Source organism: Gymnoscopelus braueri (genome assembly GCF_963280865.1).
Source record: "Gymnoscopelus braueri genome assembly, chromosome: 8".
NCBI lineage: Eukaryota > Metazoa > Chordata > Actinopteri > Myctophiformes > Myctophidae > Gymnoscopelus > Gymnoscopelus braueri.
Window position 1 is genome coordinate 1,963,240 of NC_137609.1, and position 142,500 is coordinate 2,105,739.

Sequence of the window (142,500 nt, forward strand, 5' to 3'; positions counted from 1 at the left end):
GGAAAACTCCTTCTAAGGCTATGGACCAGAGCTAGGTGAGGGACACACAAACCCTCCTGATTCTACTGACTGTCTCTCTCACTCTCTCTCTAACACACACACATACAGTACACACACACACACACAACACACACACACACACACACACACACGCACACACACGCACGCACGCACGCACGCGCGCGCGCGCGCGCGCGCGCGCACGCACGCACGCACGCACACACACACACACACACACACACACACACACACACACACACACACACACACACACACACACACACACACACACACACACACACACACACACACACACACACACACACACACACACACACAGAGGGATCAGAAATCCTGCAGGGTCAGTGGTAATTAGCTCGCTGTGTTAACATGCTCTGTTCTCTAAGCTCATTAGCCAGCGAGCCAATAGAAAGTGACTGTCTCCATATATAGCCTGACGAGAATAGAGAGTTGTTTGAAAAACCACAGTGTATACAGTATTTAAAGGGGTAGTTCACCCCCAAAATGACTTTTTTTCTATTGATTCCTCACCACCTGGAGCCTTGAATTCATGGATTTGTTTTTGTTTTTGTCACATTCCTAAGCCAATAATTTGATTATAATAAATTTGTCCCCATTGATTCCGGTAGGAGACACAAATGCATTTGTGTCTCCTACCGGAATCAATGGGGCTACATTTATTATAATCAAATAATAAAGGAAGGAATGCGACAAAAACTAAAAAATGTCCATGAAATCAAGGCTCCATGGGGTGAGTAATCAATAGAAAAAAAGTCATTTTGGGGGTGAACTACTCCTTTAACCAGTGTGGAAAAGGTACTCACATTTTTTACTTAAGTAAAAGTATCAATACTGCATTGTAGAAATACTAATTATGTAGAGTTACAAGTAAAAGGCCTGTGTCCAAAATGTTACTTGAGTAAAAGTACAAAATAATTGGCATCAAAATAGACTTAAAGTACAGAAAGTAAAAGTGTAAAATAAAATGTTTTAAACTAAAATGTTTAAAAACATTGTTTGAAACAAAATGTTTGAAATTAGCAGATCTACAAACTCACAATGCGTCGCGATGCAACGCGTGGTGAGCTTGTAGATCGGCTATTTTCAAATAGCCTATGTATAAAAAAGGGCTAAAGAGGTTAATGTATGCTTTATAACATGATAATTTATATCTGCAAAGTAACTAGAAATAAAAGTTTTCAAATAATTGTAGTGGAGTAAAAGTACAATATTTCCCTGTGAGATGTAGTGGAGTAGAAGTAAAAGTATTGAAAATTGGAAATACTCAAGTAAAGTAAAAATACCTCAAAATTGTACAGTACTTGAGCATTTTGACTATACCTCATGGTTCACAATATCAATGTCACTAAAACTAATAAGACTACAAGGCCTCTTCCCCAGGACTCACCTTCTCCCAGCTCAGTTTGATAGTCTGGGATGTCTCAAGGTAGAAGACAGAGTGCAACATCTCTCAATGGGTCTGGTCTTTAACCCATTTAGACCTGTGGCCGATTCTAAAAACGCCATTTAAAGTTTTCTGAAAAACTAAACATTTTATTCAAATGAATTACAAAAAATAATGTGGCTATATACTGTATAGTGTATACAGCAACAAATACACCAAAACGGTTCCCAGCAGGGCCGGATCTAGGCATGGGCAAGGGGGGGCAATGCCCCCCCAAATGCCCTGACTGCCCCCCCAAAAAAAATCGATAGAAAAAATAAAAAAATGTTATTTTCAATCAATCAATCAATCAATCAATCCTCAGTTGACCGTGGTCCCCCAGGGCTCTACACTAGGACCACTAGTATTTCCCTCTACATCAGATCTCTCAGATCGCCAACAATAGCCAATACTATCTTACAGCGGGTTGCGTTTGCGATGAGTTGTGGAGCTTGTAGATCGGCATTTTTTTCCCCAGATTTTCATCCCAGAATAGGGATGCTATAAAGTTCAACAACTGCATAAGTATCAGTTTTACAGATACTGCATGCATACGTTTTTAAGAACAATGTACATTTCGGTTCTATTCTATAGATGACTGACAACATTTCTCCCAAATAGGCTCTATGCACAGCAGCCATATTGGAAAGAAATTGGGCCTCTTCCTTACTAACTTAACAGGTGTTACCAATGATACTAATGAAGGCGCTGTTCCATTCTGGTCAAACAGAGTCAGGGTGCTGATATTGTTGCATGTTGGCTCACTGGAAACACTCTGCTACACCAGTGGGTCTCAAAGTGTGGTCCAGGGACCCTCGTGGTTCCTTGAGGGGGGTTCCAAATGTCCTTTTACGGGTGTGTAACACTGACAGTTATGGGGGTCTTTGAAATTACACATTATGAGAACCACTGTGCTACACTAAATGGAACAGAGCCTTCATTAGTATCACTGGTAACAACACCTGTGAAGGAAGTGAGGAAGAGGCTCAGTTTCTTTCCAATATGGATGCTGTGCATAAAGACAATAGTATTAAAACCAAAGTGGTCAAAATAGCACAAGAGTGTTTTCAGATCCCGATTTCAAGCCAAGTTTCTATAGTAAAAAACACTGAAGTTGTCCTTCAAGGCATGGCACCCCCATACCCTCAGAGCCTGATCCAATCCAACAACCCTTCCGGCTCACTTACATCAGCTAACACAGGAATGCTGCACATACCTTCCCTAAAACATCCTGGACAACACTCCACACGTCCTAGACTCTTCTCTCTTCCCTAAAACACCCTGGACAACGTTCCACACGTCCCAGACTATTCTCCCTTCCCTAAAACACCCTGGACAACGCTCCACACGTCCTAGACTCTTCTCCTTTCTGTACAACACCCTGGACAACGCTCCACACGTCCTAGACTCTTCTCCCTTCTGTACAACACCCTGGACAATGCTCCAGACGTCCTAGACTCTTCTCCCTTCTCTACAACACCCTGGACAACGCTCCACATGTCCTAGACTCTTCTCCCTTCCAATAAAACACCCTGGACAACGCTCCACACGTCCTAGACTCTTCTCTCTTCTCTAAAACACCCTGGACAACGCTCCAAACGTCCTAGACTCTTCTCCCTTCCCTGAAACACCATGGACAACGGCAACGCTCCATACGTCCTAGACTCTTCTCCCTTCCCTAAAACACCCTGGACAACGCTCCACACGTCCTAGACTCTTCTCCCTCCCGGCTCCCAAACTGCTATCCCAACTGGATGTTAAGTGTAACACAACATGCATGTGGATGGCAGCTTTACGTATGTGAGCTGAGCTGTCAGTTATTAGTCATGTACCCATTTCATAGATACGTTGTACAAAAGATACAAAAATTTATCATGGCTGCACCACACACGCACACACACAAACATGCTTGCACGCACACGCACGCACGCGCACGCACGCACGCACGCACGCACACACACACACACACACACACACACACACACACACACACACACACACACACACACACACACACACACACACACACACACACACACACACACACACACACACACACACACCTTATACAGGGGCAGGTATCTAAAGCAGAGGCAAGGATTTCACCCCTATACAGTATCTGCCCGGCAAATCCAGCGTGTGTGTGCATTGTCTGTGCATGTGCGTGTTTGTGCGTGCATGTGTGTGTGGTGAGTGTGTGGTGCACTCCTGTACGCATGCGTGTTTGCATGCGTGTGTGTGCGTGTGCATTGTGTGTGCATGTCTGGGTGTTTGTGCATTGTGCGTGCATGTGTGTGTGTGTGTGTGTGTGTGTGTGTGTGTGTGTGTGTGTGTGTGTGTGTTTAACTCACCCCGTCCAGGTCAAAGGTGAGGAACACCTGGTCCACGTAGCTGTTGGCGTTCTCGCTCATGCCCTTCAGGCCCAGGATGGCCTTCAGCTCAAACAGCGTGATGAGGCCCGACGGAGACTCCCGCATGAACTTGTTGTACCAGTGGTGCATGTCCTCCGCCAGGATGTCGTCCAGGTTCGACCCATGGTTACCCATGATGCCCTCTGTCTGTCTGTCCTTCTGTCCGTCTGTCTGTCCGTCCGTCCGTCAGGAAGCGCCCCAACCTCCACCTCCGACAAAACGGTAGGACAGCGAGGTCGACGCCAGTGAGACGCTCAGCTCAACGGCCTTATACCGCTTAAAACTATGAAAAAAACTAAAAGGTTCAAATCAATGATGAATAAATACAATTTTAATCAATTTAAACTGTGCATAATTAGCCCTGGACTCGCAGATAAAAAAAAACGCGCTGTACAAAAGGCTCAATTAGTAATTCAGAGGTCTCCCATGAGTCACTCACCAACCAGCACCCGTTAAACGAATAAAACCCAAACTCCTTTTCCATTTGGTGAACAATTACAGTCGGACCGGTGGACACGACGGCTCCATGTCTCCCTCAACGAGCGGACGCCGTGATCTGCGCCGGTTCCTTTCACGGGGTCAGAAGCAGCTTATCTGCCCCCAGCTGAGCGCTACAGGAGGAGGAAAGCCCTGGGAGGAGGAGAGAGCAGAGGCCAGGACTCATCTGACAGGACAGGAGAGGGCAGGAGAGGAGGCTTCGTCAGTTCGATTTCTCCTCCTCAGTTGCCCCACGACCCGAAAAAAGATGATGATGAGGAGGAGGAGGATGCTGTTTTAGAGCTCCAGAAAATGGAAAGAGAGAAATCTAAGAAATAAAGAAAGAAGGAAAGAAAGAACAACAGGGCGATAGGAGGAAGGAGAGTAGAAGAAGAGGGGAATGAGGAGAGAAGACGGGGAGGGAGAGAGAGAGAGAGAGAGAGAGAGAGAGAGAGAGAGAGAGAGAGAGAGGGAGGGAGAGAGAGAGAGAGAGAGAGAGAGAGAGAGATAGGGGACTGAGCAGGGATAAAGCTCTTAACTCCCGTGGGTCGCAGGGAATAAGCTCTTAAAATAACGTTAGCGTTAATGAGCTAACTGCTCACAGAACAGTACAGCAAAACCTCTAAACCTCTAGCGCCTCAGCTAACCGCTATGCAGCGACCCAGGGACACTTATGTAACCTATAGCTCTGTCTGAAGTCTGACACTGTCACCTCCTCATTCTACTCCTCTTCTCCTGCTGCACACCTCCACAACTTTTAATTAAATATGTTTTGTATTTGCATTGCATTGCATTGCATTGCATTGTTGCCAGTGGTATAAAGTAACTAAGTACATTTACTCAAGTACTATACTTAAGTACAATGTTGAGGTACTTTAAATTTACTGGAGTATTTACTGGAGTATAAAATAATTTTACTTCTACTCCACTATATCTCAGAGGTAAATATTGTACTTTTACTCCACTACAATTATTTGAAAACTTTTGTTACTAGTTACTTAGCAGATATACATTATTACATTATAAGACATACATTAAGCACTTTAGCCCTATTTTATACATAGGCAATTTTAAAATAGCCGATCTACAAGCTATCAATATTTCTCTCTGCCAGGCCGAAAGGCATGGCGAGAGAGTATGTTTTGCACCCTGTCCGTCCGTCCGTGCGTGCGTGCGACGGTGTGGGTGTGTGTGTGTGTGTGTGTGTGTGTGTGTGTGTGTGTGTGTGTGTGTGTGTGTGTGTGTGTGTGTGTGTGTGTCCGTCTGTGTGTGTGTGTGTGTGTGTCCCCGTCTGTGGACAGCTAATCTCCGGCACTGTTGGCTTGATCGCAGCAAAAATGTGCACACACACTCCCTGGATGCCAATTCAGAACCTCTGCCCCAAATGTTTCACATGGGCCTGTTATTGCGCCACCAGGAGGCCGATTTTTGCAAAACATTTTTTTTGACAGTACTCCTACAGATGTTATCCAAACATCATGCAAATTAAACGAAACGGTTCTTTCCGATTTTTTATATTCCATCCTGATTGACATTTCGCACATTCCCACTATGTCGAGGAAGAAATGCCACCCTTTCAACATTACCTATTATAGCGCCACCAGGAGGCTGATTTTTGCAAAACACATTTTGGGATATTACTCCTTCAGATTGTATCCAAATTTCATGCAAATCGGTACACATGATGTACAGTCATGCGATCAAGACGGATATGGTTGATTTTTCATATTACATCCTGATTGGCTAAGATTGACATCTAAAGTTTGCAGGAGTGGCCCATTTTGAACAAAATGCTGCAAATCATGAAAGCAGCGCCCGATTAAAGTGAAACTTTGCATGCACATTTGCACTACGTTGAGGAACAAATGCCACCCTTTCAACATTGCCATATTATAGCACCACCAGGAGGCAGATTTTTGTAAAACGTTTTTCTTATATCACACTACAAATGTTGTCCAAACGTCACGCAAATCGTGTGACGAAGAATTTCACATTCTAGCCTGATTGGCACATTCCGAATATTGCTGGCCCACAATAACCTACCTGATCTGGCGGAGACCTGTGCTCCGAGGAGCACTTTTTCTAGTTTAAATATTATATATATAAAAAAAAATATTGCACATGCATTCCATAAATTCCATAGGGCTAGACCACACATGGGCAAATCATCAACTTGCCCCTATTGAGTGAAAGATGAACTGTTTCTAAAATAAATACAATATTTAAGGTGTTTTTAATTTTACATTTTAGTCATAGAGGACAATTATAATGTATTAAGGCATATTTTGCTTATTAGCCAGGGATCCTTTTAACCCTAACCTTAAAGAGATAGTTCACCCCCAAAATGCCTTTTTTTCTATCGATTAGTCACCACATGGAGACTTGAATTCATGGACATTTTTTCGTTTTTGTCGCATTCCGGTAGGCAGCGGTTCCGGTAAGAGACACAAAAAGTCTCCCTTGTGTCTCCTACCATGAACTATCCCTTTAACCTCACAAAATCAACTCAACTCAAGTCAAACTTTATTCATAAAGCACATTTACAACGACCAGAGGTCGACCAAAGTACTGTACACGGTCAGAATAAAGAAACAAGACAAATGACAAAGAAAGACAGATTAAGACAAAAAGAGGCAAAACAAATAATGCATTACGAACAGAAATAAAAGGGCTAAAACCAGCGTTGCAGAGTTATACATTTTTCGTATTGTGTGATCTGTCTATGTATTGTGTATTTATGTTATGTTCTGTGATTGTTTGTATCCTGATGGCTGCTTGGTACAAAATGAATTTCCGCAAGGACAATAAAGTATCTATCCATGTTGGCTCACTGGAAACAGTCTGCTACACCAGTGGGTCTCAAAGTGTGGTCCAGGGACCCTCATGGTTCCTTGAGGGGGGTTCCAAAACAGAGCCTTCATTACTATAATTGGTAGGACCTGTGAAAGAAGTAAGGAAGAGGCTCAATTTCTTTCCAGTGTGGCTGCTAGTGTTAATTTTGACAGCAAATTCTGATTTAGCCTTAGTCTTTTGAATAACACACCAGTTCATTTTAGTCCTATTTAGTCATCTGAAAAGGTTTAGTCTTAGACGACTAAATATAAAATCTTAGTCTTTCAGTCTTTAGTCAACAAAATTAACACTGCTGCTGTGCATATAGAGCCTATGGTGACACTGCCCCCACCTGGGCACCCAGCTGTGGTGCATCTGTGTTGATGGGACTGAGAATTGAAAGAGTGTGTTTGATTCTGTGTATTGTTGGATTCTTGACCTCATATTTGTGTTTGCCTATTGTCGAGTCGAATTTCACTGAAACAGAACCAAGGAATCTCCTGGGGCCTCCTGACGTAGAGGTTGGGTGAGAGGAACATATTTTTTCTTTTTATGCAATGCATTGCTATTTCCTTTTTGGACTTAGAGGATCACCAGATTTTTTTGGAGAGACATAAGATCTTTAGTCTTTGTTGAATATTACTGGATTGCTTTGGAATATATTTTCAGTGGAGTAATTTAAAGAACATTAAAGGAACTTTACCTTTATCAACTGAAGAAGGGACAAAATATCTGAATTCATTTTTCTGTTCATTTGTACCTTGAACGTCAATGCCACCAATTGCTTAGTTGAATAGAATTATTATTAGAATTAATAATTATTATTTTCGTATACAATTAGTATATTATATTTACTACTTTCTCGTTCCTTCTCTGCAATGTGTGTGTGTGTGTGTGTGTGTGTGTGTGTGTGTGTGTGTGTGTGTGTGTGTGTGTGTGTGTGTGTGTGAGAGAGAGACACCCATAGACATTTCTTTATTTTATATTTTTTTGATAAATATCCATAGACAATTATTTATTTTATGTTCTGTAAATAATGTCCATAAACATTTAATTTATATTGTATTGTATAAATATCCATAGACATTTATCTATTTTATATTGTGTAAATATCCACAAAGATTTATATATTTTATATTGTGTAAATATCCACAAAGATTTATATATTTTATATTGTGTAAATATCCACAAATAATTATTTTATATTGTGTAAATATCCACAAAGATTTATATTGTGTAAATATCCATAAACATTTAAAGGTAGGGTAAGTGATATTTTTTGGTTAAAACAAAAAGTATTTTGTTAAAAGGTTAAAATACTATATTCTGATAGTAATCATTGCTATAGAGTGTTTTTTCAGTAACAGGAGTCTCCCTGTCTCTCCAGCTCTTTAATAAACAGAAAATACATTTTTCGGTAGGTGTCAAAATCTCAGCCAATCAGGTGAAAGTACCCATTTTTAAGCTTAATTTGTATAGTGTTCCAGTTCCAATTTTGTCTGCTCATTTCTTAGTGTCATCACTTCCTTGTTTAATCTATATCCTGATTGAGTTCTCTGTCCTGGTTGGATAAAATTGGAAATGAAACTGAAACTGAAACAAAAATGCATTTTCTGTTTAATAAAGAGGTGGAGAGACAAGGAGACTCCTAATACTGAACAAACACTCTATAGCAATGAGTACTATCAGAATATAGAGCTATTTAACAATTATTTTAACCAACGCAAATCACTTACCCTACCTTTAATATGTTATATCGTGTAAATAACCACAAAGTTTTATATTTTATACTGTGTAAATATCCATAAACATTTAATATATTTTATATTGTGTAAATATCCTTAGACTTTCATATACCCGTTTGTTTTGTTTACAAACATTCAGACATAGCATTGGAAAGCACTTTGGGTCAACTGCTGTTGTATCGTGTGTGTTTGGCCAGCAGATGTCGCCGTCTCAACATTTACAGCTCCCATTGTTGAGAGCAAGAGGAGGAGGAGGAGGAAGAGGAGGAGGAGGAGGAGGAGGAGGAGGAGGCCCCGCCCTGCGGGTATGTCCATAACGTCCAGCAGTGTTGCCATGTCTGCTTTATTATAAGTAAAACCGACTTAGGGCTTTTATTTGAAAGTGACACGCTGTGAGCTTGTAGATCTGCTATTTTCAACACAAATCTTGGGGAAAAAAGTTACAAATATTTGAATATTTAAAACATTGTAACCATACAAATCTTGTATGGGGGGCCCCTGTCTGACACAACATATTTTAGATGGGGGGGTTCATGGCAAAATTCATATTAATTTGGGGGTCCTTGACATGGAAATGTTTGAGAACCACTGCTTTAAAACAACATTAGACAATACAAGTTTGAGCTGTTTGACTGACCTGCAGTGGTGTAAAGTAACTAAGTACGTTTACTTAAGTATACTTTTGAGGAATTTTGACTTTAATGGAGTATTTCTCATTTTCAATACTTTTACTTCTCCAATACTTCTCAGAGGCAAATATTGTACTTTTACCCCACTACGATTATTTTACAGCTTTAGTTACTAGTTACTTTCCAGATTTAGATTATTATCACAAAACATACATTAACCACTTCAGCCCTATATTTCGGCCATTTGAAAATAGCCGATCTACAACCTCAAAATGTGTCACATCGCGACACATTGTGAGGTTGTAGATCTGCTATTTTCAAAAGATTTGTATACATTATGAACTTGGGAAATGGGACATTCTGCACACTTCATCTCACTCCTTTTCGGATATGTTTTGATTAATTTCTCTATATCCTTTCCTTGTTTCTTTTTTTGCCATATTTTAATCTGGTATTAATTTAAATAGTTTTTCTTTGTGATTTCAAAAGTGCAAAAGAAAATAATTCTGTTTTTAGTTTTCTTGTTTTTATTTCGAACATATTCGAAATAGACAAAACAAAACAAAACAAAACAAAACAAAACAAAACAAAACAAAACAAAACAAAACAAAACAAAACAAAACAAAACAAAACACAATGATTACTTTTACTTTTGTAGCCCTGAAACATGACTGTCATAAAGCGTCATGTGAACCATGGCTATTACTTTTGGTACTTTAAGTCTATTTTGATGCCAATACTTGTGTACTTTTACTCAAAAGTAAAAAATGTTTACTGGACTTTTACTTGTAACAGAGTATTTCTACACTACAGTATTGATACTTTTACTTAAGTAAAAGTTAAGTAAAAGATGCGAGTACTTTTTTCCCACCACTGCTGACCTACCCCTTCACTTTTTTTTGTGGGGCTTTGTTTCCGTAGAACCTGGCAACACAGATCCAGGAGGAGCAGAGAGCAGACTCTTCCTGCTGCTTGTTTGTTCTACAGGTGTTTGGACCCGATGCGTCTGTTTGTCTGGCTTTTTCGAGCCGTTTCTGCTAAACTAAACTTCAAATAACACTTTAAAACTCTTCATTCTCTACTTAACGCTTCATTTAAAGGTCTAAATAGAGCTCTCCAGAGGACAGAACCCTCACTTTAAAAGGACTTTTTTATTGAAAAAAGTCTGTTTGTTTGTTTATTTTATTACCTGCGTCAGCCCGTCCGCTGTCCACCATGATGAACAACATGACGTCATACCGGACCATTAGCGTGTCTTCAGATCCGTCGTCGTACCGGACCGTGCCGGTGTCCTCGGTTCCGGTGCAGTACACCACGCTGAACGGTGCCTATACCACGGTGAATGGCGCTTCCGGTGGTTCCGTTGGTTCCGTTGGGTACCAGCTGGTTCCGGTACAGCAGCAGCAGCAGCAGCAGGTCAGTGTTGACAGTTGTGCTTATTATTATTTATAAGCAGTGGTGGAAAAAGTACTCAATTTTTTTTACTCAAGTAAAAGTATCAATACTGCAGTGTGGAAGTACTCCGTTACAGTTAAAAGTCCGGTAATCAAAATTGACTTGAGTAAAAGTACAAAAGTATTGGCATCAAAATGTACTTAAAGTACCAAAAGTAAAAGTACTCATTATGCAGAATGTCCCCATTTCAAGTTTTCAAGTGTATACAAATCTTGAAAGGTCTCTGAAAGGTATACAGGGCTGAAGTGGTTAATGTATGTTTTGTAATAATAACAATAGTAACAAAATCTTGAAAGTAACTAGTAACTAAAGTTTTCAAATAATGGTAGTGGAGTAAAAGTATAATATTTGCCTCTGAGATGTAGAGGAGTAGAAGTAAAAGTATGGGAAATTGGAGATACTCAAGTAAAGTACAAATACCTCACAATTTTACTTAAGTAGGCTACAGTAAGTAAATGTACTTAGTTTCTTTCCACCACTGCTTATTATTATTATTTTTGGGCTTGTTTTGGGCTTGTTTCTTTTCTCTTGTAAATATTGTTGGTTGCTTGCTTTTTTTTTAGGGCTTGTTTCTAAAAGAGTAGTGGCTTATATTTGGGCTTCCTTCCTAAATGTGGTTTAAACCAGTAGTTCTCTAGCCGCAAGCAACTCTTACATTCTCTTAATATCTGGAATCTAGAGTTGCAATACCAACCCTTGACAGCCCATACATTCAATTGTACATCCATTATTTAAGTGTTGGAGTTGGGAAGCGCTCGTTAACGCAACATCCTGCTGTCTCCTGCATTATGTGACATTTATAAACAGGTGGTACGCAGGACCATTGAGCGATTTCCAACGAGCGCCTCCAAACTCCAACACTTACAAAAAAAAACACCTGCACATCTGACAGAAAGTAGCTCATAACATGTTTATGGTGGATTTTTATGAAGCAACCACTTTGCAGATAGAAAGAGGATTTTTCAAATTCTCCGTACAGCTGCAATGTTGGTGAGTTTAAAGTTTTTTTAATACAATCAGATCAGACTTTTCTGTTTGTTTGGATGTATGGGCTGTCTAGGGTTGGGTTAATTTTCATGTCAAGGACCCCCCCCCCCCTACCCCCCAAATTAATATAGTGCCCCATACCAGATTTGTGTTGCAGTTGAATAAAACATTCCCTTTTTTTTCAAGATCTTTAAAAAAAATAGCAGATCTACAAGCTCACAACGCATCGCGAGCTTGTAGCTCGGCTATTATTTTATTTTTCCGATAGCTGATATATTATATTATAATATATATATTATAATTCTATATTTAAAGTGCTCATGTGGCCTATTCTGTATAGTCGGTTCTTTTGGGCTTGTTTTCATAAGACCCCGGTTGCTCGTTTCTCTCGCAAACTCTGGCAACACTGCAGCAGGTCCACTCCTACATGGTGCTGTCTCCGGTGAACCCGGTGGGTCCGGTGAATCCGGTGGGTCCAGTGTACCTGCAGAACCAACAGTACCTGCAGAACCAACAGTACCTGAACTACCAGAGCTACCCCAACTACCAGAACCTGACCAGCCTGGGCACTCTGCCCAGGATCAGCGTCAGCAGCAGCCAGGACGAGGCGGACCTCATCTACAGACACCATGACGTCATGGGCGTGAGTGGACTAGACCATGTGTGTTGTTGTTATCATAGATAGAGAGTATGCACATGCGTCACGTTTCCACTGGGACACGCCCCCATCATCTCTAGACTGAGTGGCAAAACATTGAGCAGCAGGCACGTGCACACATAGACATGAAAGGGGGCTCGAGCCCCCGTCGGTAAAAAAGTGCCCTCTCCAGACAAAAAAAAAAGAAAAGAAAAATCTATTATCCCCAAAAAAGAAATGTGCCCCTAGAGGGCACATTTGCCCCTAGCGGCCTAACGGTAAGGCCGACGGAAATGGCAGCGGATGTGCTGGATGCAGCTCAAAGTGAACTTTACTCAGGTATCTAGTTTGTCGCCGTCCGACCTTCCTAGCCCGTATTATTAAAGAAAACGGGCGACAATGGCCAAAACTCTGCGTTTTGTTTTGGCCATTATCTCTGGAACAGAAGGTCCAATCTGCTCAGTTCAAAGCTTGTTGGATGCGTGACTTTAAGGACATTAACGCAATGACACATTTTCGGGTTATTTGGGTTTTCGGGCCTAAAAGTATTGTTTGGTGCCCTTTTTGAAATTCCAGCCCCTGCCTCCAAATCCCTCTGACGTCCCTGTTGAGCAGCATGGAGCATTGGAGTTTGGAAGCGCTCGTTGGAAATCACTCAACGGTCCTGCATACCACCTGTTTCTAAATGGCACATGCAGGAGGCAGCAGGACGTTGGGTTATTGAAAACGAGCGCTTCCAAACTCTAACACTCTGACACAAAGAATCACCTGCATGGAATTTATTGACAGAAACTAGCTTATAACATGTCTATGGTGGGTTTTTATGAAACAAAAACGTTGAGGATAGAAAGAGGATAATTCAAGCTTTCCGTACAGCTGCCATGTTGGTGAGTTTAACGTTTTTTAATACAACCAGATAGGACTTTTCTGTTTGGATGTATGGGCTGTCAAGGCATTCCCGCATAACTTCCGGGTACGATGATGTCACGCGCATAGCCTCTAAACTGTGGTTCTCTCTCAGAGTTACAGACCCTTAAGGAACTCTGAGGGTCCCTGGACCTCACTTTGGGAACCATTGATATGTTGTACATTATATTGATCATATAAATATATACACAGGTATCAATTATGCTTACGTAGATGAGTGATTCACCACATAATGTGCAGTGGGTCAAGCAGATAAATAATCATAATTCATAACAATGTAATGTAGTGTGTTGTTCATAAGTCTGATGGATCTCTCTCTCACTCACTCTCCCTCTCTCTGTCTCTCTTTGTCTCTGTCCCTCTCTCTGTCTCTCTCTTTGTCTCTCTCTCAGGGCACCACTAGAAAGTCTTCATCAGTCTTCAGTCACTCTTCCAGTCCCATCAAGAGTCCAGTTCCCAGCATGGATGAAGAGGAGGTTAGTACACACGCACTTATGCACGCCCGTATGTGTGTGTTTGTGTGCACATTTTTGTATTGCTGTACTTCAGGACACATCAAAAGCAATCTCTCATTACAAATGCAACTTTTACAAAAAAGTGTTTTTTGCACTTGTAACCAGAATCCCCTAAACCTAACCTCTGACCCCTCAGCCCTGACCCCCGACCCTGACCTGAAGGTTTTACTAACTGTAATCTGAGCCGTAGAACCACACACACACACAGCTGGAGGATACGTGTTTTGATTAATATCATGTACAGTAATAACTCACGACACAGTGAACACGCACCTGTAACTTGTAGTGACATGTTTTATATAAGCGAGGGAGAGGGAGAGATATTTTGGTGTGCCGTGGGCGCAAAAAAATTAGATTTGATGTCTTTGGTCAGGGCCTCAGCAGTAAAACGAGGGCCCTCTGGCCTAACGGCTCCCATGCCTTGCTCAAGGGAACAGCATTAGTGGTTGGATTTGTCCTCTTACCTGATGAATGACAAGCTTAAAAGGCAATTCAACGTGATTTACGCACATGTACGTATACCATTACGACGAGGACAAAATAAAAGGACTTAAAACTAGAAAAAGTGCTCCTCGGAGCACAGGTCTCCGCCAGGTCAGGTACGTTATTGTGGCCTCCTGGTGGCGCTATAATAGGCCAATGTGAAAAGGGTGCCATTTCTTCCTCGGCTTAGTGGGAATGTGCATGCATTCATGATTTGAGGCATTTTGTTGCAAAAATGTGTTTTGCTAAAGTAGACCTGCTGGTGGCGCTATAACAGGGCAATGTGAAAAGGGGGGCATTTCTTCCGCGGCCTAGTGGGAATGTGCGTGCAAATTTTCACGGAAATCGCACGCTGCGTTCATGATTTGAGGCATTTTGTTCAAAACGGACCAATCCTGCAAACTTTGGAAGCCAACCATAGCCAATGAGGATGGAATATGGGAAATCGGACAGATCCGTGTTGATCACATGGCTATGGAGATACTGTGTACCGATTTGCATGTTTTTTGGACAAAATCTGTAGGAGTAATAGCAAAAAATGTGTTTAGCAAAAGTTGGCCCCATGGTGGCGCTATGACGGGCTGATCTGAAAAATGTGGGGCAGAGGTTCTGCTGTGGTATCCAGGGAGTGTGTGTGCACAGTTTCACAGCGACCGGGCCAACGGTGGCGGAGATTAGCTGGTCGCAGACAGAAGGACGGACACACACACACACACGGACACACGGACACACGGACGGACACACGGACGGACGGACGGACAGGGGGTAAAACATACTCTCTCGCCATGCCTTTCGGCCTGGCGGAGACAATGAATATAACGAAGAATACAATTACAGTGCAGAAGGCATGAAAATAACTGACATTTGTAGTCAGACCTGCAGTTTTCTCGGAGTTTGTTACCATATTATGTGGAGCATAAGACTTAATGATTAGTTGTGATTCTAGAACAGGGGTTTAACGTTTTCAGGCCAAGGACCCCCCAGCTGAGAGAGAGATGAAGCATGGACCCCCTCTATATTGTATAAAAAAGTGTTGCAGATGAAACTAATTATTTTTTAACTTGGTCTGCTCTTTTTTTCCCTCTACACCTAATACCTCTTTGCCAAAAAATAGCAGATCTACAAGCTCACAACGCCTCGCAGCTGTGAGCTTGTAGATCAGCAATTTTTGGCTAAAGTTCTCCTCAGAAAAGGGATGCTAGTGGTTAATGTAAAAAAATATCCTATCACACAACGATTTGGCGACCCCCTAGGGGTCCAGGACCCCCTGTTGAAGACCCCTGTTCTAGAAGTTTGTTCCATAGTATGTGGAGCATAAACCTTAATGATTCGTTGTGATTCTAGAAGTTCGTTCCAGATTATATGGAGCATAAAAACTGAACGTTTAGTTGTGACTGTAGGAGAATTTGTGTAAAACTCAGATGGTTCATGGCGTAGCACGAGCTCAGAAATCACCCCTAGCACCTCTCTCTCCTTGTATCCTTTCTTCTGTCACCGGTCACTTGTTCTTCTGTTTTTGTTATTTAGATTTGCCTGCTATCCTAATAGTTTCTTTGAGGCACTACCAGTGGTGGAAAAAGTAATACTAATGTTTTACTTAAGTAAACGTATCAATACTGCAATGTAGAAGTACTCTGTTACAAGTGAAAGTCCGGAATAAAAAATGTACTTGAGTAAAAGTACAAAAGTATTGGTATCGAAATGTACTTAGAGTACCAAAAGTAAAAGTACTAAAATGTTTGAAAATAGCCGATCTACAAGACGCGTTGTGAGCTTGTAGATCGGCTATTTTCAAATAGCCTATGTATAAAACAGGGCTAAAGTGGTTAATGTATGTTTCATAATGTAATAATTTATATATGCAAAGTAACTAGTAACTAAAGTTTTCAAATAATTGTAGTGGATTAAAAGTACAATATTTGCCTCTGAGATGTAGTGGAGTAGAGGTAACAGTATAGACAATTGGAAATACTCCGGTACTGTAAAAGTACCTAAACATTGTACTTAAGTACGGTACTTGAGTAAATGTACTTTACACCACTGGGCACTATATGATTCACTCATGGTTACTCTGCTTGTTCTTATCTCACACGGGCAAGTCTGTCTGGATAAGAGTGTCTGATGAATGTCTAAATTGTGGAGTGCAGTAGTATTTTAAACCTAATGCTTTATAAACCAACAGTAGTATTTTAAACCTAATGCTTTAGAAACTAAGTAACCAACGGTAGTATTTTGAAATCTATCGTTTGACATACAGTATAAATTCCTCGCTTTGGGTGTGCCTGCAAGCTCCCCCTCAGCCGTGTGTGTGTGTGTGTGTGTGTGTGTGTGTGTGTGTGTGTGTGTGTGTGTGTGTGTGTGTGTGTGTGTGTGTGTGTGTGTGTGTGTGTGTGTGTGTGTGTGTGTGTGTGTGTGTGTGTGTGTGTGTGTGTGTGTGTGTGTGTGTGTGTGAGAGAGAGAGTGTGATTCATGAAGCTGGTAGCAATTTAAACTAACCGGTGTGAACTGGTTAGTTTAAAAAATGCCAGGAGGCATGGTGTGTATAAGGGTGTGGTGTCAGAGAGTGTGTGTGTGTGTGTGTGCGCGTGTGCGTGCGCGTCAGAAGGCATGCTGGTAGTAACATCAGCATATGGAGTAAATGTTCTCCCTACAGCCATGAAAGTACTTTGATGTGCTGATGACATAACCAGACCAGGTGTTCTTCTCACTAGTAAACACAGCCTGGGGAAGTGCTGACAGGACAGAGATATTAATTCACAAAAATGTGTCTTATTGATAATTTACAAACAATACAGAAGTGGGTGGAGTTCCCAGATATTTCTAAAACTACGACCTGCAGCCGTGAAAACCCTAACCCTACTGCCATGTGTGGTATCTGGACAGTGTGCAAGTCAAAACATATTAAGAAATGATACTATACTAATCTAAAGTCAGTTTACTAAAGTAAGAGAATCATGAATGTGTTGTGAGCCAGCCTGCCATCTGCTACTCAGAGTGTGACTGGTGAAATTGCTATATTCTAACGCAGCAACAGCTGCAGCTGAGCCAAATGGCCATTGTGTTGCTTTTATCTTTGGTACATACCTTATATGGCTATCATTGACCCCCACCCCACATGCTAATGCATTCTAATGTGTATAAAACAGTGACTGTAAATGACTAGTTAGTTAGTACTGCCAGGCCGTGAGGCTGGACAGGAGCTCTGCTCCTGGATGATATGCTGCTGCTGCGATGCTGTACTTGCGATGCTGTTTGTTTGTTGCTGAATAAACCACTGAATGGAACTTGGAAACCCTGACGTCTGTCTCTTCTCGCTTCTTCTCCACTTCTTTATTACCACCAACAAGCCTGCTAACACGCGGTCTAATGCCTCATCATATACGACACATGAAAATACTTCAGCTTGTCCTAGTTGTTGGGGATGTGACAGGCAGACAAACAGACAGTGGTGTAAAGTAACTAAGTACATTTACTCAAGTACTGTACTTAAGTACAATTTTGAGGTACTTTTACTTTACTGGAGTATTTCCAATTGACTATTCTTTTACTTCTACTCCACTACATCTCTAGCCTGCTGCAACCCTCCTGATTTCGTGTATAAAGGGGCGTGTGTATAGAGCCGGCGAGAGACGGCGCCTGATCCCATTGGTTCACCGATCTGTCCGTCAACCCCCGCCCCGTTAACACAACATTACGAGCGACGCCCACTGCACTCTGGTTGGTTGGGAAATGAAACACTTCCTCATACCCAGTACAGGCTATAGTTGGGCCAGGCTTTTATTTTTTAGCAAAACTAAGCAATAAAAGCCTGGAGATCGAGGCTACTACATCTCAGAGGCAAATATTATACTTTTACTCCACTACAATTATTTGAAAACTTTATTTACTATGTAGATTTAGATTATTATTACAAAACATACATTAACCACTTCAGCCCTATATATTTTTTGGCCATTTGAAAATAGCCGATCTACAAGCTCACAATGTGTCTCGATTGTAGATCGGCTATTTTCAAACGATTTGTATACATTTTTAATCCCACTGTCAAAGCTGGTATGTGGACTTCACGTCTGCTATACTATTGTGTAATTGTATAGCAGACGTGAAGTCTACCAGTGGTTCTCAAACTTTATCAATTCAAGGACCACCATAACTCTCAGAGTTACAGACCTGTAAGGGTCCATTTGGTTCCATTTGTACATTCTCAGAGGTACATACATGTAAGGGTCCATTTGGAACCCCCTCAAGTAACTCAGATATACCTCAATATTTATGTCTTATTTAGTCCTAGTCTTAGTCTTTTGAATAACACCATTTAGTTTTAGTCCTATTTTAGACCTCTGAAATTGTTTAGTCTTAAGGTCCTTACACACCGGGGGCGATTTTTTTCATGCGAATGATACGTTTTAAAAGAAAAACCTTATAAAGTCAATGCAAGCTTCCACACCAGTTTCGCGGAGCGAAAAAAGCGTCTTTTAATTATTCGGAACGAGTCCGAATTTTGCGTATATTCACATATTCGCCGGTGTGTAACCGCCTTTAGTCTAGTCTAAATATCAAAATCTTAGTCTTTTAGTCTTGGTCAACAAAATTAACACTGAAGTGAAGGCACCGTCGGGAGAGAGAGAGAGAGAGGAGGAGAGAGAGGGGAGGGAGGGAGGGAGGGAGTTGAACTGTACAGTATGTTTAGTTGAATAGATGTGTCAACACTCGGAAAGAGAGAGGGTGGAGGTAAAACATCATGTTTAAAAAAAAATTACATCATTAACCACTCCGTCTGTCAACTGAACATGTTTGCTCAATCATGCACACACACACACACACACACACACACACACACACACACACACACACACACACACACACACACACACACACACACACACACACACACACACACACACACACACACACACACACACACACACACAACCGCCACACAACTAATTAATTGGTTAAACTCTAACCCTAAACCTGACCTCTAAATGTCTAACCTTAACCCTAATCCCAATCTCTAATAATCAAATAATAATTTCTTCTCGTGAAGACCAGGACAATGGTGTCACAATGTCAATGGCTCATATTCTACTATACTTGTGGGGACATTTAGTCCTCACACGCTGTGTCAAACACCCCTTTAAATGTGGTTTTTAAATGTTTTGACATGTTTTGACATGCTTCTAAATGTTTGCAAACGTGTCTACAAGTATTTCAATGTGTTTTACTTTAAGTGGCTCTAAATGCTCTAAGTGTGGGAGATTCTCTTCCCACAAACACAGAATGTCGAACATTCACATTTAATTACAACACACACACACACACACACACACACACACACACACACACACACACACACACACACACACACACACACACACACACACACACACACACACACACACACACACACACACACACACACACACGTTTGTTCTGCTACTCTGTTCTGACTCAACATTTTGATTTTATGAATGCCATTTTTTTAATTGCCATTTTTAACCGGAAGGCTAAAGCCGGAACATTTCTGATCAACAAGCTCACAACGCATCGCAATGTGTTGTGAGCTTGTGCAATTTTTTGGTGCACAACACCAGTGCACAACTAAGTGTTAAATCAGGCTTAACTCTATCTCTAATCCCTAAACCTGACCTCTAAATGTCTAATCCTAATCCTAACCCCAACCTGAACCTTTTTCTTATTGTAAAAACAAATCTTTTGGTTCTCACAAGTATAGTAATACAAATGCACGCAGACACACACACACACACACACACACACACACACACACACACACACACACACACACACACACACACACACACACACACACACACACACACACACACACACACACACACACACGGATGTGGTATAATTTGCGTTAAATTAACATGAATCATCATAAACTGTCAATATGAACACAACTATGACATACATTCATGTCAGTACATACTGTAGTTATTACATGACATGTTGGTATATTTATTATAGCCGCAAACCCATTGTGAAGCTAGTGTGTGTGTGTGTGTATTTTGTTAATCGTATGAAGAGTATGGTATCCATGGCAACCTGGGTTTTCGATGCATGTTTGACTATTTTTTGATAATATGGTGACTCAAAAGAGCAAGTTATGATTTTTTGCCACGTGTTTAATGTTTAAAATGTTGGACTACCTCCACACAGACGAGGCCTCACGCCCAAGATGTGACTTAATAGGGAAATCTTAGATTGCGTCATATAAGAACTGTGTCCCAAAAAAAAACACCTCAGCCTGTCAGGTATGAGAGTCTATGACTTTTTATGATATTGAGTTACATTTGATAATGTCTCTGTTTGGATTCTAATTTTTTGGATAACTTTGGATAAATGATTACTTTTTCACCGTCAGTTGACGCTTAACAAAATGTATGATGCACCGCGGTGGATTCAAACCCCCAGACTCTGTGGTGGTGGGCAGGTACTTTACCACTGCTCCACCCGAGCTCTAAAATGTTTTCATACGTAGTTATATACATAATTTAGTGTACCGTGTACTACCGTAATGTTTGTAATTCATGTTGAGTCAGAACAGAGTAGCAGAACAAACGTGTGTGTGTGTGTGTGTGTGTGTGTGTGTGTGTGTGTGTGTGTGTGTGTGTGTGTGTGTGTGTGTGTGTGTGTGTGTGTGTGTGTGTGTGTGTGTGTGTGTGTGTGGAAGGGATTGGACTTCTGGCAAAGACATTTAAATATATACATATATTTTATTTTGGCGTCTATTTTTAATTATTTAAAAATACATTTCTTTTTTTCTTTGCATACTGCATTGGAGTGAAGCATTGTTTACACTCCATTGAGGAATGCGGTCCGTCCTGTGTGTCTGTGTGTGTGTTTGTGTGGTGTATCCTCTGAGAAATCAACCCAGGGAGAATCTTATCTTCATCTTCCTTCTTCTCAACATATCCAGTGACCTTGTGGTGACCTTGTGTCTCCTGTGTAGCCAGTGGAAATGTATGCCTGCTGGTCACGTTGTCGCTTCTTATGGTTTTAGGACCATCAGTTAATTTGACCCTGAAATTAAAGGGATACTTCACTTTAGGGCCGGGGACACATTTAAAAAAAATATTAAAAATAAATGAAAAAAGTTATGGAAAATTCATGGCCCCCTCACGCATTAGAGTGTCCTACTAATGCGTGAGGGGGCCATGAATTTTCCATAACTTTTTTCATTTATTTTTAATATGTTTTTTAAATGTGTCCCCGGCCCGAGAGTGAAGTATCCCTTTAACCAAAGTTTAACAGTTTGAAAACCAGTGTCCTAGTACAGTGGTTCAGTGGGTTCAGTGGTTTCATATATTTCACTGCGGACCCCCTTCTCAAAAAACATTTTGTGCTAAGGACCTTCAAAAGCAAAGATTTGAGTAAAACATGTTTGCTTAAAAAAAGATGTATATATAAAATAGCAGATCTACAAGCTCATAGTGCGACACGAAAAACTGTATGGGTGCTCACAAAAGCCTAGAAGTGACACAAACATTTTTAAAAGTGAAATATCCCTAAGAGCTGTGCTAAAGAATGTTCAAACATACAAGCTCACAACAGGCTGCTTAATGTCCGATACCGTCAAATTGACCTTCTCATCACAACAGCTTACTTTAGTAAAAACGGGATTTATATCAATGGGATTTAATATCCATCTCCACTAGTTTTCTGACAGATGCTTTTTCAGGACAGTTTTGAAAGAAGCCAGTGATTCACATCCTTTTGATGGATGATGTCAGGGCATTTTACATTTTGGTGGCGGGGCAGCGAACTCCCATTTCAAATTGCGTTGATTGACTTATGATATAAACAACCAACACAAGTGTTAATATCCAGACATGACATCAATCAGTTAAGAATTAAAGTGCAGGATCTCATGAGACCTAGAGACATGCGTTCCTGCGCTGTCAAACTTTCAATGCGCAGCGAGGATTTGGATTATAGAAACCAGCTACTGTAGATAGGTTTACTTTCATTTCCTGTTTTACGGCTCGTCGGCTCGTAACAAGGCTTTGCTCTCAAACATACAGTAGCCCATACAGTACATGGGCAACTGGCGGCCCGGGGGCCACATGCGACCCCCACCTTCACTGAATGCAGCCGGTTAATACCGGATTACTGATAAATTATTGATTTCAGCTGTTACAATTCCAAACATGCAAACATAACCGGCTTAAATTACTTCAGTCTATATTAGTAGCTTAATGACTAGTATTCAAATTATATTGTCTTTTTTACAGTTAACATAAGTATAACTAATTGCATTTGAAATTAAATAAAAATGTTACTTTTCAGGAACATTTTGTGGATTTTGTGGATTTAAAAAAATATATAGCAAAAATGGCAGATCTACAAGCTCAAAACACATCGCGCTGCGACGCGTTTTGAGCTTGTAGATCGGCTATTTTTGCTACTTTTGTGTGACAGAGAATGGCATTTTAAAAAGTTTAAATACGGAGATAAGAGGTGTCTGTCCGACAGTATATGCAATGTGGACCTCTGGAGTGAGTGTGGAAATAATAGTGGCCCTCTCCATCATCAAAGTTGCCCAACCCTGTAGTAGCTGATAAACAGACAACTAGGAAAGCAAAAGCTATTCTCCTTTCTTCCGCTCTCCTACGCTCCATTTGAGTAGTCTACCGGGAACACAGGCCCGGGACAGCTGTTTTGTAAGACTTGTCTGAAATCAGTGCAACAAGAACGTGCCTTATAATAATTATTAGAATGACCCAAATTGATTAACATTTAAATAAATAAAATTACAAATATGTCCCAAAATCGCCCCATAAAAACAACCGACGATTGCACTCATCCAATTGCCGATTGCCAATATATTCGCCATATCGTCCAACCTTAGCACATAGTGAAGGCTTTCCTTAGTGTTGGATCAGTCACAGTGCTCAGGTATTCTGCCACTGTGTCTTCTCTGTTTAGGGTTAAATAGCATTCCTCTCTCTCTCTCGCTCGCTCTCTCTCTCTCTCTTGGTCTCTTGCTCTCTCGCTCTCTCGCTCTCTCGCTCTCTTTGTCTCTCACAGAAGTTCAGCAACTTGACTCTTCTGTATTCTCTCCTCTAGTGTTACACACACACACACACACACACACACACACACACACACACACACACACACACACACACACACACACACACACACACACACACACACAGTGAGAGGCGAGGTGATGATGTCATCTGTTTACATATCAGATTACAGAGCCTCTTTTCTCACACACACACGCACACGCACACGCACACACACACACACACACACACACACACACACACACACACACACACACACACACACACACACACACACACACACACCTATCTAATTCAAACGAAACTCCTCTGTTATTTGATGTTAGCTTTGATAGAGTGAGAGTGAGTGATTGAGCACATGTGTTAGGTTTTAAACTTTTTTTGAACAGCCATATAAATCATTTGTGTGTGAATGTGAAACAGGCCTCATTCATAAACCTGTTTTTGAATGTATTTATTTATTCTCTATAATTGTTATCCCACGATTTTTTGCCTATGTAATCCTGGGCACTACTCTCCCTCTGCCAGCCTAGGGAGAGCCCAGAACTGAGCTCATGCTGAATCATGAGGCAGTATAGAGACCAGGATTACTGCATGTTTATTGTGAGGGTGCCTAACCCAGGGAACACAGGGAGAACATGCAAACTGTTCTTGAATTTAAACTTAAATTTAACTTACACCTGATTCATAGAAAATAACTAAGACAGTTGCGTCTATTACTGGCTCACCTGCCAGTGAGGTGCCCCCACCGGGAGGACGTAGGGCCTCCATCCTACTCCTCCCGTTCATCATTCCCTGCTGACAGGCGCCGCCCCCAGTAAGCTCCCAGAAACAGTAAGCTGCGGCACGTTGTGAGCTTTCCAGTGAGAACATGCACATAGGCCATTTTTGGCAAAGAGGTTTGGTGTACTGGGGAAAAAAGGAGCAGGCCAAGTACAGATTCAAAGGTCAAGTTGACTAAGTATTGAGGATTTAAGTCAGGGGTGGGCAACTTTGATGATGGAAAGGGCCACTATATTTCCACACTCACTCCAGAGGGCCACATTGCATCTGCGTCTTTTTTCATAAATTAATGCTGTGCTTCGCCATTCTTTGTCACACATAAGTTGCAAGAATAGCCGATCTACAAGCTCAAAACGCGCCGCAATGCGGCACGTTTTGAACTTGCTATTTAATTTTTTTAAATTGTATTATATAGCTATTTTTTAATTCGAATCCTGAAATGTAACACTTTTATTTCATTTCAAATGCATTTAGTTATACTTATGTTAACTTTATGACCTTAAATACAAATGCATTGGACATAACAAAGACAACAGAATTGTAATACTAGTCATTAAGCTACTAATATAGACTGAAGTAATTAAAGCGGGTCATGTTTGCATGTTTGCAATTGTAATAGCTGAAATCAATAATATATCAGTATTCCGATATTAACCTGTGGGCTGCATTAACTCTTTAACTGCCATAGTGTATACATTAAAACACTCACCCACTGCCAGAGATTTTGAGATTTTCTTAATTTTTCAAGTAGTCACAGAATATTTATCTCCATCGATCCCCTGATGGTTGCTAATCACTGAGGGTTTCACTGTGTGGTTTCACAAATGTCAACGAGGTCATCGCGACCTCGTTGACATTAATTGTCCGCCTTTGAAAATAACATGTCTCGACCAGAAAATTAGGAGCCGAGACACAGCATTACATACAGCATTTTTAAGTAATAAGTTAACCAGGAAGTGAATGGAGCAGTAAATCTTCGGATCGCGTTATCTCTGGTTCTGTGTGAAAAAAATATATTAAGTGAAGGTGGGGGCCGCATGTGGCCCCCGGGCCGCCAGTTGCCCATGGATGATTTAAGTGTGGTTGTACACTACAGAGGATGGACTGGAATGTGCTTGTGGAATTTCGCGTGTCACAGTTAATGGGATTCACACCGACATCCCATAATCCCACAATATTATATATGAACTCACACACTCACCCAACTGCATTACAACCTACAGTAAATTCACCCTATACTTAGTGCTTAAGTACTGTGCGTTGTTGAAGTACATTTACTTTTCTTGAGCATATCTTTCAATCCTTCTACTCCATTACATTTCAGAGGGAAATAGTGTACTTATTATTTTTATTCCACTACACTCATTTGAAAAAAAGTATATTTACAGGTTGCTTTGCAGATTTAGGTTATTATTACAAAACATACATTAACCACTTAAATAAAAAATAAAACCCTATTTTATACTAAAATAGCCGATCTAAGATCTTGTAGGTCTGTTACTTTTGTGAAATGGGACCTTCTGCATAATGAGTGCTGCAAGTATATTTTGATGACAGACACCTTTGGGTACAGGATTTGTTTTTGTCTGTGTGTCGGTGTGTTTGTCCGTGGCTAATCTCGTAAACCGCTGCACATTTTTGTGTGCCGCTGCAAGTAGAACAAGAAACCTAACCCCTGAATATTGTTCAAACCACGACTGTTTTTCTTTAGTGAATTCATGACGTCACACACCCACCGTCCTTCCAGGCTATGACATCACAGCGTTTGCAAGCATGTCACTTTTCTTTTTGAATGAAATGTCCCATAAATAAACGTCATTTAGCAAATGTGACCATCGTTAGGCTAAGGCTTCATGGTTAGGCTCAGGGTTACTTATTAAGCATCATAACAACTTCACCTGAGAAGAGATGTACAGGCAAGATCTGCACAACGGCACCACAGACAGAAAAATTGTCTGGCTGTGTTGCTCGTTCCACGAATCCTTTCTAGTTGTACCTCGTTGTAAAGGTTAACTCTTTGACTGCCAGAGTATTTTCATAATGTACTCACCCAATGCCAGTGATTTTCGTGTTTTATAACCTTTTCAAATGGTCACAGAATTGTTATATCTAGAGATGCCGCGATCCGATTAACAGATCGGATATCGGCCCGATATCAGCAAAAAAATGGATATCGGATCGAATCGGATCGCAGGAAAATGACCGATTAAACGCTGCGATTAAAACACTCCAGTACTCCACTCCAGCACTTCTAACCAGCACGTTGTGAAACTTTTCTGGAGGTTATGTTCTCTGTGAGTAATATCACTTGATCAATCCTTTTTTAACATTTAGTTTTAACATAAAATCAGTAATAAAAAGTAAAGCGGAGCGTGGACCGCGGTCGTGGCCGTGCGCCACATGTTGTACGGGCTGACACATGCAAGCAACACAGAAGTGCACAGCGCGTCCTTATCAAGACTTTAACATTCTCCGTCACTGTCATCCACACAAGTATGTTTATAAATACCTTGTGACAGTTAAGTTATATCACCAGCCGATCAAACAATACGATTTGAAACGCAAATGACAGATTCTGGCTGAATTAACAACACTGGCTTTTGCGACGCGAGCCTCTCTCGCAGTGTAAATCAGGGGCCAAGGATTCGTCAGTGATGTCACATCATCGACGAATCCTTGGTACCTTTATGCCGTTCTACTTCCGTGTCGCATAGCACTGACATCACGGTCGAATCCTTGGTATCTTGCAGAGGTGGGACAAAGTCCCTATGTTGCAAGTCCAAGTCGAGTCTCAAGTCTTTGCTCTCAAGTCCCGAGTCAAGTCCAAGTCAACACAGCCAAGTCCCAAGTCAAGTCCAAGTTCTCAGCTTTTTGTTTCGAGTCCCACACAAGTCCTTAGCATTTTGGCTCGAGTCCCACACAAGTCCTAACCTTTTGTTTCAAGTCCCAAACAAGTCCTAACCTTTTGTTTCGAGTCCCACACAAGTCCTAACCTTTTGTTTCGAGTCCCAAACAAGTCAAAATGTTAATTCAAGATATGTAAAGATTTACATAAATCATGAGCATTTTTCACAATTTGCATTTGTTTTAAAACAAGGGTTCTTCCAGGCCAACAGAACGCAGATACTGTACTTTTAATTTCCTCCTTGAGGACAGGGTTTAAAAGGGCCCTTTTTAATGAATATAATGTAATTTTGTACAATCTGTATGGTAGAGTATGTTACTACAATATAACTTATACAATCAGGGTGGTTGTATTTTGTCTCCCTGCTCTTCTATTGAGACCTTTAGATAATGTCAAAGGCCATGTCTCACCTAGACACAGGATCTGACACAAATTCAGTGTATCTTCTGAGCAAGCAGGCAGGCTCTATTATCACAATGGTGAAATTTCAGCACTTGCACTGGAAACCGCGTTCAAATCCGGGGTAGAAGAGGAAATATATATAGCGCTGAAGTGGTCAATGTATGTTTTGTATTAATAACCAAAATCTACAAAGCAACTGGTACCTAAAGTTTTCAAATAATTGTAGTGGAGTAAAAGTAGGCTAATATCTGCCTCTCATATGTAGTTGAGTAGAAGTAGGTAGCTGATATATTGCACTTTTACCTTAGCGCTAGGTATACTCTTGGTTGCTTGTTTTTGCAGAAAATGCACTTAAGACTTCTGGTGATTAGTAGTTTCGTTCCCTACCTATGTTGAATGCACTTACTGTAAGTCGCTTTGGATAAAAGCGTCTGCTAAATGACTGTAATGTAGAAGTAAAAGTACTGAAAATTGCAAATACTTCAGTAAAGTAAAAAATAAGTCAAAATTGTACTTAAGTAAAGTACTTGAGTAAATGTACTTAGTTACTTTCCACCACTGGTTATAGTTTGTTCTTAGCACGCAGTAATGTTAATGTGAAGTATAGGTCTTGCCTTGCATACTGCTTTTCTCGTCTTGTCTTCCACCTTGTAATCTTTAAAACCGAAAGCTATAACTGCTGGAGTTGACATTTTATTCCACCTGGCTTCAGTTCCAGCAGCGACGGCAGGAGTGAAGCCGGTGTGTTGTTTGTTTGGTAACGTGCAACATGTGGGCCAGTGTTGCCAAGTATCGGGAGAGAAACAAGCGAACCGACTTCCAAAAACAAGCCAAAAACATTTGGATTTCTGACTAATAACATTATAGTTGATGCACACTTTTTAAACATTTTTGGCTTGCTTAAGTGACTTGAAAGTGACTTGAAAAGACTTGAATTTTCAAGTCAAGAGGGCTCAAGTCAAGTCAAGTCTCAAGTCTTTAGCGTTCAAGTCAAGTCAAGTCTCAAGTCTTTGGCATTCAAGTCCCAAGCAAGTCCAAGTCTATTTTTGATTTGGTCAAGCAAGTCTAAAGTCATCAAAATTGGGACTCGAGTCCAAGTCGAGTCTCGAGTCCAAGTCCCCACCTCTGGTATCTTGATCCTAGCCTTTCAACGTGTGTTTACATCAGCGTCACTACACACTGTATTTAGATTTTTTCCACGCTCGCGCTAATGAAACACTAAACAGGATTATTATTTCATGTCAACATTCAAGTACAGCTATCAGAAGATGTAACTCAGGTAAAGTAATACGTCACTCTGCAAGTTTAACTAAAGTTTTCCACCTGTACAAAGTCATTTCTGATAGACATAGAGTCAGACGTTCACCAAGGCTAATAATACAAACATAATTATTTTTTAATCATCCTTCCCTTGTCTATATATCGCCATTTAAGGCAATGATATAACATTATGTAGTGATTTGATAACATATAGGTCTTTTTCGTGCCGCTCTATGAGCTTGTACATAGCGAGATCTGCTGTAGATCTGCTGTTTTTGAAAATGTGTGCAAATCTTTGCATATATGTTTTTAGTGCGAACATTTTAACTCAAATCTTTGCTTCTGGGGTCCCTGGAACAAAATATATTTCTTTATTTTCTATATTTCTTCCTGTGGATTATACCAGGGACAAATGACTTGGATTTAGCTCTTCCTTGGACCCACCCACCATGGATTACACCAAGTAGCCTACAAGTGACTTTGTTTTCCTTTCCCCCCTATTTTTCTTTGCTCTTCCTCATGGCACTACTTGCTGACTTTACCAGTGTCAGTCTACTTATGTGGATTATGCGGTCGACACACATTTTGCACCGTAATCCTGTGTATAACGCACTGACTTTTGTCTTTTATTGTGTTTTTTTCCCCAAGCACCTTAACTAACTAAAGTATATTATGCGCAGTATACATTGCTGCTATGTTCACGCACATATCTTATCTCAGGTACTAGTGTGAATATATAGACACGAATTTCACCCACTTTTTTTTAATTAAACCTGTGATGTGACAATAAACCTGATTCTGATTCAGAATCTTTGAATATATATTTTTAGAGTGAATATTTTTAACTCAAATCTTTGCTTCTGGGGTCCCTGGAACAAAATACTTTTCTTTGAAACAGTTTATCTTATCTGTGTGCTCCTGTTCCATTGTTTTGTATAAATTTCATGAGTTCTGCCTATTTGTTTTTCTATATTGTTTGTGTGTGTATATGTGTGTGTATGTATGCATGTGTATATATATATATATATATATATATATATATATATATATATATATATATATACACACACACACACACACACACACACACACACACACACACACACACACACACACACACACACACACACACACACACACACACACACACACATATGAGTGCAGGTAGTGGGGGTGGGGACAAGCCACAGCCCCTGGGGGGGGGGCTATAAACCACCCCTCCCACTGAAGGGGGGGGGGTATAAACTAGGGGGTTTATACAATAATTAGCATGCAGAATGTGGGGTGGGTGGGTGGGGTTATAAGCCACAGCTTCCTATCAAATGTAGTTTTCTGCACATGCTCAGAAGTGGTTGGGGTGGGAGGGGTGGGGTGTGTGAGGTCCTTGCTGGCAGACACCACAGGGGGTAAATGCAAATGAATGTCTCAGAAATGGTACATTTACCTGGATATGTGGGAGGTGGTACATTAATGAATGAGGGCAACATACACACACATACTCCTGGAAGTATCAGGGGTATGCCTGAGGAATACCCTCCCAAAATCATTGCTTTTCACCCAGTGATATACATAGCAGCCACCAAGCCAGTCAATGAGTTTTGGTGATGAGCGCCCCCCTCACCCCCCGGACCGAACCGAACCGAACCATGCCGGTCCGCGAACATTTTATGAACTGTCAGCAGGTCCGTGGTAACAGAAAGGTTGGGAACCCCTGGTGTTAATCATTAACCCACAGGATTTATTATTGTCCGTCTTATTAAAAAAGACAATGCCTACATAAAAGGGAAACTTGCAACATAATAGCCCTAGCTGTCCATAGGCTCTTTACACTGATGGGGACGCATTTGGGATAAAAGAAAAAGTGATTCAGACACACAGCAAAATGCTTTTCTTTTCTTTTTTCTGAGTGGTGTGCGGAGCGAGAGGTGAGCGACGGGGGGGCAACATGAGATAGACAGTATAGAGACTATTATGTGCCTTATCGGATCGGAATTAATCGGAATCGGATCGATTTTAATGCTGCCTGATCGGAATCGGATCGGATCGCAAGAACCTTGATCGCAGCACCTCTAGTTATATCCATTATAATCGTTTGTCTGGCCGTGTTTATAAACACACACGACAGATCGACCCCCGCCCCCCCCCCCTCCGCAGGCCATCTTAGCTTAGCTTATGATCGGGTTTCAGATCGTTGGTATACACAACGACGATAACTGTTCGTCGTCCAGAGAAAAGAAAATGTAACCAGAGCTCTCCGTTCGTTTTTTATACCTTGTGAACCGAGAACCGGAAACGGAACCCGCTAAATCTGCATCCGGGTGAGTGGGAAGTGAGTGCAAAGGGAACCTGGTGGTGGAAGTTACACAGAACAGCGCGATTGCCGATTAAACAATGAAAAAGCTAATCAACGCGTTTTCGAGTCAATGACGTGGATGGATTAAGTAGCAATTGACTCGAAAACGCGTCAATGGCGTTCAAAGAGTTAATAATCGGTAATAAATTGGTATCAATGAAGGGGAGAAAAAATCTACCGAAATTAAGTTTCCAAACTTTTTCGAGGAGTTTAAAGGGATAGTTCATCCCCAAAATGGCTTTTTTTCTATCGATTACACACCCCATGGAGTCTTGGATTCATGGAGATTTTTTAGTTTTTGTCGCATTCCTAAGCCAATAATTTGATGAGGCGGCGGCTCCGGTAGGAGACTCAAAGTGTCAACTTTGAGTCTCCTACCGGAGACATTAGCATCTTTCCGCCGGTCATCAAAACAGTGATTCGCTGTGGTGCTGCTGCTGCTGTGTAAAATGTTACACTGACTGGGCGATTCAGCGGAAAAGAGGACAAACAAATTACTTCAAAGCTGCTTTGGTGGTCGGACAGAAGTAGGGATGGGACGATATGAAATTACATGTCACGATTATTGTGGCAAAAATAATTGCGATTATAACGATATTATCGCGATAATCAAAATATGCTTAAAATGCCACCTTTGTTAACCACTTGAATCCCCAGCATCCCTATTCTGGGGGGAACGTTCTACAAGCTCACAGCACGTTGCGTTTCAACTCGTAGTAAGCTTGTAGATCTGCTATTTTTGGCAAATTGATTTGTGTACTGTGAAATAAGAGCTCACCAAAGCTCTTTACAGATCTGCAGCTGCTACACTGCTGTGCTGATAGAAGATATCACCTACATCAGGGCCGGGTGACCTTACTGCAACCAGAGGGGAGGTGCTACCACTCAGCCTGTGTCTTGGGCAGTGGTAAAAGTCCGGAATTAAACATTTACTTGAGTAAAAGTACATAACTATTGGTATCGAAATGTACTTAAAGTACCAAAAGTAGAAAGTACTCGTTTATGCAGAATGTCCCATTTCACAAGTTTTCAAATGCGTAAAATCTATAAAGATCTGATGCGACGCGTTGTGAGCTTGTAGATCGGCTTTTTTCAAATGGCTGAAGTGGTTAATTTGTAATGATTATCCAAATCTACAAAGTAACTAGTAACTCAAGTTTTCAAATAATTGTAGTGGATTAAACGTACAATATTTGCCTCTGAGATGTAGTGGTGTAGAAGTAAAAATACTGAGAATTGTGAATACTCCATTAAAGTAAAATGCCTCAAAATTGTACTTAAGTACAGTACTTGAATAAATGTACTTAGTTACTTTACACTACTGGTCTTGGGGATGGTCATTGTCAGGTTTATTTTTCCCTAGTTAATACCAGTTCATATAGTGGTCAGATGTGAAATTAAAACCAATAAAGGGAGGAAACGTCTTATTATAATAATATTTGGGTTCATTCCAGAGAAGAGATCTTACAAGCGTCAGAAAAAGCATGGTTCCAGATATATTCTTCTGATGTTAAACACAGTGATACAAAAGTTTTTATACAGAGATTGTTGGTTCACACCTTATCACGTCAGCTGTTATCTGTGGCTCCGTCTCCTTGGCAACTATAGGTTCACGGTAACCTCAATACTGTAAACATTCTGGTGGTTAACCTGCTAACTAATATTGTTGACATACCAGAAGGAGCCCATCAGACCAAAACAACGTTGCAGGCCCAGCTTGAAGGACCCAGGAAGTTCAACCAAACTGACACACAATAGGCAGGCTGTTCATATTATGAACAAGCACATACATAAAGAAAAATGAAATCCAACAGTCATGTGTGTCTATGCTGATTGGATGGACTAATGGCATCTGCAAGTTGAACACCACCACAATGGTCTGTCTGGTCGTTAACCCATTGACTGCCAGAGTTAAAACCTTATATAGCTATAGCTGTCCTTGCCAGCGATTCCGAGCTTCTAGTTTCTACCTTTTGAAAAATCCTAGAATATTTTTCTTCACAAAGATCCACCCGCCGATCGCTTTAAAAGAGAAGAGAAAAGAAAAAAAAGTGATATCACTACACATAATCCTATGGGCTGGGGCGCCACCTGTCATCAAGGAGTGTTGGGCGGGAGGAGTAGGGCGAAGGCTCATTGTGGGGGCTCCTCACTGGTAGGTCAGTCATTTGGATACAACAGCAGTGACTGACAACACACACAATCTGTGTGTGGACGAATCAATTGGCATAACAACTAAATTGGGGAGAGAAAGGGGTAAAAAGCACCACAAAAGATAATAATAATAATAATAATAAACGGGTATCAATGCTTATTTTGCCTGTCAGCCATGGAAGGCCACCCCACTCCTATCATCAATTCAAGTACACATTTCGATTGAGAAACTTTCACTTGCAGTGTAGTAATATTTGCCCAGGAGAAACTTTCACTTGCAGTGTAGTAATATTTGACCAGGAGTGTCTCTACTTAGACTCAAGTGCTGGATTTGAGTACTAAGTTTTTAAGCCCCATTCAAACGTGTCCGCGTGACCAGTGTCACGTGCCGAGAATAGCAGACCTACAAGAAGCTGTAGCTTGTAGGTCTGCTATTCTCGGCTGTTCTATTCTCGCCGCGAAGCATAAACAAGTCTAAGTTTACAGTCAAACTTGTGGTTTAGTGGGCAGAGCTGTGAGTCCTGAGGCCTTAGAAAGAATGTAGATATACCACCTACTACTGGAATGTACACACACACACACACACACACACACACACACACACACACACACACACACACACACACACACACACACACACACACACACACACACACACACACACACACACACACCACAATGGAAACACAAACACAATTGTATTCAATCAATCATTCAAAAAACACACTACACATGCACACACACCATGCGTGCATAGAGACACACACACACACACACACACACACACACACACACACACACACACACACACACACACACACACACACACACACACACACACACACACACACACACACACACACACACACACACCATGCATGCACACACACATTTTTACATCAAAGTACTCTGGTACAATTTGCAGTAGTGGATAAAGTATAGACTCCCGCAAAACATAATAATAATAAAGAAAATCGAAGACAGTGAAAATAGCAGATATACAAGCTTATAGAGTTCCTTCCTAGAAATGTAGTGGAGTCAAAAGTACAATATTTCTATTTGAAATGTAGCGGAGTGAAAGTCACTAAGCTCGGAACCGCACACCATTTGTACATGTGCTTATGTACAAATGGTCGGAGGCAGACGCATATGCCTGCCTCAGCAGCCTCAAACATTGCATGTATGGTATTAGAATGCCTTGTTCTTCATGCAAAATCAATTACAATCGTGCCAAACCTCAAATAAAATATCTATGTGCCCAACATTTGTGATCACATATAAAAGGAAAGAAAAAAGACGTCAAACGATCTATCGCTTGGATGCATATTATAGACATGAGGCAAATTCAACCGATCTTTATTCATTTTCCTCCGTGTGTTTGCCATTTCTGCAAGTGTGATTCGCGTATCCTACTAAACATTCTAGGAATCTCTGTCTGTCTGAACACGTTTTTCTCCTCAGTGGGTTGAGACATTGATCTGAACTTACACACAGATATTGACCATTAACCTAGGAAGACGGCCACCAACGCAATTTTATTCACCCAGTGCCAATTTCCTAAGCTTGTAATCCTGGGCGCTACTCTCCCTTTGCCAGCCTAGGGAGAGCCCCGAACTGAGCTCAATCTTCCTTCAACGCATAAGGAGTGAGCAGGCCGCTTCTTATCACCTGGCAGGGGGAGTTTCAGGGGGAGCGTGTGGAAGGAACACGTTGTTCCAACCAGTTCCTTTCCCCTCCATCAGGCGCCCCGGCTGACCAGGGGGAGGCAGTATAGAGACCAGGATTACTGCATGTTTTTTTGTGAGGTTACCTACCCTAGGAGACACGGGGAGAACATGCAAACTCCACACAGAGAGGGCCTTTCGCCACCAAAATGTTTTACTGTTCCCAACGCTGTATATTAGCATTTTTGTGAATTCTGCAGTTTGGAATTTTACTGAGCATGCACAACCTCAGGCTTTGTTGTCACGGTTACGGTCCCAGCCAGTGGGTGGACTTAGCTACGGGGCTACACAGTACACACACTCACACCCAACGCCACACAGACAAGAAAGGCAGCAGTACACACAGACAGCGCTACAGTTTTAAAGGACTTTGATGTTGGAGCCTTGTCCACACAATGTGTTTTATGATCGTGGGGGCGCTTTGGATATCGCGCCCATAGTGCTCGCACAGAGCGTTTATTCACAAGCGCAATGTTCGCATGAACATCATTTTTTGTCATTGGTTCTCAAAGTGGGGTCCAGGGACCCCCAGCGATCCTTGAGGGGGTACCAGGGGGTCCCCAGCTAAATTAGTTAACATAGCGTCACAATCATTTTAACCACTTTAACCATATTATACTTTGTCTATTCAAAAATAGCAGATATACATAGCCTGACACTCAGCCTGAATTTCCATTTCGTTTCACTCCATTATTCAGTCTGAAAGCCCTCTCAATGCAGCCGATTTGTGAGATGGGGGCGTGGCCAAAGTGGGACTCCACTATGAACCAACGCAATTGGTTCATACTGGATTATCCCGATCCCGATTCGTCGTACAGATTTTCAACCGAGAAACACCCGCCTTCGACAGCGTCACCAGACCCTGAATGCGAGGCAAACGATTCAGGGGGTGGAGCCAGGCTAAGATATACAAGCTCCTCTCCTAAAGTTAAACCAGTCCATTAAGACCGGGAACGCATCTGTGTCATTTTAGATTTCTTTGGGCTATTCAAAAATAGCAGATCTACAAGGTCATTGCCACGCTACAAGCTTGTAGATCTGCTATTTTTGGAAAAATCGTGAGCATTTCTGCAAATCTTTGAATATACATTATTTTAAAGCGAACATTTTTAACTCAAATCTTTGCTTCTGGGGGGTCCCTGGAACAAAATGTTTTGAGGTGGGGGTCCGCGGCCAAATGCATGATATCTAAAAATGTTTTCTAAATCCTAACAGTATGTTGCTATATCAGTGGTGCTCCAACTTCTCCATGTCAAGGACCCCCAAAATTGTTCAAGGGACCCCAGAAGCACAGATCGGAGTTAAACATTTTCACTTTAAAACATATACAGTGTATACATTCAAAGATTTGCACACATTTTCATGATTTTTTCAAAAAAATGCAGATCTACAAGCTCATAGCGTGGCACTCGGTTTATAATCTTGACCACATCACGTGGTCTTACCATCCGATGAGACGCGCTGTCAGCTTGTAGATCGGCAATTTTCCGGTGTTCGAAACCAGCTCGCAACTAAGTGTAATCAGGCATAACTCTATCTCTAATCAGTGGTGTAAAGTAACTAAGTACATTTACTCAAGTACTGTACTTAAGTACTATTTTGAGGTACTTTTCCTTTGCTGGATTATTTCCAATTGTCTATACTTCTACTTCTACTCCACTACATCTCAGAGGCAAATATTGTACTTTTACTCCACTACAATTCTAGTTACTAGTTACTAGGGGTGTGCCGATATATCGCAGGACGAAAACAGAAGTATTTGTTTGCATTTGCTTTTTTTCCCCCCATATATTTTCATAAGCTTTTTTTCCCCCCATATATTTTCATAATAAAAAAGTGCCATATATCGTATCATATCGATGTCGTGAGCCCAATATCGTATCGTATCGTTTCATGAAATTAGTCGGCACACCCCTACTAGTTACTTTTCAGACATAATTAATTGCATTATAAAACATACATTAACCACTTCAGTCCTATTTTTTTATTTTTTATTTAAATGTATTTGAAAATAGCAGATCTACAAGCTCACAACGCGTCGCATCGTGACATGTTGGGATCTGCTATTTTCAAACTTTTGAGTACTTTTACTTTAAGTACATTTTGATAGCAATACTTTTGTACTTTTACTTGTAACAGAGTACTTCTACTTTGCAGTATTGATACTTTTACTTAAAGTAAAACATTGGAGTACTTTTTCCACCACTGTCTCTAATCCCTAAACCAAACTTTTAAATGTCTAATCCTAGTCTTAACCCCAGCCTGAACCTTTTTGTAATTGAAAATGTATCTCTAACAACTTTTTTTTAACTATAAAGGACAATGACAATATATTTATCATTATTCTACTATACTTGTGGACACACACACACACGAACGCACACACGCACGCACGCACGCACACACACGCACGCATGCACACACGCACGCACACACGCACGCACGCATGCACACACACGCACGCATGCACACACACACACTTACGCACATGAAGGCTTGTTTATAAAATTAAGTTCCGACCTCAGGGAAAAGCGTTGGGGATTTATTCTATGAAGTCGCATGTGTGTGACAGAATACTGTACATCTTCATTCATTTAGAATCTTGAATCTAATGACTCGTTAAGAGGTTGTTAATGGTTGATTAACAACACTTGAGTACAAGAACAGCCTGTCTGTCTGCCAATAGCATGACCTGAGGCCCTGTCTGTCTGTCTGTCTCTCTGTCTGTGTGTCTGTCTCTGTCTGTCTCTCTTGTCTGTCGCTGTGTGTGTTTGTTTCTTCCCTTTCACTGTAGGAATGATAAAAATGTTCCCATGTGAAACACACCTTGTTTCAAAGAGACCTCACCCACATAATACACACACACACACACACACACACACACACACACACACACACACACACACACACACACACACACACACACACACACACACACACACACACACACACACACACACACACACACACACACACACACATTATGAACACTGTGACACCCAGCCTGTGTGAAAAATAACACTAATGACGCAGCTCCTTCAACACATTGTCTGACATGCAGACAAAGCGTACTCAAGTAAACACTCAACAAGTATTCAAAAGCACAAATCAAAAAGTACAACATTTCTATTTGAAATGTAGCGGAGTGAAAGTCATGTGCTTGCAAAAAAAACTAAAACAAAAAACATACTCCAACAATGTACTTAAGTACAGAACTCAAGTACAGAACTCAGTAAATGCACTTACTGTCCACTACTGGCTGACTTGTTGGACATTGAAGCCTAAAGATGTCTGAATGAGAGGGTTACTTTATTAACAGTTTGCCAAAAGGGTATACACTAATGCTAAAAGGATAACACGAAGGAGGGTAAGTAGGCAGTCACACTTTTTCATGGCATAATGAATTAATCCCCATGTTTGGGCCAAATCTAGGGGGGTGAGATCAGTGGAGCTCCCTCTGGTGTTGTGGCCGTGGGCGTAGTAGCAGAGGTGGGACAAAGTCCCTATGTTGCAAGTCCAAGTCGAGTCTCAAGTCTTTGCTCTCAAGTCCCGAGTCAAGTCCAAGTCAACACAGCCAAGTCCCAAGTCAAGTCCAAGTTCTCAGCTTTTTGTTTTGAGTCCCACACAAGTCCTTAGCATTTTGGTTCGAGTCCCACACAAGTCCTAACCTTTTGTTTCAAGTCCCAAACAAGTCCTAACCTTTTGTTTCGAGTCCCACACAAGTCCTAACCTTTTGTTTCAAGTCCCAAACAAGTCAAAATGTTAATTCAAGATCATGAGCATTTTTCACAATTTGCATTTGTTTTAAAACAAGGTTTCTTCCAGGCCAACAGAACGCAGATACTGTACTTTTAATTTCCTCCTTGAGGACAGGGTTTAAAAGGGCCCTTTTTAATGAATATAATGTAATTTTGTACAATCTGTATGGTAGAGTATGTTACTACAATATAACTTATACAATCAGGGTGGTTGTATTTTGTCTCCCTGCTCTTCTATTGAGACATTTAGATAATGTCAAAGGCCATGTCTCACCTAGACACAGGATCTGACACAAATTCAGTGTATCCTCTGATCAAGCAGGCAGGCTCTATTATCACAATGGTGAAATTTCAGCAATTGCACTGGAAACCGCGTTCAAATCCGGGGTAGAAGAGGAAATGTATATAGCGCTGAAGTGGTCAATGTATGTTTTGTATTAATAACCAAAATCTACAAAGTAACTGGTACCTAAAGTTTTCAAATAATTGTAGTGGAGTAAAAGTAGGCTAATATCTGCCTCTGGTATGTATGTAGTTGAGTAGAAGTAGGTAGCTGATATATTGCACTTTTACCTTAGCGCTAGGTATACTCTTGGTTGCTTGTTTTTGCAGAAAATGCACTTAGGACTTCTGGTGATTAGTAGTTTCGTTCCCTACCTATGTTGAATGCACTTACTGTAAGTCGTTTTGGAGAAAAGCGTCTGCTAAATGACTGTAATGTAGAAGTAAAGTACTGAAAATTGCAAATACTTCAGTAAAGTAAAAAATAAGTCAAAAATGTACTTAAGTAAAGTACTTGAGTAAATGTACTTAGTTACTTTCCACCACTGGTTATACTGTAGTTTGCTCTTAGCACGCCGTAATGTTAATGTGAAGTATAGGTCTTGCCTTGCATACTGCTTTTCTCGTCTTGTCTTCCACCTTGTAATCTTTAAAACCGAAAGCTATAACTGCTGGAGTTGACATTTTATTCCACCTGGCTTCAGTTCCAGCAGCGACGGCAGGAGTGAAGCCGGTGTGTTGTTTGTTTGGTAACGTGCAACATGTGGGCCAGTGTTGCCAAGTATCGGGAGAGAAACAAGCGAACCGACTTCCAAAAACAAGCCAAAAACAAGCCAAAGTTTGTCCAAAAGTTAGGGTAAATAAGCAGCTTTGGCAACACTATACTAGGTGTCACTGACGGCCGGGATTTCTGACTAATAACATTATAGTTGATGCACACTTTTTAAACATTTTTGGCTTGCTTAAGTGACTTGAAAGTGACTTGAAAAGACTTGAATTTTCAAGTCAAGAGGGCTCAAGTCAAGTCAAGTCTCAAGTCTTTAGTGTTCAAGTCAAGTCAAGTCTCAAGTCTTTGGCATTCAAGTCCCAAGCAAGTCCAAGTCTATTTTTGATTTGGTCTAGCAAGTCTAAAGTCATCAAAATCGGGACTTCAAGTCAAGTCGAGTCTCGAGTCTCGAGTCCAAGTCCCCACCTCTGCGTAGTAGTTTGTCAGGCACTGGTCTCTTTGAGAGTGAGTCAGAGACAGATGGTCCTGTCTTCACATGGAGTGAAAGATAGATAAATAGATACTTTATGAATCCCCGAAGGGACATTCAGGTATCTCATAGCTCATACAGGCATGCAGTAAGGTTAGTTAAAAACACAGCACAAAAAGATGGGGCAAAATATAAAACCAGGGGGTCCCCAGCTATGATGTAATACTTTGGCTATTCAAAAGTCACAGCATGTCACCTCGTACCGCACTGCAACCTTGTACATCTGCTATTTTTTTTTGTTTTGGAAAATATATATTTTTTGGAAAATGTTGAATCATTTTGATTTTATTTTTTTTACAAAAATCTTCTCTTCTGGGGGTCCCTGGCACAAAGCGTTTTCAGATCAGCGTCCGCGGCCAAATACTGTACATATCAATTTGGGGGTCTTTGACATGAAAAAGTTTGAGGAGCACTGATTTAAGATATTCAATTATGTATCGTCTCTGTCGGGTGGAAACCTCATCTCCAAAACTGTTTTTTTTTTTTTTCAGTATTCAAATTCAAAAGTAGCAAAAGTAGCAGATCTACAAGCTCAAAATCCACACGTTTCTTGCTCGTGGATCTTCTACTTTTGATAATTTTGTGTGACGCTGTAGTATGATCAAGTAGGCTGTTAATTAACTAATTAATGGCCTAATTAATTAATACAAGTTAGAATGTGGAGATGGGAGGTTTCTGCCAGACGGCAACGATATACACCAACGATTTTTTAGACAACAGTGGTCTTGTTGACATTATGCATTCTGCAATAACGAAAAGCTGTATTTATTTATTTATACATATCTTTTTTAACTCATTCCCTGCCTAGGACGTAAAAAACATATTTTTTCCAATTCCCAAACCTGCCAAGGATTTTTTTTTTTTTTTTTGACCCAAAGACCAAGGAGATATGATTTTTCGAAGATCTAGACTCCTATCCACTTCCTTGTTAACTTAAAACTTAAAAATGCTGTATCTCGGCTCCTGAGTACTATGTTTTAAAGTGATTTTTTTTTTCAATGAAAAATCTCTGGCAGTGGGCAAACTCGGCCAGAAATGATTCAGGCAGTGAATGAGTTAATTCATTTTGATTATTTTCTTATTTCTTACTTTTTTTTTTTCACGGCTAATTATACTGCGTACTTAAATGAAATCATTTGTAACCATTAGAGGTAGGGTATGTGATTTTCTTTGGTTAAAATAAGTGTTGAATAGCTCTATATTGTGATAGTACTCATTGCTATAGAGTGTTTGTTCAGTAACAGTGTTAAATAGCTCTATATTGTGATAGTACTCATTGCTATAGAGTGTTTGTTCAGTAACAGTGTTAAATAGCTCTATATTGTGATAGTACTCATTGCTATAGAGTGTTTGTTCTGTAACAGTGTTAAATAGCTCTATATTGTGATAGTAATCATTGATATAGAGTGTTTGTTCAGTAACAGTGTTAAATAGCTCTATATTGTGATAGTAATCATTGCTATAGAGTGTTTGTTCAGTAACAGTGTTAAATAGCTCTATATTGTGATAGTAATCATAGCTATAGAGTGTTTGTTCAGTAACAGTGTTAAATAGCTCTATATTGTGATAGTACTCATTGCTATAGAGTGTTTGTTCAGTAACAGTGTTAAATAGCTCTATATTGTGATAGTAATCATAGCTATAGAGTTTTTGTTCAGTAACGGTGTTAAATAGCTCTATATTGTGATAGTACTCATTGCTATAGAGTGTTTGTTCAGTAACATGAGTCTCCATGTCTCCACCTCTTAAACAGAAAATACATTTTCAGGTCAGGATACCAATTGTATCCAATCAAGATAGAGAACTCAGTCAGGATAGAGATTAAATAAGTGACATTGGAAGTGATGACAATGAGCAGACAAAATTCACCTACCTGAAAATGTATTTTCACACATCGGGTGCCAGAATTTTATTAAAACAGATTACGTTCGGTGCCATAAATCTCACCGTTGCGCTGCGCTATTTAAAGCTCTAGACTCCACGACGAGCAAATCCATGTAAACAATGCATGCGTGCACGGTGCACGATGGTCCTGGCTAACGCCTGGAACGATAACATCTCTCACGCGAGTCACAATGGGGGAGTGAGTCACAATGGGGGAGTGATCGTGCATCAAAAATTACTTGTTTTCCCCACCGGAAAAAGTTTCGGAGCTACAGAAGTTTTTATCAAGGAGTTAGAACGGAAGCGGATGGGGAGCCATGTTTTTTGGCACGGTGATCCATCTGTCCCTTACTTCTCAGAATCACTGTGGGTGATTCCAGAGCTGCGCTAGCCCCTCCCGCGTGAAAAAAATAATAATCCAATAACACGTTTTTTTACCGTGTTTGGCACCAATGCGCTACTCTTCGAAAACACGGTTTTAACCGTGTTTGGCACCCGATGTGTTAAAGAGCTGGAGAGACGGGGAGACTCCTGTGACTGAACAAAGCTCTATAGCAATAATTGATATCAGAATATAGTGCTTTAACCTTTTAACAACAAACATTTTTGTTCTAACCAAAACATATCACTTATTATACATGTAAATTAAATTAATTAAAAAACATCATAGTCTTATTTGATTGTCTTCCTGCCCTGCCATTTAGGCCTTTGTGAAAATAGGTTGCTTTATTTGGATACAATGCGTGTCACTGCCCGCCCCTGCCAATTCTCTGAAATTGTATTTTTAAATAGGCTCTGTCATGATTAATTGACCACATATATGAAATTAAACCACTAAATTCTATCCAAACGATATCTTAAAAGTAAATTCCATGCCTCAAAAAATAAGTTTGAGAGCGTTTTAAAGTTTTAAACCAGCATTTAGGTTTACCGGCATTTAGGCCTTTGTGCCCTCAAAACAATGTACTACACCAAAGGCCACGTGGCCTTGAACCTGACACCATGGCATTTCAAGCCTGATTTACACATAGCATAATCCAGCTGGTACAGTTATGTTCATGAACTGTGTGACTGTGTCAGATTGATAAATCATCTGTTTGGTTCCCGTGGGGCGTCCGGCTCCTATCGAGGCGTTGTGAAATCTGCTAGTCTGTTGTCATGAAGGTGACCTGGCAGACGACTGGCGCCGTCTGACTGATCCTGAGTCAGCAGAACATCACAACATGCATCCATCTGACCGTCGGCATCTGGTCACTAACAGTGGTGGGAAAAGTACTCAAATGTTTTACTTGAGTAAAAGTATCAATACTGGAATGTAGAAATAGTCTGTTACAAGTAGTAGCAGATCTACAAACTCACAACGTGTCACGATGCGACACATTGTGAGCTTGTAGATCTGCTATTTTCAAATAGCAGGTATAAAATGGGGCTAAAGTGGTTAATGTATGTCTTATAATGTAATCATTTATATCTGCAAAGTAACAAGTAACTAAAGTTTTCAAATAATTGTAGTGGAGCAAAAATACAATATTTGCCTCTGAGATGTAGTGGAGTAGAAGTAAAACTATTGACAATTGGAAATACTCCAGTAAAGTAAAAGTACCTAAAAAATACTTGAGTACATGTACTTAGTTACTTTGTAGATTTTGATTATTATTACAAAACATACATTAACCACTTCAGCCCTATATACATTTCAGCCATTTGGAAATAGCAGCAAGCTCACAATGCGTCGCGATGCGACGCATTGTGAGCTTGTAGATCTGCTATTTTATACATTTGAAATGTTGTGAAATGGGACATTCTGCATAATGAGTACTTTCTACTTTTGATACTTTAAGTACATTTTGATACTATTACTTTTGTACTTTTACTCAAGTACATTTTTAATTCCAGACTTTTCTTGTAACAGAGTATCTCTACATTGCAGTATTGATACTTTTCCTTAAGTAAAACAATTGAGTACTTTTTCCACCACTTTCAGCATGGTTCTTTGTCAGCAAGTCAGACTTTTCAAAGAGCCTCTTACAGAGCTTTGCAAAAGCCCGACTGACACAGCAGACATGATGGTGAACTTCACTGTCAATGTCTGCCCTCGAGGAGAGGTCACTTCCCGGGGTCAAGGATGCATTAGATCAAGGGTTTCCAAACTTTTCAGGCCGCGACCCCCACAAACTAATTGTAGGGACCCCCCACCCTGACAAACGCTCGGAATTGTAGGCCTTACATTTAGACTGACTCGGTTCCACAGATAAATGTAGTTAAAATAGGCAAACTACAAGCTCCCTGTTGTCACCATGTTTGCCTCTTTCTCATGTAATATTTGACAATTTGGCCAATTTGGTATTAAAAAAGGTCTTACACAAGTCATTAAATTGTCACTTTAGGAACGTGCAGATACCCTGTATACACTTTGTTATACTTGCTGTTTGTTTAACTTGAAAGTTTGTTCAAGTTTGTTTACTGTTGAGTGAGAAAACAATGTTGCACATTAAGCTACTCATCTGCGGACCACCCAACATCAACCCCCAGTTACTTTGGGATCCACTGCACTAGATGAGAGTTCTCTCATCTGCTGTCAAAATCAGTGCTTCTAAAACATTTTCATGTCAAGGACCCCCAAATTAATATGTATTTGGCCTCTGACCCCCGATCTGGAAATATGTTGTGCCTGAGGGACGTCCCATACAAGATGTGTGTTGTTAAAATGATTCACATTAAACCACATTGTGAGTAGACTGAAAGAACGAGCCCAATCGATGGCCTTGAAGGGCGGATTCCTGCGCCGCTTCCTATTGCTTCACCAATCTATGTCCCCGCCTCCCTAGGCTGTAGTGAATCCTGAAGTGAATAGCCTATCTGCAAATTCAGCGCCCTAGCGTGCACTTTACCGATGCATTGCGTGTGTGTCTCTCTCTCTCTCTCTCTCTCTCTCTCTCTCTCTCTCTCTCTCTCTCTCTCTCTCTCCCTCTACCTCTACCTCTACCTCTACCTCTACCGTAGACATACTGCCAGCTGTTCAGCATCGATTGGTTCGTGGAAGTTTGTGGTCTTCTTTATAATATGTGGCTCCAGTGTTGCTTGCAAAGCATCAAACTGGGCCACTGACATCCTAAAATAAACTTTGAAACGGTTGGGATAATGCCACAGCTTCTTCAACAACGTGTGAAACTCTCCTTCTTGTTTATGGAATGTCAGGATAGGATGAACCCAACAATATTGTCTTTTCCTTTTTATTTGTTTCACAAGTGACATAACCAAAAATTCATGACCTTTTGTTTTTGTTCTGCGAAAATATTGCAACATCGGACTCAGTTTTCTTTCTTTTTTGGGGGGGGGGGGGGGATTTCGAATGAATAAAACGCAACGAAAAAACACACCAGTCTGCAAGGACCTTAAGTGTGTGAAACTTCAGTCGGTCTGGGTGGGGGTGTGTGTATGCGTGCGTGCGTGCGTACATGTGTGTTTGAACTTCAGTCAGTCTGGGTGTGTCTGGCTGTACTTCACTGTAATGACCTATCATCATAAACCATACCTGAACACGCTAGGACAGCTACAAGGGAGTGGATGTGTGTGTGAGAGAGACTCCCTTTAGGACCACAATGGAAATTAGTCCCCTGGACTTTTTAATGTTATCCTTTTAGCCTTCATGTCTTACTGTACCACGTGCTGTTTACATTTCTGACTAATAAAGTATTAAATCAATAAAATAAACAGTAATTTGGCAAGGGCTCTCAACCTCTGACTGTCTTATGCCAATCCCATTGATATTAAGCTCTGTCTTCCACCCTGAGCCATCTCACACTAGCAACGTGTGTTAGAATTAGGAGGGTGATGGGCTTTAGGCCGAGAAGTAGTCGTCGTATCAGTTTGTTTTGGGAGGTCTGAAGCTTTTGGTCTTGGGAGGTACCCATATTTTGGTGATGGGTGCCTGTTGTATGTTGATAGATCACGAAACTAAAGCACTTCTGTCCAGCCCTGACATATAAATGTGATTTGATTCATTCAGATCAGATAACCTGGAGACTCGCAATGGTTACGGTTTGTCGTCAGAAGCAGTTCTGCAACTACAAGGTCAGGACACAGACCTTATTCTGCTCTTGCTTTTTGTTGGTCAGCTTAGCAGATAGCTAACATGATAATGATCCCATGAAAAAGAAAGACCCAGGAGACTGGAGTGCAGTTTAGTCCTTTTTTGTGAAGGATCCAATATATTTGTAAAACTGTGAACATAAAACATAAAAATACAACTTAAATTCAGCATACATTTTGCACATATCTACTACATAAGACAAAATGAGAAAATTAATAGCCTGTTATGAGACCTACTTGACAACCAAGCTAACATTGTTAGTGATATAATGCTTCTAGTAATTAGGTTCCAACAATAAACATGAAAATCACAGTAAAGCAGTCTAAAACTGAAAATGCACAAATAATAAATCAAAGTATACATTTGCATATTATTTTCAAAGGAAACTTACAAGATTAGACCTTCAAAGTCCACAAAGCAAAGGTAGTAAGCTTGGAGACTGCAGCTTATATTGTTTGTGCTCTCATATTGTTTGACATGTGGTGTCTGAACACACACACTCTGAGCTAGCTATGGCAAGACAGGAGGGCCAAAAGGGACTTACACAAAAGGCAAAGCACTAAATGCAATAAAACATTTCACCACTGGGTGTCACCATTAGGTGTCATAGAAAATAAACATGTGGGGGCAGAACACTCCCCGCCATGGTATTATAACATGCCACTATGTCCCTTTACTGAGGAGCAGTACCATCTCTGAAACAGGTCTGGAATAAACCTTAGGGGTACCCTGTCTGATGATCTTTACATTCACTTTTCGAATCCTGCCATCATGGCTGGGGATGGTTTCCTCAATTACGCCTGTGGGCCACTCATTTCTCTTTACTTGAGTGTCTTTGAGGAGTACCACATCTCCTACTTGCAAGTTTGGTCTGTCTGACTTCCACTTCTTGCGGCCCTGGAGGGTCGTCAAGTACTCTTGTCTCCAACGTCTCCAGAAAGTTTCGGCGAGACTTTGGACTTGCCTCCATTGCTTGTTATAGAGATCCTTCAGATCCATGTTCCCTAGAGGAGCAGATACTGGGTCAATCTTCTGAGTGAGCAACATTGCGGGTGTGAAAACTGCTGGCATGTCAGGATCGGACGATACTGGAACTAGAGGCCTTGCGTTCATGATTGCCATGACTTCACTCATAAGTGTCACAAGTACTTCGTGAGAGAGGCGACAGTTGTCCTTCAACAACATGGCATCCAAAATGCGGCGTGCAACGCCGATCATCCTTTCCCACACACCTCCCATGTGAGAGGAGTGTGGCGGATTGAATGTCCAGGTGCAGCCTTTGTCTTGCAGGTGAGCTTTCAACTCCGGGTCTCCAGAGTTTATCTGCAGTTCTCTGCAAGCTCCAATGAAGTTTGTGCCCCTATCGGAACGCAGGAGTCTCACAGGCCCTCTGATGGCGGTGAACCTCCTCAAGGCATTAATGAAACTGGAGGTTGACATTGTCTCTATGAGCTCGATGTGTACCGCTCGTGTACTCAGACAGGTGAACATGACTGCCCAGCGTTTATTTTCTGCATAGCCACCTCTGGTCTTGCGCGCTGAGATGGTCCAGGGCCCGAAGACGTCAAGTCCAACGTTTGTGAAAGGAGGATCCAAGGCAAGTCTATCTGCAGGTAAGTTAGACATTTTTTGTTCTTCAAGTTTTCCTCTCATTCTCTTGCAGGTGACACATTTGTTTATCACACTTGACACCAGTCTCTTACTTCCTGTTATCCACAGTCCAGCTGTCCGAACTGCGCCTTCAGTGAAGTGTCTACCTTGATGGGCCACTTGTTCGTGGTAGTATCGTATCAACAATGTAGATACATGATTGTTTTTGGGAAGAATGATTGGATGCTTTTCTTCCCAAGTCATGTCTGCTGATGATGTCCGACCTCCGACTCTCAGTAAGCCTTCGTCATCAAGGATGGGATCCAAACTCTTGAGTGTACTGTGCCTTGACACTTCTTCACCCTTTGCTAGGCTTTTCATTTCTTCTTTGTACACGTCTTGTTGTGTGTTTTTCAGTATGATCAGTCTTGCTTGACTGAGTTCATCCTTTCTCTGGTTACAGTCTGAAGTTTTCGAGAAGACTCTGGCTTTTTGGATGAGCTTGGCTGTTGCACGGGTAAGAGATTTCCAGCTGGAGAATCTTTCAAACCGGTGAGAGCCGAGAAGTCCACCTGTAGCTTTCGTAGCATAGGTTGAAACTTGAGGGCGGACTTCTACATCCGTCTCAGGAAGCAGAAGATCAAATGTTTCTGGCTGTGGAACCTCATCCATCTCGGGTCTTGTCATACAAGCTGGACCTGTCAACCAGTTGGTATCTGTTAGGAGAGCCGCTGGGACACCCCTAGATCCGTGATCCGCAGGATTATGTTTGGTGCTGATGTAGTGCCACTGATCTGGGTTAGAGGACCTTCTGATTCTTGTCACTCTGTTTGCCACATAGACATAGAAGTTCCTGGATGCATTATGAATGTAGCCCAGTACGATCTTGCTGTCTGTGTAGAACTTGACTTTGTGAATCTCTACATCGATGTCATCCATTATCATATCTGCAATTTCCACTCCCAAGACGGCTGCACACAATTCCAAACGAGGGACTGTGTGCGCAGGACGTGGCGCCAGCTTGGATTTCCCCATGATGAACCCGACATGAATGCATCCTTCTGTATCGATTGCCCTGAGGTATGCTACAGCTGATATAGCCATAGTCGAAGCATCGGAGAATACACAAATCTCTCTGTGTACTGTGGAGAGTAGAGAAACAGGAATGTAGGTTCTCTGGATCTGGAGCTGCATAAGTTCTTTTAGGGAATCTTTCCAGACATTCCACTGGATTGCTTTCTCTTCTGGTAATGGAGTGTCCCAATCATACTCTTCTGTGGAGACATCTCTCACAAGTGCTTTGCCCTGAACTGTGATTGGTGCCACGAATCCCAAGGGATCGTAGAGACTGTTGACCACTGAAAGGATGCCCCTTCTTGTAAACGGCTTTTCCTTATCAGACACGCAGAAGGAGAAACTGTCTGTTTGAAGGTCCCATCTGAGGCCTAGACTGCGTTGAAGAGGTAGTGGATCAGATGACAAGTCCAGATCCTTAAGACCTTTGGCAAGATCTTCAGGGGGGAAAGCATCCATAACAGTGCTGCTGTTAGATGCTATCTTATGTAGTCTGATGCTTGACTCCGCCAACATCTCCCTTGCACTTGTCAGTAAGGTGATGGCTTCATCTGCATTGGAGTATGAGGCAAGCCCATCATCAACATAGAAGTTCCTCATTATGAACCGCTTGGCATCTGTACCATGTTCTCTCTCTCCTTCTTCTGCAGCCCTTCTCAAGCCATAAATGGCCACTGCTGGCGAAGGGCTGTTGCCGAACACATGCACCGTCATTCGGTACTCAGTCACTGGTTTTGTGAAGTCGTTGTCTTCGAACCACAAAAACCTCAGGAAGTCACGGTGTTCCTCAAAGACTGCGAAACAGTAAAACATCTGCTGTATGTCTGTAGATACAGCAACCAGCTCCCTACGGAAGCGAATAAGGACTCCAAGAAGAGTATTATTAAGGTCTGGTCCCTTCAAGAGGATGTCGTTGAGGGAAATACCTTCGTGCTTGGCACTAGAATCAAACACCACACGTATTTGATCAGGCTTCTGTGGGTGGTAAACGCCAAAAGTTGGTAAGTACCAGCACTCTTGCTTCTCCCTCAACGGTGGAGCTAGCTCGGCTTGGCCTGACTCGAAAATGTTCTGCATGAAATCTGTGTATTGTTTTTTCATGACTGGCTTTCTTTCCAGTGTGCGACATAGAGATGAGAGTCGTTTTGCCGCTTGCCCTCTATTGTTCGAAAGACGGTGTCTTGGGGAACGGAATGGTAAGGGTGCTACCCAGGTGTTGGCATTATTCATGTAGACATGTTTGTCCATGATCTCAAGGAAGGCTTTATCATCTATAGACAATGCTATTTGATCGTCCTCCTTTGTCCTCTCAAATACATTACTTCCAAGGTCATCAGCGTAATCTTCCAGGTGGCCTGTCTCTCTGGAGCCTTGATTACGCCACATTGATGTGTTCTTGTCAAACTTTTCTTTGACGTGGATAACACTTGTACATGGACTCATGAAAGATGTTCGTCCATTAGGTAGGACATTGGTCCTATAGACATTAATGTGGCTTGGCTTGTGGACTCCCCTCAGACATACATCTCCAACAATGACCCAGCCGAGGTCCAGTTGCTGAGCATACGGTGCATTGTTGGGTCCATTGAACTGTTTACGTACTTTGTGTACACGTAGTATGTCTCTGCCGAGGAGCAGGAGAATGTCTGCATCAGGATCAATGACTGGTATTTTGTCTACCACTGGCTTGAGGTGGGGATAATGACTTGCTATCTCTGCTGAGGGGATCTCTGCACGGTCATCGGGCATCATGTCACACTCAATTAATGTTGGAAGTGGGATTTGTACACTGCTATCTATTGACTCAACTATGAGATTGCTTGCACGTCTTCCTGATGTCTCCATGACCCCTGCGCATGTTTTAAGGGTGTAAGGAGCGGCACCTGATCCAATTCCAAACAGGTCAAATAGCTCAGTCTTGGCCAGCGACCTATTACTCTGTTCATCGAGGACAGCGTAAGCTTTAACAGCCTTCTCTCGGTGACCTGCAGGGTATACCCTGACCAAGCATATTTTGGAGCATGATCGGGAGCCAACTGAATTCCCACAAACCTCTGTGCACTTCGACATGACCTCTGGAGTCTCATTCTCCTGTTGCTCCCCGCCTTGATCTTCGCTTATGACAGAGCTGACTGTATTCCATACTGCTGGCCCTGGGTGTAGTGCAGTTGGGTGTCCATTACTGTTGCATTCTTTGCACTGCACAGTTTTAGCACAGTCCTTGGCGATGTGAGTTGATGAGGCGCAACACTTGAAACAGATGTGTTTCTCTCTGAGGTAAGCTTTCCGCTCCTCTAAGGTCTTGCTGCGGAAGCCATGGCATTTTCTTAGAGGATGGGGCTTATTATGTAAAGGACACATTCTGTCTGGATCCTGAACCCTTTTCTCGTCCTTGTTGTGCTTGTCTGCACCGTCTGTGGAAACTTCAGTTTTCCTGGTGAAGACAGATTGTTTCTCTGTTTTATCTGTCCTGTTTGAACCACTGTTTGTAAGTTCAGCAAAGCTGGGGTCATTTCGTATCCTTGCTTGGTCTTGGATGTACTGTACAAAGATGTGAAAAGGAGGATATTGAACCCGAAAGTCTTCCTTATACCTCGAGCCAACTGAGATCCATTTCTCCACAAGGTTATAAGGGAGCTTCTGTGCGATGGGATTGACTCCCCGGGGTGTGTTGAGGTAAGAGAGTCCAGGTAAGAATCCATCTTTTCTGGCTGCCTCGAGCTCTAGCAATAGGTCTCCTAGTTCCTGCAGCTTTTGGTTATCTTTATTTGCAATCTTTGGAAACTCCTCTAACCTCATCAACAAGGCATTTTCAATCATTTCAGCTGATCCGTAGCATTCCTCCAGCCTCTTCCACACCATTAGGAGCCCTTCTGTGGCGTCATTGATGTGGACTGAACGGATTCGTTTGGCCAGCTCTGCAGACTTTGGTCCCAGCCACTTGGACAGTAAATCTAGCTCCTCTCTGGAGCTGAGGTTCAAGTCACTAATGGAGTTGATAAAGGAAGCCTTCCATGCCCAGTAGTTCTCTGGTCTATCGTCAAACTTCAGGAGTCCAGAGCTAACCATTTCTTTGCGAATAAGGTATTTAGCTAAGTCTGACATTCCTGATTGATCATGTGAGGGCAATCTAGAGGGCATGAAGTTGGTTGCACCTAGAGAAGGTGCAAAGTTGGTTGCACCCTGAGAAGGTGTGAAGTTGGTTGCACCTTGAGAAGGTGCGAAGTGGAGCTGCTGGGTGCGACGCCTTATGTTCAAAGGGTTCACAGCGTTTTGCTGGCTGTAGGCTTTGGGCTTGCTCTGGCGTTCAGCTGGCAATACGTGCAACGAGTGGAACGAGTCACTGATTTCTTCACATCTGCTTATATCCATACCGCAATTATCCGTATCAACGTTGTCCATGTTCTGCTGGTGCTCTGGTGAAGAAACAGGTTCTTGCTTCTGGTGTTGGAGTTGTTGCTGACCATGGTCCACAGAATGTTGTTGCACATATTCACTAGTGCGTTGCTGTGAGGGATATGAAGCCAATCTTGTCACATTTTGCTTTGTAGGTTCTCCACACTCTCCCTCATAAGCTTCTAAGATTTCAGCCTCTGCGCATGCTGCTTCAGCATCACCCTGAACCTTCAGCGTATCGAGGTTAGCCTGTAATTCAACTGCTCTACATTGCTGTTCCGCTTCAAACTCTGCTCTTTTCTTTGATTCTTCAGCTTGTATCCGTGCCTGCTGGATTAGCATGTCTGCTTGTCTTTGAGCAAAAGTAGCCTTGACTCTTGCAGCTTCCGCTTTGGCTCTTGCTCTGATAGCAGCAGAACGGTGTGATGAGGCATGGCTAGAGCTGCCAGAGCGACTGGAACGACTGGAGTGTTCAGAACGTGCTTCTTGATTGTCTGGTTTATGTTTTTGTTCATCCATGATAGATTGTTGAATCTAAGATGAGATGCCTTTCTGGTCTGCAGTGTTAATGGCTCACTTTCCGTTGAAAGCAGACTGAATGTGAATCTTTTTTACTATTCTGCTCTTGCTTTTTGTTGGTCAGCTTAGCAGATAGCTAACATGATAATGATCCCATGAAAAAGAAAGACCCAGGAGACTGGAGTGCAGTTTAGTCCTTTTTTGTGAAGGATCCAATATATTTGTAAAACTGTGAACATAAAACATAAAAATACAACTTAAATTCAGCATACATTTTGCACATATCTACTACATAAGACAAAATGAGAAAATTAATAGCCTGTTATGAGACCTACTTGACAACCAAGCTAACATTGTTAGTGATATAATGCTTCTAGTAATTAGGTTCCAACAATAAACATGAAAATCACAGTAAAGCAGTCTAAAACTGAAAATGCACAAATAATAAATCAAAGTATACATTTGCATATTATTTTCAAAGGAAACTTACAAGATTAGACCTTCAAAGTCCACAAAGCAAAGGTAGTAAGCTTGGAGACTGCAGCTTATATTGTTTGTGCTCTCATATTGTTTGACATGTGGTGTCTGAACACACACACTCTGAGCTAGCTATGGCAAGACAGGAGGGCCAAAAGGGACTTACACAAAAGGCAAAGCACTAAATGCAATAAAACATTTCACCACTGGGTGTCACCATTAGGTGTCATAGAAAATAAACATGTGGGGGCAGAACAGACCTGTTTGGACTAGGAGAGCTGGAGTAAGAAACTCCGGTTGTGGCGCACACAGGATAATAATACGATATTATCTTAAGATAATAAGAGATTTTGGGGCTTTTGCTCTGCTTGATGCCTTTTTGGAGGCCCGAAAAGGCTTTAAAAGGCTTATCTGTAGCCACATAGACGGCCTCATTGGACTATTTCGTAACGATTTCCCCAAAAGAGAGCGCACGGACAATTGGATCCGCAATCATTTTGTTTACGCACACTGCAACAAGCCTCCCACTGTCTGAGCAGGAGGCACTCATTGATCTTTCATGTGACGAGCTGTTGAAAGACAATTTCACCGGACAGCCCCACGCACAGATCTGGATATCAGTATCCACACAGTTGTGTAATGCTGCGCTGAGAAAGCTTGTCCCCATTGCCTCTTTCTCAGGTCAACGCAGCCACGTAATCACGGAACAGTGTTCAAATTAAATGTTCTGTCAACAGATTTAGGCTAAATATGCTTTGTTTAACCCATTCAATCCGGGAACGCATCTCTGTCATTTAAAAATTGCAGATCTACAAACTCGTAGCACACTGAGTGCTGCGCTACGCTCTGCTATTTTTGAATAGCCAAAGCAAATGTGTGCAAATATTAGATTTTTTTCTAAGTGGACATTTGTAACTTAAATATTTGCTTCTGGGGGTCCCTGGAACTAAATGTTTTACAAATGTTCGCTTTAAAAAATACACACATTTTCAAGATTTTTCAAAAATAGCATATCTACAAGCTCGTAGTGCCGCGCTATGAGCTTAGATCTGCTATTTTTGAATAGCCAGAGAAATCTTAAAATGACACAAATGATGCTTTCCCGGTCTTAAAGGGTTAACAAATGTGCTTACAGAAACAATTCCGTTGCTTTTTTTACCAAAATTATTAAATAATTTCACTGTTAAGACAGTGCTGTAATTTCAATTTCTAGTAAATATTGTTATTCAAGGCCAACAATGTGTGCTTTTATTTTTGATATTCTTCATTTCCACTTTGAAATTGCTCTCTAAATAAACCAGTTTACACTCTCCCCACTAGGTGGTGCTAGACGAGCACCAGGAGGAGCAGGAGTCCGAGGAGGTGGTGGAGGTGGAGGAGGTGGAGATCGTCAGCGTGGTGAAGCCCGCTGTCCTGCACCGAGTGATGGAGCGGCGGGCGGAGGCGGCCATAGCGCCCCCTCTGGACAAGATGGACACGCGCTTCTTCGGGGAGCTGCTGGCCGAGGTGTACCGCAAGAACTGTGACCTGCACTCCATCATCTCTGAACACGTTAGCAAGATACAAGGACGGTAAGATGGATGACAATAATAAGAGTCCATACCCGGGGATGTGAGCGCTCAAATGATTTGCATACTTTGGCTTATGCGCTGTGTACACAGCAGTGGTGTAAAGTAACTAAGTACATTTACTCAAGTACTGTACTTAAGTACACTTTTGAGGTATATTTGACTTTACTGGAGTGTTTCCAATTGTCTTTACTTTTACTTCTACTCCATACATCTCAGAGGAAAATATTGCACTTTTTACTCCACTACAATTATTTGTAGATTTTGATTATTTCTATGTATTTCTACATTGCAGTATTGATACTTTTACAAGTACAAAATGTGAGTACTTTTTCCACCACTGGCTGTGTGTAACAACCCGATACGACCCAGCGTCGCAGACACGTTGTGAGCTTGTAGACCATCTATTTTCGGAGTGTGACACCTGCACGCATCCGAGCATAAAATGACTTGTCTTAGTTCTACTGAATCTCTTCTCCACTAGTCCCTCACTAACGTTTTAGTCTAGTTTTACATGACAAAATTGTCAATATTTTTAGCCATAGTTTTAGTCATCATAGCTTACTTTTTATTTAGTTTTAGTCAGTGAGCAAAGGTAGTCGAACGAACATTTTTCGTCGTAGTTTTAGTCTCACGATGGGTTGCGATGTGCTGCGTTGTGAGCTTGTAGATCGGATTTTTGCGGTGCAGCTCTAGCAGAGTAGCTTGTAGAGTGCAGCCTACAAGCTGTGAAACAAATGGTTGTCTCCTCACTCTATGTGGAGAGACACAACAACGACTTTTACACAGGACGCCTTTTACAAAAAAATTAATGCTGTTATTAAAGTTAATAACAGGATTATTAACTTTAATAACGGTCCATCATTCATTATGTGAATGATGGACACATAATGAGCACTGAAGTCACACACGCACACGCACACCCTGTCCCTCCCATCTTGTTCATTGTGTGTTTTCCTCTGACAGGAAGCACCAGTTGGACCCCGGTGTCGACTTCAAGGTAACACTGCTACACAATATACACAACTACGCCACACTAAAACACAATACCAAACGGCAACAACACACACACACACGGCAACAACACACACACACACCACACACACACACACACACACACACACACACACACACACACACACACACACACACACACACACACACACACACACACACACACACACACACACAGACACACCAGAATCAGAATCAGTTTTATTGTCACATCACAGGTTTACAAGGTAAAGAAGTGGGTGAAATTCGTTTTTGTACATCGTTCCCATCGCAACGTTAATTTCCATAGAAAGAAGAGGGGGGGGGGGGGAGAAGAAGAGGGGTGGGGGGCAAGTGGGAAGGAGATCAAAACAAGAGAGCAACAGAAGGCCAGACAAGTTATCTACATATTTACAAAGTACCTGAGATAATAAAAAACTAAGGTGCCTGAGCATAGCAGCAATGTATGTATACTGTGCATGTTATACTTATACTGTGCATGATATACATATGGACGTTAAGGTGCTTAGAGAAAAAAAAAGCACAATAAAAAAGACAAAAAAGTCAGTGCGTTATACATGGGATTAAGGTGCAAAAGGTCAGTGCGTGTCCACCTAGGGTGGACTGACCCTAGTATAATCCGCAAGTAGCTCCATGAGGGAGTGCAGCAAAAAAGTCATTTGTACCTGGTGTAGTCCACAGGTGTGTCCGAGGGGGAGCTAAGTCCAAGTCATTGTCCCTGGTATAATCCACAGGTGTGTTCAGGAAGAGCCAGAAAGGTTTTGCACCGCCTGCTGTCAGGCTGCTGAGCAAGGCTTATGCCTCATTCAGCATCCTGACAGCAGCCGGATTAAAACTACACCAGTACCTGGTGGTGGAACTCTTGATACTGCGGTAGAGCCCCTTGCCCGGTCGCGGTCGTTGTAGGGGTTTGAACAGTCTGTGACTTGGGTGGTGCTTGTCCTTGATGATGCGCTTGGCTTTGACCACGCACCGCTTTTTGTACAGTTCCTGGAGCGCTGGGAGCTCGATTCCCATTATCCGCTCTGCCGATCGCACTACTCGCTGTAGGCTGATCTTTTCTCGGGCAGTGCAGTTCCCGTACCAGGCCGTGACACAGCCTGTTAGGATGCCTTCAACCGAACTGTTGTAATACAGCCTGAGGATGCGACGTCCTACTCCGAGCTTCTTCAGGCGGCGGAGCCAGTACAGTCGCTGCTGAGCCTTTTTCCTCACGTGTGTGGTGTGCGTCTCCCATTTGAGGTCCTCCTCGATGTGTACTCCGAGGAACTTGAACTCGCTGACCCTTTCCACTGCAGCGCCGTCGATGAGGATGGGCGCATGGTCTCTCCGCGGCCTCCTGAAGTCCACGATCAGTTCTTTGGTCTTGTCGACGTTAAGAGAGAGGTGGTTCTCCCTGCACCAGCGTGCCAGTGAGTTGATCTCCTCTCTATAGTCAGACTCGTCGTTGTTGACGATTCGGCCTATCACTGTCGTGTCGTCCGCGTACTTTATGATGGTGTTGGAGACATGTGTGGCTGTGCAGTCATACGTGTACAGGGAGTAGAGGAGAGGGCTCAGCACGCATCCCTGGGGTGCTCCGGTGTTGAGGGTCAGGGGGTCGGATGTGATGCTGCCCATTCTCACCACCTGATGTCGGTTGGACAAGAAGTCCTGTATCCAGTCGCACATGCTTGGGTGTAGCCCTAGGTCTCTGAGCTTTTTGTCAAGTATTGCTGGGACAATGTTGTTGAATGCTGGGCTGTAGTCCACGAACAGCATACGTACATATTTGTCCTTCAGCAGCTTATTGTCCATGTGCGAGAGGACGGTGTGGAGAGCCATGGCAATAGCGTCGTCGGTGGATCTGTTTTTGCGGTATGCATACTGCCACGGATCCAGCGAGGCAGGTAGCGTGGAGCTGATGTATTCCCTCACCAGTTTCTCGAAGCACTTGCTGACGATCGGGGTGAGAGCGACAGGTCTCCAGTCGTTCAGGCATGTCAATTTGGCCTTTTTGGGAATGGGCACAATGGTTGACATTTTGAACCCTGCAGGGACCACAGCCTGGGAGAGGGAGAGGTTAAAGATGTCAGCGAAGACACCCGCCAGCTGGTCTGCACATGCCTTAAGGACCCGGCCTGGAATCCCATCAGGTCCGGCTGCCTTGTGGATGTTGACCCGTGCGAAGGCTGTACGCACTTCTCTCTCCGAGATGGTTAGAGGGTTCTCCTCTGCTGGTGCTGCTGATGGCCCCGCTTGGCTGTTGGGGCTGATCTCAAACCGGCCGTAGAAAGTGTTCAGTTCGTTGGGGAGGGAGGCAGGCGGGTTCACCTCGCTTCTGGTTCTTGTTTTGCAGTCTGTCAAGGTGTGTACCGCCTGCCATGTGCTCCTGATGTCGCCATTGCTGAGTTTGTCTTGCATCTTTTTTTGTGTAGGCCTTTTTCGCCTTCCTGATGGCGCTGTTTAGGGCCGCGCGCGTCGTGTTGCGCGTTTCCACGTCGCCAGATTTGAAACCAGCATCCCGTTCATGCAGATGTGCACGTACTCCGCTGTCCATCCATGGTTTCTGATTGGGATAGATCCGAACTGTCTTTTTTGGGACTATGTCATCTATGCACTTACTGATAAAGCCAGTGACTGAGTCTGAGAGTTCGTTGATGTTATTCCCAGCGGCGTTCTTAAACATCCCCCAGTCAGTCTGGTAGAAGCAGGATTGTAGCATAGCGTCTGTGTCCTCAGACCAGATTCGGATTTCCTTCTCAATGACCGGCTCCCTTTTTAGCCTCTGTTTGTAGGCAGGTAGCAGCTGGATGGCGTAGTGGTCAGAGCTTCCTAGCGGTGGGCGGCGGAGAGCTTTGTATCCATCCTTGAAGGGCGTGTAGCAGTGGTCAAGAATATTGTCACCACGGGTGCTGCAGGCGACATGCTGGAATTTGGGAAAGACCTTTTTTAAGTCTGTCCGGTTGAAGTCGCCTAGGCAGATGACTGCGCAGTCCGGGTGGCGATTTTCTTGTGCACTGATCGCCTGGTGTAATTCCCTCATAGCTGTGTCCTTATTAGCTCCAGGATGAATGTAAACAACGGCTACAATCACAATGCTGAAGTCGCGTGGTAGGTAGAAAGGACGGCAGGCTATGATTAAAAGTTCAAGGTCTGGTGAGCAGTGACTATCTAGGATTTTAACATCTTTGCACCAGTTGTTGTTGATCAAGGCACAAACTCCCCCCCCAAGTTGCTTACCGCTTAGTACAGTGTCTCTGTCTTTTCTATACACGGTGAAACCAGGGGGAGTGATGGAAGAATCAGATGCTAACTCCGTTAGCCACGTCTCTGTTAGCACAACAATACAAGTGCTCCTCGTCTCGGCGTTGTATTTAACGCGCGCCAGTAAGTCGTCCATAGTGGTCACTGTTCTTGATTCACACAGAGATCTAACGTTCGCTAGCAGGATTGAAGGCAGTGCAGGTTTATATCCACGTTTTGTTGTTCTTACGAGGAGACCCGCTCTTTTCCCTCGTCGACCTGGCCGCCTTCTTCGCCGTTTCCGTGCTAGTGTCCCGGCCGGGACAAAGGGAAGCCCTCCCCCCATCCAACCGAGTGGAGGATTTTCCACAAAAAAGTGCTGTGCTGATGTCCATAAGTGCTTGTCTGTCATAACTCCTCAGACACCCGACGGTGTAGGAAAAAAAGAGAAGGCTAAAAAATACTAAAAAGATGGAAAAACGTTGCGACGCTACGGAGCGATGACGAAAGCAGCCGTTCTCCATGGCGCTCCCCTATCCACACACACACACAAGCAAGGTAAACACATACATAAAATGCAGAGAGACAGTGTGGTGCCTCAGTAAACAAGGATACCAGGTAAATCATGAACCTACTGTAGCATATGTCTAAACAACATGCTATCTAAATAACATTCTGCACATTTGAAACAAAAAAACAAACAAACAAAACAACCCTAAGTAACAATGAGAACAAATGCATGGTCGTCACAACTAGGTAACTGGGTCAAACTAACACACACACACACACACACACACACTCACACAATTCTGGGAATGGCCGGATGAGTGGTTCTCACAGGGGGGTCCGGGGACCCCCAGGGGTCCTTGAGGCGGTTCCAGGGGGTCCCCAGCCAAATGATTGATAGTTAGGAAATGGGAACCAAATGGACCCTTATGTGTCACTAACTCTGAGAGTGTACAAATGGAACCAAATGGACCCTTACAGGTCTGTAACTCTGAGAGTGTACAAATGGAACCAAATGGACCCTTACAGGTCTGTAACTCTGAGAGTGTACAAATGGAACCAAATGGACCCTTACAGGTCTGTAACTCTGAGAGTGTACACATGGAACCAAATGGACCCGTACGGGTCCATTTGGTTCCATTTCTACACTCTCAGAGTTATGGTGGTCCGTGGTCTAATGCAGGGGTTCTCAAATTGGGGTTCCGGGGACCCTCAGGGGTCCTTGAGTGGGTTCCAGGGGGTCCCCAGCTAAATGAGTTAATATATATCAAAATCGATGTAACCACTTTGATTTATATATATTTATATATATATATTTCAACATTTTTTGAAATATTTCTGAGATTTTTGACACCACAAATCTATAGGGGTCCATGGCACAACATATTTTCTGATGGGGGTCCGTGGCCAAATACACATGTATACATTTAGGGGTCCTTGACATGAAAACGTTTGAGAAGCACTGTTCTAGATGTCCCAAAGACCAGGCTTCAAACAAAGGCTGACCTTAGTGCCTTTGCAGTGTTTGCTCCCACTCTAGGGAAAGCTTCACCCTTAGCAATAAAAAAAAGGCAGTCAGTTGAGTGTTTTAAAAGTCTTTTAAAAACACATTTGTTCCGTAATAGCACTTTATTTTATGATGTTCTTATCTTGCTATTTGTGTAAGCTGAATGTTTATTGCTTCTCTGTTGCTCTGTGTCTTAACTTCATTGTGTGTTATTGTACAGCATGTTCTGAAAGGTGCGTGTGTGTGTGTGTGTGTGTGTGTGTGTGTGTGTGTGTGTGTGTGTGTGTGTGTGTGTGTGTGTGTGTGTGTGTGTGTGTGTGTGTGTGTGTGTGTGTGTGTGTGTGTGTGTGTGTGTGTGTGCACGTGTGCGTGTGTGTACTTTGCAGGAAGAGGAAGTCGAAGCTCTGATTCCCAGAGGAGCATCTGAACTTACAAAACAACAGATCAGATACTTGCTGCAGGTAAGTGACACACAGAAACTTCCTATCTCCATACTTCAACTTTTTATCCTTGCTGTCGGGCAGAAACCTCTTTAAAAAAAAAAAAATTAACGCCCTACTTGATCATACTACAGCGTCACACAAAAACATCAAAAGTAGCAGTTCTGCAATCTCGAAACGCACAAAGCGACACGTTTCGAGCTTTTAGATCTGCGACTTTTGCAATTTGTTTTATTTGAATCCTGAAAAGTAACAGTTTTGGACATAATTACATTTCTACCCGACAGAGACGTTATGCGTTTTTCGTCTTCTTTTTTTGTTAATTAATGCCTTACTTCATCATACTAGCATCACAAAAGTAGCAGAAATAGCCGGTCTACAAGCATCGCAACGTGTTGTGATCTTGTGTAGTGAAAGTAAAGTGAAAGCTTGTAAAGCAGGGGTCTTCAACAGGGGGTCCGGTACCCCTAGGTGGTCCTCAAGGTTACTACAGGGGAGGGAGTCGCTAAATAATTGTTTGATTGGAACTTTTTTTTGTTCTGGTTTTCCTTTACATTAACGACTTGAACCCTAGCATCCCTATTCTGGTGAGGACATTCGCCGAAAATAGCAGATCTACAAGCGCTAGATCGGCTATTTTCAAGAGTTTTGGTGTAGAGGTGGAAAAAAGAGCAGACATGAATCCAACAAATTAATAGAGAAGATAATATGTAAACAAACAAACAAACATTAATTTACACCTCACTGACGATAGTGCTGTAAAACAAGTCTATGAAATCTATATGAAAAAAGTTTAAAGTTTACAATATGTAGTGGGGGTCTCTTTTAAGTGTGTCTGTGGGTTTTATAAATATATTATTAACCAATGAAAAGTATTAATTAACAAGAGCTTGTGACTAAATAATAACTACATTGGATCCGGTTAGAAATGTCCAAAACTGTTACTTTTTGAGGAATGTAAAAACAAATATTATAATAATCGTGTGTTCCAATTGGATCTACAACAACAACAAGAAAAGATAGAGTTTTGTCAACATCTGATGTCAACATGTTATGTCAGGTTATGAGCATGACATCTAATGTCAACATATTCTAAGCATGCAGAAGCATGCACAGTCTGTACAAATATTATTTTAAGCTGCATTTCTTGAAACCCTGCCATGAGCTTCAATATCATATCAATCATCTTGTATCTGTTTTGACTGTTCAGTTGGTTTTGCCGTTATTCCACTGCCAAACCTTCAACATAAATCACTCTATTCCAACACTTTCTCATCAACACAGTGTACAATGTACAATGTAGGCATTTGTCAGACGCTCTTATCCAGAGTGTCTTACAATAAGCAAGCTAAACACATACGTACATAGAATGTAGAGCGACGGTGTGTTGCCTCAGTACACTAGGATCACAAGAACCAAGAATCTCTCCCCAGTCTAAACAATATGCTATCAACATAATAATCTGTACATTGAAACTATAGGATACCTGGTAAACAATGAACCTAGCATCTGTCCAAATAACCGGCTATCTAAATGTGTTAACACTGTGGTCAAGAAAAACAAGCGTAAGTAATAACAACATGACAGTGTATATCTGTTCACCTAACAGACCTAGAATAGAATTTGACTCAACCGCATCCGAATGCAGCAGCAGAAATCAACTTCTCAGCCAATCAATGTCAATTAACTCTAATATCACAGTGCAACGTGTTTCAATTAAGGCTGTCTGTCTGTGTGTGTGTCTCTGTGTATGTCTGTCTGTCTGTCTCTCAGACTCGTCTAACAGCAGACAGGTCGATGCGCCTCTTGTTGTCCACATTCAGCAGCCTGAGAGAAGAACTGTCTCACCTCACTGGTGACCTGAAGGTGAGCATCACATCACATCACATCACATCACATCACATCACATCACATCACATCACATCACATCACATCACATCACATCACATCACATCACATCACATCACATCACATCACATCACGATGTTTTACATTTCCATCTCATCCAAACTCTCCCTCTTGTTTTTCAATGACAATAAAACAGAAATAATACCACCACCTCACATGACAAAAATGTGTGTGTGTGGTCCTAGACTCTGCCCTTAAATAGCAGAGTCAATAACAGATCAATGCTGTTGTCAAAGGAGTTTTCGTCCAAGTTTTCGACAAGTTGCCACAAAATAAAATCCTTTCTATCAACCCACGATCTGGAAAAAGTCATCCATGCTCTCATTTCCTCCGGCCTAGATTACTGCAACTTGCTATAGCGCTTCTCTCTCTAGACCTGGTTTCCAAACTGTGGGTCGGGACTCCCAGGGGGGTCCCTAGATGATCAGCTTAATGTGCAACATTGTTTTGTCACTCAAGAGTAAACAAACCATACAGTATAAGTGTATACAGGGTATCTGCACATTTCTTAAAGTTAAAATTTAAGGACTTTTGAGACCTTTTTAACACCAAATTGTCAAATATTACGTAAGAAAGAGGCAAACATTGTGAAAATAGCAGATTTTGTAGTTCGGCTATTTTCACAATATTTATCTGTGGAGCCGAGTCAAACTAAATGTAATGCCTACAATTCCAAGTGCTTGTCAGGGTGGGGGGGTCCCCAGTTCAAATAGGATTGTTTTGGGGAGTCACGGCCTGAAAAGAGAAACCTTGCTCGCTGCTGCTAGACCCAAAGTGGGGCGCCAGTCACTCCCAGTTTGGCTTCCCTTCACTGGCTTCCTGTCAAAAACAGAATTGATTTTAAAATGTCACTATTTGTTTTTTAAAGCCCAACATAGGAACATGGGCTGGTACCACCGTATATATATTTGAGCTGCTTCGCCCCGCCCCAACACCACCAGGCTTAGATCAGCAGATTAGCAGCTCCTCAAAGTCCCATGCACCCATTTGAAAAGGTGACTGTGCTTTTTCGGTCGCTGCTCCAACATTGTGGAACAGCCTACCTCTTTCGGTTAGGTTTTTTGATTGATCGAATGATTGAATACCTTATTAGTAAGAAATGTAAACAGCACGAGGTATAGTCAGACATGAAGGCTAAAAGGATAACACAAAATAGTCCTGGGGACTGGTTTCTGCACCTTCCTTGGATATATATTTTTAAATGCATACTTAAAACACACCTGTTCTCCCTCTGGCCTTTTCAAAAATCTCTTGCCTTTATGGAGCAATGGTTGGATACTTTTTTTAAACTCCTATGTGTTTTAAACTCAGCTATTGGCACTGTATGCACTGTATTTCAATGTATTTGTCTTGTTGTGCAGTACTTTGGTCAGCCTTTGGTTGTTTTGAAATGTGCTTTATAGATAAAATTGACTCTCGGTCTCTCTCTCTGTCTCTGTCTCTCTCTCTGTCTCTGTCTCTCTGTCTGTCTGTGTCTCAGCGTTTAGAGAGTGACAAGGAGTCTCTAGAGAGAGATCTCAGTTTTAAGTCTGATCAGGCGGTGCAGTATGATCGTCTCCTAGAGGCCCTGCGAGAGAACAACAGGCAGCTGCAGGTACCGTGTGTGTGTGTGTGTGTGTGTGTGTGCGTGTGTGCGTGTGTGTGTGCACGTGAACTGTCCTATCTAAACTGTAAAAAGCATCATAATTCATACTGTCATGCTAATACATTAAGTGTGTGTGTGTGTGTGTGTGTGTGTGTGTGTGTGTGTGTGTGTGTGTGTGTGTGTGTGTGTGTGTGTGTGTGTGTGTGTGTGTGTGTGTGTGTGTGTGTGTGTGTGTGTGTGTGTGTGTGTGTGTGTGTGTGTGTGTGTGTGTGTGTGCAGACGTCTCTGAAGGACAGCAGTGCGTCGTTAAGGTCGTTAGAGACAGATTTAATGAGCTGCCGATCGAACGATTCTGGACGAGAATTTAAGATCAAAGAGCTGGAGGGAACCGTCCGCACGATGGAGAGAGACAACGATCTACTGAGACAGAAGGTGTCTGTCTGTCTGTCTGTCTGTCTGTCTAACTCAGGGGTGGGCAACTTTGATGATGGAGAGGGCCACTATTATTTCCACACTCCCTCCAGAGGGCCATACTGCATATACTGTCAGGCAGACACCTCTTATCTCCGTATTTTAACTTTTTAAAATGCCATTCTCTGTCACACAAAAGTAGCAAAAATAGCCGAAAAATTGCGACACGTTTTGAGCTTGTTGATCTGCTATTTTTGCTATTTTTAATTGGAATCCAGATATTCTTTTTGCTATTTTGGAATCCTGAAATCCTGAAAACTAACATTTTTATTTCATTTCTAATGCATTTAGTTATACTTACGTTAACCTTCTGAAATTAAATACAAATACATTGGGCGTAAAAAAGACAATAGTATTTTAATACTAGTCATTAAGCTACTATTATAGACTGAAGTAATTAAAGCGGGTCATGTTTGTATGTTTGGAATTGTGACAGCTGAAATCAATAATATCGTAAAGCGTGGCACACATGCAGGACGTTGAGTGAACTGAAACTAAACTAGTTCACCCCCCAAAAATTACTTATTTTCTATCAATGACGCATCCCATGAAGCCTTCAATTCATGGAGATTTCTTGTTTTTTGTCTCATTCCTGAGCCAATAAGTCGATGACCGGGTCATCGGTAAATAGGAGACTCAGTAGGAAACTCTTTGAGTCTCCTACTCTGCCGGTCATCAAATTATTGGCTCAGGAATGCCACAAAAACTTATTAAAGAAATCTCCATGAATTCAAGGCTTCATGGGATGTGTAATTGATAGAAAATAAGTATTTTTTTCTGTGAACTACTCCTTTAACACATTGGGTGCCAGAGGTTTATTAAAATATTATACTTTGAGTGCCAGGACTTTTTAAACATTTTGAACCTTTTTCAAGTAGTCACAAAATATTTTCAGTGATCACCGTCCTCACGGTGATCCCCTCATTACACACATACAGGTCTCGTACAATCGGGGGGAAAAAAATTAAAACATTCGGAAATCCATTCCATAGTTGCAGCCAGTTGAAAATAGTTAAATTAACATTGTAAAAAAAAAAAGTGCACAGGAGCCGAGATACAGGTTTTTGAAGTCATAAGTTAACCAGGAGGTGGATTGGAGTCTAAATCTTGTAGGAGTGATATTTCCTGTTGCTGTGAAGGAAAAAAACGTATATATACGGTTTTGGCACTCAACGTTAGTATGCGCAAAACCGTATATATACGGTTTTGGCACCCAATGTGTTAACACATGCAGACACAAACATTAATACATCAATACATCAACCCACATACTCAGCTGTGCTCCTCATCCCACAAATTCATTCAATTGTCTACATTGTAGTTGTCCAGTGCGTCCAGCGCTTCGAGCAGCAACTCTCTCCTGGTGAAAACTGAAGCTCTGAGGCGACAGTATGAAGAGCAACTGAACAGCATCAAGATGGACAGAAACACTGAAGTGCAACGTCTACAGGTAATGCACGTCGCCGATAAATGAAACGGAAATGTGTCGCCATTGTTTCACATCAAACTATTCATTTGGTGAGATGCCGCCTTCATTGAATTAACGCACATTAATTGCACCAAATAAACGATCCCGGTGTGTACGGACCTTAAGATTATCTTTTGTGCCAGTAGCCGTGAAGATTTACAATGAAATAAAATGGTCACTCTGCTCGTTCAATAGTTTAATTATCTGTGAAGTAACAACAGTTCATTACAGTAAGGACTCTATCTGACATGCTTACTGTGTTATCCTCAATGATCCGCTCCCGACCTCTAAATTCACTGTCTGTTCCCCGCTTTTGTGAAATGTTTACTCGTCAATCTGTTGAACAAGGTGGCTCTCTGTTGATGAACGTGTCAGTGTTTTTAACAGTTCCTGCACAAGCATTTTAGACCTTTTAGCTCCAGTCAGATTTAAAACAACGAAACCCTCTGTGACGCCTTGGTTAAATGAGGAAATAAGGTCCTTAAAGAGACAATGTAGGAAGGCTGAGCGGCTATGGAAAAAGGAAAAGATTTGTGTCTCCCATGCCGCCCTAAAAGTTTTAATGTTTTCATATCAAACTGCAATCAAGGTGGCAAGACACACATATTTTTCAGAGCTAATTGCTTAAGAGGGACATAATCCCTGAATCCTTTTTAAAACCATAAATTCTGTGTTTGGTCCTCCCCCTAGTCAGCCCGTGGAATCTTCCCCAGAGAAATGTGAAGAACTTTTAAACTACTTTTTAAACAAGGTAGCGGAGATTCGACAGCATTTTAATACCGATTTTAGTGAAAGTGATGCTGACTCATGTCCAACTTCAGCACTAACCCAGTTCAGTGAAATGTCCCTGTTAACACTGGAACGCACTGTTGCACTTTCCAAATCTTCCACCTGCCCCTCTGATTGCATGCCCACCTGGTTTTTAAAAGCTACATTTCAGACAGTTGGTCCAGACCTTTTATCTATTGTTAATTGTTCACTGACTTCAGGTATTTTCCCCTCTTATTTTAAACATGCCACTGTCTACTAGTAGAGGCCCTAGGAGGGGTCCACGCGCAACTGCTTATTTTTTTTTCTAGTTTTGATTTTTGGCATCCATAGGACCTCTAATATAGGGATTTTGATGATCCCAAGAATAAAAGTGGTCCAAAGTGTGTTTTTTTTTCAATGTTTTATTAACCCTATTTTTCCTACATTTTGGTGAGGGAAAAACGACCACCACCATTTTCCAAATGGTCCCTTAAGCTGTCACCTCACTATATGTGAATGGAAATGGGTTACATGGATACCTACAAGCCTCCCCTGTACAGACATGCCAGAGTTTTGCCAATCTCATGCAGTTTTGGGCAAGAATCATGCAGTGTTTTGCATGCAGTAAAAATATGTAATTTCCGCCTATTGTAAAAAGGAGACCACTTCTAGGAGAGGAGACTGCATCTACAGCTGTATGAGACCACTGTACTGTATCTAGAAACCACTGTACTGTATCTAGACCACCATACTGTATCTATTGCTATATGAGACCACTTTACTGTATCTAGAGACCACTGTATTGTATACCACTGTACTGCATCTATAGCTATATAGCTATAAGTGGTTCATAGATTCAGTACAGTGGGATATAGATGCAGCACAGTGGTCTAAATGCAGTACGTGCTCTCATGCAGCAATAGATGCAGTACAGTGGTCTCATATAGCAATAGATGCAGTACAGATGTCTCTATACAGTACGGTGGTCTCTAGATGCAGTACAGTGGTCTCATGCAGCTATAGATGCAGTACAGTGGTCTAATACAGCTATAGATACAGTACAGTGGTCTCATACAACTATAGATGCAGTAAAGTGGTCTCCTTTTCACAATAGGCAGAAATTACATATTTGTACTGCATGCAAAACACTGCATGGTTCTTGCCAAAAACTGCATGAGATAGGCATACATTTGACATGTCTGTACAGGGGAGGCTTGTAGGTATCCATGTAACCCATTTCCATTCACATATATTGAGGTGACAGCTCAAGGGACCATTTGGAAGATGGTGATGGTCGTTTTTCCCTCGCCAAAATGTTGTCTTAACTTTGAATCATTAGGTATTTATCCCCCTTCCCAACAAGGTAGCATGACAAGGTTGGTCCCATTGGAAACCTGAGGTTGTCTGGGATCAAATGGTATCTCTATCTTTGGGCTACGTCTAAATTTGAGCGTTCCACAGTCTCCGAAAGACAGTCTCGCCGGCGTTCCAGGCAGCCATCCCGCAGGTCTCATAGGGTTAATAAAACATTGAAAAAAACACACTTTGGACCACTTTTTTTCTTGGGATCATCAAAATCCCTATATTAGAGGTCCTATGGATGCCAAAAATTCAAACTACAAAAAAAAAAAAGGCGTGGGCCTCTACTACTACCCACTTTTAAAGAAGCCTTCTCTAGACCCTTCGATAGTAAGTAATTTTAGACCCATCTCCAAGCTGCCTTTTTTAGCGGTGCCAGCCGCTCTACATTTGACCGTGTGTGTGTGTGTGTGGGTCCGTCCGTCCGTCCGTCCGTCAGTCCGTCCGCTTGAGCACGGCAAAGATGCAACACATGCGCCACTTCAAGACATCCACGCACGCACACGCACACACACACACACACACACGCACATGCACACACACACATGTAACATGCGGTTCTGCGAGGCGCACCGTTGCAACACATGTGCCACTTAAAGACGTGCACACACACACACACACACAAGCCAGCACTGCACACGTGCGCACACACACACACACACACACACACACATACACGTAACATGCAGACCTGCGAGGCGCACCGTTGCAACACATGCGCCACTTCAAGACACACACACACACACAAGCCAGCACTGAACACGTGCAAGCCAGGACTGCATACGTGCGCACGCACGTGTGCACACACACACACACACACACACACACACACACGTAACATGCAGACCTGCGAAGCGCTGCACACGTGCACTGCACATGAGCAAGCCAGGACTGCACACGTACGTGCACGTGTGCGCAGACCTGCGAGGCGCACCGTGCACACACACACAAGCAAGCAAACGTGCGAGCCTGGCACACACACGCACGCACACGCACGCGCACGCACACGCACACGCACACGCACACACAACTCCCCACACTCCCCATCATGAATCACAGACAGGTGCAAGATCTCTATGATGAGCTGAGGGGTTGCCTATGCCAGGTGTCAATCATTGTCAATTAAGAGTCAAGGCAGTCACAACCCTGCCTCCACCAGGCCTCACACTACAACAGCACCCACACCACAAAAATATTAGTTAAAGACAACAATTGTTTGCCACCACTTCCCTGTCTCTGTCTCTGTGTCTGCTTTTGGGTACCCACCCTGTCAGCTATGACAGATCACTTTTTGCCACTCACCTTGGAATACATTTGGCCCCACTGCTATATACCTGCACCACTTAACACCTGGGTGTGATTTGCTTCCAGTGGCGCTGTTCAGTAGCCTTGAAATGAATTTACAGGGATTTAACATTGTTTATCTAGTTCATATATAGCCCAATTAAATAAGCTCATAAAAGGCACCGCTTCCTTCACACAGGGTGTGATTTTTATCAAAGATTTTAGAAAAAGTTGTCTCCACACAACTTATTTCCCATATGAAAAATAACCACATCTTTGAAGCATTTCAATATGGCTTCCGTGCCCAACACAGCACGGAGACTGCTTTAGTCAAAGTCACAAATGACTTATTGCTTGCAGCCGACAAAGGCCTGTACTCCATTTTAATCCTCCTGGACCTTAGTTCGGCATTTGATACAGTGGACCATGGTGTTCTGATCAGCCGTCTGAAAATCGATGTTGGTATCAGCGAAGTGGCTCTGGACCGGCTGTGCTCCTACCTATCAAACAGGTCATTTTCCGTTGCACTTGGTGATGCCTCCTCCTCTTCTTCCCCAGGGTTCGATCCTGGGTCCCATTTTATTTATTATATATATGCTACCCTTGGGGCAAATTATTTGTAAACACAATATTATTTCATTGCTACGCGGATGACACGCAGCTGTATGTCCCCATAAAACCTGACTACACTGATGTCACTTGCATTGAGTCCTGTTTCAATGACCTCAAACAATGGATGTCTAAAAACTTCCTTCAATTAACACATTGCGTGCCAATCGCGTAGTTCTACGCGAACCTAAATAATTGCGCAGCGTGCCAGTCGCGTAGATCTACGCGAAGTGGTCTTTTTTTTTCTCTCGCAGTGACACATTTCATTGTAGCACACCCGGATATGGAAATATCCGTATCCGGAGAATTTCGTTCCCATCCGCCGCCGCTCTAAAGCTTCCCCTAATCCGCCATTATCTCTGAGTTGTTTTTCTCCGCGCTGAACGCTGTTTAACAGAAACCGCGACTACTGCAAAATGGAATGTCGCCGATTGAAACGGTCTTCTCTGGGCCACTCACACAGCTACCCTATGTGTCTACAAACAGTTTAACGCACGATCATAAGGTATTTAGCGAGGTCTGTGGTGACGTGAAAAAAACAAAGAAACTACAATAAATCGCTGGCACTGGTGAGTACATTATGATATTAAACTCTGGCATGGAATGTGTTAAATGAATCAAAATCGGAAGTAATTATATTCACCCCCTCCTGCCCAAACACAGAAATTGTTGAAAACATTACTGCAAGTCTTGGTGCCCTCTCCAAAACTGTTAAAAAGAAGGCCCGTAACCTGGGTGTCATGTTTGACCCAGAGCTGTCTTTTGACATCCAGGTGACGAAAGTTGTTCAGTCCTGGTTTGTCCAGCTAAGACAACTAGCAAAGGTCAGGCCTTTCCTTACAGCTGCAGACCTAGAAAAGGTCATTCACGCTTTTATCTCCTCCAGACTTGACTATTGCAATGCACTTTATTCAGGGATCAGTAAGTAAAATGTTCATAGACTGCAACTGATACAAAATGCTGCTGCTAGACTCCTGACCCGTACAAAGAGAGGTGAGCACATTACACCAGTCCTTGCGGCCCTTCATTGGTTACCTGTGAGTTTTAGAATTGATTTTAAGATGTTACTGTTTGTTTTTAACACATTGACCGCCAGAGGTTAATCTCATAATGTACTCACCAGTGCCAACGTTTTATTGTTGTTTTTTGTTTTTTTCACGTCGCCATAGACCTCGTTAAAATCCTTAAGATTGAGCTGTGCACTGTTTGTAAACATCGCGGACATCTCCCTGCGGCTACCAGTGAAAACCACGTGTCAAACGGAGCCGCCATGTTGTAGTTAGAACGGTTTATGTTAAACAAGTGATCAGCGAGGAGAAAAACTACAATCGAAGAAAATGGCGTTTCAGTGTGCGCTTTAGAATGGAGGCCAACGGGATCGGCAAAACGTGATCCAGAATAATTCCGTTTCCGGTGGTGTTACAATGAAATGTTCCGTATAGAAAATTGAAAAAAGTTTTTTTTTTTCGAAAAAAAGGAAAAAGCACCACAGCCCGTAGGCTACGGGATCGGCGCTGTACGGTTGGATTTATCGGCCCGTAGGCTACGGGCCTGGCGGTGAGAGTGTTAAAGGTTCTATGACATTCATTTTCAAATTTTTTATGTTTTTTGGGGGGTTTTATGACCTCAATTACACCCAAAAAATCTGAACCTTGAACATTCAGTGGATTTTCTGTGGTCTGGGGTTTTCTGAATAATTAGGCTGAAAAGTTATCTGAGCTTGGCCCTTCGGCAGTGAGGTCACAGCCGATTAATCCCGCCCACTCTCCTCCTCGCCCCTCCCCTCCCCTATCCTTTCCTTTGGGGGGGGGCGGAGCAGAGGTGATGATTGACAGGCAAAATCCCTCACCAGCGACAACCGCAGGCAAAGATTTATTTTTTCATTGCAGTTGAAAAGGCTTTAGAAATGTGAGAGAAAAACACCTGCCATGGATCAATGGAGTGGAATTTTTTGTTAAAACTTTCTATACACGTTTGAAGGACCATGACAAAGACTTTTAATGTGTGGTAAAACTGAACGTCATGAAACCTTTAAAGCCCTAAATGGTCAGGCTCCTGCGTATATATGTGATCTTTTAACTCCTTATAAGCCAGGCCGCTGCCTGAGATCATCCAGCAGGGCCTTATTGATGGTACCAAAGTCTCGCCTTCTCACAAAGGGCGACCGGGCTTTTGCCGTTCGGGCACCTCGGCTGTGGAACTCACTGCCTGGGGACCTCAGGCAGGCAAACTCAGTGTCCTCTTTCAAATATCTTCTAAAAACTCACTTTTATCGCACTGCTTTTTCCTAGATTATGAATTGCTGTACTATTTATGAAATTAATGTCTGATTTGTATTGTATTTTTTAACTGTTGTTATTGTAAAGCACTTTGTAACTTGTTTTTGAAAGGTGCTATATAAATAAAGTTATTATTATTATTATTATTATTATTATAATATTATTATTATTATTATCTTCTTATTCATTTTGTCCTGCATAATGCAAAGCTTGTGTATGCTGTTGCATTGTTCTTCATTTCTCTTTCTCTCTCTCTCTCTCTCTCTCTCTCTCTCTCTCTATCTCTATCTGTGTGTCTCTATGTCTCTCTCTCAGTCTCAGGTGTCCAGACTCCAGTTGGAGGTGAAATCATGCGATCGTTCTTCTTCAGATAAATCTCTTCAGCTGAAGATCTCTGAACTTCTGTCCATGTTGGAGCAACGACAGACCATAATATCCACCCAGGAGGAGGTCAGTAAAAAATATACGTCATATACGTCACTTTGCAAAGACTACGGTGGCCCAGCTGGGACAAAAACATTGTTGATGATTTTCTATCCATAGATAGTTAGATCTTACCGAAACCCCCCACAAAAAAAGCTATTAAAATACGCGATCTAGCGCAAGTCCCATAGGTTCTGTTTTTTAGCTGCGGTTGATTCAGGATGGAGTTATGAATGGTTTCTACTGTACCACTCGTCCTAGGATATCATAATATCATAGGCGGAATTCTCCTTTAAAAGTAACTTGTGAGCTGTGCTGGGCTTCATCAAGGCCAATTTGCATTGACGTTCTCCTCCTTTCACCAATAAATCCAAAAATAGTGTGAATACTTCCACGGCAACCTCTCTGTCTTCTCTCAATCTCTGCCGTGTCTCACAGGTGCAACAAATTAATGTAATAAAAACAAGACCAGTAATACTGTCAGCTGTGTGTCACACCAAAAGTGGTGACCCATTCAATAGAATGATTACGCAGACAAGATGAGCTTGTCCCTTTATCAGGAAACAGCGCACATTTGTTCACCATTAATTAACTCATTGAGTGCCCGAATTATTTCTGGCTATTTCTGGCCAGTACGATTTTGATTTTTTTTTGTCTAGTAAGTAAAAAAAAAAGTGCTTAGGAAGCGAGATACAGCCTTTTTCAGTTATAAGTTAAACAAGGAGTGGATGGAGCTGCAAATCTTCAGATAATGATATCTTGGGTTCTATTTTTTCTATTATTTTTTCTCCTATTTTTTTCAAAAACACGTAAAGCACGTTAATGGCACTCAATGAGTTAATGCATCAATAATTAAAGGAGCACTTCACCCATTTTCAACCTTATCTTCATATAATTGGTCCTCACTATTGCTCATTATAAGATGGCATCATTTCTGTCTACTCACTCTGTGTCTCATTGGTGGTTTGTGGACAGTTAAGAAACCTGCCTACCAGTGACATCATCGATGGGGGAATCCAAGCTAATAGAAACTGCAGCCTTTCCATTCCTGGAAAGTTAGCATGCTATAATGGAAGCCATTGTTCTTGCATTACTAATAATCTATATCAAAAAAATTAAATCTTGTTTGACCTCTGTGTGACCTTTAGGAGATCAAGAGACTGAAGCAGGAGAGAACCGACAGCTCCAAGAACGTTACCAAGACAACCATCACTAAGAGGTAAACATCCCATCATTTACCAGCCAGTGTAGCTCGTTACTGTAACGAGATGTTACTTTTTACATTCAAAAGTAACGAGATCCATGTTGTCAACATCTTCAGGAAGCATTAGAGAGGCTACTGTAGGCAACAGACAATATTGAATAACACTAATAAGTAACTTGGTTTCATAGGCCACATAACATAACACACATTTTTGTTATACAACGATTCAAATAATTATGTAATAAGCAGATGGCTTATTATAGCATACAAATATGATGTCATAGTTTAGTTTGGTACTAGAAGTCAGTCAATTGTCTTTCAAATGTATATATATTTAATTAATGTATTTATTCCATAAATATTTATAATCACAGTAGGGTTAGTGGGGAGGGAGGCTTAGGCTACCATCAACTTTCAACAGCAGAACAAAAATGAAAAATAAAAACAAATCAGCAATGCGCTCAATATAAATAATAATAATAATGTAATATACCGGTATCTGAATCGGTATCTGCCGATATGACCCTGCAAATAATTGGTGATCGGATATCGGCCATAATTTCATAATCCTGCATCTCTACTATTTACCCTTGCTTGTTCACATGTGGTTCTATTTCATGGATAGCATAGCCTTCCTCCCCTTTTTCTCCTTCTCTGTCTTTTCTTGCTTTACTTGTATATGTTGTTTTTTGTTTTCTTGTGTTCACTGTATTGACTGTGTTATTGTGTAGGTATCTGTTGTATTGTTTTTAAAAAAGGGTCACAAAATCCACCTAAATTATTAATCACTTTTGAAAACGGTAACTGTGTGTGTGTGCGTGTGTGCGTGTGTGCGTGCGTGCGTGCGCATATGTGTAGGTACAGGAACCAGTATCCCATCCTGGGTCTCCTAGGTGATGACTATCTGGCCACGTCTCCCATCAGGGACGAGAAAACCATTGTCATCGAGAGGACCGGAGAAATTATCAAAAAGGTGAAATACCCCCACCTGCTGGAGAATATAACACACATAACATTATTGTATAGTAGGATAGCAGGATATAGTAGAATGCCGGGGTCAGATTTCAAATGTTTTATTTATTTTTTACAACTCGATCTGGACACGTAGAACAATAAGTGTGTCTCGATACACGAACACATAAAAAATTTATCAAAATTGACATTCAATACAGTGTATCGAAATTACAAGCCGTATCGCGATTCTCGCGTTATTGCGAACGCAGCGGAAGGAGGCGCACCTCCGCGCAAGTGGAGCTTACTATGAAACCGTGCTCGGGTTGTGTCTCTGTGTCTCTGTGTGCACTGCCTGTGTGCAGCTCCTCTGAGATAAGTAAATGTCCAATTTAGACGTACCATACATCAAATGAAAGGTCTTTGAAAACTGAACACACCTGTCAAGGTTGCGTTTAAGCCCGCCCCCTCCCCCGGAAGCCACGCTCCTAAAGCGAAGGCTCCTAAAAACTCTACGAACAAATACTTCGGGCTCGGATTTTGGCTCCCCGGAAGTGGTTGAAACAGGCACTTCAAACACTTTGTTGAATTGTTCAAAAACATTCAAAGTTTTTTTTTTGTCAAATTTTATTTTTCTAAGATGCTCCTTTTAACGCAGATTTTTATTGTATTTTTTTTAAATTTTTTTATTGGTTACTTTTTTTAAAATATTTTTTTTTCATATTTATTTTACTTTTTTTGCGTTCGCTTTCCGCGTTCGCGTGTCTTACTTGTGTTACTCCTGTGTATGCATGCACACGTCTGAGCGAAGCCACGAGGCAATGTTTCCGTGCGTGTGTGTTTCCGACGGGGAACAATGTTAGTATTTAGTAACTTTGCATTGTAGCGTCCAGCCTGCATTACCTTTCATTTGACCAGGAAAATAGATGACAGCCAACAATTCCATTCACTTTTAGAGCCAAACCCCCACATCATTCGAACCTGCGACCCTTTTCAGTGGTGGAGAACGCTGGATTTAAACATTAATCAGTGTTCTAGAACCACATTACAAAGTGCCAAGTGTAAAGTGTTTTGCCTGTGATGTATGAGAACATGAAGGCAAGAGTTACTGAGGGGCCTTAACAGGAACAGTGTGCTCCTCCTCAGAGTACAGGTCTCCGCCAGGCCGGGTGGCCTACCCAAACTTTGAAAGGCAGTCATAGCCACTTGGAATGATGTCTGAAGAATCGTAACTTTTCAAAGAATGTTAACTCATCTTCCTAAAGAAGAATGTGAAAATGTCAATGACAGTTGTTACGGCTTAAAACCCCAAGTTTAAATTGTTAACTCTCATTTGTTATTTCTAATTGTTAGTATTCAAATAAAAGTGACTTACAGAGAAACAAGTGTTTTTCTTTACAAATCAAGACTCAACAGCCTAACAATGAATAATGTTATAGTGCTGTAAAAAAGAATGTTTTAAACATTGAATCGAATCGTGACCTTAAGATCGAAAGTGGAATTGAATCCTGTATTAGGCGAATCTTGACACCCCTATAAACCAATGATCTGAAATAGAGGTGGAATCAAACATGAAGTTAATCAAACTAATAGATTATAAAAACAAATTTATTAACACATTATTACTATTAATAAACTAATGGAATATCATAGCTGTGGTCCAGTAAAGCTACAACAGTGAAACATTTCATTCTGGCATGACTGCCAAATTGCTAATGATTTTTCAGCCGAGTTTGTAGATCTGCTATATTTGTGCAGGACACCGTTTAAAGGAGCGCTTTACTCCTTTTCAACATTATCTTCATATCCTACGTATCGTCTCTGTCAGGATTCAAATTCAAAAATGGCAAAAGTAGCAGATCTACAAGCTGGAAACACGGCGCAAATTCAAGCTTGTAGATCTGCTTCTTTTGAGGCTTTTGTGAGCCCCCCAGACAGTTTTTAAGTTGCTTGATTCAGTATTTAAATATTTGATATTCTCATTATCAGACACACCCCCTTCCTATACAAACCCATTATAACTTCAAACTCCATTTTTAACATGTTAGATTCATCAAAAACACCCGTCCTTGGTTCTGGCGACTCATCCTGCCCTCCTAATACGTGAGGGCCGTGTTTTTACGATTACTTTTTCATTTATTTAATTCTTTTTTTTTTATTGTATCCATTTTTTCATTTTCCAAAACAAATCTTCAAAATAAATGAAAAAACACGGTCTCCTCACGTACTAGAAGGACAACATCAGTCACCAGAACCAAGGACGGATGTTTCCGATTAATCTAACATGGTTAAAATGGAGTTTGAAGTTACAATGAGTTTGTATAGGAAGGGGGCGTGTCTGATAAAATGAATATAAAATATCTAAATACTGAATCAAGCAACTTAAATACTGTCTGGGATTAAACACAAAAGCCTGAGTAGACGATAAAATGTCCACATTTTTTTTTTTAAGTGAAAATCCCTTTAACATAAAACATGCTCTGAAAATGCACGCGGCCCACCCACCTGACCACTTGACACGTGTTTAGACGTGGTCAGGTGGGTGGGCCGCGAACGCTTTCAGGATTCTCAAGTGTAGTGGGCCCTGATCCAGAAAAGGTTTGTATTTGGTGTGATATTGATAATGAACAGTTCATCCCCAGTCAATAAAATACGTTACATCTGGAAACTAACATTTGAAAAAATCCTTTTCCCCCTAATGGTCTTATTGTTTTAACACATTGCACATTTAGTTATTCTTTTTCCTTCACAGCACGAGGAGATAACATTTTTCAAAGATTTAGACTCCCATCCACTTCCTGGTTAACTTATTACTTTAAAATCCTGTATCTCGGCTCCTGTGTACTTTTTTTTTACTATGTATTTTTGACTATTTTCAACTGGCTGCAACTATGGAACGGATTACCGAATGTTTTTAATTTTTCCCCCCCGATTCTATGAGACCCCTGTGTGTGTAATGAGGGGATCACTGTGAGGACGGTGATCACGGAAAATATTTTGTGACTACTTGAAAAAGGTACAAAAATGTGACCACTTTTGACTGAAGGACAGTCATTTCGCTGGTGCCCATTGTTCAGGAAAGGAGAAAAACGTTTTTTTTTATTATTTTTTTTATACAAAATGAGTTAATAACCCAGTTAGACTTGTTAAGTCCTCCTGCACACTGGAACCAGCCGGTTCCAGCAGGGGGCAGTGGCAAATACTTGGTCTCAGAGAGCATACATAACAAAGAGAGCCTAACCCTAAAGGCGGTTACACACCGGCGAATATGCGAATATACGCAAAATTCGGACTCGTTCCGAATAATTAAAAGACGCTTTTTTCGCTCCGCGAAACTGGTGTGGAAGCTTGCATTGACTTTATAAGGTTTTTAAAAAAAACTTATTATTCGCATGAAAAAAATCGCCCCGGTGTGTAAGGACCTTAACCCTTTAAAAAAAGGATTATGTAAATCCCGCTATGCATGATGGGATTGATAGCCCAGTAGTACTATCTCTGAATGAGATCCATTCAACTGGTCTTTTCTCTACTGAAGAGTTTTAACTTGACTTCAGTTCTATAAGCTGTAGTTTCAAAACTATTCACTCAATCTTATTAACCAATATATCATTATTTTGCTATGATTCCCTGCTTTCATATGACATGAAAAAACGAAAATGAAAAAAGCCTAGATGACTTATCCTTTATCGCGGTGGGTCACAAATTGTTAAAAACGCTGGCACTTGCTGTACCCTTTAAAAAAAAAACTCTGGCACTCAATGTGTTAACTGTGTGCTTGCGTGTGCGTGCCTTTATTGTGTAACAATAACATGTGTGTCTGTTTCGTTCCAAAACAGGAAGTGATTACAACTCCTTAAAGAAACACCTCTTCTCTCCGACAGGAATGAACCAATCACAACCGCAGCAAGAGGATCTAGACCCCGCCTCTCCCTATAGGGGCGGGCGGGGTCAGCTGGTGATTGGTTGAATTCTCTCAGTCCGTACTGTACATGGTGATTGATGGTTTGAAATCCTCGCTTAAGACTCAAATGTGTCTGTCTTGGTTGCTTAGGGTTTTTGAAAATGTATATATTGATGCATGAATTTATCAACCAATGAGAAATCGACTTCTCTGTCGACCAAATCTGTTAGTTTTTTTCCCCTCTATTGTTATTAATGTTGTATTGTTGTTACGTGTGGAGGTGGAAGGTGTGGGTTTTTTTTTTTGGGGGGGGGAGGGTCAGTGGTGGGACAAAGTACAGAGTAAGGCAGTGGTTCTCAAACTGTGGGTCGGGTCCACAGATGGTTAGCTTAATGTGCAACATTTTTTCCCCACTCAACAGTAAACAAACCAACATACAGCATACGTGTATACAGGGTATCTGCACATTTCTAAAGTGACAATTAATAAAGGTCTTAAAAGTCTTTTAATACCTAAAAAATGAGGAATAAATAAATAAAAATAAGACCATTACTGCATCATAAGTAGTCAACACACTATACTATAAAACCATTGGCCAAATATTACAAAGAGGTAACAATTTAGAACGTAGCCGATCTACAAGCTTACAATGCCTCGGCTATTTTCACATGTATCTGTGGAACAACATGTAACAATGTAATGCCTCAACTCCTACAATTCCAAGTGCTTGTCAGGGTGGGGGGTTCCCAGTTCAAATATGATTATTTTGGAGTGTCCCCAGTTCAAATATGATTATTTTGGGGGGGTTGTGGCATCAAAGGTTTGAGAACCACTGAGCTAAGGCACTATGGCTACCAACTATTACCCTTATTCATTTTATTTTTTATCTTATTTTTATAAAACAAAGTCCAAAATAATATTTCTTTACCCTTATATTTTCAAAAATAAATTGAATCAAGAATGTTCTTACATTTAAACATACAATCAAAGAAATTCCATATTTTAAAAAAAACTTTTAAGAACTAGTGAAAATAGCAGATCTACAAGCTCGCATCACGTTGCAACGCTTCGTGAGCTTGTAGATGTGCTATTTTCACTAGTTTGGGTCCCGGGGGGGAGACATCACCTTTCTCATTTTGGGTCTCGAGCTAAAACGTTTGGGAGCCGCTGACTCCCAAGGTGTCCCTGTTGATGTCGTTTCATGATTTATTCTAGTTAATATCATGTTATTTTATTTGGGGTTATTCTAGTAAATGTCATGTTTTGTTTTGGGTTATGATTATTTTACATGTTCAGAGGTGTGTGGGTGAGGGGGTCGTGTCCACAGAGAAACACATTTTGAGCTGAGGAGTACTTTGGATATCATGTCCATAGATGGATACTTTATTATTCTTTGGATATCATGTCCATAGCGCTCACACACAGTGTGAATATCATGTCCATAGTGCTCACACACACCCTGGCCCTCATTTATCAACAGAGCGTAAAAAACGGCTTATATTTTTCCATATATTCGGCCGTACACCAACGTCAAAGTCACATTTATCAAAGGATCCTATACAGCCGATACTAGCGTACATCAGGTCGGAGCTTTGATAAATCTCACGTCTGAAAACGAGCGTCATTTAAATAACACGCCTTAAATATTCACAAAACGCCCCGACTTCACGACATGAAGAACCAGAATACGACCCAAAAAAAGCATGAAAAGCCAATAAGAAAGAGTTTCCCCCGCTCGCCTCGCCACACACAGGCAGTTTGTTTAAATTAGTTTATAAAATGATATAATTTCACAGCGATTATTTATTAGTGTAGCTATACACATTTTGGAGTGGATTGTGTCCAGATGCCTGTCAGACAGTCAGACAATGCTGCTCCGCAGGTCTACAATGGAATAAACGTCTCGACCAGACGTGAGATCTCAGCGTACGGTAGGATGAATCCAACGTCAGGATATATTGATAAATGCCGAAAGTTGCGGTGATCTCGCCGTACGCCCATTATTTGGTCTGCACCGCGTTGATAAATGAGGGCAACAGTGTGGATATCATGTCCATAGTGCTCACACACAGTGTGGATATCATGTCCTTAGTGTTCACACAGTGTGGAATCCACACTGTGGATATCAGGGCACTGCACCCCAAAAATAACACCGGGATCGCCGAAGTGTGAATCTGCGCAATGCTCGGGCGCTGGGAGGAGGAGCGCACCTAGAAATACAAGGAAGACTGGTGCTGCCAGCTAAAAAAAAAACCCTGTGTACACGGCCCCTTAGCATGGCTTTTTTTTTTATAGAGAAGTGGGAGGAAATTGGAAAGATGCTAGGGAAGTGTGCTTGTAGTTGGCTAGTCTATTAAACTAGGGGTCTTCAACAGGGGTCCAAGACCCCTAGGGGGTCCTCATATTTACTACATGGGGGCAGCCAAATCTTTAACCCATTAACCCAGCATCCCTATTCTGAGCTGAAAATAGCCAATCGGCAATTTTTGGCAAAGAGGTTTGGTGTAGAGGGAAAAAAGAGCAGACCAAGTGCAAGTGTTGAGGGTTTAAGTGGTTAACTGTCTGAAAATACACATTACCATGAATCAAGCACAACGCTACCCAATGATAGAGCTGTCAATTAAGTCTATGAAGAAATATATTGAAAAGTTTAATCTGCAAGACAATTTTATACAATATGTAGTGGGGGTCCCTGCTTCATCTGTCTCTTAGCTAAGGGGTCTGAAAAACGTTAAAGACCCCTCTATTAAATATTTCCGTCCTTCTAATTTTTTTGAATAAATATTCATTGTTTAAGGGGGGTTTTAGGGGGCGACGGAGCAGTCAACATGGCCAAGTTCACAGCGTGTCACCTCTCAACACGCTGTGAACTATTTTCAGGTTCAAGGTTACACGTAAAGTAAAATATGTAAAATTAATCGTAGCGATACGATGACGACGATGGATGTCTTAGACGTCCAATTTAACTGCAAACCAAGACAGGAAGGGGTTAATGAACAGATGACTGGACACTGAAACTGTTTCTATCTTTGATTGTTATTAAACATACTGTAACTCTTCAATCTGCTTGCATAGTTTTTTGTACGTTTTGTGTGTGTGTGTGTGTGTGTGTGTGTGTGTGTGTGTGTGTGTGTGAATTAAACAGAGTGTCACACTAAAGTAGTGAAAATAACAGATGTACAAGCAACAACGTGTCGCAATGCAACACATTGTGAGCTTGTGCTATTTTCACTACTTAAAGGTCTATTTCTTTATGGAATTTCTTAGATTTTTTTAATTTTCATTCATGAAGTTTTTTGGAAAAAATATCAATTTGTGGGTTTTTTTTAAAAAAATTGAAAAGCTTTTGAAATAAAATATTTTTTAAATGTAGGAAACAAAAAAGAAAAGGGATAGTAAATTTACCTGTGACCCATAAAAAATTGCCAGCGAGCCAAAAATAGGTCCCGTCCCACTAATGTGTTCATCATAGTTGAAGTTTGATTATCCAGTTTCTGATAGAACTGCCTTTACCTTCCACTAATTACAAGACGAATACTGTGTGTGTGTACACTTTTTTAAATGTAAAGTAAAAGCATCACTACCACAATGCCTTGTTACAAGTGAATGTACGGAATTTTAAAAGTACTGGCATCAAAATATACTTAAAGTAGGCTACCAAAAGTAAAAGTACTCATTATGCCAGAATGTCCCATTTCAAGTTTTCAAATGATGTAAAAATGTTTTCAAAATAGCAGATCTAAGTTCAAAACGCAACACATTTTCAAATAGCCAATCTATTTTCAAAAAGTTTAAATGGGGCTGAAGTGGTTAATGTATGTTTTGTAATAATAATGTACATCTACAAAGTAACAATAACTAATGCTTTGTGAGTGAGGGAGGGAGGTCGTTAAGTAGGTACTTTAGTGAGTTAGTTAGTTAATGAGTTAGGTAGTCAGTTAGTCAGTTAGTTAGTATGGTGCATAAGATGCATAGAAGCACCATAGGATGTGTTGTCAAATAAAAAATAAATCCTGTATAAAAAAAAAACATAAGTCATACTATACTATGTTCAGCACCATAGTAAGCACTTTAGAAGACAAGAAAGTACCATAGAAGACAAAGCACCATAGCTGAATTATAATAACTTGGATTTATATAGCGTATTTCAAAAAACATATTACGAAATGACGTTTCCAAACTTGATAACTTGAAATGTGAAAAAGTTTGAGAATCACTGCTATAGCCACACTGTAAAAATCTTCTCTTATATGGGGGCCCTGGCATATCTTTTCAAATGGGGGTCTGTGGGCTAATAGTGTCAATTTGGGGGTCCTTGACATGAAAAAGTTAGAATAGTGTTACAATTTACATCTAATCCCATCCAATTGAATAATAATTCCAGTGCCAACCTGTAGTATTATACGTTGATTGCAAAGTTAATGCAAAAACCATAATGGCTAAAAGTGATTTAAAGGGACTACACCATGACTTTTAACTTTTCCTTTTTTGTGTGTTTTTGGTCTCCCCTACCTCTCTTCTATCCCCAAAAAATACTCCAGTTTGAGCACTCGGCTTTCACAGCATATCTGGGGTTTTATGTAAATCAGTCTCAAAACAGGCCAACTGATTTGCCCCCGCCCGTGACGTCACAAGCGATACCTACTTTGTATAACCCCTCCCGTTTTTCAGTTCCAACATTTCACAAAATGATTTTTTAAAACCTTTTCCACACAGAACCAGGAGATAACATGCATACAAACTGGCTCAATAGCACCACGTGCCAAAAAAGGACAATGTGGTATTGCAGGTGAAAGTGCTTTATAAGCCAGAGAGAAGTTAGTTGGAATGAGTATATCTGAGGCTTGATTTAGGCTCAAACCTTTTGAAAAACGTTTGAGGGACATAAACAATATGATATTAAATATACATATATATTTTTTTAATTCATGGTGTAGATCCTTTCATCAACCTGCTACTCAGCCGTGGCGTTGCTACGGTGTGACGTAGGATTTCAACCAACAACCCAAAAGCCCATGTATACATAATGGGGATACATTTAGTGAAACCTCGCATCACCAGTCTTTCCACCTCGGAGGAAAGCCTGGTATTCGTTGGCCCGTGTGATCCGGTAAAAAAAAAAAGAGACAATAAATAGCTTCCGGCTTCCGGTTTTTGCTGCTTCTGGTTTTGCGGAGTGTTGTGTATTTTGCACAAGCGTGACAATGTACTTGAAAGGAAGTAGAAAGGTCCAGACCAGTAATGTTCCTCAAGTCGATTTATTGGACAAAAACAGAGTACAGAGCACAGGAGTCAGCCTTGCTGCTACATGGTGTGGCCGGAACAGAACAGAGCAGAACAGAAGAAGGGACGGTTTCTTTGTCCTCACAGTATTTATATCTAGATTTCACATGTGTGTCTAGGTACTTGCATACATTGCCTTTGTGTGTGTTGGATGTTTACGGAGCTAGGTATGTGTGCTACATCTCTTGTGTGTGTGTGTGTGTGTGTGTGTGTGTGTGTGTGTGTGTGTGTGTGTGTGTGTGTGTGTGTGTGTGTGTGTGTGTAAATGTATATGTGCTTAAGTAGTTTGGTGTGTGTGTGTTTGGTCAGCTAAGGTCAGTGATGTAGTAGTGTTAGGGCAACCACTCTGGAATGTGCGCTGTAGACCACTCAGTATCCAAACTTATGTCTCTGTGTGTGTGTGTTCAAATCTGGCTCTATAAGTCCATAAATGTGTATCAATATACCACATTCCCCCCTACGGAGGGCCCTACTGGTCCTTCGTAAACAAGGGTACAATGAAGAAAACCAAAACACAGGTAAGAAAACCATAATTCAAAAACATACACCTCAAAAAGACCAACATAAAACAGGCATTAAGATTACACAGTATTGTCATAAGGTGATTCACATTATATTTAAAGTAAAAATAGTCGGACTGCATAACAACCCAAAACATTTCTACAGCTGACACAGAGATTGAACACCGCTGAGCGTGGGGGACAGTTCTCCACTCCGAAACACCCCCATTCCGAAACACCACCATTCCGAAACACCACCATTCCGAAATGCATTTTTCGGAACGGTGGGGTTTCGGAATGGTGGGTCCCCACCATTCCGAAACACCACCGTTCCGAAAAATAAACTCTCAGCCACCTCCACCCACCCACCTCCACCCACCCCACCCACCTCCACCCACCTCCACCTACCCCACCCACCTCCACCCACATTCACCACTTTCCCAACCTCCACCCACCCCCACCCAACTTTACCCACTTTCACCCACCTCCACCCACCTCCACCCACATTCACCACTTTCCCAACCTCCACCCACCCACCTCCACCCACCTCCACCCACATTCACCACTTTCCCAACCTCCACCCACCCCCACCCAACTTTACCCACTTTCACCCACCTCCACCCACCTCCACCCACATTCACCACTTTCCCAACCTCCACCCCCACCCACCTCTACCCACTTTCACCCACCTCCATCCACCTCCACCCACATTCACCACTTTCCCAACCTCCACACACCCCCACCCAGCTCTACCCACTTTCACCCACCTCCACCCACCCCCACCCAACTTTACCCACTTTCACCCACCTCCACCCACCTCCACCCACCTCCACCTACAGTCACCACTTTCCCAACCTCCACCCACCCACCCACCTCCACCCACCTCCACCCACATTCACCACTTTCCCAACCTCCACCCACCCCCACCCAACTTTACCCACTTTCACCCACCTCCACCCACTTTTACCCCCCACCCACCTCTACCCACTTATAATAACTATCCGTTATAAGTAGTTAATTGATCATTCATAAACTGTTAGTTAATGAGTTATTAATGACTAGTTAAGCATTTTAGTAGTTAATTAAGGATTATTAACTAGTTATTAAATCATTTATAAAGCATTAGTAAATGAGCTATTCATGTTTTGTTAAATATATATGATAACAGTTAAGGAGTTATAACTATGCTTTATAGATAAGAGATTACTCACAAACTATTAGTTAATGAGTTATTAATGACTTGTTAAAGAGGTGGTGCCATGGTTTTGCAATTTTTCTGTTTTTCATGTGTCTATGAGGTTGATTGAACTTCATTAAGCCCCCTGGTGGTGTTTTTATGGTGTTTTATGTCTTCTCTGACTATTTTGACTTTCTACCTGGAGGCTGAAACCTTAAAGTAATACTAGGTAACGTTTTCAGTAAAACTAAAGTTAAATTGTATATCTTTTGTGAGTGGCAAATGTTTCACAACACCCACTCCATGAATTTCACCCCCGAAAGCCTTTTATTTATATATTTTCTATAGATGGGTTTCCGCGCGACGTCATCACAGAGCAGAGTGTGCAATCTGCGCATGCGGGAGGTAGAACGACCCGGAAGTGCCATTCACTCTATTGTTATTTTCGGGATTTAGATAGGCATAATGCTGCTATTATAGGCATAATAGGCATAATGCTGCTATTATATACAGACAGATACAACTTCCGACAAATCATTTTTATTGAGTAAAGAAGATATTACAAACTGCATCATTTAATCTACTTTCATTAAACCCGGTGAAGACCATTTATTTTATCAATGTACAATGGCCAGAGCTGCTGCGGGTAATAGCGCCCTCTACAGGCTCTTCCCTCCACTGCGCGCGCATCATCCTCTCATGTTTACAAACGGGAAACCCATCTATTGAACGCTGTCGAGCTTGACTTTCCCTCGAAAATGACGTCATCTGGCTGGAAAATGGAAGCGGAAATGCACCGGGTTCCTGTTTGGCCAGGAACTACCGCGCCGGTTTCCTGTTTGGCCAGGAACTACCGCGCTAATAACAAAAGGAAACTCACGCTGATTTTAAGAGATTGTATGATTTGAAGAACGAAAAAAAACAGAAAAAGAAAACACAGCTCACGGTAACTAAAGCTCCACTGGCTAAGAGAAACGATCCACAGATCGTATAAAACAATTAAAAGAACGCTTTTTGAAACACTTCCGTCTTCCGGTGAAAACGAATGGAATTCTGGGTAACGCAGTAATAAACAAACGGCCTGCAGTGACGGTAATGACCAGCAGAGGCTGCTAAAAGTCGTTATTTTGAAATTTGCACAGTAAGACTTTAAGGGTCAAACGTGCCAATAGAAAAATTGTCCTTTAGTGACATAGGGTGTTTTTCTATTGTTTGCATGTTTGACCCTCAAGGTTTCAGCCTCCAGGAAGAAACTCAAAGTAGTCAGAGAAGACATAAAACACCATAAAAACACCACCAGGGGGCTTAATAAAGTTCTATCAACCTCATAGACACATGATGTGTCACATGATGTGACAGTTTTGGTACTTTAAGTACATTTTGACACCAACACTTTTGTACTTTTTTTTTTGTATTTCGAATTCAGATCTAAGCTCACATTGTGAGCTGTAGGTCTGCTATTTTCAAATTATTTGTGAGATTGTAGATCTGCTATTTTCAAAGATTTGTATACATTTTAAAAGCGCGTCCATAATTTTGTGTAGGCCTTATACCTAATCATTTTTATTTGATATTATTTAAATTCAAATAGGATTTAAGTTTATGTTTGCATGTTTGGAATTGGAACAGCTGAAATCATATCAGCTCATATCATCAGTGGTGAATAGTAACTAAGTAAGTACTCTGTACTTAGTATAATTTTGATGTATTTGTATACTTTAAGTTTTTCCAATTCCAAATACTTTTATTTATACTCCACTGCATCTGTAAGGCAGATATTGTACTTTTACTCCACTATAATTATTTGAAGTCTTTACTTACTAGCAGTGGTGTAAAGTAACTAAGTATATTTACTTAAGTACTGTACTTCAGTAAAACATTTGAGGATTATTTACTTTAGTGGAGTTTTTCAAATTTTCAATACTTTACTTCTACTCCACTACATCTTTAAGGAAAATATTGTACTTAATCACTTCAGCCCCATTTCGGCCATTTGAAAATATTTGTATACATATGAAAACTTGAAAATGTGACATTTCTGAATATGAGTACTTCCACTTTTGGTACTTTAAGTACATTTTGACACCAACACTTTTGTACATTCTTTTTTTGTATTTCGAATTCAGATCTAAGCTCACATTGTGAGCTGTAGGTCTGCTATTTTCAAATTATTTGTGAGATTGTAGATCTGCTATTTTCAAAGATTTGTATACATTTTAAAAGTAGGTCTCTCTATACTTTACACTTTTGTTACTTTAATTACATTTTGATGTCAATACGTTTGTACTTTTACTCAAGTAAATTCAGAATTCCTTTCTTTTACTTGCCTTTTTGATGGGAAGCGGGTGGGGGATGCGGCTGCTTTTTGTTATGACCTTTCATCATGATTATTTTTTTTTTCCTTTAAACTGATGTCTGCATTTCTGCATTGCAATAAATATATCTGCGGCTCTGCCAGCTGTGAGAGGTCACTTAACAATTTAAGTCTGGGCTTTGTTTATTATATGCAACAAAAAAAAGAAGTTCTATATATATGAGTGAATAGTTGATCAACAATATAGGCAGCATTGTGCAAAAACATGTTTATATAGGTGGGAATATGACCATTCCTCTCTATAACAAAAATAGACTAATTGGACCCAGAAATGTTGTTTTTCTATTTACTATTAATATTGAAATGTAATCTATAGGCCTATTGTATGAAAATAAACTTTGTTGCTAAGAGTTGAGTGTTGAACAAACGGCACAATGTCATAAATGAGTGTCCTACTCTCGCTCTGCAGCCGCACCAGGCACGCCCACAGCCGGGGGCGGATATTACCCGATGTTTGCTTTCTAAGCTTGGTTAGCCTTTGATTGCCTTTCAATAAAACCATATTTGATAGACATAGGTATCACCTACATGTTACTGATTACAGGGAATGTTATATTATTGTAATCCGTTTAGGGCTGACCCAAATAACTTGAATATTCGAAGCTTCGTTCGATGGCACAAGATTCGAACTTTTAAAAAAAAATCGAGTAATCGTTTTTTAAATGTGATTATTCTTTCTCCAAACATGTACAAATGCAAAATATAAGGTGCTTACCCGCTTGCCTCAAATGTTAAATAGGTGTCCGGAGTATTTGTGCAATGTATTAGTCCATATCTTTCAATAAAGAAGTGTTTTAATCCCGTCTGTGGACGAACGCCATTTTCCCTCCTCGTTTCATTCCTGTTTACATTGAGTGTAATTCCGGCTTTCACCGGATGCGCCCCGTCACTACCGCCAATTGGGAACTTCTGACTTAAATACTTCTTGAAAATATGGACTAATATATTGCACAAATACTCCGGACACCTAGTTAACGTTTGAGGCAAGCGGGTAAGCTGTCTGTCTGTCTGTCTGTCTGTCTGTCTGTCTGTCCGTCCATCTATGTATCTGCACGCAGCATGCACGGCACATCTGAATATATCTTTCTGTCCATCTATCTATCTATATGCAGGCAGCATGCACATCTGAATATGATTTCAACGGATCCAATCATTATTATCCTGACAAACAATGAATCATTGACGGACAGAGAGCCAATCGAAAGTCTGCGCATATAGTCAATAAGATGGTTATTATTCATATTATTATTCATATTATTATTATAATGACAAACAGTGAATGACTGACGGACAAAAAGCCTTCTCGAATGATGCCCCGTTGAAATAATATCAAAACGAAAACATACAATGCTTGTATAACGTCCCATGTGTATTGTATTATAATCATTATCATCATAATAATCATAATATTAATCAAACAGACATGTGTGGCACGCATGTGTCATGCGCAATTACGCGTGACTGCAACCATCATATAACAAATAACATAGCAGGCACAGTGACAACTGGATCAACTGGGTCAAGCTCGCGGCACAGTGCGCCTTGCGCACCCGTTATTTTTTACCTAATCAGATGAGAGAGAGGTGTGCGCTTCTTATGGTACTTAGGTACTTCTTATGGTACTTCTTATGGTACTTCTTATGGTACTTCTTATGGTACTTACTAGAACTATATAGCGACTGGACTGACATGAACTTTTAACACTGCCAACTTTCCTACTCATTCCTGTGTGCGTCTTTGACCAACCAACCACACCCCATTTACAGAAGGAATATGCTATATGTCTGTTATTGAGCTCGCCAGTAAACTCCACTTGTCTTGGATTTGGTGACGGTGTTGTGATCATTCTGTTTGACAACCCAGGACGAAAGCCATTGAAATAGCCTAAACACCTTATTTAATAGCATATAAGAACTGTATAGTTCTTATAGTATTTACCTTCATCAGATAAATACTAATGTTACTGGCCTATTTGAAGAATGAACTGTCCGGACCTGGACCATGACATGTATTTGGGCTGCTGTGCGTAAAATGGATTGTTTAGCTATTTTATGACAATAATAATAATAATAATAATAATCATAATAATCATAATTTAATGGCCGCTCGTTCCCCGGCCGCACACAGCTCGCTACAAACCTCCCGACAGTCACCGAAACCTACGATCACTGGCATCCATTCATGCCTTGTGCGTCTATGAGCCTTTGATCCTAATCACCTTTTATGTGTGCGCGAATGGGCCATCAAGTGTGTCTGATCTCCCAGTGGGGAGTTAACGACCGCTGTTGATTCATTGACTGAAGCAATCAACACCTATTTAATTGTTTGTTTGTTTTCCTCGAAAGCAAAGTTGTTGAAAGACTCATGGAGAAATCATGATGTCATCTCAATCACCTCAATCAGATGACTGTTTAACTTCACTAGTGCATGTACGCAGCTTGTTGTCAGCTGCTGTCTTGTCTTGCTGCTGTCTACTGACGTCAGGTGCACTAGACTAGGCTTGTGACACGTTACAACCATTACAATGTATAAAGGAGACTCTTTATTTTACATTAAACACATGAAAAGCAGACAACTTTTCAACATATAAATAAATAAAGGTAATTTATGTTGCAGAGTTATTGTAATAACAGAAGTGCAGGAGTCGTTGCCACGCCATAACATTACGACCAAAAAATAAATAAAATTAAAATAAAGAAAAAATAATCAACATTATGGCCACTCCGCTTGGGTCTCAGAAGTGTGAGTGATAAATGTAAATTATATGATTAATATGGCCTGCAATTATGTAGGCTAATGCTGCCGGAGAGAACCACAATGTTATATGTTTTGTGTGTGTGTGTGTGTGTGTGTGTGTGTGTGTGTGTGTGTGTGTGTGTGTGTGTGTGTGTGTGTGTGTGTGTGTGTGTGTGTGTGTGTGTGTGTGTGTGTGTGTGTGTGTGTGTGTTGTTCGGAAATGCGTGTCTTTAGCGCCCTGTTGGTCTTACCAACATATCCTCGACCGCATGGGCATTTTAGCAGGTATTTAATATTTTTGGTTGTGCATGTTATAGTGCCCTTGATATCAAAACGTTTCCCCCGTTAGTGGGTGCGTAAACTTTTCGGTGAAATTACATTGTGCGCAACGGGCGCATCTGTAATTGCCTTCGGGGATTTGAGTCAAAAACCTTGATGTTGGTTGGGGATTATGGAGCTGTCTATAGTCTCATAGGACTCAGCGACCAAATATGAAAAAATAATATTTTCGGAATGGCAGGGCCTTATAGAACACTGGAAAACACCCCCATTTCGAATAATAGAAGTCAATGATAGGAATGGCGGTGTCTTTCATTTCGGAATAGCAATGTTTTATAACAAAATGGAAAACACTGCCATTCCGAATAATAGAAGTCAATGGTAGGAATGGCGGTGTTTCTGAATAGAGAGGTGGTATGGCGGTTATTCTAGATGCATAGAATAAACATAGATACAATCCCCTGTGTGCCAACGCATTTCCAATCAGTGCATAGGACCCCTCTGTTGTTCCTTAAACTCTGGGAAAAAATGTTAAACAGCCAACAATGGAAGCTGAAAGAATACAATGTATCATACACTCACTAATCGATTACACCACCCTCCACCAATGCCCCCTCCGCCGAGCTAAACTATAACCAAAGACAACGTAAAGCTTTCCACAAATTACTGGGCAAAGCTAACCCTGAAATGTAATTACATAAGGTAACTCTATGGTAACTGCCCAACGGAGGCATACACATTGATAACAGAAGGGACAGTGTGCCGTCAATGAAATAATAAAACACAAAGTAAACCCACATTATATACAAGAGACCAGAGAGTGAAAAATAATCCTTCACAACACTGCAATAAAACGGGAGCCAAACGCTCCGCAGTTTAAATCACCATTATCACAAATATATAACCAACATACATTCAACAAAACAGTAGTTGATACAGCTTCGTCTTCACTCGCTTACAGAATAGTAGATCTGCTGGTTTGTGTGTAAAAAAACTCCCCAATCTTCAAATTTAGGATATGTAAGATAATACATATGTTTGTATTTTAAATCTCTCTTTTCCAAGGCCAAGCGCCTCCGAACCTCTGTCGGACCCGCTCAATTGAAACGTTAAAATGCCAGAGGTTAGGCCATAAAAACAAACAATCTTGACATTCGTGGCAAATACCTTGTTGAAAAATGTTCTTTCAGATGTCAACTTTCCTCTAATACTACTCATGTTAATTTAGTCAGCTAAATATCAACAAACATATAACCTCAACAAATAACATGTTGAATAGACAGACAAACATTGAAACATGTTAAACCTCCCATCTGGTCCACAAACACAAAGTCCAGTCGGAGGAGAGATGGATCCTGTGCATAGGCAAAGAATGGGTGGGGGCCATCGGCTATGCCCCTCAGCAGTGCTGAGTGCTGTTCCACGGTTGCATCCTTGCTGCAGCCGTCTGTGCAGCTAGCAAGCCAACATGCTGCTGTTCTCTGTCCATTCTACTCTGAAGTTTTCCTGTAACCCTCTTTTTACTTGTTTTCCCTCCCTCTTCTTTGTTTCTTTCATGTCGTCGCAGGGTTTGATGCTGTGAGGTTGAGTTAGTGTCATCACAGGGTTGGTGCTGTGAGGTTCCATTTTTGTAGATGTGTTGAAAATCAGGTCTTGTCAATTTTCCATAGCCTGCTCCTCTGGTGGGTCTGCATCTGTGTAGGAAGATGGTCTGCATCTGGTCCGGATGAGCTTTCAAAAAATCTTCCTCCCAAAAAAGAAAATCACAGCTTGTACTCAACTTCTCAAGTTCTTTACGTGTGGAACGGTCACAGACACTCAGTGTCCAGCACTGTAGTCTAAAAAAGACCAAACCATTTTCACGTCCTGGCTGGTTCGGTGTATTTTGCACAAGCGTGACAATATACTTGAAAGGAAGTAGAAAGGTCCAGACCAGTAATGTTCCTCAAGTTGATTTATTGGACAAAAACAGAGCACAGGAGTCAGCCTTGCTGCTACATGGTGTGGCCGGAACAGAACAGAGCAGAACAGAAGAAGGGACGGTTTCTTTGTCCTCACAGTATTTATATCAAGACTTCACATGTGTGTCTATGTACTTGCATACATTGCCTTTGTGTGTGTTGGATGTTTACGGAGCTAGGTATGTGTGCTACATCTCTAGTGTGTGTTTGTGTGTGTGTGTGTGTGTGTGTGTGTGTGTGTGTGTGTGTGTAAATGTATATGTGCTTAAGTAGTTTGGTGTGTGTGTGTGTGTGTGTGTGTGTGTGTGTGTGTGTGTGTGTGTGTGTGTCCATTGTGCACAGTGGTGAGCTGTGGATTTTTAAACTATGGGGGCTATATTTTATGACGTCACGTGCACACGCGCGGGCATGTGCACATAGCCATTCAGCTCAGTGCTAGTTGAAATACTGTATTCAACATGTGATTATTAATGTATTTATATTTCTTATTATTTTGTTGCATTGTTAATTTGTTGTTTTTATTTTTGTTTCAATTAATCAATTATTTTATTTTCCTTTACATAGACTCACCCACACATAAGTACTTAAAATGATCAGACAACTTTACTTCATCTTTACTTCAATGACTTTATCTTTTTTTAAAGACACAAGATGACAACTTCACTTACATTGCTTTCAACAGTGGTTTTAACAATCATTTGAACAGTCACAAGAACTTCCAACAACGGTCAGGGATAACCGTGTGAGTTTCTGGTACAGCTCTCGTTCTTGCGTCCTCTGCTAAACGATGGTATCTATGTGTGGCTGTTAATACAGTGTAACTGAGGACGTAAGTGAGAACGCAATGTTATGCAAAGCAGCCAGGTTGAGGCCATTGTTGTGTTAATGATTGACGGCTCGCGGGCGGCTAACGGTGTGTGCTCGCGCGTGCATGTGGAGCACTAGCACCCCCTTCAGCTCACCCCTGATTGTGAAGAAGAACAACACCCCAAGATCTAGTGTTAGGGCAACCACTCTGGAATGTGCGCTGTAGACCACTCAGTATCGAAACTTATGTCTCTGTGTGTGTGTGTGTGTGTGTGTGTTCAAATCTGGCTCTATAAGTCCATAAATGTGTATCAATATACCACAGGAGCCGCTTTGTTTTGGTTCCCCAATTTAAATGCTGAATCGATTAAAAGGTAGACTAGTCTAAATAGTCTCCGGAAAGTACACTTACATTTATATTTATTTTGTATTTTAAAAATAAGCTAAACTACGCCGCATCAAGGATTTTTTTAGGTAGGCCCTTACAATGCCCTTGATCGCGGCCGGGGTTATTTGGGGGTGAGGCATAGGGTTGCTTCCGCTCCCGACCGGATCACACACCCGAAAAAGGTATTGATCCCAGGCTACATTTAGTGTGGAACAAATGCAAGGAAAACTAGAAAAAGTGCTCCTCGGAGCACAGGTCTCCGCCAGGTCAGGTAGGTTATTTTGGCCTCCTAGTGGCGCTATAATAGGCCAATGTGAAAAGGGTGCCATTTATTCCTAGGCCGTGCATGGCAATCGGACACTGCATGCATGATTTGAAGCATTTTGTTCTAAAAATATGTTTTGCTAAATTTGACCTGCTGGTGGCGCTATAACAGGCCAATGTTAAAAAGGTGGCATTTGTTCGTCAACGTAGTGCAAATGTGCATTCAAAGTTTCACCGCAATCGGACGCTGCGTTCATGATTTGGTGCATTTTGTTCAAAACGGGCCACTTCTGCAAACATGACATGTCAATGTTAGCCAATCAGGATGGAATATGAAAAATCAAACAGATCCGTCTTGATCACGTGACTATAGAGATCATGTGTACCGATTTGCGTGAAATTTGGATAACATTTGAAGGTTTAATATCAAAAAATGTGTTTTACATAAGTCTGCCTCCTGGTGGCGCTATAAAAAGCAAATGTGAAAAAGGCAGGGCAAAGGTTTTTTCCTTGGCCTCTAGACTGTGTGCATACAAAGTTTTACACCGATTGGTGCAGTTATAGGTAAAAACACGAATCGGCCTGTTACAGCGCCACCATGAGGCTGATTTGAGCATTTTCAAATGGCATTTCTTCCTCGGCCTAATGGGAATGTGTGTGCAAAATGTCACAGAAATTGCATGCTGTGTTCATGATTTGAGGCATTTTGTTCGAAACGGAGTACTCCTGCAAACTTTGAAAGCCAATTTTTGCCAATCAGGATGGAATATGAAGAATCTGAAATTAGCCGTTTCTTTTAATGACTATAGAGATACTGTGTACCGATTTGCGGGATTTTTGGCCAAAATCTGTAGGAGTACTGTCCAAAAATGTGTTTTGCAAAAAGCGGCCTCCTGGTGGCGCTATAACAGGCCCAGGTGAAAAATTTGGGGCAGAGGTTCTGCTCTGGCATCAAGGGAGTGTGTGTGCACAGTTTCTCTGCGATCAAGCAAACGGTGCCGGAGATTAGCTGTACACAAAATGACAGAATGACGGACACACGGACGGACACACACACGGACGGACGGACGGACAGGGGCGAAAACATACTCTCTCGCCATGCCTTTCGGCCTGGCGGAGACAATGAGCAGGAGGGGGCTTTAAGGTTATGGAGAAATACCAGGTAAATACAATGGCACAAACTTATTACAAATACTGCAGTACCACACCCAAGTATTTGAGTACTTCAGTATTGCACTACTCCAAGTATTTCAGTGTAGTAGTAGCCATCATATCTCGTGTGTGTGTGTGTGTGTGTGTGTGTGTGTGTGTGTGTGTGTGTGTGTGTGTGTGTGTGTGTGTGTGTGTGTGTGTGTGTGTGTGTGTGTGTGTGTGTGTGTGTGTGTGTGTGTGTGCGCGTGCGTGTGTGCGTGGCCACATTTGGTGACAAATGTTGGACATGCAGTTGACTGGGGTCAGCATGTTAAATGGAGACAGAATGACTGTCTCTAAGACTGAATTGTACTGAGGGTAGGGTGGGGCAGGGCTTGGCGTTAGGATAAGGTTATAGTCCGGTGGATTTGTCCCAGATTTTAGGTGAGCGGCTGTCGGACAAATCCACTGGAAGAATTAGAGACAAGGGGCTCAATAAAGTAGCCTGGGACCAGACGAATCTGCCAGTGCAAAACAAATTGCCCTCTGCAATTTGGGTCTGGCACCGCTCCGTTGTGAATCAATTTCCTAATCCCGAAGTCTGGGGTGACCAATCAGGGCCCAGTATTCAAATATGGGAGACTGTAATTGGTAGTTGGTTGTAGGTCTAACCAATTGCGTCCAGAGCCATTATTTAGATCCCGCCCCTTGGAAAAAAATCTTCCTCACAGAAGCACCAGACTCATATCCACACAGTGATATAGTCTGGCCACGCGAGGCTATCAATAAAGGGCCAAACTGGCTAAACCCACTAAGTTGCAATTTTGGGACACCTGCCGTACCCGCAAAACACCTGCACTTCCCGTCACATTATGCATAGGTGTGGTTTGGGCGTTACATTAATAAAACTAATCACCATGCCACATGCCATTGCCTTTAAAAGAAGGCTGCGCAAGCCATTATCCCCAATGCAATCGTGCGCACTCCTTTGTCCCTGTCCGCAGCGTTGCCAGGTCTGCTTATTATAAGCCACATTGGGCTTTGTGAAGTTGCTTGTAAATAATGGTAGAACGGCTGTGAGCTTGAGCAAGACACTGAACCCCTAATGGACCCTTCGAAAAATGTGCATGACATTATTTCAATAAACTAAAAACACGGGAAATGTTAGAGTGAGTAATAGCCATGGATACACAACGGTCGTCTGTCTCGACTGTGGGTGCACCTCTCTATTCAGAAACACCGCCATTCCTACCATTGACTTCTATTATTCGGAATGGCAGTGTTTTCCATTTTGTTATAAAACATTGCTATTCCGAAATGAAAGACACCGCCATTCCTATCATTGACTTCTATTATTCGAAATGGGGGTGTTTTCCAGTGTTCTATAAGGCCCTGCCATTCCGAAAATATTATTTTTTCATATTTGGTCGCTGAGTCCTATGAGACTATAGACAGCTCCATAATCCCCAACCAACATCAAGGTTTTTGACTCAAATCCCCGAAGGCAATTACAGATGCGCCCGTTGCGCACAATGTAATTTCACCGAAAAGTTTACGCACCCACTAACGGGGGAAACGTTTTGATATCAAGGGCACTATAACATGCACAACCAAAAATATTAAATACCTGCTAAAATGCCCATGCGGTCGAGGATATGTTGGTAAGACCAACAGGGCGCTAAAGACACGCATTTCCGAACAACACACACACACACACACACACACACACACACACACACACACACACACACACACACACACACACACACACACACACACAAAACATATAACATTGTGGTTCTCTCCGGCAGCATTAGCCTACATAATTGCAGGCCATATTAATCATATAATTTACATTTATCACTCACACTTCTGAGACCCAAGCGGAGTGGCCATAATGTTGATTATTTTTTCTTTATTTTAATTTTATTTATTTTTTGGTCGTAATGTTATGGCGTGGCAACGACTCCTGCACTTCTGTTATTACAATAACTCTGCAACATAAATTACCTTTATTTATTTATATGTTGAAAAGTTGTCTGCTTTTCATGTGTTTAATGTAAAATAAAGAGTCTCCTTTATACATTGTAATGGTTGTAACGTGTCACAAGCCTAGTCTAGTGCACCTGACGTCAGTAGACAGCAGCAAGACAAGACAGCAGCTGACAACAAGCTGCGTACATGCACTAGTGAAGTTAAACAGTCATCTGATTGAGGTGATTGAGATGACATCATGATTTCTCCATGAGTCTTTCAACAACTTTGCTTTCGAGGAAAACAAACAAACAATTAAATAGGTGTTGATTGCTTCAGTCAATGAATCAACAGCGGTCGTTAACTCCCCACTGGGAGATCAGACACACTTGATGGCCCATTCGCGCACACATAAAAGGTGATTAGGATCAAAGGCTCATAGACGCACAAGGCATGAATGGATGCCAGTGATCGTAGGTTTCGGTGACTGTCGGGAGGTTTGTAGCGAGCTGTGTGCGGCCGGGGAACGAGCGGCCATTAAATTATGATTATTATGATTATTATTATTATTATTATTATTGTCATAAAATAGCTAAACAATCCATTTTACGCACAGCAGCCCAAATACATGTCATGGTCCAGGTCCGGACAGTTCATTCTTCAAATAGGCCAGTAACATTAGTATTTATCTGATGAAGGTAAATACTATAAGAACTATACAGTTCTTATAGGCTATTAAATAAGGTGTTTAGGCTATTTCAATGGCTTTCGTCCTGGGTTGTCAAACAGAATGATCACAACACCGTCACCAAATCCAAGACAAGTGGAGTTTACTGGCGAGCTCAATAACAGACATATAGCATATTCCTTCTGTAAATGGGGTGTGGTTGGTTGGTCAAAGACGCACACAGGAATGAGTAGGAAAGTTGGCAGTGTTAAAAGTTCATGTCAGTCCAGTCGCTATATAGTTCTAGTAAGTACCATAAGAAGTACCATAAGAAGTACCATAAGAAGTACCATAAGAAGTACCTAAGTACCATAAGAAGCGCACACCTCTCTCTCATCTGATTAGGTAAAAAATAACGGGTGCGCAAGGCGCACTGTGCCGCGAGCTTGACCCAGTTGATCCAGTTGTCACTGTGCCTGCTATGTTATTTGTTATATGATGGTTGCAGTCACGCGTAATTGCGCATGACACATGCGTGCCACACATGTCTGTTTGATTAATATTATGATTATTATGATGATAATGATTATAATACAATACACATGGGACGTTATACAAGCATTGTATGTTTTCGTTTTGATATTATTTCAACGGGGCATCATTCGAGAAGGCTTTTTGTCCGTCAGTCATTCACTGTTTGTCATTATAATAATAATATGAATAATAATATGAATAATAACCATCTTATTGACTATATGCGCAGACTTTCGATTGGCTCTCTGTCCGTCAATGATTCATTGTTTGTCAGGATAATAATGATTGGATCCGTTGAAATCATATTCAGATGTGCATGCTGCCTGCATATAGATAGATAGATGGACAGAAAGATATATTCAGATGTGCCGTGCATGCTGCGTGCAGATACATAGATGGACGGACAGACAGACAGACAGACAGACAGACAGACAGACAGACAGACAGCTTACCCGCTTGCCTCAAACGTTAACTAGGTGTCCGGAGTATTTGTGCAATATATTAGTCCATATTTTCAAGAAGTATTTAAGTCAGAAGTTCCCAATTGGCGGTAGTGACGGGGCGCATCCGGTGAAAGCCGGAATTACACTCAATGTAAACAGGAATGAAACGAGGAGGGAAAATGGCGTTCGTCCACAGACGGGATTAAAACACTTCTTTATTGAAAGATATGGACTAATACATTGCACAAATACTCCGGACACCTATTTAACATTTGAGGCAAGCGGGTAAGCACCTTATATTTTGCATTTGTACATGTTTGGAGAAAGAATAATCACATTTAAAAAACGATTACTCGATTTTTTTTTTAAAGTTCGAATCTTGTGCCATCGAACGAAGCTTCGAATATTCAAGTTATTTGGGTCAGCCCTAAACGGATTACAATAATATAACATTCCCTGTAATCAGTAACATGTAGGTGATACCTATGTCTATCAAATATGGTTTTATTGAAAGGCAATCAAAGGCTAGACCAAGCTTAGAAAGCAAACATCGGGTAATATCCGCCCCCGGCTGTGGGCGTGCCTGGTGCGGCTGCAGAGCGAGAGTAGGACACTCATTTATGACATTGTGCCGTTTGTTCAACACTCAACTCTTAGCAACAAAGTTTATTTTCATACAATAGGCCTATAGATTACATTTCAATATTAATAGTAAATAGAAAAACAACATTTCTGGGTCCAATTAGTCTATTTTTGTTATAGAGAGGAATGGTCATATTCCCACCTATATAAACATGTTTTTGCACAATGCTGCCTATATTGTTGATCAACTATTCACTCATATATATAGAACTTCTTTTTTTTGTTGCATATAATAAACAAAGCCCAGACTTAAATTGTTAAGTGACCTCTCACAGCTGGCAGAGCCGCAGATATATTTATTGCAATGCAGAAATGCAGACATCAGTTTAAAGGGAAAAAAAAATAATCATGATGAAAGGTCATAACAAAAAGCAGCCGCATCCCCCACCCGCTTCCCATCAAAAAGGCAAGTAAAAGAAAGGAATTCTGAATTTACTTGAGTAAAAGTACAAACGTATTGACATCAAAATGTAATTAAAGTAACAAAAGTGTAAAGTATAGAGAGACCTACTTTTAAAATGTATACAAATCTTTGAAAATAGCAGATCTACAATCTCACAAATAATTTGAAAATAGCAGACCTACAGCTCACAATGTGAGCTTAGATCTGAATTCGAAATACAAAAAAAGAATGTACAAAAGTGTTGGTGTCAAAATGTACTTAAAGTACCAAAAGTGGAAGTACTCATATTCAGAAATGTCACATTTTCAAGTTTTCATATGTATACAAATATTTTCAAATGGCCGAAATGGGGCTGAAGTGATTAAGTACAATATTTTCCTTAAAGATGTAGTGGAGTAGAAGTAAAGTATTGAAAATTTGAAAAACTCCACTAAAGTAAATAATCCTCAAATGTTTTACTGAAGTACAGTACTTAAGTAAATATACTTAGTTACTTTACACCACTGCTAGTAAGTAAAGACTTCAAATAATTATAGTGGAGTAAAAGTACAATATCTGCCTTACAGATGCAGTGGAGTATAAATAAAAGTATTTGGAATTGGAAAAACTTAAAGTATACAAATACATCAAAATTATACTAAGTACAGAGTACTTACTTAGTTACTATTCACCACTGATGATATGAGCTGATATGATTTCAGCTGTTCCAATTCCAAACATGCAAACATAAACTTAAATCCTATTTGAATTTAAATAATATCAAATAAAAATGATTAGGTATAAGGCCTACACAAAATTATGGACGCGCTTTTAAAATGTATACAAATCTTTGAAAATAGCAGATCTACAATCTCACAAATAATTTGAAAATAGCAGACCTACAGCTCACAATGTGAGCTTAGATCTGAATTCGAAATACAAAAAAAAAAGTACAAAAGTGTTGGTGTCAAAATGTACTTAAAGTACCAAAACTGTCACATCATGTGACACATCATGTGTCTATGAGGTTGATAGAACTTTATTAAGCCCCCTGGTGGTGTTTTTATGGTGTTTTATGTCTTCTCTGACTACTTTGAGTTTCTTCCTGGAGGCTGAAACCTTGAGGGTCAAACGTGCCAATAGAAAAACACCCTATGTCACTAAAGGACAATTTTTCTATTGGCACGTTTGACCCTTAAAGTCTTACTGTGCAAATTTCAAAATAACGACTTTTAGCAGCCTCTGCTGGTCATTACCGTCACTGCAGGCCGTTTGTTTATTACTGCGTTACCCAGAATTCCATTCGTTTTCACCGGAAGACGGAAGTGTTTCAAAAAGCGTTCTTTTAATTGTTTTATACGATCTGTGGATCGTTTCTCTTAGCCAGTGGAGCTTTAGTTACCGTGAGCTGTGTTTTCTTTTTCTGTTTTTTTTCGTTCTTCAAATCATACAATCTCTTAAAATCAGCGTGAGTTTCCTTTTGTTATTAGCGCGGTAGTTCCTGGCCAAACAGGAAACCGGCGCGGTAGTTCCTGGCCAAACAGGAACCCGGTGCATTTCCGCTTCCATTTTCCAGCCAGATGACGTCATTTTCGAGGGAAAGTCAAGCTCGACAGCGTTCAATAGATGGGTTTCCCGTTTGTAAACATGAGAGGATGATGCGCGCGCAGTGGAGGGAAGAGCCTGTAGAGGGCGCTATTACCCGCAGCAGCTCTGGCCATTGTACATTGATAAAATAAATGGTCTTCACCGGGTTTAATGAAAGTAGATTAAATGATGCAGTTTGTAATATCTTCTTTACTCAATAAAAATGATTTGTCGGAAGTTGTATCTGTCTGTATATAATAGCAGCATTATGCCTATTATGCCTATAATAGCAGCATTATGCCTATCTAAATCCCGAAAATAACAATAGAGTGAATGGCACTTCCAGGTCGTTCTACCTCCCGCATGCGCAGATTGCACACTCTGCTCTGTGATGACGTCGCGCGGAAACCCATCTATAGAAAATATATAAATAAAAGGCTTTCGGGGGTGAAATTCATGGAGTGGGTGTTGTGAAACATTTGCCACTCACAAAAGATATACAATTTAACTTTAGTTTTACTGAAAACGTTACCTAGTATTACTTTAAGGTTTCAGCCTCCAGGTAGAAAGTCAAAATAGTCAGAGAAGACATAAAACACCATAAAAACACCACCAGGGGGCTTAATGAAGTTCAATCAACCTCATAGACACATGAAAAACAGAAAAATTGCAAAACCATGGCACCACCTCTTTAACAAGTCATTAATAACTCATTAACTAATAGTTTGTGAGTAATCTCTTATCTATAAAGCATAGTTATAACTCCTTAACTGTTATCATATATATTTAACAAAACATGAATAGCTCATTTACTAATGCTTTATAAATGATTTAATAACTAGTTAATAATCCTTAATTAACTACTAAAATGCTTAACTAGTCATTAATAACTCATTAACTAACAGTTTATGAATGATCAATTAACTACTTATAACGGATAGTTATTATAAGTGGGTAGAGGTGGGTGGGGGGTAAAAGTGGGTGGAGGTGGGTGAAAGTGGGTAAAGTTGGGTGGGGGTGGGTGGAGGTTGGGAAAGTGGTGAATGTGGGTGGAGGTGGGTGGAGGTGGGTGGGGTGGGTGGGTGGAGGTTGGGAAAGTGGTGAATGTAGGTGGAGGTGGGTGGAGGTGGGTGGAGGTGGGTGAAAGTGGGTAAAGTTGGGTGGGGGTGGGTGGAGGTTGGGAAAGTGGTGAATGTGGGTGGAGGTGGGTGGAGGTGGGTGAAAGTGGGTAAAGTTGGGTGGGGGTGGGTGGAGTTTGGGAAAGTGGTGAATGTGGGTGGAGGTGGGTGGAGGTGGGTGGAGGTGGGTGAAAGTGGGTAGAGCTGGGTGGGGGTGCGTGGAGGTTGGGAAAGTGGTGAATGTGGGTGGAGGTGGATGGAGGTGGGTGAAAGTGGGTAGAGGTGGGTGGGGGTGGGTGGAGGTTGGGAAAGTGGTGAATGTGGGTGGAGGTGGGTGAAAGTGGGTAGAGGTGGGTGGGGGGTATAAGTGGGTGGAGGTGGGTGAAAGTGGGTAAAGTTGGGTGGGGGTGGCTGGAGGTTGGGAAAGTGGTGAATGTGGGTGGAGGTGGGTGGAGGTGGTGAAAGTGGGTAAAGTTGGGTGGGGGTGGGTGGAGGTTGGGAAAGTGGTGAATGTGGGTGGAGGTGGGTCAAAGTGGGTAAAGTTGGGTGGGGGTGGCTGGAGGTTGGGAAAGTGGTGAATGTCGGTGGAGGTGGGTGGAGGTGGGTGAAAGTGGGTAGAGCTGGGTGGGGGTGCGTGGAGGTTGGGAAAGTGGTGAATGTGGGTGGAGGTGGATGGAGGTGGGTGAAAGTGGGTAGAGGTGGGTGGGGGTGGGTGGAGGTTGGGAAAGTGGTGAATGTGGGTGGAGGTGGGTGGAGGTGGGTGGAGGTGGGTGAAAGTGGGTAAAGTTGGGTGGGGGTGGGTGGAGGTTGGGAAAGTGGTGAATGTGGGTGGAGGTGGGTGGAGGTGGGTCAAAGTGGGTAAAGTTGGGTGGGGGTGGCTGGAGGTTGGGAAAGTGGTGAATGTCGGTGGAGGTGGGTGGAGGTGGGTGAAAGTGGGTAGAGCTGGGTGGGGGTGCGTGGAGGTTGGGAAAGTGGTGAATGTGGGTGGAGGTGGATGGAGGTGGGTGAAAGTGGGTAGAGGTGGGTGGGGGTGGGTGGAGGTTGGGAAAGTGGTGAATGTGGGTGGAGGTGGGTGGAGGTGGGTGAAAGTGGGTAAAGTTGGGTTGGGGTGGGTGGAGGTTGGGAAAGTGGTGAATGTGGGTGGAGGTGGGTGGAGGTGGGTGGGGTGGGTGGAGGTTGGGAAAGTGGTGAATGTGGGTGGAGGTGGGTGGGTGAAAGTGGGTAGAGGTGGGTGGGGGGTAAAAGTGGGTGGAGGTGGGTGGAGGTTGGGAAAGTGGTGAATGTGGGTGGAGGTGGGTGGAGGTGGGTGAAAGTGGGTAGAGCTGGGTGGGGGTGCGTGGAGGTTGGGAAAGTGGTGAATGTGGGTGGAGGTGGATGGAGGTGGGTGAAAGTGGGTAGAGGTGGGTGGGGGTGGAGGTTGGGAAAGTGGTGAATGTGGGTGGAGGTGGGTGGAGGTGGGTGAAAGTGGGTAAAGTTGGGTGGGGGTGGGTGGAGGTTGGGAAAGTGGTGAATGTGGGTGGAGGTGGGTGGAGGTGGGTGGGGTGGGTGGAGGTTGGGAAAGTGGTGAATGTGGGTGGAGGTGGGTGGAGGTGGGTGGAGGTGGGTGAAAGTGGGTAAAGTTGGGTGGGGGTGGGTGGAGGTTGGGAAAGTGGTGAATGTGGGTGGAGGTGGGTGGAGGTGGGTGGGGTGGGTGGAGGTGGGTGGGTGGAGGTGGCTGAGAGTTTATTTTTCGGAACGGTGGTGTTTCGGAATGGTGGGGACCCACCATTCCGAAACCCCACCGTTCCGAAAAATGCATTTCGGAATGGTGGTGTTTCGGAATGGTGGTGTTTCGGAATGGGGGTGTTTCGGAATGGAGAACTGTCCCCGGAGCTTTGCTGCATGCAGTGTTGTTTTCATCAACGATGACGAAGACGATATGATTTCGTCAACGCCCCTTTTTTTCATGACGAAGACGTAACGTTGACGTGCTGAACATAGCTCTTTGATGACTAAAATATGACGAGACGAATGTGTGTTTTCGTCGACGAGACCAGACGAGACGAAATTGTTATTGGGTGGGACGTTCAAAATGCATGAAGAGATCAAAATATTATAGCGATATTATTTCAATGGGGGAATAGTGGCCAATTACAGGGAGGGTTCTACGATGCATTGCAACATGCGGCTCTGTGATTGGTTTCTTTTCCTTTTTTTGGGAGGGGGGGGCTCTGTGATTGGCTGGGATACCGGCCTGGTCTGGGCAGTGTTGCCATGTTCTTTTATTATAAGTTTCCACTAAGAACTTTATTTGAAAATAGCAGATCTACAAGCTCACAACGTGTCGCTCTTGATGCAACACGTTGTGAGCTTGTAGATCTGCTATTTTCAAATAACCGATGTATACAGTAGGTTTAAGTACTAAGTTGTAAGTGCTCATGTGGCCCATAGTCGCTTCTTTTGGGCTGATTTTCCTAGACCTGGTTGCTTGTTTCTTTCACAGAATCTGGCAACACTGATGCCGGCTTCACGTGTAGTTGTTGTTGTTGTTGTTATGAAGTGAAGACGCAAGTTGCCTAGCTGCCATAAGTTATGATAGTGGGCATATTATTAGGTTTTAATGGGTTAGGTGGTCTGAAAAGAAGAATGGATATATGGACATACATACTACTTTACAATCCATCTGAAAGGAAACCTAATGCACCTAACGGGAGAGGGAGATAAGAGACACCAGAAGGCGTGCCACGCTACTATTTTTGCAATGGTAAGCTATAACGCAGTCCATTTACTGACATAATAAGTCGATGTTACTCGACAATTGGCCCGTGGTAATGTTTGTCGTACTTCCTAAAAGTTTTCCATAACATCTGACGCTAGCTTCAGGCTAAAGCTGGCGTGCTTAAGCCAGTGGTTCTCAAACTGTTTCATGTCAAGGACCCCCAAATTGACACTTATTAGCCCTTAAGACCCCCATTTGAAAAGATATGCCACGGACCCCCCTCATAAGAGATGATTTTTACAGCTCTAGCAGTCAATTCTCAACCATTTTAATTGAAGGACCCCCAGTTTGGCATGCATAAGGCTACGGACCCCTATTTTATGGCATTTCTATATCTGGGATCCCAATTCATATTGTAAAATCAATGTTCATTTAACTCTGAGAGTGTACACATGGAACCAAATGAACCCGTTAGGGTCCATTTGGTTCCATTTGTACACTCTCAGAGTTACAGACCCATAAGGGTCCATTTGGTTCCTAACTATCCATCATTTAGCTGGGGACCCCCTGGAACTCCCTCAAGGACCCCTGGGGGTCCCCAGACCCCACTTTGAGAACCAATGGCTTAAGCTAACTTGATTGTTTAGCCTTGTATCAAGGCTATGGATTGTTATGAGTAAAACATGCAGGCTTTTTTGGCTGGACAGGGGCAAGTGAAAGCAAGTGAAAAAGGGGGTACGTCAGTGACGTAGGGGTTCAATGGTTGTTTGCATCGTGCCTATGACTGTGAGGTGACGAGTAAATCCTTGGAACTCAACAGTACAGTAACTTAAAATACCTAGTTCTTACATACACTATGTACAGTACAGTATATGTACATTCTATTTTTCCATTGCTTAGAAAGAGGGTACCATGTGGTTATTAAGCTATTAAGACGTTTTTCTTTCAATTGCATGAGTTTAAGTGCCAGTTTAGTGCTACCATAATGTACACAACTGTCAAAAATACAACATTTTTTGTAGGAATACATTTGCCTCCTGTGTGAATTGTGCATATGAATAGGATGGGGCAGGTGTACGCTACTGTATTTTAACATCAGTCATAATGGTACTTGGAGAGACAAATATTTTCTGGGTGGTACTGGTAAAAAAAAAAAAGGTTGATAATGAGAAGCTGATCTAGGCTATTCTATTTTCTGAACATGCAGTATTTTGTGTGAATTACAGTATGTGTTGTAACACACACGTTGTATCCTATTGTGTTATCCCCTAAAAATGTGATATATATGTTATGATAATACTGTTAGCAGTCATATCTTAAATACAATATGTATATTGACCTAATTAAATTAGTTTAAATACATTATTTTATTTTATTTGTTTGACTAAAACCAATGACTAAAACTAGACTAAAACCATTTGAGTTTTCGTCGACTAAAACTAGACTAAAACCATTTGAGTTTTTGTCGACTAAAACTAGACTAAAACCATTTGAGTTTTTGTCGACTAAAACTAGACTAAAACCATTTGAGTTTTTGTCGACTAAAACTAGACTAAAACCATTTGAGTTTTCGTCGACTAAAACTAGACTAAAACTATCAAGGATAGAAATGACTAAAATGTGACTAAAACTAACAAGCATTTCGTCCAAAAGACTAAAGCCAGATTCCAAACCCGAAAATCTCGGCCACTCGCTCACTCCCACTCGGTCACTCCGACTCCAAACCGGATGTGCTAAATTCCAATTACTCAGTTGCTTCTTGGAGGAGGCGAGTGGAGTCGAGTGGAGGAGCCGAGGAGGCTCTCTACTTCCGCATTTAGCGAGTGTACATCAAGTGTAGGCTCGACCACTCTCGTCAGCTCCTCCGCGGCAGACTTCCGCATCACGTGTACACGTTTTTTTTGTTTTTTCCCTTCTCCCGTGACGTATAAATTCTCCTCCTCCACATGTGTCCGTTCCCCAAACAAACAGAAGCAGTTATGCCTCCGAAAAAGAGCGACGATCCCATTCATATTTGTAAGTTACCAACGATGTTAATTATAAAGATAGTATACAATGTGGCCATCTAAATTGATGCACAATAACAGTGGTTTTGTTGTTTGTTCTGTTTATTTGTTAGGATCCACATACAATACAACAAAACATATAGAAAATAAACTGTAGATTACACTACGAAATGCTTATATACGGATATGGACTGTAGTGACTCCAGTCCATATCCGTAAATAACCATTTTATGAATCTCATGTGCATATCGTCAGTGTCTCATCAACGAAAGACACATGAATTTGTGATCTGACTAGCAATGGTTCACATGACGCTCGTCTATCACAAGCGTCATGGAACCGATAGGTCCTGGGTTGCGATTTTTTTACATTGACAACTCTCACATGTACATAAACGTTCAGATTTCAAATATAAAGTGCTTTCCCCCGAGCCACGGATGTTACAAGTTGATCCGATCCGGGATAAGTACCCGTATCTCCCGTATTGTTCAATAAAAAGAGCATTTTAATTCAATCGCCGGCCATTTTCTCCGATGCTTTCAACTATGCGACACTAATGGTTGGGAGGTGTATTGCACTCTGATACATTACAAAACAATTAAAAATAAAATCGAAAATGGCCGGCGATCGTATTTAAATGCTTTTTATAGAACAATACGGGTCGGATCAACTTGTAACATCTGTGGCACGTGGGTCAGCACTTTATATTTGAAATCTGAACGTTGTGTAGTACATGTGAGAGTTTGTAAATAAAAAAAAATCGCAAACCAGGAACTTTCGGTTCCATGGTATGACAGTCATGTTTCAGGGCTACGATCATCTGACATATGTTGAGCTTCACACAAATATAATTCTTTACAGGGACAGATGAGGAGACACGGAGCCTCATCTCCATCCGGAGCACCAGGGACCATCTTTTTGATGGAAGGAGAAATTCTTCCAAAAAAGCTTGGACGTGAGTTTGATTAATTATCATTTCATTTGTCATTTCATTTGCAGGATAACATATTCTGCATATACACATACTTGTCTTGGAGCTTTCAATGAAATACATGTTCATCTTTGTTAGTCTATCAATGTTTGAGTTGGCTGGACTGCAATTCATATTTTAGTGTATGTAGAGTTGACAACTGTACGAATGTGTGTATCTCCTGACATCCAAGAAGCATTACCTTCACATTCCCAACACATAAATATGTCATTGATGTAATTAGTAGGATCTGTGCATGTAACATGTTTTGTATTCCTCAGGATGATAATGAAAGAGATGGGGGTCACCACCATCACCACCACCCAGCTGGGTAAAAAATGGGACAATCTGAAAAGGAAATATAAGGTATGGTTGCAATGTGCAATTTCAAGTGCTTAGTACTGTTTATCCTTTGCTGTGTGCATTTAGATACTCTCACAGTGTGAAAGTCATGTAAGACTGTTCCAAATAGGCTCACAACTCAACTACAATGTTGCTTCTATTCTTGTAGGAGATCAAATGTCCCCCTACTGGGACGGGGACAGACAAGGGGGAGGACACACCCAACACCTGGCCGTGGTTCGACGATATGCATGATGCAATCGGGGGCACCCCCTCTATGGTGCCCCCGGTTCTGATTGACTCATCAAGTGAGACGACCCAGACGGCCAGTGAGGGTGGGTCCTCCCAAGGGCCAACTGCTGGCTCATGTCCTCCGGCCACTTTGAGCCAGGAGGTGGCCCAACCTGGCTCAAGTGGCCGGGAGGAAGGTGAGCCAGCCAACTCTGTCTGTAACCCCCACTGCTCTTCCTCCTCCACCACCACCACCTCATCATCATCATCATCATCTTCCTCTGCCAGGCCCGGTCCATCATCCCCCTCCACCTCAGCTGATCCCCCACCACAGAACCCCAAAAAAAGGAGAACAATTGCCCATTTCCTGGAGGAAGAGCAGAGGAGGGAGGAAGAGCGGCGAGAGGTCGAGGAGCAGCGTCACGCTGCTCAGCAGCGTGACAGCAGCAGATTCCTCGACCTCTTCGAGGAGCTGGTGAAATCCAAAAGAAATAAATAATGTTTAACATTATTTCTTTCTTTTGGATTTCACCAGCTCTCTCTAAAATTTAGAGACATTTTTTTAAAGTGGTCCAGATGTTTTTTTTTAATAGCTTTTATTGATTTCATTTTCCAGAGGCATTTTTTCTTAGAGGCATTCTTTTATTTGTATTTCTTTCAGAGGCATTTTTTTCTTTCCATGTACATGTTTTCCATTCACAGACAAGACAGACAAAAGTGTCACTTTTCAGCTATAGTCACCTTTTTGAACCCAAATAGGGCAATTGTGTGACACCTGACCCGAAAGAAAACAACATGTTGTCATCTTTTTCACCTCAAGGCTGTTTGCATGCCTGCATTAAAATGGCACATCTTTGTTCAACAGCATTTCAGTCATTTATTGAAATCAGGGCAGCAGCACAAGTAGTGGTAAGGCAGTTTTATCTTGTACAAGGACCGCATTTTCACATGCTGGGCAAGGAAAGCAAGGAAAAGTTTTAAAACACACAAAATTAACACAGGCATCAGAGGTGGACTGAACATCAGTTGAGTATTAGAACAAGAATGTATCCGTTCAGTTGGTATCAACAGTTCTACATGTGAAATATCTGCACATCTAGGATCATGTGTATGACTCACTGAACACACGTATGATCAACTTTAAACCAAATTGCCAATTCCATCACATACTCTTCTACTTAAATAGAAGAAACACACTAGACATACTGTACTACAGTAGGCATGTAGGACAATTAAATGAAAGTCTAGTGTTTCAACGCCCAGACGTTTAATTCTACAATAAATAAAGTGTAACCAAATAATGCCTCAATAACTAACCAAATAATGCCTCAATAACTAACCAAATAATGCCTCAATAACCAAACTACAAATAATGCCTCAATAACTAAAACTACAAAAACTACAAATAGCCATGCTCATTCAAGTGCTGAGGTAAAGCCCGAGGAGCCGACAGTTCGGCTGCCATTCTGTCCCGCAGATCATCCCCACACTGTTCCCCCCTCTGTGGACCAGCTGGCTCCATGGGCATGGGCATCTCCTCCTCCTCCTCCTCATCCATAATGTCCCCGGCATCGATACAAATGTTGTGCAGGACACAGCATGCCGTGATCACTGCTGGAGCAAATTTGTTGTGGACCTCCAGGGCCTTGAAGAGCAGGCATCTCCAGCGGACCTTCATCCTGCCAAAGGCCCGCTCAATGATGGAGCGAGCCTTGGCATGATGGTGGTTGTAGCGTAGTTTCACAGGTTGCACAGGATCCCGAAAGGGGGCGATAAGTGTGATGGGAGCACTGATACAGGGGTAGCCACCGTCACCCAGAATGAAGTACCCTGGAGGAGGGTACAGCGCATCCCTGTACATACCACTGTTAGGAGAAAAGAACGTTATTGTTATTTAGTGTGCTGCAAGGGGAATATGTCTGGGCCTCCCACACCAATATACATGTAATGTAGATAATTCACACACACACACACACACACACACACACACACACACACACACACACACACACACACACACACACACACACACACACACACACATTAAAATGATGGCAACTACAGGCATTTGGACCATGATTCAGCCACATAGTGAAATAATGACACAATATCTTAGTCCCATCATGTAGCACCACTATTTATTGCTATTTGATATCTTTATGGAAGATGGAATGATACAATTATCGTACCTGTTTCTTAGGATTCTGGCGTCGTTAACACGGCCAGGATAACCCACGAAGGTGTTGAGGAACCTGGCCTTCGCGTCACATAAGCCTTGCAGCTGTAGAATCAGAATCAACTTTATTGTGACACAGGTTACAGGTGTAAAACAGTGGGTGAAATGCGTTTTGGAAGGCCCATAGTTTTGATTCTTTCCATAAAAAATAAAGGGAACAAGGAGAAGGGGGGCAAGGGGGAAGAGAGATAAATAAAGTTTACAAAATCCACATATTTAGATTTCCACATAAGGTGCGGTAAGTACCTGTATGGAATAGAACAGTTTCCTGTTCAGATACTCCTGGCTGTGGGGTCCAGCGGGGATCTTAATCCGTATATGGCACCCGTCGATGGCACCCACACATCTGGCAAACACCGGGCTGTTGCCCATGGTTGCAAACCCACGGCCAACCTCTGCCAGATCATCAGCAGCAGGGAACCGGATGACCTGCATATAGTTGTTAAAAACATTCTGATTATTTTCTGCATTGCATCTGTATTTTAGAGTTGTTGTGTCTTTATGTGTGGTGTTTCAATTACTGTTGTTGTTGTTTGTATGTTGAAGCATGTGTATTTGGAATGAGCTGTTGAAAGGTTACTATAATATCATTTCTCATGATAAACAGAACTGAAAATGGATCACCTGTGTTCGAAGTGCTGCGATCACATCAGTGCCACTGTGGACCAGCCTGTAGACAGTGGTTTTGGGGACATCGAAGGCCCGGCACACCACCTTGTATGACAGGCCATGAGCCAGCCAGTACACGGTCATCAGGACCATGATGTCCCTTCCCCAGCCATGGGTCGCCTCTGACGGGAAAAGCCTGATGAGGGCCAGTATGGACTCACGGCTCAGGCGGAAGTCTGGGCGCAAGTCCACATCAGGATTGAAGAACATTGCCAGGACTGGCACAAGCCTGTTGACCCTGGCATATTGGACCAGAGCAGGACTGTGGTCCTGTGAATTGAGTTGAAAGTGTGTGATTGTTGGCATGTACACATGAACTATTTAACTACAAGTATGTTAATAGCATCACAACCACTGAATCATGTAACCTTTGTACTGCCATGTAATATAGTCTAACACGCTGGACCAGAGCTAGGGATAGACCTAAGTTTGAACAATAATAGTTTTGGAAACATTTGTCTTTATGATGTGTAAATTGAACGCTATGATGCCTTTTACAATTATGAGTCAGAGCATTCCAAAGGAATTGGTGATACTGTCATGACTGCTCATATCCAGCAGATGTCACTCTCCCTTCATGGTCTGTCATTACTTGCCGTATCCATCCATCCATATAAATGACTCTGATCTGAATGATTGCTTGATCTAGTCTCTAGTCTGCATGCCAAACACAAGATGTGTGACTTGTAGAATTTTGGCATCCATGAAATTCCCTGCCCACTTATTTATTAACATTTGATTTAAGAACGGGTGGTTATTACCTTGTAGAGTAGCAGGAGTAGTGCGCGACGCATACTCCTGTGCTCTGAAAGGGCATGCTCCTCATTTTTTCGCTGCTGCTTTTGCAGCTGCAGCCACATCCAAGATGCAATCGCGGCCGTTTTCATCTTGTCTGGTGAACACGGTGTTTGGGGTTGAACCCCCTTTTGTATCCTTCCGACCCATGATTACTAATCATTTATTAGTTACTGACAGGCATCACCTGGCTGGCATGTCTTGCCAGCCAATAGGGGATAGTAAGATCGATAACGTTTCACATCTGACTTTCAAATCATGTGTCCGTTGCAGGGAATGAACACAAGAGTTTGATTGATTGATGTAGTTTATTTAGAAAGACATGAGAATAGTACATGACAGTACATAACAGTACATGGAAGTACAAATTCACAATACAAGGTCTACTAAACTGGAAACCCTCATTAAGCACTAAGCTTGTTTAAGATGAGAACCCCATGCACACAAATCATGATGAAATATAAGAGGCAGGCAGATATACACACTACTATACAGATGAAGGAAGATTTGCGATGAATTGTCTATTCTTCTATTCTGTACTATTCTATACCTGCATATTATTCTATGCATATATATTATTTTCATGGCAATGACAAGCTATATGATCGGCTCGGTTGGCTGTGTTGGCTGTGTTCCAGTGATCCAGCTGTGTGAGACGTCATAAGTGATCGCGGAATTTGCCGTCGCTTTAAAATGACGCGCAGCAAGTGCAGTCCGATCCCCTCCAGCTGGTCGGCCACTCGTCCTCGCAAATAATCCTCGGCTCCTCGCAGGGGCGGGGCTTAGGCGCGAGTGGAGGAAGCGAGGAGAGTGAGCGAGTGACCGAACTTTGGGGAATGGAATCTGGCTTATGACTAAGACTAAATCTAAAATGCCTGCCAAAAACAACACTGGCTGCATGTCACTCCCTGACTAGCAGATCTACAAGCTCATAGCGCGGCACCGAGTGCCGCGCTACGAGATTGTAGATCTGCTATTTTTGAAAAATCGTGATTTTTTGGGGGGAAATCTCTGAATACATATTTTTTAAAGCGGACATTTGTAACTCAAATCAAAGATTTGCAAAAAAAAATAAGCTTTTTTAAAAAAATAGCAGATCTACAAGCTCATAGCGCGGCACCGAGTGCCGCGCTATGAGCTTGTAGATCTGCTATTTTTCAATAGCCAAAGAAATCTAAAATGACACAGATGCGTTCCAGCTCTTAAAGGGTTAACATTATGAATAGGTCATACATTTTAACTTAACGTTATGAATATGCCACGGCAAATCAACCTAATGTATTCATATGCATGCTTACAGACTCAAGTAAAAAAAAATGCACTTCACTTCACGCATACACGCACAAGCACAAACACAAACACACACACACACACACACACACACACACACACACACACACACACACACACACACACACACACACACACACACACACAGTGCATGTTAACAGCAGTGACGCAGGCAGCAGTACTGATGTTGTTTAAGCGTCATGTTGTCTTTCACATCCACATCAACCAACAAGTGTCATTCAAAGTGTTTACCTGAGCTGAAGAGCAGAAGGAACAACACTATCCCTGTTTGACCCATGTCTGGATTCACTCACACTGGATTCTCAACTGGAACTTCACCGATCTTCACCGACTGGTTCTGATTGTGACTGTGATCAACACTCGCTGTCGTCTGTGTGTTTATTAGTGACACGTCAGCTCATCGTATCTCTTCATCACGTGGTTTCATGTGAATTCACACCTTTCTCGTTGACAGGAAGCTAAAGCTAGTGAGTGTGAGCTCTGAGGGGCTGCAGCATGAAGAGACACACACACGCACACGCACACACACACACACACACACACACACACACACACACACACACACAGAATGCATGCAGATTAAGACATCCCACCTCTCCCGGAAGTTCCGGGAGTCTCCCGGGAATTAGCGTCTGCTCCCGGACACTCGCGAGCGACCATAAATCTCCCGCAAATGCCGACCAGGTGATCAAATGGTGGATTTGCGGGAAAACGGTTCCTATTCACTTCTCATTGCTCAGATCCGGTCTAGAGCCCGCCTTCTGTCTCGGTTTGCACACATGAGGCTCACACAGACTGGATCTGCAACCTGCAAAGCCTTTTTTTTTTTACCTCTTTTTTGTTCTCATTTGTCGCTGAACTGTCAATCTGACAAAATGAATGAGTTTAATTCGCTGTGGGAGGAGTGGGCATCTAAAAGTGACCAACCACTGGTCTCCTGAAGCGTCCTCTTATAGCTTCACCATAAGACCAATTTGAAACTTATGCTGTAGAGCTTCTTATTTGTCCTACAGGGAGTGTGTGTTCAAAGTTTCATACTGATAGGTCAAGCAGTGCCGGAGGTGACACTCACACACATGCACGCACGCACACAAGTATAATAAATACAAATTTGGTCGAACATAAATGAATAAATAAATAAATGAGTAAATACATAAATACATAGGCCTAAAGATATCAAGAAAGAAATAGAGCCCAAATAAAAATGCAATTTTGAGGTAGAAGCAAAGATTTAAGTTAATTTTTTTCAAACACAAGATGTGTGACTTGTAGAATTTTGGCATCCATGAAATTCCCTGCCCACTTATTTATTAACATTTGATTTAAGAACGGGTGGTTATTACCTTGTAGAGTAGCAGGAGTAGTGCGCGACGCATACGTGCTCTCCTGTGCTCTGAAAGGGCATGCTCCTCATTTTTTCGCTGCTGCTTTTGCAGCTGCAGCCACATCCAAGATGCAATCGCGGCCGTTTTCATCTTGTCTGGTGAACACGGTGTTTGGGGTTGAACCCCCTTTTGTATCCTTCCGACCCATGATTACTAATCATTTATTAGTTACTGACAGGCATCACCTGGCTGGCATGTCTTGCCAGCCAATAGGGGATAGTAAGATCGATAACGTTTCACATCTGACTTTCAAATCATGTGTCCGTTGCAGGGAATGAACACAAGAGTTTGATTGATTGATGTAGTTTATTTACCTGATATTCTGGTCATGACTGAATCCTGGCTAAAGAACAAGCACAGTGACTCTGAGGTATCTTTAAATGATTATAATCTAGAATAGACAGAATTGCAAGTGGAGGTGGAGGAGTGGCCATTTACACCAAAGCATGCTATCCTGTCATTGTTCTTAAGGCTGTTTCTGTTGAAAAATGCTTTGAATTTATTGCTCTAAAAGTCAGCTTGGGGCCAACAAATTCAATCATTGTGATTGGTATATATAGGCCTCCTTCTGCTAAAACCGAAGCCATAGATAAATTGATTGACTTAATCTCTCTGTATAATAATGATAATTTTGTGTGATACTAACCTGGACTGGTTAACTAATGTATCTGACAGATGGAAAGAAGCCTGCAGTAATCTAAACCTCACCCAAATGATCACAGAGTCAACCAGACCCAATTTTAATAATATAGCTAGGTCAAGTCTGCTAGATCTTATTTTAACAAACAAGAGTGACAAAATTGCTGCCTCTGGTGTCTTTGAACTTGGTATAAGTGACCACTGTCCCATTGGCTGCATCAGAGACATTAGGGTAAAGAAAGCTCAGCCACAGGTTATTGTAAAACGTAATTTTAAACATTTTAACGAGCAGGCCTTTTTTGATGATTTCCACCACAGTGATATTTTAAGCACATCAAAAATATTGGAACCTGACCTTGCACTTAATCACTTTATTAAGGCTTTCAATTTACTGGTCAATAAACATGCACCTTTAAAAAATCAGAGAATTAAAAATAGGTCAAGTCCTTGGTTCACTCCTGATTTATCAGTTTTGCTCAAATCAAGGAACAAGGCATGGATTTTAGCTAGAAAGCATGGAGACCATTCTCACTGGACCACTTTTAGACAGTGTAGAAATAGATTCACAACATCAGTGAGGAAAGCTAAATCAATGTATTACTTAAACAATTTCTCTCAATGTTATTCAAATCCAGCAAAATTCTGGAAACTAGTCAACTCAACTACTAAAAATAACAATATTGTAACCATGCCTACCCATATAAAGTATGGCCAAAATGTCATATCTGGTGAATTGGAAATCTGCACAACATTTAATAACCATTTTATCACAGCTGGGCACCTTTTTGACAACACTCACTCTGATACTTCCACGAGGAATCCAGTAATAATTGAGTCCATTTTAGCTGATTCTCATGAAGTCCCTCAGTTTACACTCAAACCCCTCACCTCTGAGGAAGTAGGTAGAGCACTTTCAGCTATTGACCCAAAAAAAGCAACTGGTGAAGACGGCTTGGATCCGTACCTTCTCCAGCTCTCTGCCCTTTTAATTTCTAAATCCATTGCACATATTTTTAATCGATCAATTTTATCAGGTACCATCCCAAAAGTGTGGAAGGTAGCTCATGTTGTTCCCTTGCACAAAGGAGGAGACAAAACAGATCTGAACAACTATCGGCCTATTTCAAAGTTGTCATGTTTGTCAAAAATACTTGAATCTTTAATATGTGAACAACTCAAAGGGTTTTTATCAACGCATTCACTGTTGAGTCCTCATCAATCTGGTTTTAGGGCTAACCATAGTACCAGCTCCGCTACATCCTTGATTTTAAATGATATTGTGTCTGCAGTAGATAAGAAAATGCAATGTGCAGCTCTGTTCATTGATTTGTCAAAAGCATTTGATACTGTGGACCATTCCCTGGTCTTGCGCAGGCTGCAAAACATTGGCTGTGACTCTAGAAGTCTTAAATGGTTTCATAACTACCTCTCTGATAGACAGCAATATGTAAAAGCTGGAAAGGTCCACTCTGCACTTTTACCTATAACGAAAGGTGTCCCACAAGGCTCAATCCTAGGACCGGTTCTCTTCACCATCTATATAAATGATATCGCAAAGGATCTGAAAGATTGCAATGTGCATTTATATGCTGATGATACCATTGTATACTGTTGGGCTGACTCTATGCAGCTGGCTGTTAATAACCTGCAACTTGCTTTTAATGTTTTACAAGGAGCTCTTTTTAAACTTAAACTTGTTTTAAACGCAGAGAAAACAAAGTACATGTTTTTTACCAGAACAAAATCGATTGATTTTACAAACTTACACATTTGCACTTTATCTGGTATACCGCTTGAAAGAGTCCAACATTACAAGTATCTGGGCATATGGATTGATGAGAAATTCACCTTCAAATTTCATATTGATAACCTGGTCAAATCATTGCGGGCAAAACTATGTGTACTATACAGAAATAAATGTTGTTTCCCTTTATTTTGCAGAAAAATAATTGTACAGGCTGTCCTACTCTCAGTCCTAGATTATGGGGACATCATTTACAGATATGCTGCTACCACCACCCTTAAGCCCCTAGATGCCATCTACCACTCTGCTCTCAGGTTCATCACAGGTTATCCATACAACACACATCATTGCACTTTATATACTACAGTTGGATGGCCCTCTCTCTCCATGAGACGAGACCATCATTGGTACATATATATTTATAAAGCACTTTTAAATAAATCCCCAACATATATTTCATCACTGTTAAAACCGAATACTTCCACCCATCAAACACGCTCTCAGGAATACATCCCATTATTAGTCCCCAAGGCCAACACTGAGCTAGGCAAATCAGCTTTCAGGTTTAGTGCTCCCTTCACTTGGAACGAATTGCAACGCACTTTAAAAATGGATTCCATGGTCTCACGGGGCAATTTAAAAACTTGCTAGCTAATCTTGTTGTTTTAGATTGTCACTGTTTTAATTAAGCTGTCTTAGTGTCTTTATTACTGTTTTATTCTGTTGGTTGTTGTTCTCACATTTATAACTTGTTTATCCTGTTGTTTTTATTCATCATTATTATTTACACTGTTGTACTATGCTTGTAATCTCGGCATCATTGAAAATGAGGGCTCTGCCCTCAATGTATCCCCGAGAAAATAAATAAAGGTTGAATGAATAGAGAGCTGTGAGGGCTGTAGCAAGAAAACACAAACACACACACACACACACACACACACACACACACACACACACACACACACACACACACACACACACACACACACACACACACACACACACACACACACTCATCTGGGTGGGGGGGTCCCCAGATGATTAGCTTAATGTGCAACATTGTTTTCTCACTCAACAGTAAACATTCCAACACAAAGTATAAGTGTATACAGGGTATCTGCACATTTCTAAAGTGAACATTTGAGGACTTTGTAGAACTTTTTAATACCTCTAAAATACAAATTTAAACATCGAAGAATTACATCATTTCTGCGTCAACAGTATTCAACAAAGTATACTATTTAAAACACATAACATTTGGGTCATAGCACTCAAAGTGTGCTGTAGACTTGATGCTAGATAAGACCATATAAAATGTATGTACATTAATGTAACTTTCCTCTTCTACCATGGATTTGAACCCGGTTTCCTGCGCAAGTGCTGAAATATTTACCATTGAGCTAACAGAGCCTGCCTGCTAGCTCAGCTGGTAAATTGACCTTCAGGTCAAAATTCATGTCAGATCCTGTGTCTAGGTGAGACATGACCTTTGACACAATCTAAATGTCTCAATAGAAGAGCAGGGAGACAACATACAACCACCCCAATAGTATAAGATATGTTGTATTAAAATACTCTACCATAGATTGTATAAGTTATATTGTATGAACATACTCTACCATATAGATTGTTTAAGTTATATTGTTTTAACATACTCTACATACAGATTGGACAAAATTACATTTTAATCATTAAAGGGAAGCTACACGTAATTCATGAGAGGCGAGCTGGCAGGTAGGGAGGAGCGGGCAATCAGACAAACGGAGCCACAGGCGGGCGCACTCCTGTGAAACTGGTGCACACGTGTTCGTTTCACGCACGCACACACCCGCCTCTCGACCCAGTTACCCCCAAGGGCCGCTTAGAGTCAAGGGCCCCTGGGACATTGTATGCAGCCATGCATAAAATTAATTGTCTTAGTTCTACTGGATCTCTTCTCCACTAGTCCCTCCCTATTACATTTAGTCTAGTTTTTATTTGTTGATGAAATTGACAATATATTTCGTCATAGTTTTAGTCATCATAGCTTCGTTTTTATTTAGTTTTTGTCAGTGAAAAAAGGTAGTGTTTTTTGTTGTTTCTTTTGGGGGCGGGGGGGTTCATCATAGTCTTAGTCTACAAAATGAACATTGCTGTAATATTACAGCCTGGGGTCAAAGGTTATTGTGCACTCTGACCCTACTTTGCCTGTCTTGTCTACATCTTGTATTTCTAAGTGTTATGTTCATGTTCTAGTTTTCATGGTTCTATGGTCTTGTCTTCCCCAGCTGTATCTCATATGTAATCAGTCCTCATGTGTATATTAGTCGTGTTCCCCAGTCAGTCTTTGTAGGCCAAGGGCCAAGTCCCTCTAACTGCTTTAGTTTGTGAGAATGAGCCGTGTTGATGACGGCACATTATGATATTACACATTCCCTGCCATGGACAGAGATCTCTGTCAATTCAAATACAACCGTTCACCGCCATAGACGGAGATCTCTGTCTTTAAAAAAAAAAAAAATCCACAAGAGGGCGCTCTAACCCAACTTAGGAATGATCCCTCAACGCTGATAAAAGGAATGGACGGATGTGACGTCATCCCAAAAAACATCCCTTCCGTCCACTCCTATATTGGATTTGTAGAAAAACACTTCCAGCTCGGATTATATATATTTGTTGTGTGAAAACGAGTCATTTTCAACGACCGATAGTAACAAAATGGCCGATCGCGGTAAAAACAATGTTGTTCCAGTGGATAGACGAGACCCTCCCCCACCCCCCGGACACTTTGTTTACATCCACGTGCACGTCTTGGTTTCTGCGGCTCTCCAAAGATCGTCAAAACAAGGTTAAAAACGCTGGCAGAAGCTAAATAATTAATTCATTAATACCTGGCAGGGAATGTGTTAATGTATTTAGTTGAGCAAGTTGGGTTAAATTACATTTGTCTGTCAAGTACAGTAAGTGTGTAAACTAGCATGCTGCATTCGTTATTTTGTACAGTACTGTTCAGAGCCCGTTTACATCTTTTGGTTAACTGCACAGTGTTAAAATCCTCACATTTGGAAGGTTTATTATATGGTTTAAATGGTGTTTCCTCTCTTGGTCTTATTTTTGTGTGCAATCACCACAAACAGAAGCCATTCCTGCTTCATACATGTCCTAACTAGACATGTAGGTACCATTTCATAAGACAAAAATTATACATAATCTATCAAAGTTAGTGAAAGCAGTCGTGTAAGAACTCCAGCTGGCTAGGTTACGGATGCTATTTAATGAATCAATACCAGACAAAATAACTTGAATACAATTAATCAGTGTTGTGAAGCTACATTTAGGCAGAATTATGCTCATCACACAATCTGGCAGTGGTTCTTCTAAACAAGTTAATGGGACACAATGTACACAGTTTTGACTGAAAATAATCTACAGAGCCCAAGTATTTGTACAGATCAAATTCTATAAACCTGATTAGAAGTGGCGATGTAATGTTTCCTCTTTAGTGACTATTGGTGTTTGTGTGTTGCAGGCTCTGGAGTAGCTCAATTGCAGAGGTGCAGGAGATCACAAACAACTGGATCTGGGAAATTATTGTGACACACATCACACACGCACACACGCACGCACGCACGCACGCACGCACGCGCGCACACACACACACACACACACACACACACACACACACACACACACACACACACACACACTCAGTTCTGTCTTTAAACTTTTATTTTGAAGCCGGGAGGAAGTAACAGTCACACAAACTCTCTTCATCACCCCAAAATGTATCATCATAATCATCATCATCATCCAATCATTGAATAAAGATCAGCGATGCAGTATTGTATTCATTGGCGGGAAAAGAAAGAAAGAAAGAAAAAAAAAACAGAAAAACAGTGAAAGTCATATTTTATTCCATTTATAATATAGATTTTCAGATAGATTTATATAATATATTAGATATTGATCTGCGACAGACAGACAGACAGACAGACAGACAGACATGTTCTGTTGTCACGGTTGACTCTGAGGTCACAACCTTTGGGAATGCCATGAGTTTGTAACACGTTTGGTAAGAATAGTCACTCTGAGAGAGTACAAATGGAACCAAATAGTTTCGCGCCGCGTTTCGCGCCGCGTTTCGAGCTTGTAGATCTGCTACTTTTGCTACTTTTGTGTGGCGCTGTAGTATGATCAAGTAGGGCGTTGATTTACGAAAAAACACATTTTTTTTTTAGAATTATGGAGATATTATGGAGGTTTCTGCCCGACAGCAACGATATGTATGATTGAATTATGGAAAATGATAATGAAGACATTACCCGTTTAAATATACAGGAATGGTTGAAGGGAACCGTTAAGGAACGGGACCGTTGAAGAGGGAATGAAAAGTGTCATTTTGTGCTGAATTTGCAGAAACCACTAATAATAATGTTAGTTATGTTGAGCTATTTAAATTGTTCCTGTTTGGTTTGTTTATTTCATACAGTTTACAATGTGTGAATGCGAATGCTGCCAATGAACCAGATTGTGCAGTGTCTGTGTGTGTGTGTGTGTGTGTGTGTGTGTGTGTGTGTGTGTGTGTGTGTGTGTGTGTGTGTGTGTGTGTGTGTGTGTGTGTGTGTGTTTGTGTTCATGCACAAGTGGGGTAATCAATTCACATAAACACCTCCCCCCAAACACACGCACGCACAAACGCATGCACGCACACGCACACGCACACGCACTCGCACACACACACACACACACACACACACACACACACACACACACACACACACACACACACACACACACACACGTTTGTTATGTCTGTCTCTCTCTCTCTCTCTCTCTCTCTCTCTCTCTCTCTCTCTCTCTCTCTCTCTCTCTCTCTCTCTCCATTAGTGTGGGGGTGAAGTTAATTGGCAGTTTGATCCTCAATGGAGGAACTGAAGCTCTTAGTCTGAGAGAGAGAGAGAGAGAGAGAGAGAGAGAGAGAGAGAGAGAGAGAGAGAGAGAGAGAGAGAGAGAGACAGACAGACAGACAGACAGACAGACAGACAGACAGACAGACAGGGGGGGGTGGCGTCAGTCAGACAGGCAGAGGTAACCTGAGCTCTCCTCTTTTCCCTGAAGCTATTCATGCACGCACGCACGCACGCACGCACGCACACGCACGCACGCACACACACACACACACACACACACACACACACACACACACACACACACACACACACACACACACACACACACACACACACACACACACACACACACACACACTGGGCTCCCCCCTCCCCGCACTGCTTGTGGGGCAGTGGGAAGTGTGTGTGTGTGTGTGTGTGTGTGTGTGTGTGTGTGTGTGTGTGTGTGTGTGTGTGTGTGTGTTGTGTGGGTGTGTGTGTGTGTGTCCGTGCGCGCGTGCGTGCGTGTGTGTGTGTTGGTGGGGGTGTGTGCGGGCGGGGGGGGGGGGGGGGTGATCATCCTTAATAAATATATAGATTTAGATCCACGTGTCTTCATCTGTCTGTCTGTCTGTCTGTCTGTCTGTCTGTCTGCCTGCCTGCCTGCCTGCCTGCCTGCCTGCCTGTCTGCCTGCCTGTCTGTCTGTCTGTCTGTCTGTCTGTCTGTCTGTCTGTCTGTCTGTCTGTCTGTCCGTCCGTCCATCCTGTCTGTCTTCTCCAGTCCTCACACGGCTTGCAGTAATTGGCTGATCCGTTGTTCTGGGCGGTCGCTCAAACATCACGGCAGCCGACGCACCACCACGATTTCCCATGGTGCCTCGCACAGTTTTCTGGTCTCTGTAGTTTGTTTGACAAGCGTTGACACGGAGTGTTGCTTCACCGAGAGAAAACTACAAGCCAACAATGGCCGCAAGGCATCTTTTCTTATCGGTCGAGGCCCGCGTGACGCCCAGGATTCGAACCCAGGTCTCCCACGTGGGAAGGGACACTAACAGTCAGACATATTAGCCGCTAGCCTAAAGGGCCATTCACACCAAGCACCATAACGATACATATGTTGGTTCTAACTCACTGTCACGATTACAACATTTAAGTTGACTATTAATCGTCAACTTAAATTGCGATTATCGTTAATTGCGATTTGCAATTGCAATTTAATTGTGTCTTTGGCATTGAACTTTGGAACATATGGGTTAGGGTTAATACATACATTTCTGTTTGGCCTTTAGGCTTCATAATCAAACATTCTACAGGGGAGATAATTAACTTAAATATTAAAAGAAATGACTGACATAATTAATAAGTTTATAGTCACAAAACGTGTCAATGCCCTGAAAATAGCAGATCTGCAAGATCACGTGTCGCAGACGAGTTGCGAGCTTGTAGATTGGCACACAAGTGAAAATCAGGCCTTACGGCGCCATCACGGCCTGCCAAAATACATTTTAGTTTCTAAATCAACTATAGATTTAGTCAACTAAAACTAGACAAAAACTAAAACATTTCAGATGACTAAAACTAAATGGGATTTGATTCAAAAGACTATGACTGCAAAAACGGCATCAACATTTGCTGTCAAAATTACCACTGATAGTTATGGTGCTCAGTGTGAATGGCGCTTCAAGGAGAATCTATAGTCTTTTGGTCTTCAGTCACAGGCTCTGAGCCACCATGCTACATTTGGTCTTTAGGCAGGGACTCTGCTACATAAATCACTTAAACCCTCCACACTTTGTAAACTTGACCTGAGTTGGCTCTGTGCTTAATCTACAAATGCTTGATCTACAAATAGCGCTATTTGTGCGCTATCAGATTTTCTCCCCCAGAATACATGCTGGCAAGACCTGGCCTTTTGAGTGTCTAAACCAAATTACCGGAATTTGGCAGAAGTACCGCCCAAAGAAAATGACGTTGATGCTTTACAAATCTTTTAACATTCTCTGTGAATGAAACGAGTGTTGTGATTGGTCGAAAAAGATAGTTTCCGGGGGAAATAGGTACGACGGAAATTCCGCTCCCATTGACACTTTCAGCTTTAGGTCATGACCAGGCTTTTCTCTTCGCAGATGAGTAAGGCTGGGAACGAGGCTACCCAGAATATGGATGCTGGGGGGGGGGGGGGGGGTCTACAGGCAGAGACATTAAACCTTCCTCTTCTTAACGAAACAGACCCGGAGTTGCAACCGTACTTGGTCCGCTGTCGTTTCCGTCCAACATCGAATCTCTTCGACCAACAAATAGCAGATCTACAAGCTCACCATGAAGCTGTCAATGTGGCCCCAGTCCTCAGGCAGGGGCTCTGAAGAACCGCTCGGCTCAGAAGTTCACCGACGTTGAAATTCCAAGCAACAACGACGGGGAAGCTCCGCCCTTCCCTTTTGCTCCCATAGGAGGGGAAAAAAATACGACAGGGAGGGCGTTATCCGTGCGACCTGGCCGCACCATTGGTCATAAGTGTTTGTGGAGGGCGGGACTTAATCCTGACGACAGCTTCCGGCAGACGACCGTGTGGTTGGCGTCCGCGTCGCACCGGCATCCGGGTCGCGTGACGAGGTCGTGCGCCTGGCGGCAGAGCGCCACGCACAGCGCGGCGGGCGGGTAGCAGCACAGGCACGGCAGGCAGAGCGAGAGCGCCCCCATGAGGCCCCAGCGCACGCAGCAGCGACCTGTCAAAGGGAAATACAGACACACACTGTTTTAAGTAATCATTTTTACGTAAAACTCTACTTACAGCCTGTTCTTAGAACACTTTAGACTGTTTTTCTATTAGGCTGGCAATGTTCATTTTGACAGCAAATTTTTATTTTGTTTCAGTCATATTTTTTACTCTTACTTTTAGTCTTTTTTTTTTCCTATGCAACCCCTTTTTCACCCACTGCCAATTGTCTAAGTAATCCTGGGCGCTACACTCCCCCTGCCAGCCCAGGGAGCCGAGAGCTCATGCCTCCTTCAATGCATGAGAGCCAACTAGCCTTCTTGGCTAGTTGGCTGACAGGGGGTGAGGTTCGCCGGCAGGACGTAGCGCGTGAAAGGAACACGTTATTCCAACCAGTTCCTTTCCCCTCCATCAGGCGCCCCAGCTATCAAGGGGGAAGCAGTATAGAGACCAGGATTACTGCATGCTTTTGTGAGGGTACCTACCCTAGGGGACACGGGGAGAACATGGAAACTCCACACAGAAAGGCCCTTTCGCCAACCCCACCTAGGGTATGGGCACTGATGACGCGGAGGAGAAGACACGCCCCCAGCGTCCCCGGCGGGAATTGAACCCAGGACCTTCTAGCTGTGAGGCGACAGCGCTACCGACTGCGCCACCGTGCCCCCCAGTCTAGTTTTTTATTAGTTGAAGAAATTGTCAATGTATTTAGTCTTAGTTTTAGTCATCATCGCTTAGTTTTTATGTAGTGGTTATTTAGTTTTCGTCAGTGAAAAAAGGTAGTCGACGAACATTTTTCATCATAGTTTTAGTCAAATTAACACTGGAGGCCAGACAGTCTGACGTCCCACTTAAGAACACCACGGCCATCAGTCTCTGTAGGAGGTCTCCCTGTGTTTGGCTAAGGGGCCTGCCATAATGCAGATGTTGGACGTGTCCAAGGGGGTTTGACGTTGCTATGAAAGGGTCTGTGCCTCTTAGACCGGGGGCTCATTTTGGATGTGAGACCGCCTGTGAGTGTATGGAACGTTCCAATACAATTACCGAAGGACACTTCTCTACTGTGGTATTTTTTTCATTATACCTTTATCCTATAGAGTACAGCAGTCCTGACGTCACTCGTTCATCCCCTGGGTCGTAAAGTAATTTATCTATGGAGAATAACATTGGGTCATCATAGAATCGTCTCATTTGGGGTCCAAAAATAAACAAACTGTCTCTGCGATATTGTCAGGGAGGAGGCTCTGTATCGTTTATGATAGTCAGTCACTCATATTTGATACAGTCCGTTTCTGGCGAAAATGTAACTAAATCGGCGGAAGTAACATTAGCGTTTTCTCACCGTCAGTTGATGCTTTGTATCCATAGTAAAACCGTCAGGGTCATTTTTTTATTTTTGGAACACAGTTCTTATTTGACGCGATATTAAACACGTCTATGGGAATTCAGAACGGGGGGAAAAAACGCGACCCAGGTAGGATGTGTAAATTACGTCAAACTTCGGTGCTCTATTCCTTTATTATTATGTTTTACTATCATACTTGGTATTATGTAAATTGTGCCCTGACAGACCGTGTCCTCCCGCCGTCGTCGAAGACGTAGCGCAGGAGCAGGGCCGGTCGGCGCACGAGGCCCGGTCGGGGTCGTCGTCGTCCTCGCCCCCCGGAGACGAGCAGTGGTAGAACAGGGCCTTGACGCAGCACAGGCAGGTGGCGCCCTCCGCAGCGCTCTGCGCCGAGCAGAGGCACCGCCCGCCACAGGCCCAGCAGGACGGCAGGCGCCGCGGCGCGCGGCACTCGCCGCACACGCAGCGGCCGCAGCGCTCGCAGATGAACAGGTGGGGGAGCTCCAACTCCTCCGGCCGCAGGGGGGAGCCGCCGCCTCCTACTTTGGAGGCGTCGGTCACCGACGCGGGCTTCAGCGGGTCGCCCCCTTTAGGCTGGGAGGAGGAGGACATGGTTAATATAGTTTAAAAACTAATGGAATAACCAGAAAAACAATGTATTGAATGAAAAAAAAAGTTAAGTTTTAGTGTGAAGAGGGAAATAACCAAACAAAATATATAACTAACTTAAACTGTATTGTGTGGGTTTACAACAAAAAAAAAGGTTTAAAGGTTTCATGACGTTCAGTTTTACCACACATTAAAACTCTTTGTCATGGTCCTTCAAACGTGTATAAAAAGTTTTAACAAAAAATTCCACTCCATTGATCCATGGCAGGTGTTTTTCTCTCACATTTCTAAAGCCTTTTCAACTGCAATGAAAAAAATAAAAAATCTTTGCCTGCGGGTGTCGCTGTTGAGGGATTTTGCCTGTCAATCATCGCCTCTGCTCCGCCCCCCCCCCCCCCCCAAAGGAGAGGATAGGGGAGGGGAGGGGCGAGGAGGAGAGTGGGCGGGATTAATGGGCTGTGACTTCACTGCCGAAGGGCCAAACTCAGATTAATTTTCAGCCTAATTATTCAGAAAACCCCAGACCACAGAAATTCCACTGAATGTTCAAAGTTCAGATTTTTTGGGTGTAATTGAGGTCATAAAACCCCCACCATTTCATTTCATTTGGCCATGAAAGTATTGGCTTAGGAATGCGACAAAAAAAATGAATTCAAGTCTCCATGGGGTGACTAATCGATAGAAACAAATTATTTCTTTGGGTGAACTATCCCTTTAAATATTTATCAGTAGTACACCTTTAGACAGACATGTTTGTGACAGTGTGAGTGATTTGATTTATTTCTTGATCGCCTCTTGAGAGTTGAAACATGACATCATGTTAGGACCAATATTCCCGATAAGAAGAGCGATAAGCCCAAAGCTTATCAATACTCGGAGTCGGGTCTCAATACATTCAGAACCGGGTATGCAATAGAACCAGGTTTCGATCTCCATCACTTATTGCGACATGTTGTCAGCTTGTAGATCGGCTATTTGTAATTTTTCTGAACTTTTGGAATTAAAAATGAACTTAAAAAGTTCAAACAAAAACGTATGAAAAATGCAGGGCTATAATAACCTGGGAGGAGCGGAGCGGTCCCGACTGGGACGACACCAGGAGCCGCAGGTTCGAACCGCCGCTGGTCTGAGAGGGCGAGGAGCTCACGGTGCTGGAGCGACTCAGGAGACTGCCGGGGCAGAGGTGGGAAGTAATCAGTTACATTTAACAGATGAGTACATTGTACTTGTAAGAGTAGTTTTAAATGCAGTGCAGTGACATTATTTTGAAGATTCTGTCTGAAATGTCATCTCAACCGACTCTCAACCAATCAGAAGGTCCCATCCCTCCAGGCTATGGGACGTTGGAATCTATCAATTCAGCCATGCAACAGGGCTAGTGTTTGTTTACAAGTGAGAGAGAGACGACCAGTTAAGCATGTTTGCTACTACGTGGCTTATTTCTAAGCTATAATGTTTTCAGATACATATTTTAGTGTGCAGATTAAGTTTAAAATGAGTAATACACCGTCTGGATAAAATGGAGTAGCTCTGTAATTAAAATCAGCTGTGTTTGAATAACGTGCAGCCATGGGAATCAAATAGGTGCATGTAATCAAGATTCATTCATATTCATGAAAGCGTTATGTCATCACGTAGCACATTTTCGTTTACAGGAAGTAATTAAGATTGGCTTTTTAGGGACTTTTGATATAACAATACACAATTTTTTTTATTTTCAATTATTTTGGCATCTATTGTTAGGTATGCCGCTGTGAAACAAAATGTGTGTCGCAAGCTTCTTCCATTTGACGGAGTGAGGTTACATGTGATGACCACGGATATGCTCTAAAAGTGTGAAAAACATATTTTTCATTTCACTACACCTTTAAAGACCTGGTGAAAATGCCTTTTTTTCCCCTCCTCATTTTATTTTGAAATTTCAGTCTGAATGAGTGTTTCAACCAATCAGAAGGCCCCGTCCCCTCAGGGTATATGGGAACGCTGGATTCTCACTCCACTGCAGCTGTGCAGCAAAGGGCTAGTGTTAGTGTAGCTTGTCGCTCACGCTGCCCAAGGGAAAGAGAGAGAGAGGGCCAGTGTGAAGCATGTTTGTTACTACGTTGCTTATGTGCTGATTAAGTTTAAAACAAGCAACACGTCATCTTGAACGAGATTCAAAACAGAGTAGCTCTGTAAATCAGGTGTGTTTTGTTTGGAGGAACGTGCAGCTATGGATTTCACACGGGTGAACGAAATCAAGATTAATATTTGTTCATAAGGGTCTATCTATGTCATCACAAATTGGCCTTTTATGGACTTTTGATATAAGAATAGACACAAATGTACCCCCCCCCCCCCATTTGTTTGGCATCTATTGTTTGGTAGGTGTGTCCTCATTATGACCACAGATATGCTCTAAAAGTGTGAAAAACATAACATGTTTCATTTCACCATGTCTTTAAATGTAGGGTAAGTGATATGTTTTGGTTAAAACACGTTTTTTTTTCTGTTGAAAGGTTAAAGCTTTAATAATTGCTATAGAGTGTTTGCTCAGTAACAGTGTTAAATAGCTCTATATTGTGATAGTAATCATTGCTATAGAGTGTTTGTTCAATAACAGTGTTAAATAGCTCTATATTGTGATAGTAATCATTGCTATAGAGTGTTTGTTCAATAACAGTGTTAAATAGCTCTATATTGTGATAGTAATCATTGCTATAGAGTGTTTGTTTAATAACAGTGTTAAATAGCTCTATATTGTGATAGTAATCATTGCTATAGAGTGTTTGTTCAGTAACAGTGTTAAATAGCTCTATATTGTGATAGTGTGGTATCTGAACAGTGTGCAAGTCAAAACATATTAAGAAATGATACTATATTAATCTAAACTAGATGGAACTGTGAAATGTTACCTTGCTAAAGTCAGAAGAGTAATCATGAGTGTGTGTGACTGGTGAATGCCTGGTGAAAGTGTGAATGTGCTAATTCTAACGCAGCAACAGCTGTCAATCTAACAGCTGAACACTGATCAAAGAGCTTGGTCAACAGGTGGGGATCACTGACCCCCACCCAAATGAGCAGTTTGCAGTCTAATGTTAGCTACCTACAGTGTATAAAGAAGAAGTGATTGTAAAATGATTGGTAGTACTGTCTCACACGACGTGAGGCTGTGTGGAGCTCAGGGCTCTGCCCTGGCTCCCTGGCTGGTTCTTATGCTGTTATGATGCTGTTGAATGCTGAATAAATGAACATGGACTTGGAAACCTCAACGTCTCTCTTCTTCTCCTCCACTTCTTATAACAACTACAAGCCTGCTAACCTGCAGTCAATGCCTCATCATATACGACAATAGTAATCATTGCTATAGAGTGTTTGTTCAATAACAGTGTTACATAGCTCTATATTGTGATAGTAATCATTGCTATAGAGTGTTTGTTCAGTAACAATCTCTCCATCTCTTTAATAAACAGAAAATACTTTTTCAGGTGGGTTGGAAATCTTCCAATTTCACTTGTTTATCCTGTATCCTGTATGAGTTATCTCTCCTGATTGAATGAAATAGGTATACCAATCTGAAAATGTATCTTCGGTTTAAGAGCTGGAGAGGCAGGGAGGTGATTCGTTATTTTAAAGTAACAATACTTTTACTTTGTACTTGAGTGAAGATTCCCCCCCACACGTACACACGCACGCACGCACTCACACGCACTCACACGCACACACACACACACGCACACACCTCTGACTGCCGGGCGGTGGGGCGTCGGAGGACTGGGGAGCGTAACGATCCTCATGGTGGGAGTAGAAGAAGAATCCGGCGTGGGGGGCGGAGGAGCTTTGCGGCTCAGGAGGAGGAGGACCTAACGACGGCCGCTCTACGTAGTCATTGGTCGCTCTTATGGCCCGGATCTGGTCCAGAGACAGAACCGGAACCTGGGAAGAAAAAAATAATACCTTATTGTTTACATGGCTGCCATGTTGGATACAGCACAAAACCAATTAGCAACACAGATTGATATGAGCCAGGTGCTCTGAGCCTTTGAAGACAGCGGTCTGTTATAGAGTTCAGCATCATCATTCCAAAATAACAGACCGATGAATTCAGTGATTGACCAATCAGAAGGCTGAAGGCAGACCAAAACCCCGGTTTCCCTGAGCACGGGTCGTCCGTTCAGCTCCGCCCAGAGCCAAGTGAACAAGTAAAAAACAACAGAGGGCGCTGTTTTTCCTTTTTATTTGGCGATGGGTTCCCAGATTGCTAAAAACTAAACTGCAGACCTCTCAAAATAAACTATTAAGACTATTTAGACCTCTTCCCCAGGACTCGCCTTCTCCCAGCTTTGCTAGTCTGGGATGTCTCAAGGTAGAAGACAGAGTGCAACATCTCTCAATGGGTCTGGTCTTTAAGATACTCAGAGGATCAGTGCCTGTCAAACTACTTCTCTAGAGTGAGTGATGCCCTTTGACAAAACACCGGAAGGAAATCATCTGACCTCGTTCCCCCAAAACCTGGCTCAAACAAGGCGTTCTAGTAGGCTGCCACCATAATGTGGAATAACCTACCAAAAACCCATTAAAGATCTCGACGCCCAACCCAAACTCAAAACTAACCTAAAAAAGATTCCTGTCCTTCAAATACAAGTGAATATAGTTTAACTCCTTGAACATCTTGATAGTAGAATACTGTACTACATACATTGTTAACACACTTGTTAATACAATCAATCAATCAATTAATTAATCAATCAATCGTCTCTTGATCTCAGAATGGATTGATCTGGAGAATGGGTTACCTGCTGCAGGTCCAGACTGTCCACAACAAAGTGGACGGAGGAAGAGGAGCGAGGAGGACGAGGAGGGGCAGGGAGGTGCACGTCCATCCTGGGAAGGAGGTGAGGAGGTGATCAGAGGAGCAGGAGGTGCATCCTCCTGGGGAGGAGGAGGTGAGGAGGAGGTGATCAGAGGAGCAGGAGGTGCATCACGGCACGTCAGATAAACCTGCAACACAACAACCGACTTCATCACAATCACACAGACGTTATTGTCACAGGTTCACAGGTTTATACAGATGAAAAGAACTGAGTGAAAGTCATTTCCGCACAAGCTCCCATCTTTTTGTCTCCGCCAGGCCGGGCGGCTGAAGGCCGGAGACTATGCTGACGGACGGACAGACCGTCCGTCCGTCCGTCCGTCCGTCCGTCTGTCCGTCCGAAAAATCGCACCCTGTCTGCAAAGGCCTTTAGCCTCCTCTCAGCGACTGACTACAGCCCTTCCATTCGGAGGCCAACCACAGAGTTGGCCTTCTTTATGATTTTGTTGAGCTTGTTTAGCTCCTCGGGCCTTGATGCCCCCACCCCAGCATACCACTACATAGAACAGAATGCTTGCTACAACAGACTGGTAAAACATTGTCAACAGCTTACTACACACAGGAGGTAGTAAAGGACTTGAGCCTCCTCAGGAGGTACAGTCTGCTCTGTCCCTTTCTGTAGACAGCCTCTGTGTTGCTTTTCCAGTCCAGATCCTTGTTCAGGTGGACGCCTATAGGAACTTGTTGGAGTCCACAATCTCTACCTCTTCCCCCTGAATGATAATGGGTACTGGGGGTCCTCCTCTTGCTCCGTCTGGCATCTATCACCAGCTCTTTGATCTTCCTTGTGTTCAGCAGTACGGTGATGATGTTCAGCCCATCTTGTGAAGTTCTCAACCACACCTCTGTACTCCTCGTCATCAGTGGTGGAAAAAGTAAGTAAAAGTATCAATGCTGTAATATAGAGATACTCCGTTACAAGTAAAAGTCCTGAAAGTACAAAAGTATTGGTATCAAAATGTAATTAAAGTACCAAAACTAAAAGTACTAAAATGTTTGAAAATAGCAGATCTACAAGCTCACAACGCGTCGCAATGCGACGCTTTGTGAGCTTGTAGATCGGCTATTTTCAAATAGCCTATGTATAAAATAGGGCTAAAGTGGTTAATGTGTGTTTTATAATATAATAATTGATAATTGCAAAGTAACTAGTAACTAAAGTTTTCAAATAATTGTAGTGTAAAAGTACAATATTTACCTCTAAGATGTAGTGGAGTAGAAGAAAAAGTACTGAAAATTGGAAATACTCCAGTAAAGTAAAACTACCTCAACATTGTACTTTTAAGTACAGTACTTGAGTACATGTACTTTACACCACTGCTCGTCATTGTCCTCAGTGATACAAACCACAGAACCTTTACGCACTCCCAGTAGGCGAAGGAAGAAACTTTTCCCCATTGTTTTTGTTTTTATCAGCCTCATCGTGGCGCTATAACAGGCCACGTTTTGGCCTATAACTCTTGAACCATACGAGACAATATGTCAAGGACCCCCAAATTCATATGTAATTGGGGGTATTTGGGTTTCCTTCTTCACATAACCCTTGTAGGAGTGAGGACAGAGGAGCTAGGACAAAGGAGCTCTACTATAGAGGACAGAGATGCTCGGACCTGAGATGCAGGCACTGTCATTCCTGCCCCGCCCCTTTCCTCCCTCTTCTATCTGTCATGTTAACTGACTATATGCATGTATAGTTTACATAGTTAACACCAACACGTTATTAACCTACCTGCATCCCAACAGGGCTTTACACATTCCAATACTGTTTCATACTCTAAAGTCCAATAGATAAACTGGAGGGATAAACGTACACTTAAAAGGCATTATGATGGTTTCTTTCCTGTAACATTTAACTCATTCAGTGCCATTGACAGGTACACGTCCATTTTTTGGACATGGGCCATTTCATGTTCAGACAGACAGATTCAGGAGATCACGTGATCTCAAGATTTCCTCCTCCATTCTCTTCCTGGTTAGCTATTTGGGGAAACGACTGTATCTTGCTTTCCTGTTTTTCCCCTGCAATTTTGACAAGTCATGGTATATTCAACGGCCCATAACAAGCGAACAGGGGGTCGCGGAAGCACAGTGAAACCCTCCGTGTTTAGCTACGATCGGGGGCTCGATCATACTGGAGATAAATATTCTGTGAATACTTGCTGGCACTATTGGCAATTATTTATTTATTTACTTGGCAGTGAATTTTTAGACACTCAGAGGATCAGTGTCCAGATACCTGTCAAACTACTTCTCTCGTCTTGAGTGAGAGACACACACCGGCATAACACCAGTTCGGAGCTCATCTGACCTCGTTCCCCCACAATTTGGCTCAAACACGGGGGGAAATGCAATCTACTCTGCTGCCACCAACATGTGGAAAGACCTAGCAAAACACGTTAAAGATTTTGACTCCCTACTCTGACCTAAAATATTGGCTGACATATAGGACATATAGGACTTTTGGAGCTCTGTTATTGATATGAATGACTAAAACCTTTAACATGAAAAGTACAAAGTTAATAACGGCAACGATTCACACAAAGGCTCTGGCTTAGGGGCTTCCAGAGGTGTTTGTACCTCCTGGAAGTTGGCTCGTGTCTCCTCCAAACTACCACTGCTTTTCACTGGCTTCCCTGCTGACAGAATGAACTTGAAGCTGGGCTGAAACAATGCGGAAACAATGCGGAACGCCAATCTAAAAACATATTGTGCCAGAGACCCCCATACAACATTTGTGTCGTTTAAATGTTTCAAAAATACTAAAACAAACGTGTTTTTTTTTGTTTAGCCTATCTACTAGAGCTCTCTACAGTACAATTAACTGTAGACTGACAACAGTAACTACTTCCTTTGAGTGATAAGTACAAAGGTCAATATAAATACAATTACACAGAAAGCATGCACGCGCTCAAACACAAGTACACACTCATGCAAGCATGCATGCATGCACACACACACAAACACAACACACACACACACACACACACACACACACACACACACACACACACACACACACACACACACACACACACACACACAGTCCATGCGATGATGACAGTGAATGGTGATGACATCATAGTATCACCAGTTTATTTTAGGACAGAGTGGTGACCCCCCCCCCCCCCGACCATCTTTCACCTTCATGCTGTCTGTCTGTCTGTCCGCCTGTCTCTCTCTCTCTCTCTCTCTCTCTCTCTCTCTCTCTCTCTCTCTCTCTCTCTCTCTCTCTCTCGCTCTCTCTCTCTCGGGAACAGGGAGGGATTGAATGACAATAAACTGGATGAGATTCCGGATGTTCCCGATCTGAAGCCACAAAATGACTGAAATAGACACTGAGAGACGGACAGACAGACAGACAGACAGACAGACAGACAGACAGACAGACAGACAGACAGACAGAGCGTGTTGAGGGATAAGGAGTGAGACAGGAGTTAGTGACAGAAGAAGAATGAACACATCCTGAAACCACAACAACCAATTACACATTAGAATGTAGGCATCTAGAAGGCGCTCTTATCCAGAGTGACTTACAATAAGCAAGCTAAACACATAAATAGAATGCAGACAGACAGACAGACAGACAGACAGACAGACAGACAGACAGACAGACAGACAGACAGACAGACAGACAGACAGACAGACAGAGCGTGTTGAGGGATAAGGAGTGAGACAGGAGTTAGTGACAGAAGAAGAATGAACACATCCTGAAACCACAACAACCAATTACACATTAGAATGTAGGCATCTAGAAGGCGCTCTTATCCAGAGTGACTTACAATAAGCAAGCTAAACACATAAATAGAATGCAGACAGACAGAGTTGTGCCTCAGTAAACTAGGATCACAGGTAAACCATGAACCTAGCATCAGTCTAAACAATATAGGCTACTATCAAAAAAAATCACACCCAGTGTGAAGTGGGCGGTGTGGTCATCACAGTGGTCATCACAGTGATGGAAGCTCACTTTAAAAAAAAAAAGTTTTTTTTTAGTGCATAGTCCTATTTATAGGTTATTAATGTCATCATGTGTCTTGCTAGCCAATCACAGTGCTGGATAGAGTCAGCCAATCACAGTACAGCTAGGGGTGTACTAATGAGCCAATCACAGTACAGCAAATGTGTACTAATGAGGTGTCCCAACCCCACTTATAGGGGCGGCTACACCGCCCAAAAATAATCTGTACACTGAAACTATAGGATACCAGGTGAACAATGGACCTAGCATCTGTCTTAACAACAATAGAGCGCCGAAGTCTGATGTCACTGCCACTAGAGGGCGATGTTCCACTGGTTCGTGGTTTTATTTTTTGTGTTGAAATCCCCATTTGGAAATCTTAGATCGCGTCATATAAGAACTGTGTTCCAAACATAAACACACCACCCTGTCATTTCTGTCAGGGGGGTGGCTCTACATCGTTTATGATATTCATTCATATTTGATACAGCCTGTTTCTGTCGAAAATGGAATTAATTCTGCCTTACAAGTCTTAAGAACTACTACTTCCGGGTCTGAAATCACTGTCCCTACAGCAGCTGCGTTCATGGGAAATGGTAAAAGGTTGTTTGACTCGTTTCTAGAGTTTATATTGTGTTACTCTTTGGGTAAATGTGTACATTTACACCTTCAGTCGATGCTTCACATCCATATGAGTAAAAATTGCCAGGGTGGTGTGTTCATTTTTGGAACACAGTTCTTACATGAGGCGATCTAAGATTCCCCAATGAGGATATCAACACAAAAAGTAAAGCCACGAACCAGCGGAACAGCGCCCTCTACTGGCAGTGACGTCAGGACTTCGGTGCTCTATGCTTTCTAAATAACATTATGTAAATTTGAAACTAAGGATATACCAGGTAAACAATGATCTAGAATCAGAATATACTATAGAGCTTTAATTTGAACAAGTCCTTTTGTTCCATAAATCAGGGCCATTGAACACCCAAACTTTCTGCTAAACAAGCTAACTCCACCGGAGTTAACTGGTTTTGCTGACTCCAGGCTCCACCCCCTTTTGACCTCCAACCTCATTGTGAGGTTGCAGGTCCATTCAGCTGTTCTTATCAATGATGAACAAAACCTCCTAACTCCACTTTCTTTCATTTCCTGAAAAAATAACATTTTGGAGTTTGGGTTTCTGCCGGACAGCAGAGATATCCTACTTCATCAGCAATTTTAAAATTACAATTACGCATATCATACTGTGGGAAGAAGACTTGAAACTAGCGATTGAAAACATAAAGTATTTATGAAAAGGTTTACTAAGGTAATAAAACCAAGTGTGAAGTCGCGTCAAGTCACCATGGATGGGTGTCCAATAGAATATAAATTATTTTGCAGCCGGAGTAGGTGAATCAGTGCCACCTTATGAGGCGCAGTTTACGGAGCTAGTTCAGGCCAGGCAACTCAAGGGATTGGGCCAACCGATCAGGTGACTAGTCACATGCACTTTTCTCCTGGTCGGGTGGTTATAGGTACTGCGCTGTTACCTGCTCACTCTGGCTTCCCTGTCTAGCTGAGCTGACGTGCTGACGCTGCTGCTGCTCTGCTGCCTGAGATCCTGCTGTACCGCTGCTGGCTTACCTGCATGCTGCCGCCCATGAATAGTCATCCCACCGCCTCCCCGGCATCCACCTGTAGGCTCTGTTTCTATATCCCCATGGGGGTCTTTATTCATTCCCTGTAAATGCTATTTGGCATGTAACATTTATTAAACATTTTATTCTTACAGGGAGTAAATGGATTCAGAGCCCTGCCGCCAAACTATGCTCCTATATCTATGCTCAAGCATGCTCAATAAAAATATATTCTAATCCAATCCAAGAGTTGTCTGACTGAACTAGGCCATTACTGGGCACTCATGACTTCATGAATTGGCCTCATACTGTATGAGCGGACGCTTGCCGCCTGTTTTGGGGGCTCTCCTCTCTTCAGTTCCAGCAAAACTGCCAGCCAACCTCTACTATGTAGAATGTTTGTTATGAGTGACTAATGATTTTAACAGGCTTGGGTTTCGTTCTTTATTTTGATCTGAGTTTCTCCATTGTTTTGATGTGTCAGGTTTGATTTGATAGGTAAGTTCAGGTTATTATGTAGGTTTCTTTGGTTTATTGTTTTGACTTAACGCCCACCCTGAAGTCTATTGGCTATTGAATAAAACCCTATTGAATAGCAACCCTTGTTGCTGGTGGTTCTTGGAAGCTGGAAAGAGGTGGGTCCCACTTTTTGTGTTGTTGTGCCTTAAGGTTCCCCTTGGCCAGGGCTTTGTTTCAGTTCACGGTCCATTATTTCTGGTTGACATTTTTTTTCATCTATTGACATTGATGTGATGTTGAATTTTGATATGCAACGAATGTAAAGAGGCGTGGAGAAGCTGGGGTAGAAGTGTGTGTTTGTGGGTTTTTAACTGCAGGGGGAGGTGGTGAAGCTGGGTTCCAGCTCAATCCTGATGCAGGTGCTCTGCCTCATATTTACTCCCATAGATCCTACCATTACCCAGATATGTTGGTTTCTGACTGACAGTAATATGGAGGTGAAACGTTGGGAGTTCATGAACACTATTTCTGAACAATTGCAACCTTTGTCATATAATTGGTTCAGGAATATAAAAGAAGAAATATCACAGGTTGTTTTCCAATCAATTGTTGTTCGATGTGCACAGTATATAATTGTATTGAGGCACCTAAACAGCGGCAGGTATCGTTTCTGCCTTGGAAGTATCGCGAGATTTGGCCGTTCAGAAACTTACTTTGTGATCTTCAGATACCTCTATAAAATTATACAGTGTACACATCGAAAAGCAAAACAGCAGAAAACAATGTGCGATATGTCTTCTGGTCTCAGGTCTCTTCAGACATAGTGTTTGTTCATAAGCCAATGAGCCAATCCAACCAACTCCAATGTTATTTCGCCGACCTTCCGGTGTGAGTCTGCCACGTGCGACGGATACGCCGAATGGAATTGCATGATAGAGAAAATTAAGTCGGCGTCCCTTCCTTATAAAATAAATTCCTTGGTGTGTTGCCCTGTGTATTGTCTTTCTTTCCTCATTGGTGAGTGTTAGTGGCTGATTGACTACCAGGTGTGAATGGTGGCTGAGTGTGATTGGTTAACTATTAGGTGGAACCAGGCTGGTGATTGGCTCCTGTGACGATGGGCTCAACTGTAAAGCTGGCTGTCACTAGCACTTCAAACACCAGCATTCTGTCCTGTTGTTAGAATGTTCATGGGTTAAAGATCGGAGTGTGTAGGGGTGGGTGACCTCTTTTGTGTTATTAGTTTGTCCTCTGTTTTTGTAAGGTTATGTAAGGTTTTGTATATTTGTATTTTTGGTTTCCTTTGTTAGGTAAGAAAAGTTTTGATTTGTATTGAGGCTTTTATGATCCCACCCTGAGGTAATGTGTGTGTTTATGTCATGACTTTAATTTGCAAATAAACCTGTGTGGCCTGGCTGTTTGGGGACTGGGAAAGGAGGGAGTCCATATTTTATGTTACACCTAGTGACCCCTAGCCTGGGTCGTAACAACCTCGTATTGCCCGTTAACATGGATATAGGATGCGGAGCATTTTCAAAGATTTCCACTCTGGAAAGAGGTTTCACTGTTGCGTTTTCAACCCCCTTAAAACACAGTTTCCGTCTAAACGGAAGGCACATCTGATATTTTATTTCGCCGTTTTCTCTAGAGACCATTGTCGTCTAAATGGGGCCTGAGAGTGTATGAATTGACCCAAATGGACCCTTACAGGTCTGTAACTCTTGAGTGTACGCTAGGAGTTATGCGGGCCCTTGAAATTAACAATTGCCTGCCAAGAACGCATATGTGTCCTTTAAAAATTACATCTTGTTTTCAGTGATTACGCTAGAGGGCACCCTTCCCCAACCTAAGAATGATCCCTTGACTGCGAGAGAAGGAATGGACGGAAATTAAGTCTTCCCAAAAACATTCACTTCCGTCGAATGCTATGAGATGTAGAAAAACACATCTAGCTCAGATTTCTTTTTCACTCTTTTGGTGAAAACCAGCCATACAACAGAATGGACAATCGCGCTAAAATTGTTTTTTGTTCCGGTGGATAGACGAGACCCTCCCACTCCCCCAAGACAGCTATGGTTTACATCCGTGTTCACAACGTGGCTTCCGTGTCTCTCTGTGGATCGGTAAGGTAAAACCGCTGGCAAGGATGATTAATTCATTCATTCCTGGCAGTCAATGTGTTAAAAGGTTTGAGAACCACTGTCTTAGTGTTTTGCCAGTTATTTGGGGGCCCACTTGCAATATCCTCACGGTCCACCAGTGGGCCCCGGCTCACATGTTGAGAAGCACTGTCCTACCAGGACCTGCTGGTTTTATCTCCTACCAGGACCTCTAGTACTGCTGGTTTTATCTCCTACCAGGACCTCTAATACTGCTGGTTTTCTCTCCTACCAGGACCTCTAGTACTGCTGGTTATATCTCCTACCAGGACCTCTAATACTGCTGGTTTGATATCCTACCAGGACCTCTAGTACTGCTGGTTTTATCTCCTACCAGGACCTCTAGTCAGGCAGCATATTAGCTGGTTAGAAAGTAACCACAGTGAATCTGTCTGTCATCTCTTCACTGTGTGTGTGTGTGTGTGTGTGTGTGTGTGTGTGTGTGTGTGTGTGTGTGTGTGTGTGTGTGTGTGTGTGTGTGTGTGTGTGTGTGTGTGTGTGTGTGTGTGTGTGTGTGTGTGTGTGTGCCTCTCTCTCTCTCTCTCTCTCTCTCTCTCTCTCTCTCTCTCTCTCTCTCTCTCTCTCTCTCTCTCTCTCTCTCTCTCTCTCTCTCTCTCTCTCTCTCCCCCCCTCCCTCTCTCTCTCTTTCTCTCTGTCTCTCTCCTCCAGGCTAGTGGAGATAGATATTGATGTTCAGCATCCGACCTTGGGCACAATCAATCTACCCCCCTCCCCCAACAAACACACACACACACACACACACACACACACACACACACACACACACACACACACACACACACACACACACACACACACACACACACACACACACACACACACCTCGTGTTAACATGGAGCCAACTACTATTCCAATTATTAATGTGAGTTTTGACATTAACCCGCCCTGAGTACAAAACACTGGTGTTGGCCTACAAAGCAATAGGGGGGGTTCCAGGGGGTCCCCCGGTTAGATACACACCAAAAATGTTTAACCACTCTAACCGTCACTTAGACATGAGCTATTTGAAAATAGCTCATCTACAAGAGGCACGTTGTGAGCTTGTAGATCAGCTATTTTCTTTGACAGCATTAGTTACACATTATTTGCACCATTTTATAGCCTGGGATCAATACCATTTTCGGGTTTCTGATCCG

General features: G+C 42.0%; 4 protein-coding genes across 6 annotated transcripts in view; 1 reads left to right on the forward strand and 3 right to left on the reverse strand.

Annotated features, from left to right (window-relative positions):
- LOC308090420 (guanylyl cyclase-activating protein 1-like) overlaps nt 1-4,195 on the reverse strand; it is a 20,208-nt gene extending 16,013 nt beyond the window's left edge. The window contains exon 1 of the mRNA XM_080435594.1: nt 3,817-4,195. Coding sequence (XP_080291720.1) covers nt 3,817-4,011 — 195 coding nt within the window. The 5' untranslated portion in view covers nt 4,012-4,195. The remainder of the gene's footprint in view (nt 1-3,816) is intronic.
- Nucleotides 4,196-10,522: 6,327 nt separating this feature from the next.
- pof1b (POF1B actin binding protein) lies at nt 10,523-79,772 on the forward strand. Of its 3 annotated transcripts, none has more exons than XM_080435575.1 (14): nt 10,523-10,975; nt 12,414-12,644; nt 13,958-14,041; nt 54,853-55,103; nt 56,067-56,100; nt 61,239-61,313; nt 63,066-63,158; nt 64,681-64,794; nt 65,065-65,217; nt 66,578-66,706; nt 73,321-73,455; nt 74,577-74,647; nt 75,491-75,605; nt 79,420-79,772. In XM_080435575.1, exons 1-14 carry the CDS (start codon nt 10,775-10,777, stop codon nt 79,438-79,440), a joined length of 1,707 nt encoding a protein of 568 aa, XP_080291701.1. In that variant the 5' UTR covers nt 10,523-10,774; the 3' UTR covers nt 79,441-79,772. The 3 variants fall into 3 exon arrangements, with proteins under 3 accessions (XP_080291701.1, XP_080291703.1, XP_080291702.1); XM_080435577.1 differs by having other exon boundaries at nt 79,465-79,772; XM_080435576.1 differs by having other exon boundaries at nt 12,417-12,644.
- A 31,605-nt stretch (nt 79,773-111,377) lies between these two features.
- LOC308090096 (uncharacterized protein) lies at nt 111,378-113,189 on the reverse strand (the record flags this gene model as incomplete). Its single annotated transcript, XM_080435124.1, has 4 exons — nt 111,378-111,843; nt 112,168-112,259; nt 112,461-112,643; nt 112,839-113,189. 4 exons carry the CDS (start codon nt 113,187-113,189, stop codon nt 111,378-111,380), a joined length of 1,092 nt encoding a protein of 363 aa, XP_080291250.1.
- Nucleotides 113,190-140,263: 27,074 nt separating this feature from the next.
- Nucleotides 140,264-142,500, reverse strand: part of LOC308090097 (kelch domain-containing protein 3-like) — a gene marked incomplete at both ends in the record, with an annotated part of 10,398 nt that continues 8,161 nt past the window's right edge. Inside the window, one exon of the mRNA XM_080435125.1 lies at nt 140,264-140,356. Within this exon, the coding sequence (XP_080291251.1) occupies nt 140,264-140,356 (93 nt within the window). The remainder of the gene's footprint in view (nt 140,357-142,500) is intronic.

Bases quoted from the DNA above. Each gene is read 5' to 3' on its own strand.
- pof1b (XM_080435575.1), top strand. From the start codon at position 10,775: ATGATGAACAACATGACGTCATACCGGACCATTAGCGTGTCTTCAGAT. The intron at 12,645-13,957 runs GTGAGTGGACTA...TCTCTCTCTCAG, and splicing joins GACACCATGACGTCATGGGC to GGCACCACTAGAAAGTCTTC. The intron at 14,042-54,852 runs GTTAGTACACAC...TCTCCCCACTAG, and splicing joins CCAGCATGGATGAAGAGGAG to GTGGTGCTAGACGAGCACCA.